The 139,272-nt window shown below is 37.1% G+C and overlaps 9 protein-coding genes and 1 long non-coding RNA gene across 12 annotated transcripts; 4 read left to right on the top strand and 6 right to left on the bottom strand.

The window, feature by feature from the left end:
• Window positions 1-9,011: 9,011 nt before the first annotated feature.
• On the top strand, window positions 9,012-12,977 carry aipl1 (aryl hydrocarbon receptor interacting protein-like 1). The gene is made up of 6 exons (XM_046863214.1): window positions 9,012-9,191; window positions 10,113-10,292; window positions 10,926-11,114; window positions 11,453-11,629; window positions 11,776-11,917; window positions 12,062-12,977. The coding sequence occupies exons 1-6, from the start codon at window positions 9,096-9,098 to the stop codon at window positions 12,328-12,330; spliced, it is 1,053 nt and encodes a 350-aa protein (XP_046719170.1). The 5' UTR covers window positions 9,012-9,095; the 3' UTR covers window positions 12,331-12,977.
• Window positions 12,978-15,317: 2,340 nt separating this feature from the next.
• Window positions 15,318-24,869, top strand: trarg1a (trafficking regulator of GLUT4 (SLC2A4) 1a). Its single transcript, XM_046862220.1, has 3 exons — window positions 15,318-16,374; window positions 21,603-21,729; window positions 23,011-24,869. Exons 1-3 carry the CDS (start codon window positions 15,991-15,993, stop codon window positions 23,016-23,018), a joined length of 519 nt encoding a protein of 172 aa, XP_046718176.1. The 5' UTR covers window positions 15,318-15,990; the 3' UTR covers window positions 23,019-24,869.
• A 5,777-nt stretch (window positions 24,870-30,646) lies between these two features.
• Window positions 30,647-51,394, bottom strand: gosr1 (golgi SNAP receptor complex member 1). The gene is made up of 9 exons (XM_046862863.1): window positions 51,245-51,394; window positions 48,952-49,063; window positions 48,764-48,851; window positions 47,867-47,974; window positions 46,334-46,425; window positions 43,859-43,933; window positions 36,069-36,098; window positions 32,363-32,445; window positions 30,647-31,242 (listed from the first exon to the last, which is right to left on the bottom strand). The coding sequence occupies exons 1-9, from the start codon at window positions 51,273-51,275 to the stop codon at window positions 31,118-31,120; spliced, it is 744 nt and encodes a 247-aa protein (XP_046718819.1). The 5' UTR covers window positions 51,276-51,394; the 3' UTR covers window positions 30,647-31,117.
• Window positions 51,395-52,160: 766 nt separating this feature from the next.
• cpda (carboxypeptidase D, a) lies at window positions 52,161-76,157 on the bottom strand. Its single transcript, XM_046863140.1, has 21 exons — window positions 75,383-76,157; window positions 74,188-74,435; window positions 68,379-68,521; window positions 68,120-68,289; window positions 66,429-66,826; window positions 66,119-66,310; window positions 65,817-65,984; window positions 65,618-65,727; window positions 65,407-65,515; window positions 64,210-64,352; window positions 63,950-64,119; window positions 62,670-62,957; window positions 61,279-61,474; window positions 60,954-61,089; window positions 59,932-60,078; window positions 59,753-59,851; window positions 58,606-58,670; window positions 56,859-56,990; window positions 56,491-56,676; window positions 55,625-55,727; window positions 52,161-55,477 (listed from the first exon to the last, which is right to left on the bottom strand). Exons 1-21 carry the CDS (start codon window positions 76,021-76,023, stop codon window positions 55,251-55,253), a joined length of 4,071 nt encoding a protein of 1,356 aa, XP_046719096.1. The 5' UTR covers window positions 76,024-76,157; the 3' UTR covers window positions 52,161-55,250.
• A 1,598-nt stretch (window positions 76,158-77,755) lies between these two features.
• Window positions 77,756-86,893, bottom strand: ywhae1 (tyrosine 3-monooxygenase/tryptophan 5-monooxygenase activation protein, epsilon polypeptide 1). The gene is made up of 6 exons (XM_046863143.1): window positions 86,691-86,893; window positions 84,616-84,815; window positions 84,423-84,529; window positions 82,985-83,191; window positions 82,445-82,581; window positions 77,756-78,873 (listed from the first exon to the last, which is right to left on the bottom strand). Exons 1-6 carry the CDS (start codon window positions 86,752-86,754, stop codon window positions 78,821-78,823), a joined length of 768 nt encoding a protein of 255 aa, XP_046719099.1. The 5' UTR covers window positions 86,755-86,893; the 3' UTR covers window positions 77,756-78,820.
• On the top strand, window positions 86,778-87,726 carry LOC124394719. The gene is made up of 2 exons (XR_006927540.1): window positions 86,778-86,915; window positions 87,522-87,726. It is a non-coding gene; the product is annotated as an uncharacterized LOC124394719 (long non-coding RNA).
• Window positions 87,727-88,853: 1,127 nt separating this feature from the next.
• On the bottom strand, window positions 88,854-92,905 carry crk (v-crk avian sarcoma virus CT10 oncogene homolog). 2 transcript variants are annotated; one of them, XR_006927539.1, is made up of 4 exons: window positions 92,361-92,905; window positions 91,019-91,590; window positions 90,690-90,935; window positions 88,854-88,909 (listed from the first exon to the last, which is right to left on the bottom strand). XR_006927539.1 is itself a non-coding variant. In XM_046863142.1 (3 exons), the coding sequence occupies exons 1-3, from the start codon at window positions 92,578-92,580 to the stop codon at window positions 90,798-90,800; spliced, it is 930 nt and encodes a 309-aa protein (XP_046719098.1). In that variant the 5' UTR covers window positions 92,581-92,905; the 3' UTR covers window positions 88,854-90,797. The 2 variants fall into 2 exon arrangements, 1 of the variants encoding a protein (XP_046719098.1); XM_046863142.1 differs by having other exon boundaries at window positions 88,854-90,935.
• Window positions 92,906-95,337: 2,432 nt separating this feature from the next.
• lrrc75a (leucine rich repeat containing 75A) lies at window positions 95,338-115,997 on the bottom strand. Its single transcript, XM_046863551.1, has 5 exons — window positions 115,613-115,997; window positions 114,468-114,915; window positions 110,616-110,744; window positions 107,379-107,491; window positions 95,338-97,230 (listed from the first exon to the last, which is right to left on the bottom strand). The coding sequence occupies exons 2-5, from the start codon at window positions 114,720-114,722 to the stop codon at window positions 96,399-96,401; spliced, it is 1,329 nt and encodes a 442-aa protein (XP_046719507.1). The 5' UTR covers window positions 114,723-114,915; window positions 115,613-115,997; the 3' UTR covers window positions 95,338-96,398.
• Window positions 115,998-117,878: 1,881 nt separating this feature from the next.
• Window positions 117,879-122,270, top strand: tmem199 (transmembrane protein 199). 2 transcript variants are annotated; one of them, XM_046863007.1, is made up of 7 exons: window positions 117,879-118,127; window positions 118,232-118,429; window positions 120,558-120,631; window positions 120,715-120,804; window positions 120,908-120,950; window positions 121,481-121,593; window positions 121,793-122,270. In XM_046863007.1, the coding sequence occupies exons 2-7, from the start codon at window positions 118,258-118,260 to the stop codon at window positions 121,811-121,813; spliced, it is 513 nt and encodes a 170-aa protein (XP_046718963.1). In that variant the 5' UTR covers window positions 117,879-118,127; window positions 118,232-118,257; the 3' UTR covers window positions 121,814-122,270. The 2 variants fall into 2 exon arrangements, with proteins under 2 accessions (XP_046718963.1, XP_046718962.1); XM_046863006.1 differs by having other exon boundaries at window positions 117,881-118,127; window positions 121,718-122,270.
• Window positions 122,266-138,802, bottom strand: smtnl (smoothelin, like). The gene is made up of 10 exons (XM_046863005.1): window positions 138,659-138,802; window positions 137,888-138,501; window positions 128,616-128,697; window positions 128,279-128,530; window positions 128,131-128,193; window positions 127,717-127,795; window positions 127,422-127,565; window positions 127,194-127,317; window positions 125,099-125,250; window positions 122,266-123,223 (listed from the first exon to the last, which is right to left on the bottom strand). The coding sequence occupies exons 2-10, from the start codon at window positions 138,350-138,352 to the stop codon at window positions 123,097-123,099; spliced, it is 1,488 nt and encodes a 495-aa protein (XP_046718961.1). The 5' UTR covers window positions 138,353-138,501; window positions 138,659-138,802; the 3' UTR covers window positions 122,266-123,096.
• Window positions 138,803-139,272: the final 470 nt, after the last annotated feature.

Here is a 139,272-nt window from a genome sequence, read left to right as displayed (position 1 = left end):
AGCAAATCTGAAAGGTCTCAGTTTCTTCGTGCTCTGAATATTCAAAAACGGTGCAGCCTATAGTGCGAAACATCTATTATCTACTGCACCAATAATAACTGAAACGGGTTCTGCAATTTTTAATTATGATTTATTAGTTATTGTAACAGATTTTTAGGATGAGTACCAAATTTTACTTTTATTTACTGGTTACCTTTTTTTTTTTTTTTTTACTTATGCCAGTCATATAAATGTGTTTCCTTGAGAACTTACTTATTTGCATAAGAATGTAAAACAATGACAATGTCCGTATCTACAATGAAATCCGTAGTGCTTGTGGCCTAAAATGACTTCTTTTTTAAAAATCCACTCACTCATCTATTATTTTGGATAATACCAGCGTATGACATTTCTGTATCCCAACAAATAAACTAACTAGTATCCTAATTAAAAACAGGCCAAAATGACGATGGAAATAAATAAGGATTAATGAACAAACACTGTAAACGCATCGCAATGTACACATCATTCACATTAGTGTTTTTTCTTGGTTATTCTGAGCTTTATATCTAACTACACTTCCACCTTAATGAAAATCCCTCCGGCAAGAAAGTAAATACCAAATTCTCTTAAAAAAAACAAAAAAAATGTCTTTCCTATTTGTAATTGTTTATAACACATTATTTGTTCAATATTAGTTACTTTCCTAACACAGTAACAAATATAATCAGTGTTGGTTTTAAATGTAATAAAATTAGAAATCGTTAAAAGGTGTTCTTGACATACTGTAGTTGTTTTTTCACGTCTACTTTTGCCATTTGCTGGGATCATAACAGAAACTTTAGGAGAACCATTTGCTCAGTAGACGTGTAGTATTGTAAGAATTAAATTTTCAGCAGGAAATAAGTATACATAATTGTTAAATGTGACTATTTTTTATTTATGTTTATAAAATAGCTTTGGTTGTGGATCCATGAAATATTATTTACACTGAATGTGCACACTGGCTCTATGATGTATGAGAAACCTGATCAGCTGCGTTGGTGTTAGTGAATCCATATTTAGCTCCTTTCCAGTCATGCTGATGGTTTTGCCAAGAGGTGCCACTTGCTGGAACAAGAGTATAAAGCAGAGGTTACTTAACAGAGATAAAATTAGGTGCACTAGAGGCCTTGACTGCTTGTGTAGTTGAATGACTGTAGTAACCAATCACTTTTTAATGCTGAGGTCACTTCTAACACAAGTGTCAGTTAGACAACTGACAAATCCCAAATTATAACAAATGTGTAACGTGTGTACAATTAAACTTTTACTCTGTACCTCTCCTTTGTAGTTTTACAGCTACAAGTCCTTTGGAGAAGATTACTGTGTCTGTGAACAGGTCACATGACAACTGAACAGAGATTTAGTGAGACATATTGTATAATGAAACAGGAACGGCAGCATCTCAGCAGCCTTTAACACTGATCCTTTGTCTCCTGACACACTCCTGCTTCCCTTCACTGCTGTCCTACAGTAAACCCTAATGTGCTAAAGCAATGCAATTCATTTGAGCGTTTACTATTCTCTAAAGAGCTGCGCTGAAATGTCCCCTTTGCTCTGTGTACCACATGTGGGTGCATGTGTGATCAGTCTGCCTTTCATTTAGATGAGCTTCAGGCTACAGTGCTCATCTGGGCTATGAGCTGCGTGAGTTGCATGATTACATACTTGAGGAAATTGTCAATCGTAGCTCAGGTCAGGTTCTCCCTGGGCATGGAGCAGCTCTGGCAGTCACAGAGTCGGAGTTCTTTTTTTCACCACCACTGAACCTTCTAAGCCCCCCTGCCTGTTTTTTTTAATTGACCCATTTTAATGTGTGAGGACAAGCAGCATGACTCAGGAGGGTCACTGAGTGCATTCGCGAGTGCTCTGCTCTGTTAAATACTGGCAAAGCCCTCAGTTATCACTGCTTTGAGCTAGCAAAGCCATGCTATGCATGCGCTAAGCTCAGTCCTATTCACTCATGTGTAGACGTGTCATTTCAATAAATCAGTGTTTTCTATATACTTGCTACAAACTTTGACTTATTGAAAGTGCTTGCTGTAGTTAATCATACCTCGCCTTGATCAAATATTTTAACATACTGAGTGTTAAATGCATTGTTAAATACATTAATTTTTTTTAACACACTGAGTGTTTTCTATACAGAAAAAAGTATATAAAATTAAAAAAAAAAAATTTAACTTGTTAAGTATTTGTAGTCAGACTTTTTAGTCACATATTGTACTCTTTAATTGATACTTTAAGTGAATTAAATTTTGAAAAATAGAAAACATGTAGATAATTGATTTAAAGGAAAAATCTCTGGAATTTAATGTTGGGCTGCTGTGCAAAACCTGATAATCCTAATAGTTATTCAGGTCATTTGTACTCCTACGGCATATGCCGTAATTATCATGACTCATCTATAGACACAAAAGAAGGCAATGTACAAAATTGCCAATCAGGACAGAGAGAGCATAAGCATGTTACCAAACATCAACTAAGACTATAATATAATATCATATCATATCATATCATATCATATCATATCATATAATATAATATAATATAATATAATATAATATAATATAATCAATGATACATTAAATAATATAGTTATAATATAGTTATATAACTATAAATTATACAAAGAAAATCAGTTCAGGAATGAATCTATCTGGCATGTTCTATTCTTATATAATCTAGTGCGGATTTAGCTAATGTACTACACTATCTGGGTTATGCCAAACATCTTTGATAGAAAAGTCAGTTTAAATGTTCTTAGCTTTATTTTGTCTCATTTGTTCTTTTTTTGTCAACAGATAGGAGCAGCATTTTTACTTTTACCTACAGTTTGGAGGATATCAAGGGAACTTGTTTAAATATGCCTAAATAAAAGTAAATAAATTTTACATACATTTCTAAATTATTATCTAAGTGACCATAATGTCTATATTATGATGGTTGTTCTGGTAAAAATATAACACAAAGCAAGAGATTAGGAGTGGTGCAATAACTGAAACCTTGCCCTACTGTCATATCATGTGCACTTTTGTGCTCCTTTGAAGGGAGGAATGGCCTTGAATGTTGAATAAAGACCATGAATATCATAAGTATATAAGGAGGGTAAAGGAGTGGGAGGTAAATTAAATGACAAGAAGTTTGCTTGTTATACAAACGATTTATTTTTTCAGGGAAAAAAGAAAGGAGGTTTGTTTGGATCCTATATCTTTCCTAGACATCGCAAATACACTGTGAACTACAATTGCGTGTCTCATGTTATGTTTGAACATAAGACAATGAGGTATTTTGAAACAATCACTTGTATGCTGTATGTAGTAAAGCTATCAAATAGAATTACACTGATATTTTTGCTAGTAGAATGGGTTATACTTAGCATGTTCTATCTGTGGACTTATTTGTACAAAATGCTAATGATAAAAGAAAATGTGTTTTTTCCTCATGTCTACCCAAATTGCTGCTAATGTCTGTTTAGACCTTTTTGCTCTGTCTCTGCAGAGATGAACAAATTAATTCATCCCAGCTTTGGTTGCGGTCTGTAAAAATGAATTTCCAGACTCTCAGCATGAGTCTGTCTTTGAGGAATTTGAGTCACACATTCCATGCAGAATTCCTCTCTTGCGTGCCAACATACAAGTTCTTTTGACTAGTTGGTTTGAGCTGGTGATGTGGTTTATGAGTTTGGAAGAGGAGTTTGGAGTTGTTTGGTTGGTTTATGAGAAGAAGAATAAGGTTTATGCCAGTTCTGAATTAAAAGAATACACCACACTGGTAATGTAGAATTAACATGCATATCCAAATTGTATACTAAACTGCTAAAACAAGCAAATTGTATCCTTAATAATGTGTTGGAGAAAGGTGATTATAATCAGACTAACAGAAATACTCTAATTTGTAAATAGGCTATGACTTTATGCTCTATTTTGACCTTCCAATTAAATACAGAGCTCCTCATTTTCTTTCCAATTTTGTGTAATTAATTCAGTTATACCCTAGTCTGACCTGTAGAATATAATCCAGATTAGAATTATGGGATTCATGCGTCAAATTTAGAGATCCCATAATTTGTTGTGAACTCATCATATAAAATGACCATACTGTATGTGCATCAATCTCTTTGCGTTTGTCTTAGTAATAAAAAGTCCCAGATGCCTGTACAAGGAAAGGCAGGCTTTTTTTTACATGTATTTTTCAATGTTTACATTTTTAAAGGCTGTCACTCCGAAAATTCAAAGAGTTGAACAGTGTCTAATCCCTGAGTCATCCCAGAATATATATCTCAGTACTAAAGCTTATAGAATTGCTAGGCTCATTGGACGTCATAAAGTAAGAACATGAGGGTTTGTGTACATGCAGTGGTGAATGGTAAATATTTTAAATGAGATCATTATAATCTAACACCTAACAAAAGCTCAAGTTATTAAAGTGTCAGCATTAAGCAGTACATTACATCACAAGGTCTCACTTATGCTATAAAAAGATTACACACACATAAAGATAGCTACATGTATGATGTCTAGTTTCTATATACTTTGATCGGACAGGTTACTTTTGCTTTGTCCTCCAACAGCATTTAGGAGAAAATAAAAAATACTAATGATTTACTTTCCTTTGTGTTCCCTTCACCCACAACTGTTCTTTACAAATACGTTCTGAGTCACTGCTGATCATCTGATGCCGATGTGTCAGTGATATTTTCTACGGCATGTAAGCATGTCATTTTGTCAGTTTAGCATGAGTCTGAGAAAGAAATCAGCCTCAGCCTTGACTATGACTATAGGTGGTGGTGTTAAACTTTAAAATAATCCAATTTAAGTATTTTGGTAATAGCAAATAATATGATGTGTAGCTAAAAGCTAAAATAAAATGTCATTTAATAAAATTAAAGGGCAGAAAGTGTATGTGCTACAGGCAGCTCTGAATCCAACTGAAACCTGAAGCTTGAATCTGAAGTTCAGGGACCTTATACTGCAATGCTGTGTTAATCTGAATAGAGGCTTGAATAACATCAGCCTCTACTTCTGTGCCAAATGTTACATGAGGTGTGTCTACTGTACAGGCCTGGACAACTCTGTAGCTGCATGTCTCATTATATCACAGAGCATGTGCATAAGTGAAAGTTCTTAATTATAATAATTATCCTGCTTATAAAAATCATAATCATCAGGATGACTACTTTTTTTTTCTCAAAAGGTTAAACATCATGATCATCCACCCACTGGAGATTTCAAGCATTTCTTTCATACAGTTATGATAAAAGGGTCAAAAAATGACTCATGGTTTTGAATTGTCATCCAGTCTAATGGCATTTATTTATTCCAATATAATTTAAATGTAAAAATAGAATGTGAGTTTATAAATAATAAACCAAAACAACTAACAGAGCATCTGATAACATTTGTTGAGCTCAGGTTAGTTACTGGTCTTTGGTTTTTGTGCATGTTCTGTGTTTGCATGGTTTCCTCTAGAGCTCTGGTTTTCCACTCAAATCCCAAAAAACATACTGGCAGTTAAATAATTAATTTTTATTGTTCCATTTAAAATGTATTTGGCCATTTTTTTGGAAGATGGGAATGCCGGCTAGTTAATTGAATGTTTTTATCTAAGTTCTACAAGTGTTCCATGCTGCAATACATCCACCTGCACTTTGAACTTCTAATCCTCATACCATTCTGTCATTGATTCCACCGAATTCCACTCATTTCTCACTGTTAGATTAAGCAACTGCATCCAGACAGACAATTTTGGTTTGCTTTTTATTTGATTGCAAAGGTTAGATAAGAACATGATGTCACCAAGAGTATTTTGAAAGCTGTGATGTCTTCACTTCATGATAACCATCAAAAGACCTACATAATTACACTGTACAGGAAACCCACAAAGGTCTAGTATAAAACAAATAACTCATATATATTTAAAATCTTTGATCCATTAACATTCTGCTTCATTAAAAAAAATATCTGTGCTTTTTTAAGAATTTAATTTATTCCAAAATAAATCTTTCATTTGTCAGGAGGCAGTTGTCAGTTTACAGTTTTCTAATAGCATTACCAGTAAAAGGCACTGAATTTACAGATATACTAATAGAAATAAAATATATAGTGAAAGATAAAATCAAAGACTTAAATTCATGTCTGCACTTTGCTGATCAGCTGGTCAGTTTTTGTCATCATGCAACACTTTTTGGACATGGTGGAGCAGTTTTCATTCAAGAGACCATTTTGAAACTGCAGAGGCAGCATCTTCATGGTGTGTGAGCCACTGATAAAAGCGGATTGTCAGGACATAAACAGTAATGGTTTCACTCACTATGTGTGGGTGAATAGAATATCAGAGAGCAGAGCTGTTGTAGGCAGAGGTGTCAAGGCCAGGGAGACTGTGATTTAGATAGGGGTCCAGGCCTGACTTGTTGAAATCTCCAGAGATGACATTTCAGTGAATAAAGGAGGTGTTGATGTGCTCCACACAGATGTCGTGCTGCGTGAATGCACACAGGCGAAAGTGTGAAAAGGCTAGCTCCCAGTGGCGGAGAAGTGTTTGACCAGTCCCAACTTTCTTACACCAGGTGTTCCCATGTGTAGTTGGGAATCCATATAACTGTTACATTAAAAAAATAATTAAAAAAAATACATCCATCACACAATCACTTAGATTTATCCATGAACACTGTTATAGTAATATATTCAATAATATATATTGTATTTAATAAAATGTTAGAGATTTTTTATATTTCTGAACAATTTACTAATATTGTCTATAATGTTTGAGTATCTCAAGTTTGAATAAAACCTATTCTGTTAAAGAGAGCCTCCACAAAGGATAATAACTATAAGAACTCATTATTCAGTATAATGCTGGGTTGTTAATTCCACTGCTCTATATACTAAATAAATAAAAAAAAATAATGGACCACAGTCAAAAAGTCACAGACTCTTGAATGTCCCCACTGTGAGAACCACTGCTGTGCAGAGTGAAACTAGGGGACACTGGCAGTTTTCTCTTTCTCACATACACAATACGGTTTCTAGTGATAAAGCAGTAACCATGGCTTGGTTTCCACACCAAGTCTATACAGCACCTGTTCCAGGGTTTTAGCCTCATCATTTTATGAATGAGAAAGCTTTATTGTACTTGAGCCTGGTAGAGAACATATAATATCACATTACAAAAACAGATCATGATACATAATTATTAATCATCTTTCCATGGTGTCATTATAAAGATGCACATTGTGTTCTTTGAAAACACACCTCACTAATACGAACACGCACCCATACACATGCATCTTTGTGCGCAAAAGGACTGACTCAGTCACAGTGACTCAATCAGACACCAGAGTTGACGTACAGAAATGGTAAAATCCTTATATGAATGAGACAGGTGGAGATTCAAACCAGCCTTGCAGCACAGTGTACAGTCCTGCTACAGTTATACTACATAAAACAGCTCCACTGCTCCAGGTCACATAAGCCTTGCCTAAATCTCTCTAGGCATAATGATTTGACATTTACAGAGTAATACAATGACTGATGAATAAACAGCATTACTGATTATATGCTCTTTTATATACTACTCCAGGGAATTAAATTAAACCATATGTAACTCTTCAGTCTACAAATAAAGTAATGCATTAATCCAGTTATTAAAGATGTTTTAAATTCATTAGGCATATCAACCCTTTTGTCAAATATGCTGTTTTCCATAGACTTACTATATCCGGTACCCATGGCAACACTGAGATGATGAAAAATATACCTTAAAGTCTTTCGAGAATTAGGGAGACCAATAACTTCGTTATTATATGTATGACTGCTGAAATTCATCTTATAGCTGAAGGAAAGGAAAGCAAAGAAAAGAAAAGAAAAGAAAAGAAAAGAAAAGAAAAGAAAAGAAAATAAAAAAATAAAAATCGAAAATCGAAAGGAAAGAAAAAACAAGAAACATTAGAAATAAATATTAATGTCCATATCTACTACCTTAAATAGTTTGGAAAATAAAACCTAATTGTCAATTAAGATGCAGAATCAGAAAGTGTTTCTACCACCTCTACTAAAACTAAGTTTTCTGTACAAATGTAGTCCCTGTGCATGTGCATTTTCAGTTCTTTTTTTTCCTTCTCTCTTTTTCTTTGTTTGCATTTTTAGTAATAAACATTGTAGTTTTACAGTATTATTTTTTTTTTTAAGTAAGCCAGAGGTGATAGATTTAAAGAAACAAGTCCAAGAGGTAGCATAAATATAAACCTTGAGAGGAACCCGACTCACAAGGAAATTCAGCTTCTTCTGGGCAACACCAGAAAGTTGGAAAATCCCAGATGTTCACACAGTTTAGTGCACATGAAAGAGTTCCTATTTGCAGAGCACAGTGCACATGGAAGTAATCACATTGCTGTCACTAGAGGGCAGATAAACCATGCTGCAAGTCTATTCTGATTGGCTTAGGTCCGAGTTCTCGTTTCAAAGTGTTGTGCAATAGCAATGGCCACATGATTGGAGGAATGTAAGCACACTTTGTCTTTGTAAGCAATGCATGCTTCCTTTTAAAGAAAGTTCCCTTTTTAGGACCCTCCCCATACAGCTGTGATTTTAATGTTCAAACCTTACAATCATCATAGTCCAACTTAAAGTGAAGTGGCTAACTAATGCAACATATAAGTAATACGGCTAGCTGTGCTGAGCGAATAAGTAAAGCCCATCTCTGTAATCGTAGACGGCATGTTTGGACCATTTTTCAGCTGGTGCGCTGTGAGCACACTTTCCAGCTGTCAGCCACATGTGTACACCAAGGGCATTGAGTCCATGGGCCTCTGCTGTTAGTGTAGACCACCATGGAGGCTGATACAGAGGGACAAACATTCTCTGTCTTCCAGCATTTTCCAGACTTTTCTGGTGAGACATGATCACAGGTGAAAAGTGCTGAGAAAAGCCCTTCTCTGGATGGCAGGTGGAGCTGTCAGGCTTAATCCTGTTATCCCTGTCCTTTAATCCACAAGCAACACTTCAGACTTTAATACTCATCTATTCAGTGCAAACATACTCCTCTGGACACAATTGTCCTTACATATAGACAATATGGTGGACAGCCTGCTGCTTGGTGTGGAGGGAATAAAAAAAACTATCTTGTATGGAGGATCCAGCGAGATTCCCAAATTCATCACAGGATCTAAGGTAGGACTGTGTGTGTGAATTACTAATTCTACAAATACATTCATGAAATTGTCACACAAACCTCTGACATACTGCTTTTTTTTCAACTAGGTTACAAATATTTACCATTTGGTACTAATTTTAGAATAAGAACAAGACACAGGTTTTTAGAATGTAATAATTATTATAGAGCTTTATTTGTAACAGAACTGATCGTGTCACATTTTATGTCATGTAAATGAGAAAAGTAAGTAAACAAAGAATTATTCTAAACCTAAGGAATGTATTGTCCTCTGTACTAGTTGTGAAGTGGTGGGCGGGATGCTGATGCACTGGAAAAACTCTGCCTGACAGTTCAATGGTCTCCAGTTCTATCCTGGAGAAGTTACTACCTATGTAGATTTCCTTTGGGTTTTCTGGTTTCCTCTCACTTTTTAAAAACATACTAGCAGTTTTACTGGTTATAATATATTGCCCATATGTGTATAGTTTCCTGCAATATCTCACCTAGGGGTTATTTCAAGCTCATACCCAGTGTTTCCTGGATAGTCTCCTCGCCAGTTTAGAAGTTTAAGCCACCAGATCAATGTAAAATGCTCATTTAATAGTTATGCTTTTTTTTTTTGCAGTAAAATACAAGGTATACTAGAGTTGTGAGAAGCTGGACCACAGGGGGGACGTGATTGCAGAGTTTGCCAATTTCCCTGACTGAAAAGACCTGATTCAACTAAAGAGCTAATAATCAAGACCTTTGAGGCTTTGATTATACATACTGTACATTTGAGCTCCGTAAATACAAACCTGTTAGCACTATAGTGCTCCTGTGGTGGCTTGGTTTTACACTATTCCAGCAGACAATTTATAGACATCCAGTATCTGGCTTGCGATTTTCAATGCTCTTTCTGAATTCTGTTGGCTATTCATTCTGGCTCATTTTTACAGGTGACTTTCCATTTTCGAACCATGTTGTGCAATGATGATCGCACTGTGCTGGATGACAGTAAGAAGGTTGGGGTGCCAATGGAAGTGGTGATTGGGAACATGTTCAAGCTGGACGTGTGGGAGACTCTTCTCAAGTCCATGCGCATAGGAGAAGTTGCAGAGTTCTGGTGTGACATAATCGTGAGTACCATATTTCAGTTATGTCAAAATCAAAGAAAAAAAAAAAAAACATTAGTATGTAAGTATTTCCATACAAAATGTCAACCACAGTGAAAGGGAACAGTGCCAAACAAGCTTTGTTAAAAAAGCGCATTGTCATGTAATTTATGTACAAGCTCAGCATTTGTCTTTTATCATGGTGCAGAGTTTTTATATTAAATTAAATTCAGACAGATGATATTTTGGTCAGTAAACTTTATGGTGTGATAGAGGGCAAAATAACTCCCATAAGCTCTGAGTGCATTAGTAGTGTAAGAGAAACAGAAGCCTGGTGTGTACAGCTCAAGAGCCTAAAGAAGGATTAAAATGAAAGTGCCTAGCTACCATGTACTGCAATGTATAAACACTGAGCACTACACAAATGACCTCTTCTCACAACATCATACTTAAAAGGAAAGCTGTTCTTGATACAGATTTTTACATTATTTATTTTCAGGTGCAGTAGAATATCCTAGCAGTAGTGTACAAAAATCACTATCAGATTTGTATTTATATATATATATATATATATATATATATATATATATATATATATATATATATATATATATATATACATATAAAATGTTCTCTGGTTTGTCTGTTCCTAAACAGCACACTGGTCTTTACCCGATGGTGGCAAAAAGTCTTCGCCGTATTGCGGAGGGAAAAGATCCAGTGGACTGGCACATCCACACGTGTGGCATGGCTAACATGTTTGCATTTCACACGCTGGGTTATGAAGATCTGGATGAGCTGCACAAAGAACCACAGCCTCTCATCTTTGTGCTTGAACTATTAAAGGTCATTTTCATCTCTCTTACTTTACTGACACTCACACATACAGAAAGTGATACTTTCATTTAACTATTAAGCAAGTCATGGTGTTTCACAAATCGATTGTGTAACAGATTCATGTTTTGTAATTTATTAGCAGTCTGAGAAATGCAAGAGGAACTTGAGTGGTGCACAAAACTACTTCTCATGAATGGCCACTAGGTTGAGCTCTAGATTTATTTTCAGTATACGATTCTCAAGAGCATCATTGTAGATTTTTATGGCTCTCACTATAACACTATAGACAGTATATCATTAATACACTATATTCATTATTGAATGTTTTTGTAAATTGTTTTGTTTAGGTTCAGCAGCCAAACGAGTATCACAGGGAGTCATGGGCGATGAATGATGAGGAGAGACTAAAGGCTGTTCCTGTGCTTCATGGCCATGGGAACAAGTTGTATAAACAGGGTCGCTTTGAGGAGGCCACAAACAAGTACAAGGAGGCAATCATTTGCATCAAAAATGTTCAGTCAAAGGTGAGAGAGTTTATGGATGCTTGATCACTAGCTGGTGGATAAGAGTGTGTGTGTGTGTGTGTGTGTGTGTGTGTGTGTGTATATATACACAACAAACAGTCACATCTCATAGTTTATTATGTGTTTTTTTGTGTATTTTCTTTTAGGAGAAGGCCTGGGAGGCCCCATGGCTAAAGCTCGAAAAGGTGGCCAACACTCTCACACTCAACTACTGCCAGTGTCTGCTGCGCATGCAGGAGTTTTACGAGGTCATTGAGCACACCAGTGACATCATCAACCAGCATCCTGGTGACTGTCCAATATAGTTTTCATAACTTTGAACTTATTTCTGGTCACTGTAATCAATGTAGTTACTGTGTAATCATGAATACTACTGATACTATAAAGCAATAATTCATTAAGCATTATTACAAATTGTTTTGTGTTGCATAGGGGTCATGAAAGCTTTCTACCTGCGGGGAAAAGCACACATAGAGGTGTGGAACGAGGCTGAAGCCAGGGCTGACTTTCAGAGGGTGCTGGATCTTGACCCAAGTATGAAGAAGTTGGTAAAGAAAGAGCTAGCTGTTCTCAACATGCGAATGGAAGAGAAGAGAGAAGAAGACAGAGAAAAATACAAGGGCATGTTCACATCTACCACGACAGGAAAACTATTACAGAACAAATACAGGCACTGGGGAATACAATCCAAGAAACAGTAGAACAAGCACCTACAGACCAAGAAACAGCATTGAAGGAAACTCCAGAGAAAGATAAATTGTTAAAAAATACTTTGAATGAAGAAACTGTAAAGCAGAATGTTCCAGAGGAAAATGATCCAGTTGGAAAAACAATAGAGCAGGAAACTCTGGAGAAGGAATCTCTAGAGCAAGAAATTGCAAAGAACAAAAATCCAGTAGTAGCAACTCCAGTGCAGAATGAAATACTAAAGAATACAAATTTAGAGCAAGAAACTTTAAAGAATGAGGCCCCAGAGAATGGTACTCTAGGCAATGAACCTCCAAAGCAGGAACATTTAGAGAATGAATCCCCAGAGCAAGAAACTATTGGGGGTGAAACTCCAGAGAATGAATAGAAAGTTACTCCTGAATAAAGAACAGCATGACAAGAAAATGTATCCCAGGTGACCTCAACTGTGGCACAAACAAGACCACAAGTAATGACTGTCAGTGATGAAGACACTTAGACTTAGTCTGACAGCCATTTGCTCCATTTTATCCCTTTTAATGGATTTGATCTATTAGGGATGAAGTGGACACAATGCTTACTATTAAAATGCTATCTGCTATTTGATCAAATACTAGAGTCATTTTGAGTATGCAATGAATTATACAAAGATCTGTGGTTTATATATATATATATATATATATATATATATATATATATATATATATATATATATATATATACAGTACAGACCAAAAGTTTGGACACACCTTCTCATTCAAAGAGTTTTTTTTATTTTCATGACTATGAAAATTGTAGAGTCACACTGAAGGCATCAAGGGCTATTTGACCAAGAAGGAGAGTGATGGGGTGCTGCGCCAGATGACCTGGCCTCCACAGTCACCGGACCTGAACCCAATCGAGATGGTTTAGGGGTGAGCTGGACCGCAGAGTGAAGGCAAAGGGCCAACAAGTGCCAAGCATCTCTCGGGAACTCCTTCAAGACTGTTGGAAGACCATTTCAGGTGACTACCTCTTGAAGCTCATCAAGAGAATGCCAAGAGTGTGCAAAGCAGTAATCAAAGCAAAAGGTGGCTACTTTGAAGAACCTAGAATATGACATTTTTCAGTTGTTTCACACTTTTTTGTTATGTATATAATTCCATATATAATTCCACGTGTTAATTCATAGTTTTGATGCCTTCAGTGTGAATCTACAATTTTCATAGTCATGAAAATAAAGAAAACTTTTCGAATGAGAAGGTGTGTCCAAACTTTTGGTCTGTACTGTATATATATATATATATATATATATATATATATATATATATATATATATATATATATATATATATGTGTGTGTGTGTGTGTGTGTGTGTGTGCCGCATTTTTGCATTTTAAGCAGCATGGTTCAATGAATCCTATTTAGTACACTCACTGCCTTGAAAGAGTGATCATCCCCAACAATGATGTGTCAGTTGCTTTTCCATGGTGCTTCCTAAATTAAAAAAAAAATCCATTTGTCAGCATAACTCTCTCTTACACACACTCAGCCATGATATCTCAAAGTCAAACTTAATTGTCATTCTTTCTCCTTGCAAATGTATTGTGAGGTAGGGAATAAATGCAGTTTTCCAGGACAGAAGCAGACAGACAATGAAATCAGTCTGACAATAAACTATACACAACACAACACAAGTATTATAGTGTCTGTGCATCTATGCTACATGAACAAAAAAATATAATTGTGTACACTTAACCATAGACTTCCTATGTGCATATTTTTCATATTTAGTCTCCATTTGCTGTTATAATAACCTCCACTTTTCTGGGAACTTTTCTCACTAGATTTTGAAAATTGTGAAGATTTATGCTCATTTAGTCACAGGGGTTTTAGTGAAGTCATATATGGTTAGTAGGCCTGGGGTGGAGGTTGTGTTCAAATTCATCCCAAAGGTGCTCAATAAATAGGCCAGAGCTCTATATCAGACCACTCAATATTTTCCACTCCAACCAATGTAAACCATATTTTCAAGGAGCTGGCTTTGTGAACAAGGGCATTGCCAGGCTGGAACAGTTTTGGGTCTCCTAGTTCAAGTGACAGGACATTTAATGCTACTGAATCCAAATACATCCTATAAAAATGTCTGCCTCCAACTTTGTGGTAACAGTTTGTGGAAGAACCACATATATGCCAAATAAACACATTGTATAAGCTACCAAAACAAATAGAACATAAACTATAAGACTGTCATCCAAAATAGCTAGGCTTTGTGCAATAGGCAGACCACAACTTAACTAGCTTTTGGGGATCCATCATGGTTACAGTGTGCAGTCACAAAAAGCCAATTTTTAAAAAATATTTGCAAAGCTGTGCAGTACTTTTGACATTCCCATCTTCTTTTGCATCACTGCTGTTAAGCTGTTGTCATGAGACACCACTGCCACAACGGGTACCTACCCACACAGTTCTGAACAATTTATATACTGTACATACAATATTTACCTCATAGCTTTTAAGTACTGGGTTTGATCTAAAGCTCAGGTTACTGCCTGCATGGTGTTTCACACGTTCTCCCAAATCTTTTATTTTCAAAAAAGCATCTTCCACTCCTTTATCCAGTGCATCTCACACACACACACACACACACACACACACACACACACACACACACACACACACACACACAGTGCATTACTGCATTTGGCATTATACATATTTAAAAAAAAACACTACATCACGCTCTACAAATACAAAGATTTGCATGAACGCATTGTAAAGCATTTACAGAAGAGGCACATGTATAATTAAACAGCAGTTACAACCATTCAATGTCTTACTCTAAGAAATACGTTTATTCTCATGCGTTGTTGGGGGGATTATTGATTCTTATCACGACTTTGAGTTGTTTGCAAAAAAATCTGATTAATACTAATCTTACAATGTGAAGCTTTTTGAAAAGAAAATGATTTGAGACTGCCTCATACCTCTTACTGTTGGGACTAAAATGTAGAGAATGGTGTGAGTGATAGGGAGTGCCTCTCTGCGCCTCTGCCCATGGGGAGCTGGGGGCTGATGGGAGGACCAGTGCACAGTGCAGTAGTGAGTAGAGTGCAGTGAAGTGAATCTCGAGCAGTTCTCATCAGCAGCTTTAAACATTAACAAAGCCAAAAGCCTGGCGCGACATTCATTCTCTCTCTCTCTCTCTCTCTCTCTCTCTCTCTCTCTCTCTCGAATAGTATATTCTTCAGTTTTCTCAAACACCCTCGAATCTTGATCCAATGAAGAAATGTGATGATGGTGCGCTTTGGTGAATGATCTTTTCTACTCATCTCCTGTGTTTTTCTGGTCCTGTATCGTTTTGTTCTGATTGCTTGTTTGAAAAGGGCGGACTGGATGGAAGAACTGATCTGAAGTGTCTGCTGTGAAGGGAGAGGACATGAGCAGATGTGAAAGGGAGCACACTGACAGCTTCCAGGTCTCCGGATGTGATATCGTTCGAGCGTCTCGTGGATGCTGAGTGTGATATTTATCAGTAGGATCGGTTTTTATTGGAGCCAAGCGCGTAAGTGAAGTGCAAATGATGGAAGTTTAGTGCTGCAGCATTACTTCGTTTTTACTCCAGTCGTAAGCGAGAGGGAAGTTTTTTTTTTGTTGTGCTCGGTGTGAACTGATTTTTGAGGTGAACTGTAGCATGGCTATAAACACCGACAGTGAGTTTGAGAAGTCTGGTCTGGCTGAGAGCGCCAGGGTTCAGCAAGAAACGGAGAAGCTGCTGTTTGACGGCGGGGCAGGAAACGGGCTCAGCATGTCCGCCACTGGGACCCTCACAGTGGATGTAGAGAAAGGAGGCGAGGGCGAGAAGAATGGCCACGGTGGACCACAGAGATCAGGCTCGGTGGTGCAGCTCGCCTCGGCACCCCTGTCCTCCCCTAGACCGAGTCTGAGCCGCACCTCATCCACCGGCAACGCTGTCCAGGAGCAGCCCAAACCCAAAGACTATCTACTGCTGGTCATCTTGTCCTGCTTCTGTCCCGTGTGGCCCGTCAGCATCGTAGCGCTCGTATACTCCGTTATGGTAAGGAAATGATGTAAAAATACCATCTCACTTCTGCGCGACTCTCAGAATGTCATATTAAATGTAATAAGGGTTAGGGATTGAATAATAATCTAGAAAAACGTGTACATCAACATTTTTATTAGATTCGGTGCCTTTTCTTTTCAGGGAAACACTACTAAATTGATATAAATTAAACACATGCCCATGATTACCGTTTAGAATAAAGCTTTAAATCTAAACTACTGCTAGGTAAGAGATGCACACTAAAGGTAACAAAAGTTTCCCCAAATGGTACAATCCAGTACCTTTTTTCTGAGAGAGCAATTTAAAACCAAACATGATGTGTTAAATTTCCTCTAAAGCCCCACTATGTTTTAGCACAGCAAATATTAATTCAGCACTGAAATACATCTAATTTGTGGCTCCACATCTCCAGTTCAGGTCATACTGCTGTGCCAGAGAATTTGCACAGCTAAGAACACACAATCCAAAAGTGATTTATATCCACGTTACACACTGAGCCAAGGCTTGGCACTAAGACAAAATTGTTTCCCGCATTCATTGCCCAAACCTACGGCAGACTGACTATCACAACAATCTTAATGCATTTCAGCTTGGACACATTTGTTTGATTTGATCTCCAACTCGGTTTCTTACTAAGAATAAGTTCACAATCCTAAAGTCCAATACTGTATATTTTGAAACACACCATTAGTAGCTGTCCCTGGCCCTTGCTTTCTAAATTATCTGTTAAAGTTCAAACATAGAAATCAGTACCATAAGCCAATTTTATAGGTAGAATATCAGATATCCAAAATGTGCCAAGATAATGTCTTTCCCACTGTAATCATTTATTCTTGCACTCTCCAATAGGGAATCATAACTCATAACAGCCTCTCATTCAGTGTTAGAGGCAGGATAGTAGTGCTGGGTGTGGTTCTATGCACTGGCCTAAAGTGTGTGTGTGTAAGAAAGAGAGAAAGAGAGAGAGAGAGAGAGAGAGAGAGAGAGAGAGAGAGAGAGAGAGAGAGTCCACTCTCTCATAAACGATGCTGAACTTTAGTCTTCCCCTGATGTTAGTGTATCAGAAATAGTTATTGATGGGGATGCCCATTTGACTCAGTCTAGTTCAAAAGAAAAGCTTGGAGAGCAGAGATTAAATATCTCCATATAGGAAATTGGATATGTAGGGGAGAAGGAAAACTCCTTTCTTTTCTGTATCTTTCTCCTTATTCCTCTCTTTCTGTTTTAAAGTACCCCAAGTTATAGCTGAGACAGAGAGTGTGATCTACAGTTTACGAAAACTAGAAAGTGTGTCTTAAGACCATTTTTTTCTAGTTTTCCCTGTGTACTCCATACCTTCCCTTTGGGACATTAGCCAATGTATCAGTGCTGTCCTTGTGCTTCTCATTCTGTCTCTACAGGGAAAATGGAGAGCTGTCTCTCTAGAGAAATGCAAAGACAGATTGTTTTGAACTGCTGTTTCAGCAGTATCGTGTGTGCAGTAACTCTAGTTGCTGCAAATGAGCATAGTTAGAATCCGCTCCACTTTTCACTGACACAATGGGAGGTGTGTATGTGTGGGGGAAATAATATATACTCTTAAAATGGATCTTTAAGGAATTTTTTTTTTCTTTTTTTACTTCCAATTAGGAATCTACTTGGAACCACTTCCTGACAGCAAAACACTATATTATAAGGCTTTACAGAGCTCCATTAGATAAACAAACTGTGTACTGAAAGGATGCTGTATTGTTTGTAAAATCAAATATTGTGTTGCACACATACCTTACCCGCCAAATACCATGAAACAAACAGATTCAGAACACTGGATTCATTTCTACTCCATCATTGGATTGAGTTCTTGAAGAATCAACAGCTAGCCCTTTAACTCAATAGAAGGAGAGACAAAAAATTGCAGTTATTAGTCGGGGGAAGGCAGAGCAAATTCTTTCCCACCCTTTTAGATGCTATTGGATGTTCTTAACACATCTTTTTAGCTCTAACAGACAGTGTGAGAGAAAAAGAGACAGCGCACTATCAAGGTGTTTCTGGCTAGTGCATTATCAAAGACTCTTGAGACGAATTGGAAGGCAGAGAATACGGTTGGTTACTGAGATCAGTAATATGTACTTGCAAGTTGCAGCTCATGGATGCAGGAAGGATCCCATTACTGAGTCCTGAGCAAGGTTTGACATAAAGGGAGTGCCAGAGATACAGGATTGCATGGTAGGCAGAAATGTAGGTGAGTTATGGGTGCCAAAGTGTCAACAAAGCCCACTCGTTTGTGTACACATTTCCTTTCGGTTGTATTCTTCTACTTTAATGACCTGATCAGTATAACAGAAACATTTCCAACGTTCAGTGACTAATAACTAATACAAATTCAGCAGCAGCAAAACTATTGCAAAAACTATCAAACAAATTTGTCCAATTTGTACAGTTTTTCTGCGCTCTTTTGAATTATTTTAGTAAAGTAAACCATCACATCAGAGATACTGAGTGTCAGTGAGATCATGTCTCTCTAGTACACCTGCTCACGGACTGACCACAGAGGCTTTATGTACAGTAAGAGTAGTTCTGCCAGCACTGGAAGAACTACTCTTACTGTACATAAAGTCTCTGTGGTGTACTCTGCTTCACCACAGCAGAGTACACTGGGCAGAACTGAGAGGAAGTGCTCACTGTGTTGTCACATACCTCAAATACCATGCAGAAATGCTTGCTCTGCAGTAGAGCAAAATAATTTTAATCCACAAGAAAAATATTGCTGAAATCAGAATATTCATTATCACTCTGTGGGAGGTAATCCTGATCCTCTTCCTTGTAGATGAAGCATAAAAATCATGAGATTCCTGCAGAGCTTCTAACTGCTCATAAAATCACACCAAATATGGTAAATACCTAAAAAAGGTTTTTACACTCTTAGAAACAAAATATATGGTTAAAAGTCCTAGCGTTCTTAGAACCGTTTGTAAATGTGGACAGTGTTTTTTTTTAGTTTTTCCAACAGGGAACAACAAATAGCCCTTTTAAATGTAAGGTTTAACCTTTAACATAAATGTTTATATATTGGGTATGTAACACACTGACACTCTGTATCTGTATCTGTTTAATGCTCCAAATACCCAAATCTATATTCAGATTTTAACCTGATGTGTTTGTGGCCTAAATTAGATATTCTTGGTGGAAAATTCTAAAGGCAGGAATCCTAGCATGTCAGCATAATCTGAAAATTTTGATTTGAGCATTTCCTCAATCTCACCTTAGAGTTTAATATTGGCTCTTGTTTTTATCTGTTTGTTTTTTATTTAGTTTAGTTAATTATGTTTCCCAGAATATAAACACACATGTAATATACATTTATTTACTGTATCATGCGGCACAAGGTCTTTGAACACAATATATGTTCACATTTAGAATAATGTTTTTGTAATTGGCTACATTACTAGAAGATATTAAGAAGATTTGGCTTGGCAGTATCACATTGTCCTGATACTGTGTCAGAAAAAGTTGAGTACCTGAAAGGTAAATGGCATTTTACTATGCACAGTTTTTCAAGAACTTAAATCCCATTGATTCAAGGCACCAAGGTGGCTTTTGGCTATGATTGGACTAGAGAATCAATAAAGCTTTGTTGCTCCAGCCACACATACCTCCGCTAAGATGTCAGAGCCCCTCTGCGGCATTGGAAGCTCAGTGTAGTGTAGGAGAGGGGGGGTTAAAATTTTCACTACATATGCATACACAATGGATAGTATAAAAATAGAATAATCAACGATCAAGCACTGCTACTGTGGTTGCCTTCAACTGCACTACTGTACCGCAGCATGTATATATACCAAAGCATATACAGCATCAAATTAAATTCAAATACACAAAGGAGTACCCTAATTCTTATAAATAGAGCTTTTTTTTTTATTGCTCAAGGGCTGTGTGTGAGGGAGGAGTTTCTTACTCTGCTCAGAAGCAGGTTCACAGATAGATAGTAATTCAATCCTCTATTGTAGTGACCCCTGCTTTCAGCAAATACACCTGCAATGCTGAGATGGAATATAATAGGTGGCCAGAACAAACAAAGGATTATAGGCATATCTACTGATTACCGAGCTGATTGTTAATTCTATCAGCCTGTTATGAATCTGAATTATCGAAAAAACAAATATTATTACAACAAAAAGGATAATGCTTTCTGCCTATTTCAACACATTGTCAAGTTACATTAAATTGATGAAAAAAGGGGTAAAGTCCCACCACCAGAACCTAGTCTATTATTTTCGAGCAGGTGATATGTAAGCACCAATAAACCTTATACTGAAAATGAAATGATTGCTTTTAGGACAAGATTGCTTTAAAAACATCAATGGATATGAGAGATGATCATCTAAGGCCCATGTTTATTTTTATATATATATATATATATATATATATATATATATATATATATATATATATATATATATATATATATATATATATATATATATATATATATATATATATATATATATATATATATATACATATATATATATATATATATATATATATATATATATATATATATATATATATATATATATATATATATATATATATATATATATATATATATATATATATATATATATATATATATATATATATAGAGAGAGAGAGAGAGAGAGAGAGAGAGTAAAAAAAAAAAATTTAATGTCACTTGGCTATATTGTGTTCAGCACCATGGACAGCATGCTGGTTAATGTTTTTCTACATCTTCTGAAAGAAGCTTTTATCACATCACTGAGTGTGCAAAGAGAAGTATAGGGGTAATGGTATGAATGGAAAGTGTGCTGTAGGGTGAGGTACCTCTGTCAGGGGCTTTTTTTCTTTCGGCTGCGCTGCTCTGTATCGATTGCTTTAATGCAGTCTAGAGGGGCTTTCCCCAGAGTGCACTGAAGCCCTAATAGGAAGTGGTGGCATAGGGTCCCTGTTAATGAGAATACATAGTCATCAGGAAGCCCAGAAAATCTCCTCATCACTGATGATTGCTGTGGCAGGACACACAAAAGCATCTTGTTATTTTATTTTCTAGAATATAAAGCTGGCATGTGTCTTGATTCCATACTCTTAACTTAATTCATATTTAAGCAGTGTAATACTGCTCATTGTTAGACTGCTACTGTAAAGGCAAATCATACATAATGAGCAAGCACTGTTTTTCAAGATTGTGCAGCCTTCTAAATATTTATGTCTTTTTTATTCAGTCCAGAAACAGCCTACAGCAGGGGGATATCGATGGAGCAAGACGTCTGGGTCGCTTGGCCCGGCTACTCAGCATTGTGGCTATCATCTTGGGCCTGGTCGCCATTATTGTCTACGTTGTGGTGTCAGGTACTACACACACATGCAGTTTGTCTTTCCAGAAGATGCTATCTGTGATAGAAAGTCTAAACCAGACTTAAATAATCAATACTTTGAATTTCAGTCAATAACTGAAAAAAACATATCTCACAAAGATTTCACTAAGTGTATATTTTAAACCACAGAACATTAATACATTTTGGAAAGATGTTATATTCTGACCTGATTTGAACAAGGCAGTATATGATCCCTTGTGGAGTTCTAACACATACGCTTACTGGACACTTTTTTTGGGAACATGTGAACACCTCCTCTTCATGCTGGTATCTAAACAATGCCCAAGTTGGGCACAGGTACAATGCACAACATCTTGCAGATACAAGTCAAGAGCTTTGGTTAATGTTCATATCAAACATCTTAAGAAATCTATAAACCATTAAAAAAAAAAACACCCAGGGAACAGCAGTTCTATGGACGGAAATGGCTCAGTGGTGAGAAAGATTAGAGAAGAATTTCAAGGCAGGACAGAGTACAGGTCTGTCAGGAAGGAAGTGGTACCACAAATGAGCACTTTACAACCATTTTAAGCAGAAAAGCATCTCAGTGTGCATATCTTATGAAGGATGGGCTAAAACAGCAGGTTCCAGTCCTGCTAGCCAAGAACAAGAATCTGATGCTTCATTAGCACATGCTCACCTAAGCTGGATATTTAAAGACAGGAAAACGATCACCTGTTTTTTTTGTTCAGTTTTAGTGAGAATGTGCACATATACAGTATATTGGTATTTTGTTGGCTGTTGATTGTTTAACATTTGGAGCTCTTTAATCAAGTGTTTCCACCTACAAAATCTTCTGAAATTCTGGAACCAGCCTTCTGACTGAGTCACTGAAATTATATAATCTCTTATTCTGATATTCTCTTATTCTGTTGTATGTGAAGAGCAGTTGTAGCTCTTGGGCTGGATGTACACGATTTGCTAATTAAATCCTTCCCTAAATAATCGAGGGGTACAGGTCTTTATTATTTATCTTTTCTTGTGCTCTGAAGGAGAAGTTAATTGTGTTTAAAATCCAACATTTCAAGTACAATAGAGCGCTTTCCTAATTACAATCTAATTGATGTAAATGTGCAGTATCATCAATCGTTACTCGTTTTTATATAGAATTATGTGTAACTGAGAAATGTGGCTTGTTATTACTCACCGCTTGATAATATCAAATGCATTTACTGATTATAGCATTTGGAAGCTCAGGATAGAATGGATCCTTGTGTGATAGACAACTCAAAGGTGTCTCTGCTTTTTTCCACAGTGAGCTAAAGAATGGGAACATCCAGCTGACAAAAACAACTACAGCAAAAAAATCTCTACTGTGTAATTAGAAAAAATTAAATGAGATTTCTTATAAAACGACACACAAAACATAAAAAGTGAAAAATGTAAAAGGAGTGTAGCAAAATTAAGATCTATTTACAGGGAAATGACATGCATGCTTCAAGTTAATGTGTGCTTGATAAAAAAGAAAAAAAAAAAAAAGAAAGAAAATTATAGAAATGAACAGTGAGTGCTTATTGCACACGAAAACACTGTTCTTCTGAGGTACCGCTTGAAGACGATGCCAAGGATAAGAGCAGAACTCTTCAGCAAGAATGGGACTCTGAGCTGCAAGCTGCGTCATAACCGTATATTACTCCTAAAATATCCAGATGCACAGATGTATTTGCAATATAACTCTTCGCATATATTTTATGTAAAGATTTGTAAGACAAGATAAAATGAACTTTTAGGGAAACAGGAGAGTCATGTGACATGTGACCTTACGTACAGGTAACCTGGTCAAAAGAACACTGACATGATTTTGAATGGGAGAAGGAGTTTTTCTTTTAGGTTTTATTATATTAATTTTGTAATCATTTATATTATGAAGATGACCATGTGCATGTGTGAAACCAAACATCATCACCTCCTTGTAGAAAGACTATCGTTTCTATCTGGGCATTCAAAGTGGATTGCACACACAACATGCCCCAGGGCTGATCGTGGCACGGATGAACTGATTTTCTTTGCCTTGCTGTTGGAAGCAGTCTGAGTACTGGGCACTGAAACGCATGTTTGAATCCCCTCCTGATCTGAGCTACCTGCTGAAGCATGGACAAACGTCTAGAGGCATGAAGAGGGCAGGACCTCTTTCCCGTGCCCTGTGCCAAAGCCCTCAGAGCTGAACTTCACAATCACTGAAACCACTAGTGCAGAATGCCAGTCTAGCTCTCTTGGACTTCTAACTTGTATATGTATACTATATAATCCATATACTTATCCAAAATATATTTAGGCATGCTGTATACAGACAGTACATCTGTTTGCTATTCTCTCTCTCACACACACACACCAAAAAATAGCGCAGTCTTACAAATTAAGTTGTTTCGTTGAGAAGGCACAAATTACAGTATTTACTGCATCTCTGCACAGTTAACCTAGTGACAAACAAAATAAATTTATAATTCAAAACATACCGATTTGGCTATTTCCTAATAAATTAATTCATTCTGTTCTTCCTGAAATAAGTATTTTACTGCCCCATTCACTGATTTCCAAGCACTTTATTACCTGAGCCTTTTCAGGATTTTTACTCCAGATTCATGATTCTCTTCCAGTTGATTAAAACATTTCTGTATTTTTTGTCTTTGATATATTGACTTGGTTTTTTTTGTACAGGTAGAGACTGTTAGCATCTAAAAACCACCCAGAATCGCTATATCACTGGATTCTGTATACCGTTTTACCTCATCCACTGCTTTTCTTTCCATACCGTGTGTGTGCACGCGTGAGAGTGTGAGTGTGTGTGTGTGTGTGTGTTGAAACGTGTGAGAATATAAGAGGTAGAACTGCTAAGCTTTACTCTAAAAATTTAACATTTAAACAAATACAGCCCACATATTAATATCTGTTTGATACATCAGGTTCTTACTGTACATTAAAGTGCAGTGCCAATATTGATGAGATGCACAAGTGCTGCTATGTGTCTAAAACTGTGATTATTATTTAATTTCTTTCCTTTTTCCTACTTTAAATATTTATGGAACCTTTGGTTCACTGAATTATGGATTTTTATTTCATAGGTTTAATGTGTACTTCTGCATGGGTGGAATAAATGTTAACATGCATGGTCTACATTGTGTCTGCTTTTTTACTCTGGAGATATATTCATCATGGCTGAGATTTAGGAAAAGGAAAAAAAAAAAAACCTGCCAATGCACGCATTATCCTTTTCTCTGAAAACGGTTTGCGCCAACACAACCACACACGCACAACTATTATTCACAGTCTGTTTGTGGGAATGAATAATGCACAGAACATCTAGCACATCTATAGTCTGATTTTGCACTTTTATGTGCAAGGTCCTTATTGATTACTTTGAGAAGTCTTAATGTAAGGGAATGCAGTGAGAAAAATAAGAGTGTTTACATTTAGTTAATTTATTTAAATCAAGGTATGTGAACTGAACTAGCATCAAGGCTCAAAAACATTACAAAAGCAACTAACAACTTTTCTTACAAAAACGAATCTAATTATATCTTCACTCATTCAAATGTTTACTTTTTTTTGAGAGCATATTTAGTCATACATTTTTTTAATTAAATGTCCTGTTCATTTTACAGTATGGATTTTAACAACTACAAAATTACAGACCTATCTAGTCTTCTGAATGGCTGTTTGAATGTTTAGCAGTTCTAGCTTTCTTAAAAGAAAGCTGGAACCTTTTTGGAAAAAAAAAGGCATTTTCTGTCATGGGGGTTACATAGATCAGGAAGAGAAAGCTTCACACACTCTAAACTGAATAAAGTGTATCTAAAAAAGTCAAGCCAAGCAAATGTCTGTGAATGAGTGTAGATTATTGTACAATTATACAATTATTCAACTAGCAATCAGATGAAGTTCACACCAGTTCATGGTTTAGGGTTAATTGTTTGTCCCTTTGTGGGAAGACATATTTTAAGGTTCTAGAGCATATTAGAAAACTTAGAAGATCTGAAAAAGGTCAGGTTTTTAGCAAAGCTGAATAGCTGATAAGACAGATAGCTGAGCAGAAAGAAAAAAAATGTAAAAATTGTATTGAAACAGCAATGAGTATTTCAAAATGTATGCAAGTGTAAGAATGTGAGAAGAGTGGGTTCAAATCCTATAAAATATATAACTGTTCTAACATTGTACAATTAATATTCTGAACACACAACAATAACTACAGTGCATAAGGTGTGAAGGTGGTAAATAGGTTAAAAATTGACCTGTGTTTAATATAGCATGTATAAATTCACCAACCACTTTATTAAACGATACACATCTGCATCTAATCGTTTTGGATATTTTGGGCATTTTTGAGAGAAGGTGAAGGTGGCTGAATCAAGATACTTTGGTCATGTGCAGATGAGATACATAGGGTGAAAGGGAAAAAAAGTGCTGAGGATGGAGCCACCAGGCAGGAGGAAAAGTGGTAATCCAAGGTTTATGGATGTGGTGAGGGAAGACATGCAGGTGGCTATCTTTGTAGAATTCGAGTTATATTTATATTGAGTTTGTATTCTTGCATACCAGTGTAGATTTATTCACTACTAGAGATTTAAAGCACGTTTGTACGTCGCTCTGGATAAGGGCGTCTGCTAAATGCCGCAAATGTAAATGTAAATGTAAATGTAAATTATCCACTGTGGCGACCCCTAATGGGAACAGCTGAAAGAAGAAGAAAGAAGAAGACAACACATCTACATCTGCCAATAATATGGCAGCAGAGCAGTGCTGAACTTCAGATAAAGATCATATCAAACATCAAAAAAAAAAAAAAAAAGATGAATCTTTGTGTCTTGAATTGGGGAATGATTGTTAGTACCAGACTGGCTGATATGGTTTTGGTCAGAATCTAATGACCTCCAAAACTAATTAAAAAATACATCATATGAGTGGAGGTTCTGCAAACTGAAACACCATGTTGATTAGAGAGACCGTGAGAGAATGACCAGAGAGCCTTGAGCGAAAAGGAAAGCTTTAGTAAATAGAATGAGTATTTCTGGTAGCATCCTGAGACAGCTTCAAAAACAGTACAGCATGTATGAGGATTAATAATCTGGATAAATCCACCTGCTTCTAATCCACTCCCCTCTTAAAACTGTGCAACTAGAGAGCCAAAAACACGACACAAAACATGACACATCATGTACGACTCCAGTGGCATTTAAACTGTACGTAAAGTGTGAGTGAAGAGGAATTCCCAGCATCTCACCTTGTGAGTATTATGAGCGGGAACAAATCAATCACCAATTTGATGTCCTTTTCGAGCTGCCTTCTGCAATGAAAGCACCAGATATTTGTATTTATTTAGGCTCTTTATTTCAGGAAAGCGTATCGAGCAAAAAACAGAAACAGTGCGATGCTGCTGTGACCTTTAGATAAAACCGTAAATGGAAAGAGCATTGTTGCAGGACTGATGACTCTGACTGTGTTAAACATTTAGAGCATAACACTGACTCAGTACAAACCGGTCTGCACATCGACATCTGAACATGCTGATGATGGAAATAAAGAATGATTTTCTGACTATTCCTACTTCTATGAGTGATGCTGCAGCTTTCAGTCTGCAGAATCACATACAGTGGTGTGAAAAAGTGTTTGCCCCTTTCCTGATTTTTTATTTTTTTTTACGTTTGTCACTCTTTAATGTTTCAGATCATCAAATTAATTTAAATATTAGTAAAAGATAACACAAGTGAACACAACATGCAGTTTTTAAATTAAAGTTTTTTATTATTTAGGGGAAAAAAAATCCAAAACTACATGTGCCTGTGTGAAAAAGTGTTTGCCCCCTGTTAAAACTGTGGTTTATCACACCTGAGTTAAATTTCTCTCGCCACACCCAGGCCTGATTACTGCCACACCTGTTCACAATCAAGAATTTCTTAACTAGGACCTGCCTGACAAAGTGAAATAAACCAAAAGATTCTTGAGAGCTAGACATCATGTCGAGAGCCAAAGAAATTCAGAAACAAATGAGAAAGGAAGTAATGGAGATCTATCAGTCTGGAAAAGGTTATAAAGCCATTTCTAAAGCTTTGGGATTCCAGCAAACCACAGTGAGAGCCATTATTCACAAATGGTAAAAACATGGAACAGTGGAGAACCTATGGTGTAAAAGAAACACCACATTTCAGAAAAAGAACATCATACCAACAGTAAAATATGGTGGTGGTAGTGTGATTAAAAGAGAATATCCAGCCATTCTTCGTGACCCCAAGCTTAAGCGAACTTGGGTTCTGATCCAAAACACACAAGTCTACCTCTGAAAGGCTGAAGAAAACCAAAATGATTGGAGTCAAAGTCCTGACCTAAATCCTATTGAGATGCTGTGCCTTAAAAAGGGGGTTCATGCTCGAAAACCCTCCAATGTGGCTGAATTACAACAATTCTGCATAGATGGGACAAAACTCTGAAATATTAAAGTGTGAAAAATCATGCAAAAAATAAGAAATCAGGAAGGGGGCAAACACTTTTTCCCACCACTGTATGAAAGATGCTTTTATTTACTAATCAGCTATTAATGCAAAGAATGCAATATTTATCATAATACTGACGTTACTAGAAGCAAGAAAAAAAAAAGAAAAAAAATATCACACAGAAGGCAGGAATGTGCGTCATGTGGCAGATGTCCACCCCCACCAGCCTTCTTTTCACACCAATATTTAATAACCTGTTCAAATATTACTCATTATTTAAAAGTTTCCATTCATATTTTCACTATTTATTGGAGCATTTTTACTCTGGGAAGCTTCTGCTGCCCAAACACATTACTAACATCATTTACAGCCTATTTGCTTTTATAATTATGGTAATAGTGGACTGTGATATGTCACTGTAGGGCAAAAACAAACAAAACACTACATGAACAAAAGTATTTGGACACCTCACATCACACAAATGATTGATTCATTCCACTTTGTTGTTATAATACTCACCATTCTTCTGGGTTGGCTTTTCACAGGGTTTTGGAACGTAGAACTACGAGGACATGATCGTTCCAGCGAATTCCATTCACATTTTCATTCCATAAAACACAAAACTAACTAGAACAGTTTGGGGAAGTTTTTTTATATGGAAGTGATGTTCATGTGTTCACAAACTCCTGCCTATGTTTCATGGATTTGAGCATCGATCAAATCGTTTACACTGATCTTTAATATTCTACAACACCTGCAGGATGCTCTGTATTACAGCATCAGTTTGACCCACTGAGGATGTGTAGCCTCATCAGGAGCTTCTGTAGGAATGTGTGAACATTAAACAACTGCTTCTCCATTCATACACCCACTGTCTTAGAACCTCAGATTTCTAAACATACTCAGTGTTTAGTGTTTTTTCATTCGGTCAGTTGTGAAGTACAGACATAGACAAAATTGTTGGTACACTTCTTTAAAAAAAGAAAACCCACAATGGTCACTGAAATAATTTTAACATGACAAAAGTGATAAATAAAAATGTACTGACAATTAACTGATGAAAAGCAGACTTTGCTTATATACATAAAAAAAAAAACTAATTGAATTGGCCTGGACAAAAATGATACTTGTAATCAGTCAGTCTTCCTATTTAAAGGGTGAAAAGTTTTACTGTGCTGTTTGGGATCATGGTGTGCACCACACTGAATACAGACAACAGAAAGCTAAGGTGAGAGTTGTCTCAGGAAATTAGAGAGAAAATTATAGACAAACATGTGAAAGACTAGAAGACCAAATACAAATGGTCACTAAAGAGCCTTCAAACTTTCAAAGAGATTAGAGGTAAACTACATGGTGAAGGTACATCAGTGTCAGATCACACCATCTGTTGCTGTTTAAGCCATAGTGGACTTAATGGAGGATTCCACTGTTGAAAGCAAATCATAAAAAAGCGAGACTGGAATTTGCCAAAATGCATATTTACAAGCCACAAAGTTTCTGGGAGAATGTCCTTTGTACAGATAAGACAAAACTAAAGCTTTCTGGCAAATCCAATCAGCTCTATGTTCACCAAAGAAATTACACCTACAGGTTTTCGAAAAATGGTGAAATTACAATTATGACAATTCATTTGAGGTGAGGAAACGGAAAGGCTTGTAGCAACAATAAAGTAAACAGTCATTAACAGCCGAGATGTGGATAAGATGGTTTTAAAATCCCATTATTACACAGTTCTGAAGGAATTGTAACGAATCTGACATAATTAGTAATGTAACCAGTACTCCTTAATAGAATTTTACAGATAAATGTATCATGTTGCATCCAAGCAGCATATATATATACTTTTAAGGAGACTTTCCTTTATTCCTGCAAAAACACACAGAGGAAAAAAAAAAAAAAAATTAATTCCTGCAACAATTCTGACGCAGGCCTGTACAGTCATTAATGCAGCGCTACCTTGTCTGGATGACTATTAACCAGGTTTTATTGTCTACAGCAAAATTAGTAATAAAAATATTTTGGATGTTTGTTATGGAACTATAAACCTGAGCCTTTTTTCATTGTGCTGTAGAAAACATATAATTGCCTAATGTAACATGTTTTACTAAAAGAATACTCTGTCTACCTGGTTTTGATCCTGTTTTTAAGTATTAAATCCTTGCTTGTTTTCCTGAGATTTTCTTCTGGAGCTGTTCTGTTCAGCACTTCAAAGACAGGATTAGTTGCCTGTCAGTCGTCTTCTGGATCAGTCGATTCAGTTCAGCTACAAAGATTGTAGGTTCACAAGAACGAACAGATGATGCTGCATCTCTACCTTTCTAGCATTTCTCCAATGATAGTTTAAGAGGTTTAGGTTAATCACTTATCTCTATGCACTACAAAGCAGTTTTCATTGTCAGCAAGCTGGCCATAATCACAAGCAATCTGAAATTGTCTGCAGAATAAAAACGACTTTAGTAGTACCACAACGTTTTACACTTTTTAATATCATGTATATGAATAATTTATTAAATCACATGGAACATAACATGATGAACATCCCCGTCACTAAAAGGACCATCACATTAAAATCCTCTTCCCCAGTAATCAACAGTGACAGCACAATTTCATGGTGCTGTGTCACAGAGAGACTTTTTTAAAAGCCAGTATTAGTATTACAGGCTGCTCTTTAAAACCAAAATGTTCTGGTTCCTTTTATTATTTGGTCAACAGAAGAGCATGTTTGTATTAAGAAAACACAAATGCTGTAAGAGCCACATCCAACCCAGTGCTAGATACAAGTAAGGTAGTCCATGCTGGCCACAATCAATCCTGTTATTTGATTAGGCCAAGTGGGAGTCTGCGTAGCAGCCTCCAGGGTCCCATTTACTGAGCATATTCTCCAAGCCCTGCCACTGCTCACAGAACAGCCCAAAATGCCATCAGATCTTCTGTCAATCAGTGAAATGCATAAAGCAACAGAATGATGGTGCAGATGCCGATTACTCCACCCAAAATTAATGAGTCCCGTCTCTTCCTCAAGTTGAGCCGCTGGATGAGGCTATTGATGGCAGGAAATCGATCTGGCAAGAAAAGTTAAGAACCCAAAGAAAGGTTCCAAGATTTCCTAAATATAATTAGAACCTATGATTAACTTAAATAAATGTCTTATTCTAAGTGGACACAATATTCTTTTGAAAGATGTAGATAGTCGGTATTAATTTTCAGAACATCTGATTAACTTTTTTTTTTTTTTTTACACTACCACACAAGTTTAGCTGCAAGTAGTGTTTTGGAAAAAAATTGCCATATTCATTTTTTTCCTCTCAGCATCCATTGCAAAAGCACTAATTACTTGAGTTAACAGGTTGTTAAATTTCAAATGCTCTCTAAAAGATTGCTGTGTCTGTGTCATGGTTGCCATGCATGTATATTACACCTGATCCCAACATTTTGAACAGTGGCTTTGTGCAAGCTCATTTAACAAAGACTTGTTACTGCTGCCCCCTGTTAAGGTAGGTATTAACCTATTGTATTCTCAGAAACTGGTGATTGTAATTTAAAGTACACCACATTATAATATAATAATCTTCAAGATATATCACATGTCCAAAATGTACTTCATGCAATAAGTATAAAAGCTACTTCTTTAGTAAGCCACCTAAATCACTGATCGTCTCCTGGCATGGTGGACATTGTGCAATGGATAATTACTTTCCCATATCAATGCACTCGGCACTAGTACACTATATAGACAAAAGTTTGTGGACACCTGACCACACGATTCATATATGGTTTTAAAACATCCCATTACACATTGTCTCCATTTGCTGCCATATAAACCTCCACCCTTCTGGGAAGCTTTTTTTATTAGATTTTAGAGCACGAATGTGGAGAATTATGTTTACTTAGCCACAATAGATTTAGTAAAGTTAAGTACTGGTGAAGGTGATGTAAGGAGGTCTGGGGTATACTACTACCAAAGACATCCCACATAATTGTGTGCCTCAAACTTGGTACTAACAGTTATAGGAAGAAGCATACATGGCTGGAAAATCAGGTGTCCCAACACCTTTGTCTATATAGTGTAGTTTTATCTCCTCTTTAGACAAGATCTTAATGAAAAATCTAAAACCCTATTTCTATACTAGCCATTGGTTGATGCTTTTAAAAAAAAACCTTTACCACTTGAAAAAAGGATACTGGCCAGAGTGTTGACCCTGCTCTGTATAGATTTTAACATGCCTCGCTGGGAGGTCATGTTTTCCTTGGTTGCCATGGCAATACTGCAAAAAAAATGAGAGAATGATTTCACATGAGTTAAACATTAGATTACTTACAGTAGCTTTAACTCTGCTGTAACCCAATACAAAAACAGAATGGCTATGCTGTCACAGTTAAATGTATGACCTGGTTATGTGCTTAATACTTTTCTGAAACTGTCAGGCAAATTCAGAGCCAGCATTATTTGTCTTCTTCAGCTGAGTCTCACTTTCCTGTAACTGGTAGAGAGGATTAAATTGCAGTGTGACACTATAGCTCACTCAGGATTGAGCTCAGCAGCTTTTTGGAGTGTAAATGATAGCCTGGCACCTCAGCGCATGCTGCAGGTTTCCGCTATTTAGCTATTCAGCTTGGAGGAGTAGGACAAAAAGATGTACAAAAGTTATCCCAGGCCAAGTCCACTTTATAGACAAAACTAATTAACAAAGCAAACTAAATGCAGGGTAATAAATTTAATCTTTAAGCCTTGGTTGAAAAGTAAGTCAACTATTGCACATAAAAAATAAAAAAATAAATCTTCATTTTCACAGGTTAAAGAACATGTCTTCATTAACATGCTTTTAATGCAAAGAAATAGTGTTGGAAATATAGGTATAAGTCATGGATAAATTCTCTAAGTACATTATAATATCCTGTGTACAACAGGGCATCATACCCCTGGGGATCACAACCCCATGGAGACGTTCCCTCCTCAAACACACCAATGATGGTCTTGGGAATTAGATGATGAGTTACATTAGATGTGTTAAATGATGCAAATTCTGAGCTGCTATGATCATTTTGTCATATCTGTTGACATTGTTATTTTTGGTTGCAACATTACACAGTACATTTTCTGTAGCTTCATATTTCGACTCCACCCATGATACAGCACAAAACTGATTTAAACAAAGCATTAAATCATAAACAGGAGAGGAAAAATAATAACACAAACACAAATAAAAGTATAACAAATAAAACAACTCCCTCTTGGTGCTTTTTCCCTTTTGTGCATTTAGACAAACAACCAGTGCTTTGTTTCAGTATTCTTTAGCTTTTCCAGAACCCAGAGACATTCATCACCTCTGAGAGCTTTGCTGATGGCCTTTACCTGAGCACTGGGAGAGCAGAACTAAGCAATTCATTTAGACACATATTTGTGCCATAAACTAAATTAATTTTCTTACTCTAAAAACACTGAATATAGTAACTCCACAGCTCTGGTGAAAAAAAAAGGACAAACTGCCTTCACAGAGTAAAATGGCACTAACAAACTAGAGAACAGGAACGAGGCATATTCTGTTGTCCTGCTGATGAGACAGTGAAGTAAAAATGGGGTAAACAGTAAAAATAGAAAAGTAATTAAATAAAATTCTGCCTAATTGTTTACAAATTTCTTATTTCCTTGTTAAATGATACTATATGTTCATGTTCACAATACATACATACATACACACACACACACACACACACACACACACACACACACACACACACAGACAGACATATATATATATATATATATATATATATATATATATATATATATATATATATATATATATATATACACACATATATATATATATATATATACATACACACACATATATATACATTATTTATTATTTATATTTTATATATATATATATATATATATATATATATATATATATATATATATATATTCATCTGTATATTATTGTTCATAGTACATATATACTCATTCATCTGTAATTATATTCATAGTACATATATTAATCTGTATATTATGTTCTTAGTACATATATATTCATCTGTATACGACATTTATAGTACATATACATCTTTAAATTACTGTTTATAGTCTATATTTCATTTTATTTAACTATGTAAATCATGTAAAAACTATATATCCTGCACTTGCTGTTATTGCACTCTGGTTAGACCCAAACTGCATTTCGTTGCCTTGTACTTGTACATGTGTAATGACAATAAAGTAGAATCTAATCTAATCTATATGCTGTAAAAATGTTTCTAGATATTTCCAGGCAGCAGCATCAGTGAAGATCTTATAATTTGCAAACTGTTCAAACATATTTGTTCTTACTGAGGCTGGAGAGTAAAGGAAACAAAAAGTGTTAATCAGTTTCTATTTATCATTACATTTAAAATTGTGTAGTGGTTGTGCTATGAGTGGGAGATTAAGAGGACAAATCCTGATGATAGGATTAAAAGGGTTCCAAAAATGTTTTTGACTGGGAGGGAAAGCAGTTGTCGTTCTCCCCTGTGAGCTCATGTACATGGAAGATATTTACATCAGTTTGTTACAATGCCTTGTGGTGCTCCATGAGAAGCTGTTTAACAAATACTGTTGGCTGTTTCTCTTCTAAAGTACTAGCTGAGCTGGCTTGGAAACATTAGATGGACAAATATGTTTAAAGTTTTAGGCACATTTAATATTTTTTGGAATATTTATATATGTAATTTTCTAGTTTAGATTTTTTTGGTAAACTATGTAGATACCCATTGTTACCAAGTTGAACATACCCTAATCCAATTACTTTCATATTAATGACATCAAAACATTCTCAAAACTTTCTGATCAGTAAAGATAAATGACTCATCAGTTCCAAATTATCTACAGTGGAAAGAACAATTATCTGTTAATTATATAGTGTTAACGGTTAGTCAGAAAATGTTGTCCAAGGACATTATATGAAATCTTGTTTAGGAGACCTTTCTAAACATCATTAAAAATGCAACCAGAAGCACCCACGCACCCCAGAGACTACTGCAATGATGAGTCCCAAACACATTTTAGTTCGTAAGACCTGTGCAGGAAGTGTAACAATCACAAGCAGTAGATATTGAGCAATTAACTGCATGAATAACGCTCAGGGAAATTAGAAGAAGAAGAACCAGTTTAATTAAGCATCTGGGCCACCTGACTTCTGTGGGTTTCCCCCAGATGAGGTTAACTCCAACGTTGGGACGTAAAATAGAATGTGCTCACACGTGCGTCCAGTCATACCATGGGTACGCACATGACCTCCCGCACTCAAGTGTAAGTATAAGCTCAGTTCAAGCGCAGGGCCTGTACTCAGGGCTTTAGTTGCACATTCAGATGTGTTAACTGTTATTTACTGAGCCAAGACTCAACTCATAGTAGGCATTTGATTTTAAATATTCACACACACACGGCAATGTTTCTGTGATACGTTAAGATTCGCATCCATTAGTCGTGCCTGCCATGGTGGACACGGGATGTACGTTTGAACAAAGTGGAATATGTGGTTTCAAACAAAGCAACCATTAAATGTTTGCCAAGAAAGCTTTTCTGACAGCTTCACTTAAGAGACAGGATCTGCTTTCAGCCTAATCTCAAGCAATAATCTAATGGTATCAGAGAATGGACAAGTAATGGGTTAGTGGCTTGGTGTTTAGCATTGATTGAGGTCTCTTCTAATGGAAATGGAGGCAAAATACACTACTGGTTTAGCAGAGATTTGAGTATTAGAGATTTGAGAAGACACGTCATACACCAATTAAGAAACATACACATTTTAAGCCAATTAAAATGTGTAGATCTCCAACAGTTATTTCAGCAATGATAGTAGGATTGAAGTATTTAAGTACTGAGCAATTTCTGAAGGTTTAGAATTACCTTATTGTGTCTTCAATAAGTCGATCCGAGCTGTAAAAAAAAAAAAGATGATTTGTAAGAGGCTTTAATTGAAATGAGGTTGAATGATTAAAAGAAAGCATTTATCTTTTGTTGAGAAGGGAGAACAATCCAATAAAACACTATATGGACAAAAGGTTTGTGGACACTTGTGGTTGTTGCTACTGAATCCAAAGACATTCTCTAGAAATAAGAGCCTCCAACAATGTGGTATTTTGGGGAAGACCACATATAGCTGAAAAGTCATGCGTCCCAAGATTCTTGGCCATATAGTGTAATTCCACATCAAGTAAGGTACAAGGACATTGACAAGATATATTTTCCTCTCCCAAACAAAAAAAATCAACCCTTTAGAGATACATAAACACTTAATGAACATAAGAAGAAAAATAATTGAAATGCACCCACATGTGTAAAACACATTCAGGTGTTTCAACTATAGCACAGCAACAGTACATTTGTGTCTCAGTGTTGAAATGAAAATGTAAAACATTTAACTAAATGTTAAATCCCTTCATTCTTAATGATGTAGTCTGCTGATAGCAGATTTACCATTTAAAATCATCTCATTTTAAAAGGTAATACCAAAGAAAACCTAGAGCTTAAAGTACAGAAAAATGCTTTTCGAGACAGATGAGCTCTGCTATGCCAAATTACATATTTAACGTGCAATAAAACAAAATTGCTAATTCTTCCCTTTCTTCACTTCTTCCAGAGTACAGCAGTGCTGCAGAGTGTTGGCACTGAAAAGGGCTGCAGTGGGTTTTAATGGGTTAATGGTCCCCATTACTCTTTTTTAGCAACTGTAACATTACAGTGAGGACAGAAATTCTTAACCATGACAGGATGTAATGAGTAGTGTCAAAAGGTTTGGTTAAAAGGTTGTCAAAGTCCCTATAAGTCATGATTAATGATGCATGACTTTGCAACTGGACTAATTATTATAAATTTCCTCATATGGTTGTGTGCACATTTTCTTTTTTTATTTAGAGTTTTGCAACCTGGGCTCCCATGTCATGACAATAAAATCCTTCACTCTGCCATCAGGAGGAATCGGTTTTAAATTCCCACACTGATCCAGAAAGTATTATTATACCCCTATACAGGTTTGTAGTTCTTTCTCCTCTGTTTATAAGTGCTCTCCTCTAAGCATGTTTGATTGCCATTTAGTTTTCTTATTGTTCACATTATTTGTAAAATTACCAGAATTATCAAATAGTAGGAAAATACTTTTCCACAATTCAAAAACATTAATCCAAACTGAGCATACATTTCACTTCCTTTCAACAACTGAAAGAAAAAAGCTGTGGTAGAAGCCTGGAAAAGCATCACAGCAGAAGAATATCACCATCATGATGAAGTTACAAGTAGAGTATATACAAAGAAATATGAAACATTATTTATGTTAATTGTATTTATTCCAATTTTGCACAGTTAAAACTCCCTGGCATTCACCAGAAGGTTCTATGTTGTTTAATACATCTGTATAATACATCTTTTGATCTGCTGCATAAAGCAAATACAGAAGAACTGGCGTTTGGAAGGGCCTGCATAGTGCAATGTATGTGCTCGCCTGAGTGACGTTATTGAATGCACTTCCCCTCTGAAAGAAATTGCTGTGTTTTAGAGACACACTCATTGCGGTATGATATTTTCAGCCACTTTCAGAACTTTCATTTAGCTAATGCACTTCGGAAAAGGAGAAATCCCATGCTGTGGTAATTTATGTTTGTAAATTCTTTCCCCACTTGATCCACAATTTGGGCATCTGCCATTTCCCACCCACCAACCAGCTATTCTCATCTTATGACCTCTGCTAACAAGGGCGTGTGAAGGCTAACCCATGTTTCCCCCCTAATAACTCAGCCAAACACTTTTTCTTCAGACTGCAGCTCGTGCTGCATCACAGCATAATCTACTCTACCACATATGTGAGCTAATAGACGCCCACAACCGGTTACTATGAAAGACTGGGGGTAAAGAGTGTGCAATGATTTTAGAATTAGATTTTAGAATAATCACCAATCAGTGATGAATGCCTGTTAAGGAGATTTAAATTAGTCAAATTCAAGTCGAATTAGCTCTAGTATTTATTTTGTATCTAGCTACATTTAAATGAAGCACTGCATGTGTTATTTCAACAACTGATAAATACTGTGTTTGCTGTGTATATTTAAAAAATGACACTTCTGTCAATTGACAATTTAGATAATTGTCACCACTAAAAATAAGCAGTTTTTCTGCAGCAATGTGTTGTTAATAAGTTAAATAGGCCTCTGTGGATACATGACTGAGCCACTTCACAACCCAGGCAAAACTCTGTTCAGTTCAACTGCTGCTGTAAAGAATATAAATGCATACACTTGTACTTATCTAGGTTTCCCCGCAGAACACCAGTGACTAAACCACACCCTCTCAAAACACCCATGGACCTTGGGACATGACATCATCCTCTTGAGACTTTCGTTCTGCACAAACAATGCAGTCAGCATTTTACGACACAATTAGAATTGATACGTTTTAGCCCAATATCTTTTTAATAGGATGGTGAAAACACATATTTTCTAACTTTCTACAGACCGCAAAAATACAAACACACACAAAAAAGATACTAGAGCACTACTAATACCCACTAAATAAACAGACGGTTATTCCAGTCCACCCTGCCTCTTCACAGCTGCACACACCAATGCACAACTGTTAAAGTAGGGGGGGGAAAGCTCCACTCGGCTTCATTCTGACTATTTACAGGCAGATATGGGACCAGGTTGAAAGATTTAATGTCTTCTTCTATCAGTGCAAAACAGAAAGAATGACACAAACTGGTGCTGCGAGTGGGTGTGTGCGTTTGTGCATGCGAACATTTTCTCAGACAGTAAAAAACAACTCTCAAATGGCCAGTCTGGGCTGCCACAGTCATTAAGTCACTCATTATAATGAAGTACAAATTCAACTCTTGGAGCCACTGGTCCTTTAGCTTTTTTCGTGTCCCAGCTTCAGCCATTACAATCAGGACAATTCAGTTTCTCTTCTAAGTCCCATAACTTTATCCAAGAAGTGTACTTAATACATTTATACACAGCTTACTTCAATGATGCATGAAAAGAGCTCATTATTCCCTTCCTCAAATTGAATATTGTCTTTTACAGAGCTTTATCCTTATAAAGCACAATTTGGTCTTGAAAAGATTATAATGTTTGAGTGTGACTCTTACTAACTAAATCTGTTTTGCACTGTAGCAGTACAGAAATGCAGTTTTCAAACAGGCATGCAAATATGCCCTGGTTTCAGCAGCTCTCATTTGCTTTACTTATTCACATTTTTTTTCTTCATACTTTAAAATCCTTGTTCAGCTCTACTCGCAGACAGACTTGGACGACTCAACTGGACTATTGATCTTCTGCATACGCCTAATAAATGAATGTCTGAAAACTCCAGTCCAGTTTCCAGACTCCTTTTTTTCAGAGAAGGCTTAAATGTGATGGCATCACAAATCTGGCATGGACACAAAACTACTCCATGTCCTTGTCTCCCCTGGGAAACTTCAACAGCTGTGGCTGCTCACACCTTGGAAAGACATGCAGCAGTAAGAGAAAAATAAGGAGCTATGGCTAGTAAGTGGACATTCTGCTATGTAATGTGACCTATGCATAGACCATTTGTCTTATTACATCCTCTTAAGCAGACATACACATTACAGGAACAGCAGAATGACAGAAACCTCTAACAAACTCTGATACGCTCCATTACACCAGCAGACTCTAACCTGAGACAAATATTAAATGGGTCTATACCATGAGGTCGTAAATCAAATGTCAAATTCAAACCAACTGAGACAAATTAGAAAACCTTATCATCCCATAGACTTTATCACATCTTTCCTAACTTCTTGCTCACTCAGTATTTGAGCATCCATTTTTGAGCTTGGCAGTAAGAAGGATCCTAGTAGCTAGTGTCTGTGACAGGCAGGGAGAGATTTATGTCACAGCTCAACCAGAGTTGACAGAAAAAAAGGAGCGTGCATCTGGATACAGGCTGCTGAGCTCCATCTGCTGCTTTATTACAGCACGACTCTACTGTAAGTCCTCACCCAGTGTCTCTTTGTGTATTCTAATCTGTCTCTCATATGCTCAGACATAATGACATAATGTGACATATGTGAGATATCAAAGTAAATATTCCTAAAAATTTTATGGTGTACCACTGAACAGGCACTGTCTCGGTACATGTTGCTAGCAGGACATTCTTCTATTTCCTCTGCTGGTCACTGCGGTTTTATACCACCACAGGGAGTTGGTGAAAGGAAACTAAGCTAGATAATGGAATAAGAGGCGTGCTTGGCAGAGTTTGTCCACGCTTGCTCAAAGATGTCTTTTCCACATATATGAGACATTAAAAATACTCTGATCTGGGTAGAAAATAAATTATTTGTTTTAATGGCATGCATCTCTATGTACAAAAATGAGATTTTAATTTTAAATAAAATTATTTACTTTTTGAAAGAATGAGGTCATTAGAAAATGTGTGGCATCCATTGCCTTGGCATCGTCATGCAATGATCATGGTGGTTTAGAACTCGCAGTGTGCCTAAGGATGTCTAAAGCCTTGCTGAGTGTCACTTCTTTAATTTAATTAAATTCCATGCTCATATCTATGAGTACCACACAAAACTGTCACTCATCACATTATCTGTATATGTTGCACACACTATTGCTTCTATATACTGTACAAAGTTTTATAGTAACCTCTCTCATCATACCTGGCACACAATACTGTCATTTGCACTACCATGCACTCCCACACTTTATGTACATTACTGGTCTGTATCCCTATTTATTACCCACACTGTCTATACTGTCTTATATTGTCTGTATTGTCTGTATTGTCTTGTATAGTCTGTTTTTGTCTTGTTGTGTCTGTTTTGTCATGTATAGGTTTTTATTTATGTCTGTACTTTTGAGAGTAACAAACAGCTGGAACCAAATTCCTTGTGTGTGTCAACACACTTGGCCAATAAACCTGATTCTGATTCTGATTTACACACTGTATGTAAGTGCTGCAGTGAAACTGACATAAACCTAATTAATTTAATTTGTAATCGGATTCCTGCTGTCAAACGATCAGCATCGTATAAACATGACAGCTTCGGAAATTTTATATATAGTATAGAAGAAAATATAAATATTCTTCCAGATAATGGGATTTTCCAGCCACCAGACTTACATCAATGTAAGTTCAGATTGCAGAACACAACTGTTTTGATGATACTGAATTCCATGGGCAGTTCCTACAAAGAATAACTATATCTGCACCATATATGAAAAACATTTTCATGATCCTTTAAAACTATGTGGATGACTACCAACACGTGGGAATTTGCCTGCACACAAACAGAGAACTGGGTAAGTACGTTTGCTGTCCTATGACCTGAAAAACAGTTTAGGGCTTGATGTGAACATACTTCCATCTTTCTTTCAGATCAGGGCCAGACAGTGCTGTATGAAAGACAAAGCATTAATTATAATAAATGGTGAGCTTTATAACAAATAATAGCAAGGAAAATACTATGTACAAAAGTCTGAGTTGATGCATGTATTGTGATATTGATGCATTTTTATATCATCTAGCCCTAGGAAGGGGAAAATACTTAGTTCCCAGTACCTTATTAGTGGTGAATAAAAAAACGACCCTAACCATTTCCTTTTTGTCTGAGTTCTGAGCTATGAACGTGAGCCAAAGAAATGCAGTCAGCACTCTGGAATTAGTGCTAAGCAAAGAGAAACTGAACCCGTGGGGAGGTGCCTGTCAGCAAATATTACAACGCTAAACAAAAATGTATTCATAAAATCACTGAATATATACAATGGCAAAACAGTGCCTCTTTTAAAGTTCACGCAGTCTAAAGGTACCTTGTAAATAATTGTACCACGCTGATATAACAAGGAGAATGAATTGGCATTCTGGCAATGCTAGAACAGAAAGTCCAATCATAGTAATTACATTAGCATATACAAGACTGCGGTAAGCAGCCATCTCCAACAAACATGCTTGTGCTGCTTACTTACGTTCACCAATATCTATACACACACATATATATATATATATATATATATACACACACACACACATAAATAAATAAAAGTAGGGAAGCAGGGAAGACATTGAAGTCAAGTGATTAAGGTAATGGTTATACACTATTCTGTACACTGCTGGTCAAAAACGCAAGTCAGCAAAAGACCAGGGGCATTAGATCTGCTGGAAATAGATGCTTTAATACTCTAAGGTACTTCCAAATTTTTACCATGCATTGGTTTCTAATTGCTGATTCACAAAGCAAATATGTGGGTGTTCCACCAGATAAAATGATGAAGTCATTTGAGGACGGAAGGAAGATGGGAATTACACATTCCCTGTAGATGGCTCAGAAGGCCTTGACTGAGGTGGCAAAGCACTTTCAGACAGTCTAAGCTCCTCTAATGTGTTTGAGTTTTTCCTTTCTCTTAGAGTCCTCCCGTTTTTAACTCGGTAATCATCAGTAATGTGTACTTATAGAGCTCTGCTCACATTATCTTCCTTTCTTTCCTCTCACAATGTGCCTAAAGCTGTCAGTGAGTGACCAGATAAGTATAAAATATGTTACTGATGACATCACGTCCAAATACAATTAGTCTCTTACTGATGACCGATTTCCTTTTTAGCAGACAGAGTAGGATTATAGAATATAAATTAGCATCCTCACTATCACACAACAAATCATTTAAACACAATGTCTAATCTTGATGTATATATACTAGACGGACAAACATATTGGGATACCGGACTTTTCCAGCCATATGTGGTTGTTTTACGACCGTCAGGCGCACAAAACATTTTCCAGCATGAAAATGTCTCTTGCACAAAGCCAGCTCCATAAAGATATGGTAAGCTTACACCTATTAAAACAATTTTAGTTTGACTTCATAACAATTTGAGTTTTACATTTGCTAAATGCTTTCATTATACAGCCTACATATTGCCTATTGCCTGCTAAATTATTTATGCTCTAAGCCAATCACTCAATTAATAATTCAAAAGACTTTTTGAAATTCTGCTGTTATTTTTCCTCTTTTTATCATTTTGGGTAATGTCAGCCCATTTCAGAAATGATTACTGTTTTTTTTTGTCTTGCTGAGAGAACAAACAATAGATGTTAGATACTGTCGAGGATTAGAGCTAAGTACATATCCATATGCTATATTAATAATCTGATCTGGGTAGAAATAAAACCAGATTATATTGTCTTATTGGTCTGTGTTGGAAAGGTTGTACTTTCCACCACAAACTGCTGTAAAGGGCAAATGCCTAATGCCCTATGAGTCCAAGCCAGCAAATGAGATTACACACAATTACAGAGCGAGATGTAAAGTTCTAACCTATACCTGATCAAGAACATTAGAACACAGTTTCATTAAAGTTCACTTTATTTAATCCATTTACAGAGTGCTGGAAATGCTGCTACATTTCTCTAAACTTTATTATGCCACATACTAATGGATTTGAAGGAGAAAAAAAACCCCAGTGGAACAGAATCCATTTTCCAATGTTCTAATTCCTAAGTCTTTGTACCTATAATAGCGAATGCTTGATCTACATCTAAAATACAAGGTAATCTTGTATGCGCTCATACAGCAAACTTTAACCTTGTGAAAAGATCTGATATATGACAGCCTGTAAAACCGTTCAGAGAATCATGTTAAAGTAATTAAAGGTTAGGAACAAGAATAAGAACTTACTTTCTTAGGTGCTCATGTTCCTTAAGGAACAGTTCTGTTCGTCTGTTGTTCACCCCTGAGCCACTCTTGTATGTCCTGTTAAAGAATTAAACACTTTAACGCATTATTCAAGAAATCCACAACTCTGGTGTGATGGCTGTGAAGATGGAAGTGGATTATGGAAACCGAAACGTTCCTCAATGTTACATTTTTGAATGAACAACAAATTGAGAGTTACAAACCATGAGACAGCAACATCTCTTGAATATATTAAATGATATATAGATGGATTTCTAACCTGTAGTTAAATGTCACAAGAAATCACCTCCAAATTTCACTAACCCTATTACTACAATTCAAAATGGATAATATATGACTTTGATCATCAACATAAAAAATGTTAGGCCCACTTCAAATAAAAAATTAAACTTACAGAGGGCACGGCATTTCAAGCCTATTAATCAGAGTTGCCCCCTCGAGCTCAGGATAGTGAATCCATGATGATTTAACACTGGGGCTTTCTTCTTCCTACTGTCTATATGAAGAATCTAGCCAGTGCAACCACAGAAAGCATTTAGTGTGAATAATGAATGAGTGCAGTGCTGGGAAGACAAACCCTTCCCAAGGAGTTAATCAGGGCAGTGGCAAGCAAAGACCCATTCTTCCATGGTTTGCAAACCCAGAGGCTACAATCCTCACATTACTGCCCGCACAAATTAACATTAACATACATTTCAGAAGGGAAGAGGCAGGTAATGGACAAGCTATGTAAATGTAATCTAACCAAATGACAAAGTCAAAAACACATATCCTCCACCAACTGGTATGCAGTAGGGTGTGTTTAATGCAATAGGATGCAATACAAGGCCCTAAGCTGTATAACACACATGCGCACACATACACACAGTGACTATCATTTCTGCATGCTGGCATTTTAACTGTACACTGTGGTGCAATGCAGATCAGGCAAGATGGGGGCGGGGGCACACAATGAACACAACGACAGGCAAAACCTTCACAGTAATCACTGGTGCCCTCATGCTGAAAGAGGGACTCCGCAGTCACACACACACACACACACACACACACACACACACACACACACACACACACACACACACACACACACACACACACACACACACGACTAGGGAAGGAAAGTTATGACGGTACAAAACGCGTGTTTAATGAAGAGTGTGTGCTGACACCTGGTGGTCAATTGAGATAATGCACACAATTTGTCACACTGTCATAAACATCCTCTAAACTGAACTCCATGGTTTACATAGCTGAGGGGCCCAAGAGTAAAGGGAAATGCTTTGGGGGAAAAAACATGTTGCCTGCAACATATAAATCTCAAACTGTAATATGTGACCCTGCTTATATTCAAAGTGGTGTTTTTCCACACACAAAATGGTTGCACTTGAAGCACATTTGCAAAAGATTTATATATGACTTTTCAAACCAATTCAGAAGGTCTAACATGCAGTCACAAAAAAAGTGTAAAATCTGCATGGGCAGGAGTTAGAAAGAACACTACATCTGGTGTTACTTCTGTCTGCAAAGAACAGGAATTTAAGATTACACTAGGCACTGGTTGACCAAAATCAGACAAATAAAGACTAGAAGAATGGCGGCAGATCCGATATATATTGATTTCTGCTGCAACACACAGGTGGTAGGGTCAGAATTCTGAGTCAACACCATGAATCCATTGATGCAACCTGCATGTCAGCATTTCAGACTTTTGATGGGGGTGTAATGGTACCTCTTTATACAAAGAATCTTCCGAATGTTACAGATTGATTTAGTATTGTTGCAGACAATGTGCATATGCTTCAGGTTTACAATTTACCCATTTTCTAAATAATATATTCAGCACAGGCATTTCAAACTTGGTTTCAGAAAAATTTGTCCAAAAAAGTTATTCACTATGGAACATAATATTCATAGCATGAATGAAAAAATGAATGAATGCATGCATTCTTGCATGAATGTGCGTAATAAAAATTAAACGTACACAAAAAATTTAATATACTAGGGTTGGAACGGATTAAGGGCATTTTACGTATTTTCAGTGGGGAAAATTGATTTGATGTGCGAGCAAATTGAGCTACAAGCTTGGCCACGGAATGAATTAAACTCGAAGGTCAAGGTACCACTGTATTTGGTTTCAAATAAAGTGCATATGCTTTATGAATGTTAACTCGAAACTTTTAAAAACATTTAAGATTAAAAGCAGTCCAAAAAGAACAACGCAAGTTCAACTGCGTAATTTGGTCTGCTTTCACATTTGGAGTATTTTGAATTGCTAATATAACTTTAAAAAATGTTCTGTTTGGAATGATAACCTGTTAATACTGACTGAGTTCAGATACATACTAATCACATCTGAGGGAAGAGAGAGAGAGAGAGAGAGAGAGAGAGAGAGAGAGAGAGAGAGAGAGAGAGAGAGAGAGAGAGAGAGAGAGAGAGAGAGGGAGGGTGTCCACTTACTCAATATCTTTCCTGACAGATCCAAGGAGATCCTCTCGTTCTCTGACAGCTAAGAAGTTGGATTTGGTTTTGTGAAACTCGTGTGTGTAGTCCTGTGGACAGACAGAAGGAAACATTTTACAGATGCAATGCAGCTGAGGTGTAATCTGTATAAACAAACAGAAGAATAAGCATAGTGCTAATTCTGTGTATACTTGAAGTGTGAAATTCTTTTAAAATTGATTATATATATATATATATATATATTTATATATATATATATATATATATATATTTATATTTATATATATATTATATATTTGCCATTTATTTTATATATTTGCCATTTAACGCCAGTTCTGTCGATCGGCGCTGTGCAGCCGCAGAAGAACTCGCGAAAGTGACGGAAAAATCAAACCTTACAGATGCTCCAGGTGTTGTATTGTATACCGGTGAATCTCTGCTGTTAGTTAGTGCACATATGCCTTTTGTTGTTAAATGTTATGCGATGAACGGGAGGTGAAAGCCGCGCTTGGTAGCATAGAATGAACACCGGCAGGATCGGGGGGAATCCGCGGTGCGCTTTGGGAAGAGAGAGTGCCGGTGGGAAGGCACGTACCGGGATACACATGAGCGATAACAACGACCGCCGTGAACCAACATATACCAACAATAACGGACAGTGAGAGTGTGGAAGTTTAAATAGGAGCTGGTGATGATGCTAAACGAGCATCATATGTGCGCGATTGAAGCCGGGAGCTTCAGAGAACGCGGCCGAGAAAGCACCTGACACGCCGAAGGGGGCCGAAGGGGCGTGGCAGGTGGATTCCTGACAGATAACAAACATGTATGTACATTTTTATGGCATGCCTTCATCAAACAAATCGCGGCAACGCTGTTGTGTAAAAAAAACCTTAAAAAAAAAAAAGCATTTAGTTTATGGCATTAAGCATTAACATTACAAAAACGAAATTATATGATGTCAGATTTCATTTGTCATTCTTCTTTCGTACCAACCTTTTCAAAATCTGACTTGTTTTTCTACATTAATTAGGTGTAGTTCTTTTCAAAACCTTTTTTAAGCCTGTACACAGTAGCAGACCAAAATCTCAAATAAGTTGTATTTACTCTTTACAGGGTACGATATCATGCCCATCTACAGAAACACTATATATCCAAAAGAACACCATTTGAGATTCAGCCAAGGAAAAACACATGACTCCAATAAATATCTAGTGGAAGCTGTTAACTACTTTTCAGTGAACTTACTGTCTTTGCTTTTTAAATAATTAATCAGAAACCTGACAGATCATCTTGAAACCTGGAAAATAAACCACAACTGACTATTTACTCAGAACCATCTTCATAAGTGCAGGAAATACTTAAATAAATGAAGATCTTTGAACATATTTTTAAGTTAATTGTATATGTAAGAATTATAAAAATTAAAACGTGATTGAAAGGTGAAAAGTTGCCTGCTCCATGCTTTAATTTTCAGAGGTGAACACCATGAGTGGGTAAGATGAGTATGGAAAGGTGTAGGACATGTCTCACCTGCAGGATGTCTCTGTGCCTCTGCAGCGTGTGCATTAGTGCAGCATTAAGAGAGGTCACGCCCGGCGTGCTAGTGTACTCTGCCATCTTATCATTTATTCCTGTGAGCTAGAAGGAACAGGACAATTTATTCACAACTAAACTTAATGTCTAGGAAAAGAAAAACATGAAACAAACTGACCACTTTTTTTTTTTTTTTTTTTTTAACCATACACTTTTACACACACCATGCCAGAAGCGTTACCGAAAGTTTTGTAGGGAATTTTGAACGGAAGCCGATTATCAGTTATGCAACAAAAGTGCTTGTAATCTATAGCAGTGGTCCCCAACACCACGGACCGCAGACCGGCACCAATCCGTGGGCCGCACAGAAAGAATACATAACTTACATGATTTCTGTTTTATTGATTATCTGATTCTGAACGATGTTTTATTTTACATCTGTCTATGACTCACTCTTGATGCATGTCAAGATGTCTTCGGTCAAATGTCTTACCTCCATCCGCTACCTTCTTAATGGAGCTGCTCCGGCCGCTAACACATAATACATTTCCGCTAAAATGAAACCCCCAAGCGAGCAAAATGAAAAAAAAAAACAACACCGTGGATTCACATTTATTATTATATTTAGAAAACACCATGTGCTCCAAAAGCAGGAGTGCCAACAGTAGTGTATTCTGTTTTGTTTGATTTTCTAACTTTGAAAAAACTTTTTAGTAATCTGTGATAAAACGGGTACATATCTCTATCAAAAACAGGTGTATTGATTGATTGGGGGCTTCCATCAAAAAACAGTAATGGATTAAAGCTTTGCTGTATAAACATCGCAAAAAAAACAACATCTGAGACATAATTTTTGGCTGATTGTCTGCCGGATTAAAAACGTAACTTCCATACCTTTGCAAGAAGCTGTTCGATTTCGACTGACATGGTATCAAACATTCTATCTTGGGTGGAGTTGTTAAGGAGGGGTGTTGTGTCCGAACTGCCGAGACAAATGACAAGGAAAAAACATGTATATGATATATATGAAGAACACAAACATGCTTTATTTTTAAAAGATTTAATTCCTCATGTAATTTTACCAGTCTCCTCTCCGGCCATCACGAGAGCTGCTGTAGCTGGTGCACAGTTTACTGAAAGACACCAGCTTCAAATCGAGCTCGTTCTCCAACTGTCTGGCTTGTTTACGCAAATCTGCAAAAGCAACAAGCAAAACAAACAAAACAAACGTAAAACATTCAATCTGAGCTGTGCTACGTCTCTTTTCTTTTTCAGCACCATTCTGTGTAAACGTTTATTATTGTGTGTGAAAATCCCAGGAGGTCAATAGTTAATTAAACACTCAAGCCAATACATCTGGTTCCAATATCTAAATAATAATCAAAGTCACAAAGAAGACAATTTCCTTATTCTGATGTTTGATATGAGCACCCGCATCTGCATGTGTTTTGCATTGTACAACTGACACTTGATTGGCTGATAACAGGCACATAATAACTGCAAAAATGAGCATGTGCTCATGGGTTTCTAATAAAGTGAACAGTAAGTATGTCTGCAAGTTGATTTATCTAAAACAAATACTAGTTTGTACAGTATAACTCACTATAAATCATGCTTTGTTTACCCAAAGTATTTTAGTTTCAGGCAATGAGCTTTACTCAGACGCAGCATTAAACTCTTGGCTTGCAATTCTGTCAGATTAGCTTCATTTATTAATACATGGCCTGCCATGCAGTATGACGTTTATATGTTTAACAAACATCCGCAAGGCAAATTAGCTCCTGCTCTCGATTACATTGCAGCTGCAATGAAAGTCTTTTTCAACTCTCTCTATCTTTTAAAATGCAGCCTGTTCAAACAAAGCAGAATATTTTAACTTCTATCTGTCCAAGATACTTTCTGTTCTGTCACCTGAGACTCCCATTAATGTTAAATAATGTGCTCCTAAAAAAACACAGCAATGATGATATGTTCTATTTTGCTAAATGCCACTTCAGTTTTAAATCCGTTTCTTATTAGTCTAAGATTAAGTATGTGCAGATTAGTCTAAACAATAACCTACTTAAAAGAGTGCATTTCCTTATATCCCTTTATTTATTCCCTATCACTCATGTTTCCTGTGGTGTAGGTTCAGTGCAGGTTATTTGACTCTGTACTTCGGCACCTATTACAACCTGTTTCTTTGACTCCACAAAAAGTGAGTGACGACAGCATAAGTCTTTACCTGTAAACTGAATTTGATATAACTATCTGCAGTGGAATGTGGACTTGCTGTGTTTACAAAGTCTTTCCTTTATCTAACACACAATCTTCATTTAAAGGTGCGTTAGAATTATTTTAATTACGCCACAGAAATGTCAACCACTCCCACTGTGTCATTATAAAGTCTGAGCGGTTGAAAAAGGGTGAATCAATGGTAGCGTATTCTCTTTTGTGTGATTTTTTCCAAAGTTGAAATATGATCAAACTCTTGATGATTTATGCCTGATTACTGCAAACAGTTTTTATCAATAATGGCAGTTTTTATCTCCACTCTTCAATGAGAAAACGATGAGAGCTGAAGTGAGGCCACTTTAATCAGACTGGAACCCAAAGAGATGGTGTAAAAGTTCTAAACCTCGGACTCGACCGTTGTTATGGAATGAACTGTACACTACAAAAGCTACTTCCGGCAGAAAAATAACCCGGAACTCAAAAAAAAAACCAAACAACAACAAAAAAAAAAAAAACACCTTAGGACATAAAAGGATTTCCGTTTGGTGCCTTAGGAAGAACCCGGTACTATTTACCATTACAGTGAATCTCTTTTTTCCAAAAACAGTGCTGCTGTTTCAGTGACATTTAGTGATCTTATACAAGTACAAATATCAGTTGTGGTATGTGCTTTTGTATGACAGCAGTTCAGCAAAACCTGGTTGAGATCAGCAGCAGCACTATTTCTAATGTTAACTCAAAAATCCCTCCGTTGACTAGTTACACACTTGGAGTAAAGACGAGCTAGACTGCTAGTCAACTTATTAGCTACCCAGCTGGTTTTAAGAGACAAATAGTCTAGACCTAGCACAAAACATTTACATAATGTCTCGTAATCTAAGTAAGTAAACCCTAGGCTTAATCTCACTATAGGTGTCAAACAGAAAATCTCTTCTACACTACTGACGTCACACAGTTTGCTAGTCTAGCTACAAAGCTAAAGCTCGTCATCCAGCTAATGCTAACGCTATGAATTAGATAAAGGCGTTGGTGCCCGTTATCCCAACTCAATTTTTCCCCAAGCTTCAATAAAAAACAGTTCTAAAGAAACAAGACGTTTCCAAAAATGTATAGTAAAATGTTTACTGCTGAGTCTTTAATTACGCCACTTTGCCACCTCACCTTCCCAGTAGTTGCTGTTTGCAGCCGCCATCTTTGTTATCCAACGTCATACGCGTCGTGCTGGCAGAGGCGTGGAAAAGACTAAAGCTGTGTTACAAACCGCACTAATGTACTACAAAGGGTGTCTCAACAGCGCTCATTGATACATAGCGCTCTTTTTTGGCATACTATCAAGTGCGGTAGTATGGATAGATTTATTGTTCAATCGTACTACAAAAAAAACATTACATCGCCCCCTGTCTTCAACAAACAGACAATACAACACTTAACATTATCTAAAACTAAGTTGAATATACAGCATATTGTCTCATATATATATATATATATATATCACAATCACGGTCACGGTGTGTCCAGAGATTATCCCAGGAGCACTGGGAGTGAGGTGGAAATACACACTCTATTTAATGCTCTATTGGATATTATGGTGCCAGCATTTATTGGTTCATTAATAAATGTATTTAATTATTTATGCCTTTATTAAATTGTTTTTTTATTTAAGTAATTATTGAAATACACTTTCCATCCTCTAGAAAGTAGCAGAGCTGAAGATGTGTAAATGTTCGCTGGGAGTGACGAGGATGGACAGGATTAGAAACGAGTTGATTAGGGGGACTGCGCATGTAGGACGTTTTGGAGACAAGTTGAGTGAGATGTGATTGAGATGGTTTGGACATGTGCAGAGGAGGGACATGGGGTATATCAGTAAAAGAATGCTGAGGATGGAGCCACCAGGAAGGAGGAAAAGAGGAAGGCCAAGGAGGAGGTTTATGGATGTGGCAGATGTACAGGGGGGTATGGAGACGGATGATCCACTGTGGTGACCCCTAATGGGAGAAGCCAAAAGAAGAAGAAGAAGAAGAAGAAGATAGTCCAAAGCTTGTTAAATTTATGTATTTGTATTATCAGGGACACATTTTTTCCTGGCTTAGTCCATTTATTCAATCTGCCTTACATTCAAACATCATACATAAAGGTTCAGCAGGATATACAGGTGTAACTCTGAAGCATTCAAGTGGCTTTGCTCATTTACACAAACAGAAATTATCTACAATCATTTTTGTATCAAAATGGAAAAGAAATATACAACTGCACAACCAATACATCCAAAACCCATACATATTGTTCAGATACACTCAAGCATCAGCATCAAGCAATCAATTTTTTGTTTACAGTTAATAAAAAAAAGTAACCTCATATTTGGTGATAAATGCACGATGGAGCCACATGTCTGTTTTCATCAGAATACACTGGTCTTAACTTTATATATATATATAAGTTAATTCCAGCATGCAATTTAATGCATTAAGTTTTTAAGACCAGAAGATTAATGCAAGCAAAACACTAAATGACAAAAAAGTAAACTTGAGCTACCTTTAGATATTTCTTAATAAACACTAGAAATATGTAAAGAATGAAGGCAGTTCAAGGAAAAAGGTTACCCAGATTACATAGCTAATGTCAATCCCTTTGCCTGTGCTTTAAAAATCAGTAAAAAGTGTGGATTTATTTTAAATGGTATTTTATAATCACTGGATACCTGGCAGTAAGTGATATACAGTAGCAAAACCACTTTACATGGATAAAAAAGTGAACTTTTAGTTTCATGAACAACCAACTACTAATTCACGGTGTCTATAAATTGCTTAAATGTTACATTAAGTTACATTTATACACAAACGCGAGCAAAAAATGCATACTGAATCTAAAAGTAGGACAAATCAGAACAAAGAAACGAAGGTTATGTCGGTCGTATTTGAAACGTGAAAATGTTTATATCCTCATTTATTTCTCAAAACATCTGGATTATCTGAGAACACTAATTGGCTATGGCTAGATCAACCCTTTCAGATAAGGTTTATATATTATTAAGTGCATCTATATACACATATCCATGTTCTACTCTATGTGGGGGAATAAAAATGACTTGGCAAGCCAAATGTTTACTATGCTGATACTGAATATTATGCTACAATATGAAATTACATTCAGCAAACTTATCATTAATTAATAGTGTTTTTCCACTGGACAATGTGGTTAGTAATTTCCATAACAGTACACTGTTAAAGCAGGAGCACTTCTCTGTAGCTTGTGAGGATTAGTGTGTTTCACTCTTCTAGATTAAGAACAGAGATTGTTCAAGTAGAGCTTGATAAAGTAACTAGGAATTCTTGAAAAACTCTTTTTGTGTGAAAGTGCAGTGCATGAGTAGTAGATTATAGGATTTAGTGCACAAAATGCTACACAATATTTACAAACTGATTCTCTTTGCCATGAGAGGGAAAAACAGCCATATAATTGATTTTGCGTGAATGTGGGTTTGGTTCGTAGCTCAGTGGGCTGGTTTTGGGCACGAGACAGCAATTTGTAAGTCTGTATGATTTAATGGTCCCAACAGTCTAGTTTAGTAAAAACAGAAAGAATGGTAAGTGTGACAAAAATGAAACTGAAATGAAGGTCTGTTCGGCTTATAGCAGAGTGCTCGGATTTGACTCGTCAGAAAATTTGTTTTCTGTACAACAGCTCTGAAAATCTGTGTTAATAAATGTTAATGATGTGATGTGGTACTTTTTCTTGAATAATCATTCACAAGGGCTTGGATGGCAGATGATCTGAATAATCTAAGCCTAATACAACTACTACTACTATTTCTACTACTACTACTAACAATAATAAAAAGAAATTTGTAAAAATGTGTTTTTACTCAACAACAAAATCTATAGTCATTGATATGGAGTAGTTTTCTGTCAAATTCAACAGTCTCCAACACAGGAAAGTCTTCAGGATAGATAAGTTTACCCAGACTGTGTTTTGATTTGTCCTAATATCAAGAGAGGAAAAGATACAAAAGGGAGGCTGGTGAAGCAACTGTTTATAGCTGCTGTAATGAAATCATACCAGGAAGATTAGTTATAAAGTATGTTTTGGATGTTCCACAATATCAAGTGGAACAACAAACAGTTAAAACACACGTGTCCATTGTTAATAAAGTAACAATTGCATGATTTTTTTTTTTTTTTTGCCAAATTGGTGGCTGGTATAAAACGGAATAAAACACTTCAGGATATCTTTTATTCTATACACATAGTGGACCGAATACAATGTTACAAGACTTCATCAACATACGTGTATCAATAAAATAAATCTGCTGAAGGTTTTTGGGCTGTTTGACCAAACACCGGTCTAGACGACTTTAAACATGACCCACATGATTCACTTGTTACTCTGGAAAGAAAATAAGTATTCTGTTACAGTAGCCTTATAAATGAAAACCATGATAAAATGTAATGTCTCAAATTAGTTACCGTAATGCACTGTCCAGTAAAAAAACACTAGAAATAAATCCATTTCCCCCCCACATTTCAGTAATTATATATATATTTTTAAAGTATTTCAACATTGAGGTTTTGAGGCTCATATTTACCCATAATTGATCTCAGTATTAAAATCATAAGAAAGAACTTCAGCTGAAAAGACTGTAAATATTGTCACATACTGTGTGGGACAATGAATTTCAAAGCAATAATAATGAGTCTCCTGATTACAACCCAAATTCAGAGCGCTTCCAAAAGGAGAACTGAACTTACACACATTATGCTGATCCTCGCACCCCAGCAATAGCCAACAGGCAGCAATGGCTTAGACTAATCAAACAAGGCACTGTGTTTAGTAATCCTGCTGAGTTTGTGGGCTGCTGATGTTGTGAGTTTGCGATGTACTGATTGTAAAAGACGTGTAGAATATTTCCACACTTTAAACAAGTATAATTTAGCCTCAAATAAATAGCATGTTGGTTGAGAGCAGATTGTAAGGTTGCATACATTAACAGTCTGATCTCACTAGGCCAGTAAAGTGCATCCTGGGATGGATTTCATGGCAGTCTGTGCAGAAAGGCCTGTGAGTTGAGCACCCCCTGCTGGTTTGGAGAGAAACCAGTTAAACCCTGGTCTTCTGGATCTCTTAGCGACACCAACAGGATGGTAAAGTAGGGTGTGAGCATTAAGTATCAGAGCTTGTTGGCATACAGTGTGTCTTCATCGCTTTCGCTTTCATCCTGGAACTCATGGCTCAGCAGGGACTTCTTGGAGCCCATAGATGTGAGCCGGATCTCGTCCTCGTAGTCGTCCCGGTGCTGGCGAAGACGGTGGAATCCGTCCTTCTGTCTGTTGGACTTTGCAGAACACACACACCAGATAATGAAGGCGGTGATGGCCAGAGCGGTCATAGCTGCAGCTGAATAAGAGAACACAGACATTTTTCGGGGATGACAACAACTGCACAAATAAAAAAACCTGTAAAAAGAATGTTGAACTTAACAAACAACTATTTCCTGCTTTCTAATATGTTCTAATAGGTCATGACCAAATTATTGCATCTTACCTGCAGATGCCACCACTAACTCTCGTGGTAAACCAAAGATGCGGTTATCCATATCAAACTCGAAAATGATGGAGCTCGCTGCCTCATATGATGAGACAATCACCTGGAGGAAGCAAAAGAACAACAATTAACTAACTATAGAAATTATATACATTTAGATTTGTTCCTTTGCTTCGAATAGATCCTTTGATTCTAGTTTTTGTTTTCAAAATGTTACTTCATCAGTACTCCGCATGGATAAAACTACGAGCCACAAGCTGCATTTGGAAATTCAGCTCAAATGTTTATTCCAGTTCCTGCTGTAATTCAATATCTCCAATAAATGAGGAAATAGAAGTTAAGCCCAACCATCAAACAGGATATACACAATAAGCAGCGTGCGCAGCTGACATACTGTATATAGGATGCATTTTTCTATTTCTGCTATGTTTTGCACATGGTCATAAACATGAAAAAAATGACATCCACGGTTTGCTTTGCAGGCTGTGCCCCTGATTTCAACATTACATGTGCTAGATTTTCACCTGTAGGCCACCTCCTGCAAGAAATGGGTTAAAATGTAATCATCATGAAAACTAGCATCTCATTTTTTTTTTTTTTAAACAGATTTTCTATAACAATATTAAAATTCATCATCTCAGGGTTTGGATGAACTTTGTTAACCCTTGCTCGATACTGATCCGAGTGTTCACATGTTTTACATGCCAGGTCGATGTTGAATCAATCAACATCACAGACCTTCTCGGTGTAAAGGAAATAAAAATGTATGTCTATCCTCTACTCATTCAGAGGTTCGGGACAATATCAGGCTTATACTGACACACATCGGATCAGTGCATTCCTTGTATTTATGAGAATTCTCAAACCTTTTGCCGCTGTTGTTGATATCCCTCCGCTACTGCTTCGATGCTGTGTGATCCTGGCGCCAACAGCGCATGGAAGAATCCTCCCTCGCCAGTGAACACTCGCACGCCACCGTTCAGCACGATCATTGCCCCCACTATGGGCTTGCCACTTTTGTCCTTTGCAATTCCACGAACTCCTTTATGGACCTACATGAAGAAGACGAAATTACAGAAACAGTTTAGGCCAAAAAATAGGACTTACAGTCTTAACAATGATTGATATATTTTACAATCCATCAGCAGACAGCAGTATAAATGGAACTAGGAGCCAAATATGACATTTAGAAACCGATCAAAGGATTATGGACAGATAAAAGAAGCTAACAGACCTCTACCAGCATGCTGAGCAAAGACTTCCTGTTCTCAGCCCAAAGGGTGGGCAGCTGATCAACTGGGGGGAACAGGCAGCAGCTGGTGTACACTGTAATCTCAGGACAGTGACCAAAGTCTACACTGAAGTCCTAGAATACAACCAAACAACAGTTAGGCATCACAAGGAAGTTAAATAAATACAAAACAAACAGAAATACACTGTATATTTCAGCAATGATCAAAGCATCTTTGCCATACTGTTATAAAATCTGCCCAGTAACATTTTCCACATTAGGATTTTTCCAGTTCTTTTGTACATCTTCCATAATATCTTGGATATCACTGGCCTATGGACATTATCTTTAATCTTCCCCCGGTGTTGATTATTTACAAACTAAGTCAGTGGGCAAACTGCATGAATTCAAAGTCAGTAGTGTGTTTTGTATCACGCTGCCTTTGTTCTGGTGTGGGCACACTAATCTGGTACATCACATGCAATCAGGAAACACTGATAAGTGGTTTCCTGACCATAGCAAGGAAATGTATCATAGACCACGTTTTACCCGCCCTGCCTGACTGTTACAAAGGCTCAAGATTTTAGCAAGTACCTAAATGTTTCATCCACAGAGGTCAAACTAGCAATACTAGTGTTAAACCACACAACACACATGTTAAAGTATAGACTCAAATGATTTTTTTTTTTTTTTTTTTTAGAGTCTGTCTGTCTGTCTGTCATTGGGGAAATGATTTCATCCCCTGCAGATTTAGTAAATTTACACTCTTACAAATGGAATTAGGAGTCTAGAATTTTTTCCTCTTTCTCTCTCTCTCTCTTTCTATCTTAGGGGTGTAATGGAACACGTATTCCTAATGAATTTACAGAGCTTACGGTTTGGTAAAAAATCTGATCAATTAAATATTAGTTCCCTCAGGAATGTATTAAGTGGCGAGTCGCAAGTTTGTTTAATCTCCACCTCGCACTTTAAAAGCATTAAATATTTTTTTATCAAACTTAACGGCTAACGCTAGTGCTATGGATTCTTTAGGGTTTCATGTCCAGCTTGAAGAATTTCACATATCGAGGAATGAATAAAGGATGTAAGAAATGAAGACATTTGTTAAAGTATGCTAAAATAAGAACAGTTAAGCAGAACATGTCTTTCTACAATTAAATATTAAATATAAAACACACACACACACACACACACACACCTGTATTACACAAATGGGGTATAACAAATTTAAACTAAATAATCTTTAATTAAAATTTTAATGTATTTAATTTTATGTAATCAATTAAATTTGTGCTAATTTAATTGATTACTCGATTGATTTCATTTCATTTTAATAGAATATTATAAAATATTATTTTATATACTATTTAACCAAGCACGCATTTTATTTTAAATTGTTTTCAAAAATGTAAACTGTTATGTCGACAAATGTCCAAAAATTCTGTACCAAAATTGAACCAAACCGCGACTTAAAAACCGAGGTACGTACCGAACCGTGAATTCTGTGTACCGTTACACCACTAATATGTTTAATTAAAATGCAATCACAGGCCTTCTGACTACTCATCACACCCACCTAGAGGTGTGCAAATCATACTTTGAGAATCTAGACATATGAAGGAGCTTCAAATGTCCATTTGTCCCTAATGATATTCTGTATTTATGCCTGATTTTATGGCAGTGGAAATTTTTGAAAATGACATTAGATAAATCTGGGAGTGAATGGCAGATGGTCCACAGTCTAACTTACCTTCATGCTGCCCATGTGACTGTGTTTCTCTGCTGCCCGCAACACTCCGTCAGGGATGTTTCCCACTGAAATCAAATCATCATTAAAACAGATTGTTTGTATATATATTTAAATATAGAAAACTTTAGCTGCTCTTCATTTTTTCCATAATGTTCCATACTTTGTTCCATAATTACAATAAACCTGATACACCAAAAAGAGTTTTCTCAGATGTGGAAAATTAAAGTTACAATTAAATACAATGGAACCCCGGTGTACGAGTCCCTTGTAGAGCGAGAATATCCGTGTACGAGTGGTTTTACTAGTAAAAATCTTTGTAGGAGTACAAGCATATTTCAGGAAGACGAGCATTTCTTTTGACACATTGGTTCCAGTCACGCATTCTGCTAGTCACCATGCTTCATGCTCAGTCTTCATAGACATTGTTCTAAATGCATTCTCTTGTGTGAATATTGTGCTTTCTGTCTGGTTTTATAGTGTTTTTGTTTTATTTCACTATAAATTTAGCATCATGGGTCCCAAGAAGTGTAGTGATAGCATTGGGAAGAAGGTTGCAAAAAGAATAACCATTTAAAATCTTCTTCTTCTTCTTTTGACTTCTCCCATTAGAGGGTCACCACAGTGGATCATCCGTCTCCATACCCCCCTGTCCTCTACATATGCTTCAAAATAACCACCTGCATGTCTTCCTTCACCACATCCATAAACCTCCTCCTTGGTTTTCCTCTTTTCCTCCTTCCTAGTGGCTCCATCCTCAGCATTCTCCTACCGATATACCCCATGTCCCTCCTCTGCACATGTCCAAACCATCTCAATCTCGCCTCCCTCACCCTGTCTCCAAAATGTCCTACATGCGCTGTCCCTCTAATAAACTTGTTTCTAATCCTGTCCATCCTCGTCACTCCCAATGAACATCTCCACATCTTCAGCTCTGCTACCTCCAGCTCCACCTCCTGTCTTTTACTCAATACCACTGTCTCTAAAGCATACAACATCACAGGTCTCACCCCAGTCCTATAAACTTTCCCTTTTACTCTAACATGCGAGTAAGAGCATATTGGAACACGAGCGGTTTTAAAGGAACTACTTAATCTTGTAATTCACCGTATATTCAAGTGTAACAAGAAGTATAAAGCAGTTCACATACTCTGGCCATCGTCTTGGCATCCGGTGTCTCCTAAATGCATTGTGGGATGGTTGCTGGCATACACGGTAGCCAGATACTTCAAGGTACTCTCATTTTCGACTGAAAATAAACAGCAGGAATTTAAACATACTGCAGCAACTACTGAAAGCAATCGGATCCTTAAGGGAAAGAAAGGAGACCTGGTTGAACTGGTTTATCGTAGGGGTAAGTAACCAAAACAGAACCCCCATCCAGCGCCACTGACAGAGTGAAGCCCTTCTCCTGTATCAGGTCCATCACAGCACGCGTCTCAGGCTGAGCTTCTGTGGCACGCTGGGATGCATTACCTAGAAAACACCAAATATACATTACAATCTGTAGACAATTCATGACATAGACTTATTCCATGAAGGGACTAGACTGACTGACTGACTCTCTTTTACACACACACACACACACACACACACACACACACACACACACACACACACACACACACACACACACACACACACACAATTAGTTTTTTGCACAAAAATTGCTGTTTTTGCGCATTTCTCCTGCTGCAATAACGCCATGTTTACATGTACTGTATTTATTTTTATACGGACAATCCATTTGAACAAACCTCCTGGACATACTGGTCAGCTCTTTGTAATATATTGTCCTTTTTTTGCCCTGAATGTGCACTTTATGTTGTTAGTGGTGAGTTTTGTGTAGTTCCGTGTTCCTTTCTGTAATTTGTGTTGTTTGATGTAGAGCCTTCGTCCTGGGGGAACGTTGTTTCGCTTCACTGTGTACTGCACTGTATATGGTTGACATGACTATTAAAGCCTTCCTGACCTGCCTTCAATTATTCTTGTAAATTCTAAAAAATAACCTACATTATGAACTAGGCGGATTGTAGATACTCAGAAATCGTCACGCCATTGTATTGTGATTTTGGTCGCGGTAGATCATGAGCAAGAATACAGGTTAGAGAGACCGGGACACCGGTCTTTCACAGGGCACCACACAAACATTCAGACTGAGGCGCAATTTAACATACCCAATCCCCCAGGCTGTTCTAGGAAGGTGGGACGAAACTGAATAACCCAAAAAGACATACATGACCATACAGATGCCCATACACTACAATGCCACTCGGCAGCATTTTTGTTGTGCGAGCTGTAAAGGCTGGTTATGGTGGTTGTTTTTCTTAGAATTAAAAAAAAATGCTTACCAAAGAAATCAGTGTCGAGGTCTTTGCTATTTGCGTTGGTCATGCCCACAGTGGAGGTGCACTCCTTTTCTTTAGCAAGCTCACGGCCATCTGGGTTTATGGAAGGAAGTAGCACAATTCTTGTCTCGTTGATTAACTAAACAAAGAGAGACAAAAGCAATTTCGACCACAGTGTTATACAGTACAATAAAAATGTTCTTACGTGTATGAAAAAATGTCTAACAGCACTGTGTGAATTGAACTACCCTAGTGGATTTGATCTAAAGTACTGAGACAAACAATTATGATTTTTAAACACGTATAAACCAAGAGGAGACAATCTCACCCTAGTAAGAGCAGCATTCTTTCCGTAGTGGATGCACAGATAAGCAGCAAACTCCAGCAGCAGCTCTGTGCCCACTGGAGCATTGCCATGAATGCCAGCCACAAATCGGATCTTGGGCTTCGATGGCTCGATCACTTCAGGAGAGTTGGAGATCTCCAGTGCCCAAATGGTCCTGAACTCCGAACTCTGACCAAGACTAGACATAATAAACAAGGTCACTCCTCCAAAATATGTGCATTTAAAAAAAAAAAAAAAGAAACTAATCTATAGTTTAGGAAAGTGTGGCCTGCAGTCAGACTAGAAAATCAGATTGATTATTTAAGATGTGTGAAGGAATGTGAAGGTACACTGAACACAAAATGTACAGGTCACTTCAATGGAACAAGAAAGCATTTAAAGGTGAGTAATCTGCTTATACTCAAAAGATTACATTTTCTGTGTACCCTTTTTTTTAAGAAGATTTATCATCAGTTTTAACCTGAGAGCTAAATAAAAAGCAGAGAATTATATTTTCACACTCAAAAACAAGGAGGAAAAACAGCATATTGCTGAGAATGCCGGGTGTCTCAAAAATGTTGTCTATATTGTGTAAATCGATCAACAGTAATCAGAATAAGTCTAATATATGCAGGTATTAATGATAAATACATGATACATGCTACAGATATAGTGTACATTCTCTATACAAGAGTACCCAGATTATTCATGGATAATATACAATGCATGCAGAGATAATATCCAGCTATATAAACATTTCCCATATCTCCCTGAATGCTCTTGTCTAATCATGGCAGTGTATTTTGTTGTGCAGTTTGAAACCAGGCCTCAGTCAGTTGGCCTCCTTCTTTCTGTGTTGTTTGTGTTCTACATACTACACTTGGCACAGACTGACATGTTCCACAGATTATCGCAAACCTGTAAAAATCTGAGTGTAGAAACAGGAAAGCACACTCGCCACTGCTCAAAATTGCTCAATCGTGTCTTCAACAGCAAGGTCTTTTGCAACTGACTTGCAAAATGTAATCTTAGCATAATCTACAACAGCTGTAATCATGCCCTTGTTTCTACATATTCAGAATCTTCCCTGAGGTCATGTCCTCCTTATTTTTAAGTACACCATGATCCTAGCTGAGACAGAGAGGCTCAAATATTATTCACTAGTTGCATTACAGACATAATATTCATCCCCATAAGAGAGTGAGTTGGCAAAGGATGTTTTTTTTTTGTAGACAAACAGGATATGCTTTAGTACAGGGCTTGTCTCCACAAGTTGGATCCACTGAATTTAGACTTATCATATTTAAATTATAGATGAATGAAAAGGAAAGTTGCCAGGAACGAGTAAAAAAAAATTAAACAGTCAGCTGGGAGTAGATACAAAAGACCAGAACCTGCGTAAAGAGGTGATTTTGGGAAAGTTGAGGTTTAGGCTTCGCAGGAACTCGGACGTCTCTTTGTATCCACGATAACGGAAGCTGCTGGTAGTGGCTGTGTTCTGGATAAGTTGGTCCAGTCCAGGTCCCACTGAGAGCTGCTTGATGAAGCTCTGAAACTCCTCCTCACTTGAGTCTGAAGGGGCAGCAGGGATGCCTGTGTCACTCCGTATACGAGTCAGCTTAAAGTCGACAATCTCAGCATCACCCTCAGGCACGGTGGCATAAGTGACAACAGATTTATAGCTGTAGAGATTGTAAAAAATACAAGACTGGTTTAAATACATACAAATTATTTCTCCATTAGCAAAGCCAAAAGCAAAAGACTTTTTGTACAACAAAGTTTAGATATTGGACTTCTAATCAGAAGATTGTACGTTCAAATCCAAGCAACACCAAGCTGTCCCTGCTTGGCCTTTGAGCAAGGCCCTTAACTGCCAATTGCTAAGTTGTATAAATTACATAAAAGTAATTTTGTGTATGGGCATTTGCCAAATTCCATAAATGTAAATTTAAATGTTTAGTCTCAATTTAAAAATGAAAGCAAATAATAATCATTATTATAAATAAAACAGGGTGTCACCATGTGGCTTACTACAGAACTTAGTCACTGTAAAAACACTGATGTTGATCATCGTCCAATTACAGCATGTCCCAGTATGTTTTATTTCTATCACAACAATTCGACAAACAAATACATTGATTTTTATTTTCTTAATGATGACTTATGGCACATAATACTTTAAATGTTTAAAGTTACATTTCTATGGAGTATAATGTCCATGAGAATAGTTAGCTCCAGATAATTATGGTATAACAGCTATAAAAAACATAAAATAAAAGCTCTCTTTTCCTTCTCACTAATTAAAAAAAAAAAAAAGCAACTTGAAAAATACAGAAAAACCTGAAAAGCATCACAGACTTTAGAAAAGACCTTACTGACTATTATTAAGCACAGAAACCTGAGACTTCTTCTATAAATATTAAATAGCTGCTTACACATCACCAGATCAGCAATCTTCTTTATCACATAACAATAGAATAATTAGATAGATTATGGTGGAACATCTGCTCTACATTTTCTTTTAGAGTGAGTGTATTAAAAATAGTATATCTATATTTAAAGTTGGCACTATTGCTGCTAAAAAATCAATACCTACTCACTAATCAGACTGAACTGCATAATGATATAAATCTAGTTTTTAAAACATTCTACCAAATGCAATCAGGTAGATTACCCTTGGGCAGAAGCAGTCAGGTGGTATGTTCCCGGTACAAGCAGACGCCAGTAATCTCCAGCTTTGTTGGTGGAGATGGGATGATCGATGCCTTCAACAGTAATTGTGGCATTGGGGATACCGGTCCCATCCTTACTGTCAGTCACCATCCCCTTCACTCCTCTGTGGACCTACAGATCAAAAACGGATTGAAGAAAGATGAGCTATGCACACCAAAATCAAGTAGAAATGAGTCAGAAAGAATGGAACAGAATGCAAACCTGGTGAATAAACTGCAGTAGAGATCTCCGGTTGTGCTCCCAATAATGTGGCAGGTCCTCTGCTGGAGGATACTTCACACAGCCCAGCTCTATAGTCACCTCAAAGCAGTTAGTGTTAAGATAGTTCCAGTCCTGCATACCACCTAGAGATACACAAAACACAATGCTCATTCACACAGACTACGTATATGCAAATCATAACTCTAAAACTGCGGAGAGAAATGCCGATTTCCATTTTTGACAGCGTGCGTGTGTTTCAATCTAAATAAGACTTTACGATTGTTGTTTTTTTTCCAGGATGACAAGATTCCGAGGAAAGAAAAAAAGCCATAAGGTCAAAGGAAGTGCACGCAGAGCTCAGAGACAGAACTGTGTGGAGGCAGAGATACGGAGAAGGGTAGAAAAAACTACTGCATTGAAGATACCAAAGAGCACTTAGACCTTCATAATTCATAAATGGAACAAGTTTGTCTAACTCAAACTGAGTAATCTGGGAAGAAAGGCCTTGAAAAGAGAGCTGACCTAGAAGCTACTGGCCATTCTGTTAGAGCTCCAGCCAAATAATAAATAATAATAAAAAGGGTAGTACACTGTAATTTGTTAATTATTAAACAATTTGTTAATAATCTAACAAATTACAGTACAGCAAAACAGAGCAATTTACACCATCTTAACGTATACCCTTTACAGTATATGGACGAGCACTGGTTCATGAGAAGATAGATAGATAGATAGATAGATAGATAGATAGATAGATAGATAGATAGATAGATAGATAGATAGATAGATAGATAGATAGATAGATAGATAGATAGATAGATAGATAGATAGATAGATAGATAGATAGATAGATAGATAGATAGATAGATAGGAAATTGTACTTGTGTTTTTTTATTATTTAGTATTTTTTTAGAAAGTTTACTTTATTATTTTATATACATTTTATTCATCCCAATTGGAAATTGACAGCTTAAAGCAGTATCCACAAACATAGGTAATAAGGCATGCAATAAATAAAAAATAACAATTTAAAGGTTAGTTAAAGTAAATGTTTTAAAAAAGTTAAAGTTAAAAAAGTAATGTTTTTAATGTGTCTGTGCAAAAACTGTGTGAAGTTATAGAACTACATCATTCTTTGATAAAAAAAAAAAAAAAAAAAAAACTCGTTCTTATGTGTAATATGCCACGTCCACTTACCTGGTACATTGTACCAAGCAGCTCCGTTAGTAATACCGTCCTTGAAGTACTCATCTGGGTATTCTTTAACATCTTTACAAGGGTGCCCTTTATACATGAGCGGATTTTCCTAAAACACAAGAAAATCATTTCTGTACCAAGTTCCTCCAGATAATAAGTTAATAAATTAATGATTGTATTTGGAAACGGGGAACAAGTCCAAAAGACTCACCCGCGAGTAAGCAAGGGCGACCATTTTAAAAGTGGCATCGTCAGGAGATTTGCTGTATCTACCGATGCCCTCTGCATCATCATCATAAGGGTAATTTACCACCAGGGATCCTAAAAAGAAAAACATACACATGCACTTACTGGCATATCATAGCACACCGGTCCAGGAACTTGATTAACATTAAGAAGTTGACATTAACCTCCATGGAGGTTAGCTGACAGTACAAATGGGTAGCTTTTAGCCCAGTTCATCACTGCTATAGTCTCTGGTTGTCTGGGATCAGTAATGGTTTGGAACTGATCAGGAAAATTGCGGTTTAGGTCGTAGTTGTTGCTGTTATTACGCCCTTGGTAGCCACCGATGTCTCCTGTAGAGAATTACACAAGATCAGATAATCATAAAACAAAAAATCAGTAATGCAATAGAAAGAAAACAAAGAATGCTGAGCATCAAAGTACAATCCCATTCAAATTACAGGGTGACTTTCAAACTATTTCTTACCCTCTACTGCAACTTCATAGCCATCTGGATTCATAGAGGGCATGATGTGGATGCGGGTGTTGTTGACAAGCTGCGTGACCTCGGGGTCGCTGCCGTAGTTACTGCAGAGGTACTCGATCAGGTTTAAAAGCAGCTCCCGCCCCACCACCTCGTTGCCATGCATGTTAGCAATATACTTAAACTCGGGTTCACCTTAAGGAAACATTGAATCGTTTAAATTACAACATAGAGCTAACACTTGGTTTAAAACAAGTTATGAGGAAGTATTAATATTTAACATGATTTTGTAAGAAGTAAAGAACTGCAGCACCTTGCTCATGTTTGCCTGGGTTATCAGAGATCTCCAAGACCCAAAGCAAGCGACCCTGAACGGACTTCCCGATGGAGTAGAGACGTGTGATAGAGGGATATTTAGTGCTGAACCTCTGCAGGAAGAACTCCATGTCGCTGTTTTGGTGATGCCTGAACTCCTGAGGCTGCTGCAGGCTTGCTGTTGGCGCAGAGCTGGTTGAAGTCACGCCAATTTCACTGGGCATGCTGGGGCTGGTATGACTGGTGCTGCTATTGGTTATCAGTGGGGTAGATGGTGTAGTAGAGAAATTGGTTGTGTGACTGATGCTCTCATCATTTAGACATTCGAGTGTGAAGTTGAGTTCTGTAGCTTTGCCTTCCATTACTTGCACACCAGACATGGTCATTGGAACACACCTAAATTACACAAGGAACACAAACAGTGAAACTTTAATAAATTTTAAGTGGTGTGTGTGTGTGAGAACAGTGTAGGATGAATAACAAAACAACGTTCCAGGAGAAGTATTTAAACAGCAGATAATACTGCTTTAATTAGTAGTGCTGTCATTAGTATTTAGTTTGTTAGGGTTGTCATATTTCTTTAAAAGTTCTAAAATAATACAGAGCTTTCGGTTTGGTGCACGTGTGCGAATGCAATCCTTTTAACGTGCGGAGCACACTTGAAAGTTCCCTCACGAACGTATTAAGTGACGGACTGCAAGTTTGTTTTACTCTCCGCCTTGCACTTTGAGTGCAGTCACTCTTTTGTTTTGGTTTTTATTATTAAACTTGAAAATATACAGGAAAAAAAAAAGGGGGGGGGGGTGGGTTTAAAAAATAAATAAAAAAAAAAAATGTAAAAAACAGCAAAACAATTATATTTATTTAATTAAAATAAAACCAAGAGTTAGCGCAGTGTCACTGTGGCTACTCACTTTGTACCGGAAATATGATTTGTAGGTCAACAAATTGTGATTTTCCGTGCGTTGTACATGTACGAAATTGCAGACACTTCCATTTCACGACAGTCTAAAACATTTTTTTTCTTTTAGCATTTTATGAACAGCTTCAAGAATTTCTCTTCAAAGGAAAAAATTCTGACATTTTCACATATCGAGAGAGTAAATAAATAAAGGATGGAAGTAATAAAGACATTTGTTAGAGTTTGCTGAAATAAGTAGAACAGTTAAGCAGAACACACACACACACACACACACACACACACACACACACACACACACACACACACACACACACACACACACACACACACACACACTCTCTGTATTACCCAAATGGGGTCTAACAAGTGTAAACTATCCAATTTAGTTTTCCCATTTTAAAAATTTTATTTAATGAGTTCGATTCGTGTCAATTTAATTTGATTGAAGTGTATTGCATTAATTTGATTTATTTCATTTTATTTTTATAAAAACATTGTCATAAAATATTCTAAAATATTACTTTATATATTATTTAACCAAGCAGGCATTTTATTTTAAATTGTTTTAACATTTTGCATTTCTTCAACAGATATCAAACATGGTGTTTAAATACCCTAATATTGGCAATTTATTCAGTATTTGCTGCCCATTATGATCAATAAACAACAAAAACATGGAAGTTGAATGCAAGCTCCTAAAAAAAGAGAAGTTGCATTTCTAGTCTTGTGACAGTCTGATGCTACATCATGATTGGTCAGGGGCTTACCCAGAGGCTACAGCTGTAATATTGTAGCTTCCTGGAAGCAGCAGTCTGTAATAGTCACCGAAGTGACCGGAGGCTATTTGGTGGTTAATGCCGGCTACTTGGATGACTGCATCAGAGAGAGGAGCGCCGGTTCTTGCTTCTCGGACAAAACCTCGTGCACCAATGTGAACCTGCAAGAAGATCAAGATTAGTCAATATTTTGCCCGAACGCAGATTGTTAATCAAATGCAAGCTAAAACTGAATGCCCAAATACGGCACCTGCTCCATGTATGCCAGCAGAGACTCTCGATTGTTCTCCCATTCTGTAGCTAGTACTGAAGCAAAGGGATACTTGCAGCAACTCAGCTCCATGGTGATTTCCAGGCAGTTCCCTTTTAAATAATTGTAGTCCTGCATTCCTCCTGCACAACAGATAATACAAAAGATAAACATACATGACTGATGTCATTACACGCATGGATGCGAGTTCAAAACTACCTAACCCATGTGCATATGATTTAAAGACTGACGTCATGGCACAAAGTACTGCGAGAGCTTTCAGTTATCACGTCTCGCAGTCAGTAAACAGTGAGATTATGCAATGGCACTCAGCCACAGAGTTTTCAGTGAGTAATGCACTCTTTAAACGAAGTGCCGTGGGTGAGGGGCTACGTTGCCAATGCGAGTTGAAACCTCTTTAGACACACAGAAGAAACCCAACTCCTTACAAAAGAGATTCTTTAGTCTACTCTTACACTACTAGCCCTGCAAGTGTAAGTTACAAGCCTCTAGAATTTCAGTCCAACAAAGAGGGAGATCTATGTCTAGATGCCAGTATGTGGAAAAAAGTTTGACAATGTCACTAACAGCCATAATCAGAAATAGTCAGAAATTCCTCAAATTCAGATTAAATGCTAATAAAATACACCTGCACTGACTACCTTTAATTCAGTCTATGACTAAAATGAAAATGAACAAACTAGCAGAAATTAAATAAAGCAATGTAACCAAATGCTAAGAATTCCCTAATCACCAGCCTTCAGCTTTAAATACTCCTGAATTTCTGCCTTGGTTTGCAAAATTTCTCCCAACTCAGAAAACTGACAGTAGACTTTCAGTGGAATTGTGGACTTTGTGCAAATTCCTTAATGATATTTATTTTCCATATTGGGATAATTATTAAAGACTATTAAATAACAAAAATGTTAGTTATATAATTTTCTATATTATATAACAAATGTATTAAACTAAATCATATATTTGTTTACTTGTTTAATAATGTCGAAGTTGAACTTTAATGTACATGTAGAGTTTTTAATGAAAATGTAATGAAAAAATATGAAAAAGTAGTCATAGTGTGAAAAATTCTCTCATCATGTCCTAATAATAGGAAACGACAGTGAGAGCTGGAGGGAACAAACAAAAATCTTATGAGCTAAAACAAAATGTGAAAAAATTGGTCCAGAACAAAACGTATTCTCCATTATGTAGCTTTTGCCAATCTGACTAGTGTCTTTACATCTCAATTAATTTGACACACGGTATAGTGAACTTTTCACAATTGTTTTTAATTTAATACCTATTAAAAACTGATATAATAACACAATCACTCTTAGGCCTTCTTAGATAATCATACATTACTTAAGTATCTACACGAGCTTTGTCATCAATACAGTGCCCTGACCGCATTAGATATCAATCAGTATATCGCAGTCTGGTGCACTTGACCAGCAGATATTAATATATCAATCCTGCAATCAAGGAGTCCATAAAAAACATCTATTTTCTTAACGTGGAGTGTATCCCAGGGGACAAGACGGGGGACCCCCTGAACAGGCCGCCAATTCATTCCAGGACAAAACTACATGCATTCATCACAATTTGGAGAAGAGGAAAGCAGAGTACAAGGAGGAAACTTTCAGAACAATCAAACAGGATCCAAACCCTCCACCCTGGAGATGCAAGACAAACATGCTAACTACTAAGCCATTCCCACTTTCTCCAATAAAAACATGTGTCTACCACATCCTGATCTTGACATACTTTGCATATCTCAAGAGGTAGTTTAAAACATGAAATAAGACGGTTCTTCAATTACCAAATACAACACACACCCAGCAATATTTCTGGATTAATCAGTTACAAGGGGACATAAACCAAATGCCCCAACCATATCCTTGTATCAAAATCCTTGTATAAAGATCCTGCTTTAGAGGATTGTTATTGTTAAAGGCACAATGTTAATGGTTAAGGTTATTGTGAATATGCCACAATGGGTCGTGCTTAGGGTACGTTCTGCTTTTTGATTTCCTGCCTATTTAGTTTGAGGTCAGTGGAACATTTTTAGGTCAGTGATACAAGCTGCAACATTAACTAAGTAATATATTGTATTAAGTTGTTCAATCTAAACTAAAGAACATATTACATTTACCAAATTAAAGCCTCATTTCCCCTATTAGTCCCTATACTCAAAAAGAATAAACAATACTAAGAAAGGTCAACGTGGGCTGTTTGGGACTGCGTGTATCGAAGCAATACGTGAAGGAGTTTCGTTGCTGTGTTGTTCTGTCTCTCAGTAAGCTCTTCAGCATAATAAACAAGCAATATGCAAGTACAGATAAACCGTCCTGAGTCACCTGATGTTTGCATAACATCATCGCACAGAATCCGTGTGTGACAAGGATGCAAATAGAGCTTGGTGTTACCGCCTTTCACGAGTTAACAAAGTCTATCGAACACTTCTTCAATCAATTCAGTCTATCTTTAGCTTCACCTGCAACAGCATTTAGGTTCATTTCCATGCTTGTCATGATTGTGTGTGACAGGAAATATGTGCAGCGTGATATTTAGTGTAATTTAACTCTATCATTTAAACAATCATTTACTGTGTATACTGTACGGTCTTTGAAAAGAACATTCTTTACAACTGGTTCTTACAGTAGCCGCCTCCCAGAAAGGTGTCCATTCAGCCAGCAAATGTGGGAAATAAGGTATTTGTCACTCTCAGGACTGAAGAACACAAGCGATCTCACTAAAATACAGAAAATAAATCTGAATATCAAGTAAGTATAGTACGTTTATGTTAATTTTATGTATGACTAGTATTAGTTAGTGGATCAACGATGACAATGTTTTCACCTGTGATCACCTGCTCATTCATGCAAGCATTGAGACATGTGACTGCAGTGCAATGCATAAAATCGTGTACATGCAGGACAGCAGCTTTAGGTATTGTTCACAATAATCATCAGAATGAAGGGAAAATGTGATTTTAACAATAGCATGGTTTGTTAGGAGACAAGATGTTTTTCTGCAGATCTCCAGAAGGATTTTACACAACAGTCTCTAGAATGATGCAATAAAAAAAAACGATTCAAGTTTTTGATGAGAGTGATCAATGGAGAAGGTTCAAACTGATTAAACCTGACAGAAAGGCGACGCCAACTCAGATAATCACGCTGTATAACTGTGGTGAGCTTAGGATGGATTACAACAGCAGAACCAACAGAAATCTAAGGTTATATTAGGAACAGGTTCACTAAAACTACACAGGAAAAACTTCAACTGGTCTGACGGTTTTCGATTTCTCCTTAAGCACACAAAAAAAGGGTAGGGTCAAAATTTGATACCAAAATCATTAATCCACTGATCCAACCTACCAAGTGTCAACAGTCCAAGCTGGTGTAGGTGGGGTAATAGCGTGAGAAAGGTATGCCACACCATGTTTAGTATTACTGCTAATGTATTTATGCTCCGTCCACAGTTTACTGATGGTTTAATAGCTACTTTTGGCACTACAATGCACTGTCACAATGTCACAGAGCAAATATTTTCTCAAAATGGTGAACATAAACATGACAATGAGCTCAGTGGCATCCCCAATGCTGATCTGATCCAGTGGCATGACCCTGGATCAGAATCTAGCAGAACACCTTTTAGGATGAAATGAAAACAGGTGGTTCTGCAGTATGAAAGTCAATCTGCATGAATCTCAAAATGCAGTCATATTAGCATGGAGGTCCATCTCAAAGAAAGGCTTGTGAAATCCATGCCATGTAAAAATGAGGTTGTTTTAAAAGCCCTACCCAGTATTAGTATAGTTTTTCTTAAGTGTACAATATGCATAAATTTCGATTATGCCATAAAGTATACAAGATACTGATGTACTGTGTACTCATGATATTCCTTTACTGAAAAATGTGTGCCATTTGGCTATTAATATGGCTCATACCATTCAGCATCATAAATGGGCTGCGGCACGTATAGTTCAGTAAGCGGTGCCGAACAGATCTCTACATGTTATGCCAGGTTTAAGACTGCACATTTCTAAAATCATGAAATCATTTCTAAGCCATTTCTATCCGCTCCAAATAAGCACCTTCCTGGTGACAGACGTATTCAAAGAAATCTCTATTCAGGTGCAAATAGTGGCCATTGGCTCGGATTTCTGAACACAATGCAGCTCAGGTTGCTGTGCTGAGATTGATGTGATGGCTTGAATATGCTGGTTTAACACTGACGTTAATACAGGTTATAAAGAAAGGCATCAGAGAACAGATTCTGGTTCATGGTACATGATGCCAAAGCAGGCTTTGCCTTATAAAGTGCAAAGAGCAAAGTGGGAAAAATTTTCAAGTTAAAGCGTTGCCAGGAGTGTGTCTTTGCCCATGATTTTTCACTTGTTATAAAGATAGTCAATGTTTCAATTCCTGTTGCAACATGTCAGTAAATGCAGTTTAGGATGAGTGCTGTATAACGACAGCTCATTTTAAGGTCTTATGGGCCAGACTGCTCAATTCTTCAGTAATAATCACACTTGCACTCTGTGTCAAATATTTTATGACCGTATTCATTGAACGTAATTCTAAATGCTTTAAAAGAAAGGACAGAAGAAGAATGTGGAAAAGATAGTGCCCAAGAGGGAATAGAAATAGAAATGAGAGTGGACAAAAATTACAAAGGAAATGAATGTAGCAGGATTAACAGACCAATTGAAGAGAAACAAATCGTAAACCTTGAAACTATACCATCAAAGAGTAAAAGCTCTGCTGTCTAAAAAAATTAATAATAATAAAAAACCATCCACATGGTGAAATTCAGGCAGCTTCATGTCTTTTTTTTATTATAATTTTTTCTAGAATTTTTTATTTGAATTCCCCCTAAATGTCCTAATAAACTAAAGAAAAACAATGTCACATCACCACACATACATTTCTAATCTAACATCTATTTCAATTTTCTTCTTATACTTGCTACTGATACCTTTTAAATCAAGAACTGCTTGATTTACTGAGCTCTCTTCTCCTGTTTTAATGATGAACTGCTCTTCTCTAAAACTCTTTCGGCTTCTCCCGTTAGGGGTCGCCACAGCGGATCCTCCGCATGTTTGATTTGGCACATTATTTTACGATGGATGCCCTTCCTAACGCAACCCTTTCCAATTTATCAGGGCTTGGGACCGGCACTGAAAGTGGCTGGGGATGGTTCCCTGACCGGGGCTCGAACCCGGGCCGCAGCAGTGAGAGCGCCGCATCCTAACCACTAGACCACCAGGGAACCTTCTTCTGTTATGATGAAATTGCAGAAGTGTGTCTGATTGCAAACTAAAGTGGTTACATTTACATCTGTTCTTGGTGAAATGCAAGTATAGAGATAGAGATAGATTAAACTGTTAGAAAATCATATTTAACTAACAAGCTTCTAGACATCTTTAGTCAGACGACTACATTTCAGCTGCATTTGTTAAACTTGCACCGTACACTACACAATGTCTGCAGGCCGACGCCAAGACAAGATTAGAGAGTAGTCTAAATATAACACTCAAGTTGTTTCCTAAAAAACACTGGTGACTTTGGTGCTTTCTCAAAAACACATTTTGCATAATTTCTTTCCACTTACACATTATAATCAGCCATTTATGAGCAAGAGTAAGGAGACAGACTGAACACGCCTGAAGGTTTTATTTTTGCGAAATATAAAATATTTTACAAAATATTTTTATTTATTTATTTATTATTATTATTATTATTATTATTATTATTATATATATATATATTTTTTTAAACCAAGCTAAATGATAAGCAGTTACCTGTAACATCATACCACTGGGCTCCATTAGTGATGCCGTCCTTGAACGTCTCATGTGGGTCGTCGGCACACTTGGGCTCTCCTGTCTTCATGATTGGGTGATTCTTGGCGTAAACCCGTGCTAGATAGCGAAAGAGGGCATCGTCAGGGGAGCTGCTGTAGGTGCCAGTGGCAGTGTGCCAGGCTGAGTCATCAAATGGGTAACTGGCCACTACTGTTCCACCATGCAAATTTCCAGACAAAACAAACCTGAAACAAAGGAAAAATACTTTTAAAGCGATCAGTCATCGAGAGGATAGTCACGAGAAACGTCCGACATGAAACTCGAAATCACAATTAGACCTGGACTTAGGTATTAAAATAAGGAAAAAATCAGTTAATGCATACAGATATTAAAATGTTCTAATAAAAACAAAAATATAATTTCACTGATGGCACCTAAATACAAGTTACAGCACTGACAAGGGTTAGTTAATATTGCAAGATGGGACAGCACAAAGCTTTGGACTTAATTTAAAGTATAGTCCTGGAATCTGGACTTGATTGAGAATCTGGACTTGTCTCAGGACCCTGCAGGTTTGGAATCTGGACTTGTCTCAAACCATGCAGGTTCAGAATCCGGACTTGTCTCAGGACCCTGCAGGTTCAGAATCCGGACTTGTCTCAGGACCCTGCAGGTTCGGAGTCTGGACTTGTCTCAGGACCCTGCAGGTTCGGAGTCTGGACTAGATTCAGATTTTTTTTTTACTTTGTCAATCTGGGTTTTATTCAAACTCCATACACTGAGACTCATAGACGAGTCTGACATATACAATAAACACACTCACTAAATACAGCACGTCTCACTGCAGGACACATTGCGGGTATATATATATATATATATATATATATATATATATATATATATATATATATATATATATATATATATATAGTGTTCCTGTATGAAAGGTTGGAAACTCATTTAAGACCAAGTTTAAAAGTTTATAAGTATCAGTGGACATTTTTGCTGTGTTTACATTAGAAAAGTTGTAAAACGTTAACAAATAAAGTCTTGTCAAATGTGCAACAACTGCAATCTCTGTAACATATGTCTCTCTGGAAGCTTTTCTCCACCCTGTCCATTACATATAACCATAAACCTGACTATTAGGAATGTTCAGCTGTTGAAAGCAACAGCTCGGTGAAGATCTTACTTGTTAGCAAGGATCCACTTCATAACAGCAGTGTTTTCGGGGATATTATCTTCATTCGTTTGTATCTGAGTGAACTGGTCAGGAAAGTTCCGGTTCAGATCCATGTTTTTGGCGTTATTTCTGCCCTCGGCAGTTCCACCACATTTCCCCATCTCCGACTTCTCGAAGCCGTCAGGGTTCATGCTCGGCATGATGTAAATGTCGGTGTTGTTGACGAGCTCCGTGACCCGCTGATCGTCTCCGTACATGCTCAGGAGATACTCGATGAGATAAACCAACACCTGGCGTGAGATCGTCTCATCCCCGTGCATGTTGCCCACGTATTTGAATTTGGGTTTGCCCGGCATGTCGGTTAAAGGCTCCTTGGTGATCCGCATCACCCACAGATCCCTGCCCTCCACCGAGAGCCCGATGCTGGTCAAATTGGCGATGTGAGGATATCTTCGGGCCAGGGACTTCAGACGGTGAGTGAGCTCGATATAATTATAATAAGTGTTATAGTTCTCCGGTTCCTCCGCTTCACTGCCCTGAGGATCCTCTCTGACAGAACGCGGGCTGACAGAGCAGACAAACACAACGAGGACAAAGAGAGCGATAAAACAGCCGGCTTTCCTCATCGCTTGTCCTTTCGAGTCCGACATGTCCCCGATGTAGTTCTTCCTGTAGTCATTCAACCTTTCAACCAGATTGGTACCGCTGTCCCATAGCAGCAGAGCAGATCCACACCGAACACCGGACTGGATGTTTAATACGGGGAACTTCCTGTAGACCTCGAATGGGCGGGACTTGTTCTTAGTACGTGCCGGAAGCGTAGGTACGTCCAAAGCTTCCGGTATTTTTTCCCCCCCACTAAACACACACCCGTTTAAGAACAGTTTGAAAAATAAAAGTCTACCTTCCGCCTTTAGATGAACGTGATATTTCGTTTACAATTAATGCACTTAATGCAAACAGTCAGTCAGTCATACATGTGGGACACTCTTATCCAAAACTTACATTTGTTATTTATACAACCGAGCAGTTGAGGGACTTACTCAAGGGCCCATTAGTTGCAATTCGATGGTGCTGGGATTAGAACCCACAACCTTTTGGTCACCTTCCTATGATGACATGGGTGAACGAAAAGCATCAGTATCAGTGCAAATCACCTAAGCTTGAGCGCTTCCAATGTCCAGCCCATCAATTAACTCACACAGTGAGATGAGCCAAAATACAGTATTTTACTTGTGATCTTACCAACAAAGCAATGCTCAGGAAATGTGGAAGAATAAAACAAATAGATAATGTACATTCAACAGTTTATGAGTAGTAGGAACCCAGATGTGTTGTTGAATTATAATTTTTAATGGCAAGATTGTGAGTAAATTTCATTTTTTTGCAGGAGTAAATGAGCAAATGATAGCACAGGGATTAATCATTAAATACCCGTGTGTTTACTGATGGTCACGACATTAGCTGTACTTTTTCACTAATAGGTTATTCAGGTGATTGATAATGATGCTTTTTATTCACCCATGCCAATCTGCCCTACTTTGTCCTTGAACAAGGCCTTGTTTCCTCAAATGCTCAGTTCTATAAATGACATATGTCACTGTGGATTACATCTGCCAAATGTAATATTTAATGATGCAATTTACTGTTTATTTTTAATCTGAAAGAACTCCATTGAGTTAAAGCTAAGAGAATAAAGAAAAGTTTACTCAAGATTACCATGAACGAAAGGTAATTTACTCATAATTGTGATGTTAAACTCATTTAACAGTAAATTAATAATAGCTAGTGTATGTCTACTTATATCTATGCATGCATGTGGAAGTAACCTATAAAAGGCACCTACACCTGAATGAACTTTAAGAGACTGATGTAGTAATGGCACCTATTAGTTTGCACCAGTAACAATGTCAAAGGCCCAAGTGAAACAGGATCGTAATGTTTTGGAAATGACTAAGTTAAAGTGCAAGAACTAATTTAGGTTTTTCTACACCAAGGTTTCTAAACTTAATTTGAAGTGCTTTTCTAATCTTTTTTTTAATTTATGTTTTTTATTTTAATTCATGAATTGAATTTAAAGTTTTACATGCAAAACGCAAAACAAACCACACAAACTGATTATCACTCGAGTATAATTAACCATGTTGCACAAGTTTGATCGCCATCCTGTCAACCTTTTATAGCTCCTTGAAACGGTAAAAATAAAAACACCAGAAACCCACAAAAACCTCTCAGCTGCAGTTGTCTGTGGTTTTGTAATTGTGCCCCATTCTGGACGAAACATAAAAACAGTTTTGTGTGTCCATTCGACCATTTAATGAAGTTTCCCATTTAACCAGCATGGTTATTATTTATATCATGCAAAATTAAAATCACAGAAGGTTTTATTTGAGGCAGTTTTATTTTAACTCCAATGTTAATTCCATGCTGTTTCTCTATAAGAACAATAATACAGATTTCTTTGTCTGTGGCTCCAGTCAAATTTCCAGTAGTAGTACAAATTAGAATCAAATTAAATATGAACAAAAATACAGAGGAAATAGTAGGCAATATATAAATTTGGGGGAAGAAGGGAAATATATTTCATATACTTGTGAGAGCTTAAAATCAACTTTATTAGTGCTTTTTAATATTTTCAAAACAGCCAATGGAGACCTGCATTTTTAGTTCTAAAAGCAACAAGGCTCCTTCAATTTTTAGAGCTGCAACTATCCATCCACCATCAGCCTATGTGCATAATACAGTATTTTAGCACAAATTACAGTCCGCACCACTGCTAAGTATCACTACGTAACTCCTACTTTGTGATGTTAAGCATTTTGCTCCACATGGATAAAGAAACTTGCAAACTTGCTCTGAAGATCTAAATTGACAAAAAAAAGAGCACTTTATTTTTGACTTGCCCTTTCCAAGGTTTAATCATTTTAACTGCATTTCATAATTGCACTAACACAAATATTACAGCTCCAACAACTAATAGCCTAATAGTAGACATATCAGTAATAGTAATAAAAGTTAATTTTGCACTTACATTATGAAAGAAAAAACTCAAATATATCCAGCAACTGATAAAATGTTGAGGAACAATGAAAATAAACTTAAAAAAAAAAAAAAAAAAAAAAGAAAGAAAGAAAAAGGAACATTGTACCAGGACACACACAAAAAAAAAAAAAAAAAAAATCCAAAAATGTCTAAGCTCTGCCCATCAGAAATTACAGTTGATGTCGGTTTTGGAAGTGGTTTTTTGTTTCAATTAAAGAATAATAAAAAATAATGGATATTAAAAATAAAACAGAGGAAAAAACAAAACAAAAAAAACAAAAACACCAAAAACGGAGGCATCAAGCTGTTGCGCGTCATTCTTGAGGTTGGGCTTGGTGGCCACCTTTATGAGTGGGCTTTGGGAAGGGGGCGAGTGGGCTGGAGTCTCATATTGGCTGTGATGTTTCACTGGTTCTCATCCTCCACATCTTGCAGCGCCTCTTTATTCTGTTCCTCACCTGCAAAATAAAACAATAAATACATCAGCAATTTCTTCTTTAAGATTCTGTCATGGCAGCACCAACACACAACATGCACCAATTATTCATCCAACACCAAAGCACTTCTAGTGGAATACGCATGCAACAAGGTGAAATAAATCATTAACAAGTGTGGATAGGGGAGCAGTACTCAATCAAAAATGTGCACAATTCATTGCATATTTATTATTAAGATTATAATTGTATAAAGCCGAATGGTAAAATCAAAAGGTTGCTGGAAAACATTTTCTTTTACAGGTTGTTAACTGTACACCCATTGCACACTCCATATAAAACAGCACAGCAGCTGTGGGTGTAAGTCCTGAGCTAAATATCACATATCACTATATTTGCAGGACACTGACACCCAAGTGGACATGGATGTACATCATGTATAGAGATAAGCAGACGATTAAATCGCTGCTGTAAATTTCAGACCATGCTTTAAAAGTTCTCATGCAAGATCTAAGTCATGTGAGTCACAGTAAGTGATAACCATTCTTAAAAAATTTATATCTTAACCTGCTAACAGACAAAGCCATGTGTGACAGTAAGATAAATAAAGAGCGTTCAGCCTACACCGTAGAACACTGACCTACACTGCCGTGTACAGTGGGAATCTGAGAAAGCACTTTATCCCATTTCATATGGGCTCACAGCACCAGGGCTGCTGCTATCGATTATTTTAGTAATCATGTATTCTAAAAGATTATTCCTACAATTAATCGAGTAATAGATTAATTCTTTATTAATTATTTTTCTTTATTAAAAGAGTAATACTAAATAAAAGAGAAAATAAAACAGGTCTCTTAAAATGAAGTCAATTAATTAAAAAATAAAAATAAAACATTTTTATTGGTGAAAACTAAACCCATTTAGTGTATTTAATAGCCATATTACATCAAAATACAAAAAGTTGCGTTCAAAAAGTCCCTCTGCAGTGGCTGTGCAAATTAAGTTTGGGAAACCCTTCGTTTAATGAAACTCAATTATTCTCACTCGTATTTATTTATTAAAACTCAGTATCCTAATGTGGTTTTCTTGTCTCCGGAAAAGCTGCTTTGAAATTTTCCACACACTAAATCCATGTATTTATCGCCAGCTTTAAAAACGTGCTCCACTACCTGCTCTACGCGGCCACTGTAGAGGGACTTTTTGACCTCACTGCATATAAATCAAAATAAAAAAATAATTAATTTCAAATTACTTTTTAAAAAATGGTAAGTGCACTGTACTGTGCTGTGCTTCCTTTATGCATTCGTTTGAAATCATCCCAAACTTTGGAAACTTTCTGGTGTTTTCTTTGGCCTAAATCTTCTCCTCACACCTCGCTGTTTTCTTTCTGTTCCTCCTTTTTTCTCTTGTAGCGTCTTCTGTATTTAACTGTCCAGAGCGCTCCAGAGTTTAGCAGGTGGTGCGTCAGGAATAAAGGGGTTGTAGGAAACACAGTGCTACGTGTTTAGTTAAATGGACTAAACGAAGCATCGAGGCAAATTAATTTGCCTCAATTAATTTTTGGAATTGAATTACTTAATTTGCTCAAGGAATCGTTACAGCCCTAAACAGCACAAACGAGTACTATTTACAATTATTTAATAATATTTTAATGTCAGTCATCAGATATAAAAGTTGAATGTCAGATCAAAATTTCAGATCAGAAAACAAATGTGCCAACAAAAAAAATATCTTAAGTGTGAAATGAATTAAGTCTTAGTTCTTAGTTAATAAACAATATTGACATTTTAGACTGTTATGTGGTAAAGGTTTTGTGTATTTGCACAAACCAGCATGGTTCTTACACAGCATCTTCAAGCTCAGGAAATCCATGAATAAATGTTCATTGTTCAAAATCTGACTGCTCAGATTGAGCTTAATAAATGAATCGAAACCACAATAATTCCAAACCCTAAGGATTTTAATAATGAGCTAAAATCTAAATAATAAAATTATATTTATAAAATAATCAGCTCTTACGTTTTTTTTCCCCCCATATACAGCTACAAAGGTTTTAGTTCACTGCTTAAAGTGACATTACCAGATGCCGTCTGGTGAGTATTTACAATTACGCAAGCAAATAATTTAACATCACACCTCCTGCTTACAAATTCCATGACAATTTCTCCATAGCTGCAAATTTTCTCTTACCCTGATGTCCAATTAAAAAGAATAATAATAATTAAAAAAAAAAAGAGTTAATGTCAAGACATGCTTGATACACACTAGTAGATTTCTGGCCATAGCAAACCTTAGAGTAAAGGTGAGTGAGTGGCAATATGAGTGGCAAAACAACAAAACAAGAAATGGGCTCACTTACAAATACAGATTGCGGGCAATTAACTTAAAACCCTTTAGGAATCTAAACAGTAAAAATGAGGGGGGAAGCAAATAGTTAAAAGGAGGACAAAACATTCTGCACAATAAGCTGCTAAACACAGACTTCAAAGTTTAGCACCAGTCTCATATCAACCTCATTTTAGGTTCTAATTTATTGCTGAAATGCATTTCAAATTTGTTTTATAATTTATTTTTAATTAAAAGAAAAATTCACCAGGCTCATGAAAAGTAAGCACTACATAATTATAAATAGTACATATTTTCTGGTGGAAGCAAAGTGGAAACTAGTTCATTTTTAACTAGTTACAATGCATTAATTAACCTGCACATGAGATCCCTATAGCCATTTAACCAAGCAGCACGTCGTGCCCCATCTCTGGACATAATGTACTATAAGCCATAATTATTACTTACTCACTGCTTACAAAAAAAAAATGCAGCACCCATTCAGATTCAACAGCCGTACCTACACCTGCTACAAAGTAAACGTGAATATAAATCGATCATATGTTTGTGGCTAGGCAGTAGCAACGGTAAAGTAATAACTGGATAAATTTATGCAGGTGGGGGGAGGGGCATTTATTACATAAAAATTTTTATGTTAATTTAAGTGACAACTTGATACTCTTTATTAAAAGAAAAGTATTAAACGGTAATATTCTAGTTATAGATGCACATAATGCACACACATGCATGAAAATCTTTCACATTTTTTATTAAAGGGGTAATATGTAATTTGTATAGATTACACTGTATGACCAAACACCAGTGAAACCTGACAGTCACACAAAGCTAAAAGCACACAATTGCTCAGGAACTCATTATATGTTGTACTTCACACTAAGAAACCCAAACCCGTACCAGTATGATTGCTGCTGCGCACAAAGGCAAACATGGTTTGCTGAGGTTGTAGTGGAAACACTCAAATTGCCTGCACAAAACTCTGACCTGAACACCTTTGGCTTCAACAGCTATGGCCATACATACCTTAGTGGCTAAATGATCCCCCACAGCCAAGCTTCAAAATTTAACAGAACGCTTTCCCAGCAAAAGGACTATCTTTGTAACAGGATGTTTAACAAGAACATATGATATAATGGTCAGGTGTCCAAAATTTGGCCATACAGTGCATGTATATTATATCAGACTTCTATTAATGTTTATGGCAGCCCCCCTATTTTGAGAACAGTTGTGTGATGTATGCTAAGTGACTTACCATCTCCCTGCATATCTGAAGTCCATAGTGTGAGATTATCACGTAACAACTGCATGATGAGTGTGGAGTCCTTGTAGCTTTCTTCACTCAATGTGTCAAGCTCAGCAATAGCATCATCAAATGCTGCCTTTGCCAACCTAAAACCAATAATTATAATAATCACATCACACCGTTGTAGTTCAGGGGCAAATAAAAAAGGCGGCAAGACATTAGGCACAGAGCTGACATTTCATCCGGAGGTTCTCCCAACATTAGTCACTGCTAATTCACCAGCGCTCAACGTGCAAACCCAAGATAGCAAAAGCCAAAATGGGCTTCCTCTTTAATGAGTCTTAAAGGAGTGAGCTCACAGTTCATCTCTGTTTGGTGAGCCATAGTAAAGCTCCAAAATATATATATAAATACAATTTTAAAAAATATGTATATATATATATATATATATATATATATATATATATATATATATATATATATATATATATACACACATACATACATACAGTGAAAGCAAACTGTAGGCTGTTTCTGCATTACACAAACCTGCAAGCACGGTCAGGAGAGTTGAGGATTTCATAGTAGAATACGGAGAAGTTCAAAGCGAGACCCAAACGAATGGGGTGTGTAGGTTGAAGGTCTGTCATTGCAATATCACTAGCAGCTTTGTAAGCAACCAAACTGTTTTCTGCAGCCTCCTTCCTGTCGTTGCCTGTGGCAAACTCAGCGAGATACCTGTGGTAGTCACCCTTCCTGTGAAATCAGAAACGCAACCAAAATATCTGGTTAGTTCATTCATACACACAGCTAGTCACTTTAATCTCGGGTACTTAGTACATTTTCCCACCATGAATCTACCAGAACTTCAAAACACAATGCTTCATGTGAATATAAATAGTTTAAATGTTTACATGTTGAATGTTGCACTTAATTTTGATTTACCAAATGCAAAGTAAACAAGATGATTTTTTTTTCTTTCAATTAAACCAATATTTGATGTGACCACCCTTTGGCCTTTTTTCAGAATTATTACTTCTGGACACTTTGTACACTTGCACATAGTCAGGGATTTTGCAGGATCAGTCAGGCATACGATTAACTGTTTATATCAGGCAGGTGCCAATGATCATTAATTTGAAACACAATCATTAACTAAAACAGAAAGCAGTGCAGAAGGCTGGGTGAGGAATAGCCAAACTCTGCTTCCAAGCAAAAGTTAAGAAAGACAGTTTGATTACAGGTCATACACCATGGTGAAACTGAGCACTGAGCACAAAGAAACCAGTGCGACCCAGCTACACCCATCTGCTTTCTTAAGAAGTCTGGAACAGAAAGTTGAATAACACGTGTCTGCAGGAAACAGTGAAGCATGGTGGAAAGCATGGTGGAAAGTTTGGGGCTACATTACTGCAAATGAAGTTGAAGATTTGGTCAGCTTTAATTATGCCCTTAATGATGAGAAATACAGACAGATACTTATCCATCATGCACCATCAGGGAAGCATCTGTTTGGGCCCAAATTAATTCTGCATCAGGACAACAGCCCAAAACATTGTCAATGTCCTTTTTCAGGGAAGTGTTGGTTTTGGACCCCACAGAGCCCTGATCTCAACATTATCGAGTCTCTCTGGGATTACATGAAAAGAGAAGAATTTGAAGCAGCCTACAATCACAGAAGATCTGTGATTAGTTCTCCTAGATGTTTGGAGCAACCTACCTGCTGGTTCCTTCAAAAACTGTGTGCACATGAACCTAGAATAACTGATGCTGTTTTGTAAGTAAAGGGTGTACACACCAAATACTGATTTAATTTGGATTTCTCTTCTGTTCATTTATTTTCCATTTTGTTAAATGCTAAAAAAATAAACTAATAAAATAAACAGCTATTTTTCTTAAAGCTTTACAGTATCTTTTTTAACACCTTCCTAAAACATTTGCACAGTACAACACTAAAAAAACCCCAACAACAACAAGATATACATACATTTTGTAGTAGAACACCTTAGACTCTCCTGAATTAGCAGCTGGAATAAGGTGCTTGTCCAGCACATCAAGGATGTCGTTGCAAATTGATTTCAGCTCCGTCTCAACCTGAATATGGAAAAACCATTGCGAATGAGACAGACCCAAACTGAAAATTGCTTTGCGATTTGATTAACTGGATTATAAAGCCTTACTGTTTGCCTGTACTCCCGGATCATCTTCAATTTGTCCTCTCCACCCTTGTTTTCTTCTTTCTGCTCAATGCTGCTGATTATCCGCCAGGATGCTCTTCTTGCTCCAATGACATTCTTGTAGGCCACCGACAGCAGATTTCTCTCCTCGACTGTGAGCTCGACATCCATCCCAGCCACTTTCTTCATGGACTCCACCATTTCTAAATAAAGAAAAAAATATATAAAATAAATTTATTAAAAAAAAAATAATTTAATAAAGTGATCTTTTACCAGTGGTATTTAATAATATCTCTCTCTCGAACATTCATTCATCACTGAGCCACATGGGGTACACATTACGAGACAGAGACACAAATATTAAGACTATTTAAATACCTTTATCTGTAAACAAATACAATAATCAGATGGTATGCTTAAACTTAAAATATATTTTTTTTCTAGAACAAAACAATAGTAAAACAACAGTAGTTTTTAAGCACGAATGTTTGGATTTAATGCTGTGAACATTTGTAAGTCCCCATAAATGTGGACATATTTTCAAAGATTTGACTGATCTACACAACAGTGAACACTATTCAGGATATGCCACACCCAGTTTAAACATAGCCTGGTAGTACCTTAGTGAACTAGCGCATTAAAAAATAGTTACGCGATTAATGAGACATACACCCCCACACACACTGGAGCATTTCTCCACTTACACACTTTACCAAGGAATAGATGCAATGTAAATGATGCCATGCCAAATTCAACTGTCAGCAGCACAAATGTAATGAAGAGTCATCAACTGGAGTAATCTGACATTTGAATAACAGATGATGGAAAACCCCTGAATGTGTACAAAGACAGAATGTGTGTTTGTGATGAGCGCATGGCAGAAAAAGACATCCTGCCACTAAACAGCAGAAACCTTGGTAAAAAAAAAAAAAACTCATCTATAATGTTTCTCTCACATAGCTAAATTGCAGAGATTGCTCCATCTTGAACTCCAACCATCGTTTTCCTTCACTAAGGCAAAGAGATCAAGTATAAAAAATAAAAAAATAAAAAGGAAATATTCAGAAAATCACAGACAAACAATGCTTGCTGCTGTAAAACAAGACCCACCCCAGGAGGCGGGACTTATACATTCCTGACATCATTTCATTGGAGGAGCACAAGTCAAGTTCAGGATGAGTCATCAAAAAAATTAATCACAGAAAAGATCGAATACTATTTTTATTTGTGCAGTCCTATCGGTGTCCGTTACACTAAATGACAGATGCCCAAAAGCTCTTAAGGACCCGTTTTGATTTACAGTCCTACGTTTTGTGCGTGTGAATATCCTGACCACGGCTTCACAGAGCCAGATTTGACTGAATAACCGGTTCTCATTATTAACAGTTTAGCCTTTTTATCGGAAATAAATTAAACGACAGATCACTGTATGTGTTTCATCTATCAGTCAGTTGAATTCACCTGCTCATTGTCATGTACCACGCTAAGAAGAAAGCGTCGTCGACATGCAGCAGTCACACACAACACGAGCTCAGTCTGCTGCTGGGGTGACTGCATGCTTTAACCTTTACTTAGTGAAATGAAAAGAACGTTCGGACGCCAGTATTGTGTTGACAACCGAGATGTCTTCAAAAAGTAAACCAGCCGATTTGTATAATCACGATTACTGCAGCCTATAATTAAATGTGTCGGTGTCAGGTGGGGTGTAGAGGTCTGTTACTCCCCCGTCTTGGCTAGCAACAGCTCGCCTCGCCCAATAACTATCCGCCATTTTGTCTGCTCCACTAACGTCTCCATCTTCATTCCATCCCTCATCGTATTCTGATGAGCCAAGTATTTTTTGTTCACCAGACCCCTATTCTCGTTCCACAACCCACAAGCAGGCTAACTACACATATTTATACCACCCACTAACTAGTCCCAACTAAGCGCTCACAACTGCTGCATAAGCTAGGTCGCTAAAACGAGCTACCATGCTAGCTACGGCTAGCTAGAAAGCACTGCGCCCGACAAGCTAGCAGGCGGTGTAAGGGAAGGGGGTAACGGGGCTGACTACACTCCTTTCAAATTCATCTTACCGTCATATCGCTCCGCTTGTTCAGCAAGCTTGGCTTGGTATACTAAATCATCCCGGTTAGCCATGGTGGGAAATGCGCGACAAGTGTACTTCAGCGACGGACTGGAAAAAGAGGAGTGGGAGTTAAGCAGCAGGCCCTCGCGCAAGCCAGCAGCTGCAGCCTGAATGATACTGAAGCGCGACCGCCGGTCAAACTGGAGGAAAAATGGCGGAGGCTCTCATCCGGGTATTTTGGACAACAGCAGCGACCAACCATAATCCTTACTTTATCCTTCAACCTTTTACTATTAACATTAATATTAAAATTATGTTTATAAATTGTTATTTATCATTAAAGCGGGGATATATATTGATTTAATTATAAACAAATTAGTATTTTTTTTTATTGTTGTGATTTATTGTGATCTCACATTCTCGTGTTCATGAACAATAGTGGACTCAAAAGAATGAGATTTTAATATTTATTATAAATATTTTTTATAAAAAGATATACATTAGAGTAAACTTGTAAATATATAAAACATTAATGTTAGAATTTTCTGTCTAATCTGCACTGCAGGGACATTAGGGGTCCAGAGACTTCTTAACTGGGAAATTAATTATTGACATTTTATAGCATTTATTCCTGAATTGTTCACTGACCTTTGGATTAATCCTGTCTGATCCAGTTAAACTGATTATTATTAATAATAATAATTAATTATAGATTAGTGGGTTGTGATTTATGTTTAATAATTATAATAATTATAATAATAATAAATTATATATTAGCGGGTTGTGATTCATGTTTAACACGAACAGTGATTTTTATTTTCGTACTCCATTCCCTCAGGGTTCTCCATGTTTCTTCCCACCTCTCAAAAACATGCCACTTGATGGATGGGATTAAGTGACCCCTGGTGTAAATGTGTGTGTAAGTGTGTATGTGCATGGTGCCCTCGGCCTGGACCTGGACCGGTGTGTCACTCGGGTGTATTAACAGCATTTACTGTAAATGAGTCCCTCAATAAAATAAAAATAAAAGCAAACAAATTTTAGGAAGGTTCTCATTTTCATGGTACTTATATAGAAATAGGTTACAAATAGGTGGAAGGAGAAGAAGAAAAAGAGATGCTCCTAGAGTATTTCTAGGGCTTTAAAAAAAATAGCTCAGGCTCTTTACAACATTAATGATTGAAATGGACACCTGCACCATTATTAATAATTAATACTGGTATTTGATTATATTAATCATTTACCTCATGTCACAATTTCATTCTACTTTTTAAACAGTGCTGCTTTTTTAGTCACAGATTGATGGCATTGCACTGGAGTATGAGCAGTTGCACTGTCTATGCTTTTCTTATTTCTCTCTTGATTTGTATATAAAATATGTAACCCAACACTAAGGCTGCTATTATTACCCATGCCAACTTCTTATTCACCAATATAAATTAAGTTGAGCTAAATGATTTCAGCTACATGAATCAGTACTAGTTATCTCACACTAATGAATTCAGCATTGTTAATTCACCTAGTTATTGTCAGTGAGGAAGTTAGAAAGCCAGTTCTCCATGATAAAGTGATGCAAATGTACACTGAGATACAAAGTGGCCATTAAATTCCAATCACATTGAGCATTTTAACAGGAACACCAATATTCACCTATACATTTACACATTCATGCAATTTTATAATCAGCCAAATCATATGGCAGCAGTGCAACGCATAAATCATGCAAACATGATTGAGAGAATGAGAGAATGAACCCAATCACAGCTTGAATTCCACAGACTCTTTTAGAGTAGTATTGTCAACTATATGCATCTATTCATCGCCATTATTTACCCATTTTTAAATGGAAATTCCCAGCATGTTATTGATCAGTCACAAAGCAAATGATCTTAAATTGGTTCTATGAACAGTGGTCTTCAGTGGTGCAGAAGAAGGGCATACCCAGTGTTACTAGTATCATTTCTAAAAAATGCTCAATGTACATTCCTAAAGTGTTCACAACACAAGATCCAGTAACTAAAGGTAAAGCAAATACAATATTTGCTTGAAGGTTTTATATAAAGATATTCTAAATATAGATATAGCTAAAGAACATTTCAGCAAATATGTAACAGTAAATATGTATTTCAGTCATGTATGCTTCATAAAATTACCTACACAGTCAAAAGAATGGGGTTTAAATAGTTTACTATTGGGGGTTATCTTCATTTCATGTACAGGAACAGGCTGATCTCAAAAAACAAAACAAAAAAAAACACATTTAGATGTTTTTATGAAGGACTTAGATGAACATAGATTAAAGTCACAAGTAAATAAGTCAATTCACCTAAAGGCAATAAAAATAATACTTTTAAGTACAAAAACATCTGGGGCAATTCTTAACCAACTTGGATATAGCACGCTTCTTTTAGGTGCATAAAGAATTATAAGTCTGAACTTCATATTATATAGTTTATGACAGAAATAATAAAATCGTTGGAAGGTCATCTCTTGTAGTGTGTACGAGAAAACTACCAAACAGCCTGCAAAACTGGGTTTGGTTTAAGTTTCTCTTGGATGTGAACACCTGATATTTTATGACTTAAATGTGCAGAATTCAATTTCACCAGAGAACTTTAGCAACAGGACCTTGTGAGATTAAAATACTATTTGATGCTCCATTGCTGAATACTTGTCTTACTTGCATTTCACACTAAAGCTCAAACAATCCTTCATTAATGTGACATGTATACATTTGACTTATTTCTTCATTCCCAAAATTCACATTTTAGATATAACAGAGGGAGAAATTTATCAGGTGATTGTCCCTGTTCAAACGATTAAACATATTGCAGATCATTCAAAGAATCGCTAACAATAATCATACCCATAGTGTTTTTTTCTAATGACCTTAAAATCAGTACTCATTTGCTCATTAGATAATTTTTTAAAGTGATAAGCAGTTACAGTAAGTGTAATACATTGTTTAAAAATTCAAGAGGGCTCATTACAATTCTTGTACACTTTTATCCATGGTTTATGAAGCTATATTAAAGATAATTTGCTTTAGTAATTCTGAGCTTCTGCAAAAAAAGGCAAACAGCTGGTTAAACGAACTATTATTGTTATATATAATAAGTGATAACATTGGCACTATGAAGCAGTGATGTGTGATTGCAAATACTGCTGTACGGTTAAACGGACACTCAGCTGGCTTACAGATACATAAAACAATCATAGATAAAGGCTACTGTAGTGTCCTATACACTTCTAGAGAGTAGTGTTTGAGGCATTTACATTTTACACACAGTGACACATACAAACTCTGTGTATATCAGTGATAAAATTGGTTGCATCTTCGTATGACGTTTTAGCGGGGTAGCGGAAAAACTGTTTTATACGAGTACTACTTCTTTTAACAGACACACAAGTTCAATCACATGACCTTGTGCTTTTTCCCCTAAGCCAAACTGATTTGTAACTTCTAAATAAAGTGTCCAAGGTCCAGATACCCTCCCCTGTAGTGATCGATAAGAAAGGGACAGTTTAACTAAATACAAAACACAAAAATACTTGTGTGCACAAAAGAATGCTTAAAAGTAATACAAATTAAGCATGTAATAGTAAACAATATGTGAATGATCAGCATTTTTCTCTCAGACTTGTACATAATCACATGGTAGATTAATTGTAGTGTGATGAAGGCTCCAAAAAAAATCCCCTTCAATGCAGCCGGCTTTTAGCAAATCAGTACGAGTAGTGTATGCTACTCAAACGCAGAGCAACAGTCCCTTATAGCAACACCAAAACTGCTTAAATATCGAGTCCAAGCAGACATATGTGTCCCCCCCCCCTTTTTAAATAGGCAATATTCACACCGACATTCCATGTATGGTAAACTATAGTAATGTCCATGGTGTTTAGTGTCTAGTGAACGATTAACTTCAATCGTTGCATAAGATGTAGTCAGTAAATGGCTGTATCTATTGGCATGAATGACATGATGGCACAGAATGAATGAACATACAGGAAAATGATCTAGTAGAAGAGGCTACTGCTGGGCATGTCAGTTATGAGGTGTGAGAGGAGAGGGTGTGTGCATTTAAGGGCTGTATAGGAACACCAGTCTCTAATCTCAGCTCGGATCGTCATCAGGGTTGTGCTGATCCAGTAAGCGCACATGCGTGAAGGGAAAATGGCCTCTCTTTCCCCTGCACTCGCCCTCCCATTGCCCATTCACGTTGATCTTCGTCACTGCTACCAAGTCGCCGACCTAAAGCAGGGGACAAAACATCAATATACAACCACATAATAAAGAACAAAAACAACCAAGTTCAAGCTTCAGTTATTATTTACCTCTAAAGCCAAAGCTGTCTTATCATAGGCATTGGGAACTCTTTTCTGAACCGCTCTGGCCAACACAGGCCCGTTTTGCAGGTTGGGTAAAGATGAGGGCTGGGCGTACGGGCCTGGCTCACCATGCAGAGGAGTGGATTGGGAATTGTGGCCATCTGAATTCCCAACAGGGCCCATTCCTCCACCGCACATGGTTCCTGACGTGGGAGAAGCTGGTCGGAATTTCTCCACATACGGTACAGGAATCATACCCACGCGGCCTTCCGAATTTTGCGCGTTCCACCACTGCTCTTCAGGCTTTTCCAAAACTCGCAGGACGTCACCCTTTCGAAAGGGCAGGTCCTCATCATCGTTGCCAGGGAAGTCGAACAGCGCACGGACAAATTCCTCTTCAAGCCTCTGAGGGACCCCTCCTGGCCCTGTGCTAGCAACACCAATTCCAGAGTACTTGGCTTTGTTGATGGGCTCGATCAAAGTGGTGGTGTCCAGGTAGTGTATCTTATAAAACTCCAGCAGGGCAGGTAGTGCGTCAAATTCCTGGTCTCCAATACGAAAGCGAGATGTAGCTAGGCCTGGAGAGATTACACAATGCAGAGTGAACACATTGCAAATTCATAGAAATGTCCACACTGTTCTGAATCAAAGGGAGACCGAGGTAATTATGCTTAGCATCTATATGCAAAAATACTTATATAAAATATGTAAGAAATGGAGGACCTGCATTCTGTTTAGCCATTTTGATATCTTTAATGGGACTTGGGTTGCACTGAAATCAATCATTTTAAACTTGTCAATCTCAAAGGCTTAAACGTTTTACTTGCAACAAAAATGTACGTGTTAATAATAGAGAGATTCCTTAACAATGCGTAGAAGACAAAATTACACTGATACCTCAGGTCACGTCTAAACAGGAGAATTGCTAATCTACTGCATTGCATGCCCATGGAATTGGACGAGGTAGCAATCCTTTGCTACCTAGCAAAGCTTTAGGGATTCTAACTAATTATTTTCAACTTGATTTGTCATTTATCACTCCAAAACACTAGCACTTCACTCGACTAACATGTACACGGATTAATCTTCTAAAAAAAAATTTGCATTACGTCAATTAACGTTAGTTGCTAACTGCAGGCAGCGTTAGCATGCGGCTAACTAACATAAGCTAGCCAGGCTAATGAGCCAGATTTATGAATACTCCGTTTATTATCGTTTAGAAGCTATTTAATTTGGATAAAACTGGTATGGATATTAAAAAAGGACACTTAAAATAAGTGCATTGTTTAAAAAAAAAAACGCTAGCGCTAGTCAGTGTGTAATGGTAGCCATTAGCACAGGGTCTCACCCGGAGCGGACTGCCGGCTGTTGCTGATGCTGTTGATGATATAATGAGAGACTTTCGAGTTTTCGGACACAGACAGCACATAGTCTCCGGGGCTGGTGATGGAGTCCCGCACTAAAAACACACCATGTCTCTGTCCCTGGAGCAGGGACACGGCTTCTTGTCGGCTAAGTCTGCCCCAGTACCAGCTACCCCGGTCCTCCGCGTCGAAGTGTCCGGCCATGGCTGCCACCCAAAAGCCGAGGCTTTCACCCGGGCCTGCTGTGTGTCCGGATCCGCCAGACGCGCTCAGCTCAGTTCATACACACACTAACTCGCTCGCTCACTTACACACAAAAAAACTTCAGCGCCTTTCCACCATTCAGCTCGTCCCGAGCAGCCAGCAGCATTCGCCTTTACTCACAACCAGGCCGGAATGAAAGTCGCAGCCCCAGCGCACATGTGCACAAGCGACCCGTGCGCCTAATGTTCCCGCAGTCGGAGCAGAGGAATGACGGCCCTCTGACCTGCACTGCAACTTCTCACCGAGGAAGTTCAAATATTTGAAATGGCGGACCTGCTGAAACAATCTTTGCCCTGATTTCCCGGATGTGACGTCACACACTCACCTCCCTCTCGACACCTTCCAGAAAATCCGTACCTTCCAGAAATAAACGTTTTTTATCAATAACATGTATAGAACATCACAATAACGTTGTCATTAAAAAGGGAGATGTAGATACGGAGAGCAAACCAGATCCCGCACATCCGCTTCATTACTCACTCATCACTGATCATTCATTCGGGTGTAGTTTTATTTGCAAAGCGTGACTCATGCTGAGGCTTTCTTTCCGTTCGACACTGGGAAAACTTTCCACAACAATTTAATCTGCTGTCAGTCTGTCTATACGAACTAAATGATTACTATTAGATGTTTCCACATGCACTCTTTAACAGAGCATTGGTATTTTTTGCAGTGGCTTGAATGACCACTGGGTGTCGCCATCGCCCGGAGATGCACATTCACATTTTCCACGACTGATTGATCATTACAGCCCACAAGCTATAAAACTATAATAAACTATTAACCACTAAGTATCAATTACAAATTTTTCAGATTCAAGATTCAGACGACATTAAATGTCTGACCAAGACACGATTTAAAAGTTACAAATCATTTGTTAAGGTTGCACATCCTGCTGATCCATGTCAAGATCATTAACATCCCTACTGAGAAAATAGAAACCACTATGGACTTTGTAATGGTTTTAACGGTTATAATAGGAATTATATCTGGTTTAATGGTCCCTGTGGGCCTTAAGTGGTAATTTGTTGCCTTATCTTGGTGGCATGTTATGTATAGTGTGAAGACGCCTAAACGAGGGGTCCGCAAGCCAAATGTGGCTCATGGTAACTTTGATTTTCCATGCCATATATGAGAAGAGAGTAAAAAATATTATGCCTTTGGAAAACTTTTGAAAAATTATAACCAACTTCATGTCTCATTAGAGGTCACTGAATAGCTGTGTTAGGCATTAAACTTGATTGTACCATATGCACCATATGTACCACTTTTATGTACCATACATTTTTATTGTTTCTTATTGTAATATTAATGTTCACTGGACTAGAACTTTGGAAATAAAACTGCTTTAATTAAGAAGATCACAAAGTCATTTTTTTGTTTTATGTTTTGATTTTAAACCATAAATGAAAGGAACCATGTCAACTTAGTTTTGTAATATAATGTTTGGTATAATACAACATTTATTTGCAGCCCATGGGCCCTCAGTAAATTTACATTTTTGGCACGTCATAGGAAATAGTTGGCAGCGGCCAAAAACCTTTGGTAATTTGTCGATCAGTTACTAGACACCAAAACATAGTATCTCATACAGATTCCAATAAGTTTTAATAAATGTTTCATTGGTTTGATAATAATAATGACAATCAATTATACACAAAATGCATTATAGAAACCATTTGGCAATGGTTTTAATGGTTAACAGCTAATGGTTTGTAAAGTATTTGTAGTAGAAACCAATGAGGGTTCTTTAATAGTTTTACATTTTTTCACTAGGAAGGATGAGATTTGTTGCTTTACCTAAAATTTTGGCAAATCATTCAATAAGCTCATTGACTAGGTTTTTTTAGTAGATACTGGTCTAAAATCTGTTCACTATTATAAATTCTAGTTTCCATCAATGATTTCTGTGTGGTATTAAACCTGCAGTGGTGTTTGATACTGTGAATCTGTAGAGACTACTTGTTGTGTGTTTAGTGTTAATAGAGATATATGTACTGTTTTGATGTTTGTGATATGTTCAGTGATTTTGGTACTAATATGTTAGCTAGTGTGCATTTTTATTGTTCCTTTGAAAAGCCAGTAGTTGTCTGGCATGAATTTATGGCATGTCAGATTTTATTGTTTGGTGCTTTAAAACAAAACAACAAAAGCTTCTTTTCTCACTCCCCATTTTAGAAAGGTTCACTGTCACATACACAAAAGAAATCCAATGTTAGTGCTAGCAAAGTAACACAGATGTCCTGAGTAACTGCTGGGACTTGATTTTGCTAGTAAGTAACCTACATGACACAACACACGATTGTATTGATGGTGGTATTAGTAATGGCATTTTTACCTTTAAAATTTCATCTTATTGAGCAGAGTGTACAGATGAGGAGGTGAGAAAGCTGGACAGACTAAAAGTCAATTCTGAATTTAATTACAAAATAAATCTAGAACACAACTGCAAATTATATGTCACAGAAGGAGTAGCAATTTTTCAGGGTGATTTTCCCCTTTAATATGTTTATAAGCCTGTTAGACCCTTTGATTAAGGTGATAAGTCTGAATATAACAAAAAACCATTTTTTTTAACCTTCAGAAAAATTAAATTGTGTGAAATAAGTGTTATCTGTATATATGTAACATGATGCATTCCTGACTACCTCACTATGATCATCAAAGAAGGTTCCAGAAAACAGTCTACAACAGAAATATGGTCCTTACAAAATAATATATTTATTACAGAAACTCTGTACAAGAGCAAAATAGCAGAGCAAGACCTGATTCACAGATTTTATAAGTATTATAGTGGGGGATAATATTAGCCATGTCATAAACCATATTCAAGAGATCGAATATACTGTAGATGGGACCTACTGATGTATGAGTATGTGCTGGTGAGGTGATACTCAATGAATAAATGGAAGTTATACATGTGTCATAACTCGTAAATTAATATTTCAAACAAATACTCTATAACACAATGGCTGGGTGATTATATTAAAAATATACCAAAATAATTGCAAATATATAGCAGATTAGAATGACTATATAAAAGGAAGAGCAAAGCTTTGATACCTTTCAATATATAGTAATAATCAGGACATTTATGTTTTATATTTTATGTTATTCTGTCCTTCAGTCTTTGGTGCCAGTCCACCATAAAGCACAACAATTTTCAAAAGTTGAACTGAGGGAATCATCAAAGTATTTTTGGTTTCCTCTTTCCTTTCTTCGGGAGTACAGGCTGTTCTGACACTGGGGACATGCATTTCAAAGTCTGCTGAATGCATAGGCAGAGAAGGATATGTCCAACCTAGACCTAATAATGTCAAGCTGGTGAGTTTGTCCCCATATCTAATTCGCCGCATGCGCACCAACCCTCAGACTACTGTCGCACATCTGCACAAACATCCTTCTTAACAGGGTCAGACAGGCACATAGGTAACAGTCTGTTGTTAGGACCATACAATATAACCAAGGGGTATTACCTGAAAGAGAAGCAGATAAACTGCAAAGGGTATCTTACCTTACTCTAAATAATATGATTGTTATACCTCATAAATGGTATAGGTTTGAATTTTATCAATGATATACACAAAATATATTTTTTTTACCACATGGTGCCTTACTTTTAAGTGAGTCACCCCCCTTGTCTTTTTCTACCTTGATATTTATCACTCTAGCCTGTAAACACTCTAAACCAAGGTCTGTTCTGACTCTTGGGACAGGACAGGCTTAAAGGCTACAATTTCTAAATTGGGCAAATCTGCTCAGGTCAGGTTTCCAGGAGAATGACACCCCTTAGCCATACAAGTGTTCTTTCTCCTGCCGAAGGCTGCTGAAGAGTCCTCTGACTGACTAGAATATGACAGCTGAGAGCTCTGGCTGTGTGTGTCCTCCTCACCTTCAGCCTTAGTTGCTTTTTTTACACTGCTTTGTGTTTCATTTGGCCCTCTTGCAGCTCTCAGCTCCTCCATTGTCCATACACTTTCTTCATCATCTGGTCCTCTGACCTCCCTATCAAAGTCGAGCAGCTCTTCCATCATCTCTTCAATCTCCATCTCCCCATCCATCTCACAGTCCACCTCAGACCTGAGCTCACCCAGGCTCAGGGTCTTGTTTGTATCGTCAGTGTTATCCGTGTCATCCTCATCTGGCCGGCCCTCTGGTTCACTTGCCTGGCTCTCTCCGAACTCCAGAATGGTAGGCAGGTTGCCCTTCTTTGGGCAACGTTTACGCAAGCTGACTAGGAATGACTGCGGAAGGGAGAAGATGTCCACGTTGTTTCCAAGGTCGATCCATGTGATGCTAGGGAAACGATCAGGCTCCTTCAGTGTGTCTGTCAGCTCCTTGAGCACGGCTCGTGTCAGCCTGTTGCCGTTGAGTGCCAGTGTTTCAAGTCGAGGCAGTGAGGCCAGAGTAGGCAGGAGCACAAGAAAGGCCTCGTCTGTGAGCTCTGTGAAGCCCAGCTCTAGGCTGGAAATACGAGAGGCATGTCGCTGCAGGTGCGAGCACAGACGCTCCATATCCTTCACCCCCAGAGGAATGCTGGAGAGGTCTAATGCTCCATTGGCCGGTGGATTAGAAAGAATGGCTTTCAGGCTGAGAAGACAACAGAAAAATAATCAAACACTGAAGATACAAATTTAAACAAATACAAGACTTAGTAGTAATTTTCATAACTCTTGAAGCAGATACAAAAAATAGAATTTTACTGTAAGGTACTAGTGAGGTATTGTGTAGTCATATTCAGAGCCGGAGCTTTTTTCTTTGGCATATCTTAATCATTCTGTCAGCTAAGTACCAACCCTTCTATTAGCTGATTTAACTGTGCATGACTACACTGAACACATGCCTTCAGGAACAGTACCGTGTTGAGAGTAGATTTAAACACTTTCTAACTGGTAAAATCTCTTCAGACTGAAGAATTATTAGTACTCTTCAAGAAAATGAAAAAAAAAGTAATATATTTTAAAGGTTGTTTTGATATTAAAATACTTAAGCAAATAAAAAAAATATTGCAATGAAGTTAAAAAAGTTGTGAGAACAGTGACTAAAATACAAAGGCAAACAAAATCAGACAATCAGTTTTTAAAATCTAATAAGGTGCCACCTCCACAGTAATTAGCTGTTTGAAAAAAGCCCCTGCTTTGAACATCATATTAAAAACACTACCTGATCCTTTAAAGAAGCATCAGTGGAACCATAATCAAAATCTGAAATACTTTGAGACCCTTGCCATGTTTGAAAAATAAGAGGACTGAAAATAAGGAACCATGAATACTTTTGTGGTTATGGTACAGGGGTTATTATAAGAATTGATAGCTTAATGGATTCTTACTAGGATATTCTGGTTGCCTCTCTCATAAGCTTAATACTTGACTGTGGGTAGAGTGTGTTAGGCCAAGATGAATTGGGATCTTGTCCAGGGAGATGCTAGTCCATCTGCCTTTTGCCTATTGTTTTAGGAATCAGGTCCAAAAATATGACCCTGACCAGATTAAAGCAGTTTAAAAAAATACAGTACTCAGATACAGCATACATATTTGTTTATTAGTCATTTATTATTATTATTATATATGTTTTGTCTTTCTTTTAAGTTCATAATGTGAGTGTATTGTGTAATTTTAATGTCCATATCACTAAAGAGCTCTAATAGCATGTCCTGCAGATGTTTATCTGGAGTTAAAGCGTTAAAACGAAACCAGCAAATGAAGCATAACACTCACTGCACACGTTGAGAGCTAAAAATAAGCAAAACCGAGAGCACTGACATTCCGATAAACCAGCTCAGACATAGTCACAGAGATAGAGATGACAGAAATCTCTTGCAGCATTAATTGCCATAAAAAGAAAAAACAGAATTAGGTTTAATAATATTTTTGGCACCATGGAACACAGTGAACAGGCAGTGTAGGGTGGAGTAGAACTGATTTCAATTATGACCCAAGCTCTAAAAAATGTTGCTGGCCTCTGTATCTATGCTGTTGTAGAAAAAAAATGTTTGGCTTTTTGAGCGAATTAAAATCTTGAATAAATTTATAAAGTGCCTTAATAAATGCTTGTTCTTGATGTCTAAAGAACCACTAACAAATCTCAAGTTTGTAAGCACTAACAACAAGAGATGTATTATTTTAGCACTTAAAAGAATACATTTTTGTGTTTTGTGTAATATTAGATTGTTAACATATTAACAGTAGAAACTGCTATTATTTATTCTGAATTATCACAACCAACTCAGTAAATAAATGTAACCAAAACTAAACTAAAAAATAAAGGAAAACCACACAAATACAGTATACTGAGGCCAAGAGGCAAAAGAAGAGCCATAATCAGTCTCATGATTCAAAAAGAGTGAGCTAATAAATGTTTTCAGTCCCCTCTGAAAATGTATTACTATAAATCATCTAGCCTGGACATTGAACTTTGTTTTCTTTTGTCTATAAACCCTTCAACATTTTATTTTCCCATGTCTTGGTGAGCTGCTGTTGTTTTCTTTATCACATCACATCACACACATCACAGAGCAATATATTGGAAAATACTTTGCAACATGCATATGCATATACAGTATATATATGCCTATTTGCAGTATGTACACTTTGCCTAATGTAACTTATTACTGAACAAATAAATATTCTACGTTTCTGCTATGTGGTACAGAATATATTAAATTCATACTCCTCTATATGCTGTATAGCTTTATTTAGAATCTTGTTAGTGTCACAGTATTGATGAGGAGGTGAATGGAAGTGCAGGTATTGATTATTTTAAGTAAGCCAACATGAAACATGAAAAAGAAAAGACAAATAAATGTGCAAAGGTTCTAGAAAAGATAGACATTGTTGTAAAAGTAATGGATTAAATATTACTGCTGATATACATGAACATGAATCTGGTGCAAAGCAGCCATGTGACATATGTGCCCTTATCATGTGGTGTGCAGTGGCTTATAGGAGATGGAATGTTGACAGTTATTCCCTTATAGTTTAAAAAAAAAATTAAAGCTATAATAGGAATGGAAGAAAATTGGTCAACAAACCACAAGTTTCTTCAAAAGTAGGAAGTAAGTTTTCTTCACAAATAATTTATTTTTTGGCAACTGACAAACATTTCTATATTGCTATATTTTTTATTTCACTACATTTTGTAAAAGAAGTTGACGGCTACAGAACATAATAAATCATGCATCTACATTGATTGTAAGTGTTAGCATAAAAATGCTGACCCAAAGAAATGTCAATTATTTAATGCTTTTCAAAATAATGTATGTGCAGTAATATAATGCATTGGCATAGCACTTATTCTGGATATTTGTATTAAGAAACTGAATTTCAGTTCCAGCAATGCTACACTGAAAATAATTCAAATGAAGATAAAAATATTATACTTGGTCACATACACTCAGCAGATTTATGCATATAACATTAACATTAATGTATGCAATATATAATGTTAATACATTAAGATACAATATATAATGCATTAATATATAATCATAAACCCTTCTCACTATGAAAATAAGCAATAATCTATATTGTAAAATATATTTTCAATGTATGCAATTTAATCTATTAGACAGTAATGTATAGTCATATATTTTTATATATGACAATATATAAAGGATGACTAGAGCCATAAAGACAGGTTTTGTAATTGTAGGATTATTAATCCCCAAAATCAGGTATAACTAAATAATTTTTGTTAATGCAAAACAATACCTGGTGTGTGTGTGTATATCAGAGACGTGATACGCAAGATATGCAAAAACCTCCGTACAAAACAGGAAGACAAAGAGGACTCACTTAAACAGTTGCTAATTCTGCTATTATTTATTGAGCACTGGCTTTCGCTCTGCCGTGTCTTTAGTTCTCTTACGCGTGATCATCCCCCATGAAGCAGGCCTGGAGCCTTACAGTAAATGGTTTTCTCTTTCCTGTGTGAGGAAAAAGCACAGGTGGTGATAGCAGTATTTCCCATTAAAGTGCACAGCATGAAAGCCTGGGTTGAGGCAACACTCCTCTTCAACAATCTGCTGAACAATAAAGGTGTGAAGATGGGTCTTGGGTAAACAGCCCTGTTTGTCTGCATTCCAATGAAAAAGAGATGTTTGTAGTGACAGCAGATAGATAGGTCAGTGTAGGAGGTTAATCGTTTATGATTCTTAATGAACCACAAATGCTTTCTTGTGGTCAGAATCATTGTGGACACAAGGCATATCTGGGGAACACTACAGCAAAGTGGGAATATGCCTTAGATCACCTGCATGTGTGTAAGATAGGCCTCATAAGGCCTCCCACCAGGAAGGTCTCACTCTAATTAAAAGGTTGTGTAAATATATTTGGAATAAAATAAATTACCTTCAATATGAAGCAAAACAAAACAACTAGGTGTGAGGCAGCCTGGCTCAAACAGAGTTACTGTTACCGCCTTAACAGTTTGCTTTACCTTCTGTGTTAACCAGAAGTGTTTTATTCCTCCTATACCACAGTAATTTGTCAGAAATTGGCAGCATTTATTTTATAAATAAATAACATACTTGTTATTGTATATTATGGTGATTCAATATATGTTAGTCATGGAACACCAGTGAAATTAATGTGTTCCTGTTATCACTCATGTCACAGCTACTATAAACAGTTGTTGCCAGACAATCAGTATTTTAACAAAAAATGCAGTTGAGGATTATGTCAGTTCACCACACAATCTCTGTGAAAGGGCTGTTTCCATAGAAACAATAACAAATTAGAATAATATAAACCTTCGATTTGCCTTATAGGCACCACTATTGTCAGAGCTGCGGTTATAGAACACAAATCAACATCTGTTCAATAAGATTCAATAATCTAATGGCACTCTGATATAAAAACATCTGCAGTGAAAAAAGGTTTTATTCATTCTGATTAGGCTGTTTGGCACCAGCATTCAGTATGAAATATTGACCAAAAGTGTCTACTGCTGCTCTATTGAAGTGTTTTGTGTTTGTGTTTGTATGTGTTGAGTCATTTCTGATTGTAATATGTAGATCGGTCACTGCTAATTCACTGAAGCAAAAATTATGCTAAATACCCTTACAGCAAAAGGGCATGAACATCAAATAGAATGTCTGTTTATATCCTGGTTTGAAATGGATGGACATTGCTGTCAGAATCAGCGTGGGAGGAAAAGAGCGAGAAAGCAACACACAGGAGGCCAGGAAAGAATACTAATGCGGCAAGTTCATTTGCATATCACTCCCTGACCCCAGAGCTGCTCCCACATCGAGTAAAATGAGAAGCAGTAAGGAGGAGCACTAGAAGACAGATACAGATAGAGTAAGATAAATCATGGCATTTAAAAGTGTATGGAAAAGGAATAGGATGACATGGAATAGAACCATAATATTAAAAGAATGAGTATTGGGATTGAAAAAAGAATGAAAATATGTATGAATGTTGGTGGGGAGAATGAGGGAATGTCAGATGAGAGAGGAGAAGAAAAAAGACATGCCGGAGAAATGACTCCATCATTTCCAACAAAAAAAGAATGCAGATGCACTTCTTTGAACCTGTATCGATCTAGCTCAAAGCACACATGCACACACATGACCTAAACTCAAGAGCATGTTGATATGAGATGGAATTGATGAAAAAAAAATCCATGACAATTCTCAAGCAGGAGTAAACTAGAAAATTTTGTCCAGAAGTAACCAAACATCTTGTGTGCAGACATTACAATAATTCCACTTCATCTGGTGACAGCACAATGCTAGTTATTAGGAGTTATTATAAACTACAGACAGCAGTGCAGACAGACCAGACAGCTGCAATGTCTCACACAATTCAGTTCATTCAAAACACTCTGCACTGCCTGCACACATCAGCTGCAGCAATTTTCTTTCTATTGTGCCAATTATTTGTCTGTTACAATGGATACAATGGGTAAATCACAGATGAAACGCAAAATATACATTTTACATTTACATCTATTATAATTAACACAGAACAAAATCAGAGACATCAAACTTCTTTTTTTTTCTTTTCACAATTTGGTTCCCAACATATAGTTTTTTTTAGGGGATTTTGAAGTAAATCTGCTCTGAGAATTATAGAAATAATAGAAAATGGACATTAACATTTGATTAATGATTGGTATTATCTAGAGCAGATAAAAATCAAGCAAATCATCACTACACAGATCTTATAAATCATTACAAATGCACAGTGCAGCCTTTGCAGCTCTTATAATAAGGCTTAATGTCTCTCATTATCCCCAATGAGCCATTCGGAAGTGAAAATGGGGTTTATCTCTGCATCATGTCCTTAACCCTGGTAGGAGGCAAGAGTCATGTTTCCATGAAGTAGTCAGGAGAGAAGCCCTGCCTTTGAGTGGATCATTAGCTCATACTAATGTCCCTGTCCAATAAAACACTGGACAGAGTTTTTGAATCTAATCAAGGATCATAAGTTTGTAAGACTTCCAGAAGTTTTGCCCGACATGTAAGATATCCTGCCAAATGCACTGAGGACACCAATCTCGTTTATTTATTGCTTAAAACCCCAAACTGCTTTCTAAAATGACACAAAACCTTGCTATAGATATGGAAACATCTCTTTCTCTCATTATACTGTTAACTTTACTCAGTCTGGTAAGTCACATTTATTTATTTATTTTTCTGACTACATTTTGATTCTATGTTTAAAATGCTGGCATTGCCAGTCTAGCTAATATGGACATGTTCTCTCTGAGTGACTGTGTTTTACCCTCCATTGCCTCTAGATATTCCAGAGCATATCTGAGTTCATGTATGCAAATGAGAGCAGTTAGAGACTCTGAGTCTGTTAGCACCAGTTTCAAAATTTGTGTTGTCTGGCTTCACATGTCTCAGAGGAAGCACATGCTAGTCACCACACTTTCTTGGCTGGTAGTAATTATGCGACAGATAGCTGAGAGTGGGCAGGAATTGGCAAACTAAAAAATTGGGAGGACAATGGGATCAAACTCCAGAATCATATACAGTAAATAATCAAATTAAATTAAATACATAGATTTTTTTCCTTCATAACATTATAAAGGATTGGTCAGTTTCTCCATAAGAGCCTCTCAAGTTGAAAGGTTGAGACAGCACTCAGACATTGTCTCTACAGTCAATAACAATATGTCTATACCTTGGCATCTGACCTTGTTGTAGCCATGGCGATTTTGGATAAATTCCAAAATATAATAATTTTATACACTGGTTGCAAAAATAATTCAATATAAAATCCTAAGAACATCAAACCATGTGTTTATCAGCTAAAGGCAGTGGTATAAAAGTTGACCAGATAACTATCAAAGCCCACTCTGTACAGTACCACATTCATTTTAAGCCTGTATCTTGACTAATCCATCATCACTAAATATACATTAATGCATTAAATCTACATTAAGTTTATTTTCTGTCGCAGGTGGTGCATTCAAATTCCCCAAACACAAACTTGCAGTACTACATTAACTTCTTTCGAACAGGGTTTTTGCATAATGCTTAGACCCTGACCTACTAGCATGAGCATATGTTTTGGTTGGGGACTAAAATGCACTCGAAGTCACGCTAAATCAGGGATCTGCTGAATTCTTCAGATGTAAATCTGAATGCACACTATAATAACTTTTTGATGTGCTACTTGTTATTGGTGTACAAGGCACAAGCATGTAAAAACAAGCACTTCACTAGATGTGTAGAAAATGTTGTGTGGCAATTTGGTTTTATCTATAACAATGACTAATACTGCTGTACAGAAGCAGGAGGCCAGGAGGCCTCATTACGCAGTTACCTGTGTGGCTGCAAGCAAAGAAAGATATCTGATGTTCAGAAATGAGAAACATCCCAACCAGAGTGCCCACATCAACCCACATAACAGGCCATTAAACTTAAAAGAAGTAAATAGCTTATTCCTAATAATAAGCATAAGCATAAACACAAGCTCTGGGATTACAGCAGAATGATGATGACAGCAGACATTTATGAAAACAGGTAGCTCGAACCCTTTAAGGCTTTTATCTTTTAATTTCTCAGTCCAGAGAGGCAGAGCAGAAGGTCAGTGCTCAAATGAAATTGGCATAGAGGTCAGAGCTCTAGCGACTCCCCAGGGTATACATGCACACATTCAAGCTCAACAGTGAGCAGCTGGGGACAAGCCGGCATTGGGACAGTGCCGACCTGAGTGAAGGTAGCCTGGTGCTATATATACAGTATATATATATATATATATATATATATATATATATATATATATATATATATATATATATATATATATATATATATATATATATATATATATATATATATATATATATATATATATATATATATATATATATATATATATTAGTATGAAAGAACTAGCAACCTAACACTTTTTTTAATGGCTTTTCAAAACCCACAAAACAGTTTAAATATGCCTTATCATTTTCGAAAAAATATAGTACACGTATTAAAGTAAAGGTTTATATTACTTTCCATATTTTTATTTTTACATTTCTGTTCTACTTTGCTTATATACTCAAGAAGTACCGTAATTTCCGGACTATTAAGCGTATTAACCATATATAAGCCACACCCACTGAATTTGACAAAGATTTTTATTTTAAACATAAATAATCCGCACCTGTCTATAAGCATTGAACTACATTGAAACTAATGAACTTTACACAGGCTTTAACGACAGTGTCTGTTACACGGGTGAAATATGTTGTGGCTCCTTTAAGAGCAGAGCGGCATTTTGGGAATAGCATGCCGCCAAATTTTTTCCGGTATTACTGCATGTGTGCAAGGCCGAGGAATATGTCCTTATTATTTTCTGATGCTCATTTCTAAGTTTCTTTGACTAACCCGTAATGCTGTTGCCAAGAAAAATAAAAAAGCACAAGTTTTGGAAACCTGTCTGTGCTTATATGATTTCTGTTGCAACTGGAGTTAGCGAGCTCTCCCTTAGCCCAGACTCAACGCGTTACAACGGCTTGAATCTAAACAGTAGCCTACCAAGAAAGTCATTGTTCACTGTCTTCCTCCTTCCTTTCACAACTATTTCTCTCGAGAGTTTATCTTTTGGCATCGTCGTGCGTTTAAAAAAAAAGTTTTTTCTCCCGATGCCGTGCAGATCAGAACACAGGTCAGGTGCGTTTTTTCATTTCCGTTCGGGAAATTTCATTGGTCTAATGTTATGTCGCTCAGTTTTTTGGATTGAAGTTTGTGAAACCGGGAAAAACCCAGGAAAAGTTCATAAATAAGCCACTTTGTTGTTTAAGTTGCGGGGTTCAACACGTGGGAAAAAAGTAACGGCTTATAGTCCGAAAAATACGGTATATTTCTTATAATTCTTAGCTTTTGAAATATCTCATTCTATTTTAAAAACTCACAAGGCACTCTATAATTAAATGTAACTAATTAAATTAATAAAAAAATTACTGATACGATTATGAACACAGACTTAGCCAATGAACCTCACATGACTGTCACAAGTCATTAATCAATCACAACTGCTTATTTGTCACACTTGATTAGCACATATATTTAAGTGTCACCTTTCACAGCACACTTTGTCTCACATTTGTCTGCCATGATTTTTGTGATTCCTGTTCTCAGATGCAGGTATTGTTCTTTGTTTCCTTGTATTTTTTGGGTTTGGTTTACAATAAGAATATTTTTGCACCTTCTTAACTTTGTCTGTGCTTGTATAATTCAGCAAATTATTATTATTATTATTTTTTGTAATGAAAGAAGGGGTAGCTTAGTGGTTAAGATGTTTGACTTCTAAATAAAAGCCACTGCCACTTCTGGGCCCTTGACAAGACCATGAACCCTCAACTGCTCAGTTGTATAAAAATGACTAAATGTACACCGCTTTGGATAAGGGTGTCCAAATGCCATAAATGTAAATGTAATGCAGACGATTTTCCTTAAACTATGGGAGCAACCTGGGAGGGACAATTTGACTAGAGATCTCGAGAGTGGTTTGATACCATTTGTCCCTTTAGAGTGTCTTTCAATAGAAGAAGTGCCAAACCAACCAATCTAACAAACCAAAAAACTTTTTGTATTTTTGCTACTTCTCATTATAGTTGAATAAGGTCTGTGAATAATCTGTGTTATCTCTGGAAATAGAGAATCACATACTGCCTTCTAAACTCCACTGGGGATCTCTCTGTGTTGTTCGGAACCTGAAGGCCAGTATGAGATCTCTTTTATTGCTTCAGTATTTAATTTGTTTACTCTCCTAGTGCTAACAAATCAGTGCTTTAAAGAAGCAGCTGGCCCAGTGATGACTTCAGCTGCCTGTTACGAGGAAGCTGAGAGTGTTTTGGTTTCATAATTTATCTAATGAATGAAGACTTGCGTTTGGCTCTTATGAGTGGATTTGGAGATTAGTCCTTTCAATCATCTGCAGATGAATTAAAATAGGAATTCAATAATATGAAAGCAGCAGGCCTTGACCATTGACAAATGCTGATGTTCTAGGAGGCTATATTACTGCTGATGCTAGAGGAGGTTATGATAACCTAATGGAGAAACAGAATACATCATACAAAAAAAGAAAGATGGAGAGAAAGAGAGAGAGAGAGAGAGAGAGAGAGAGAGAGAGAGAGAGAGAGAAAAAGAGAGAGAGAGAGAAATGGCACAGGAGCAGAGGACAGACAGAAAAGCCATTAAGATAAAGCCAGTATCAGATGCTTCCTTAGGTCAACCAATCGCATTCTGGTTCCTCAGTTTATGTGCACTATGTACTTACCAGGCCTGAGGTTTCCTCTTAAGCAGGCCCTGGCGTCTCCACTGCGAGTGTGGACTTAGATGGTACGTCAGCTGCCGGCACACCTTCTCCATTGCTCCCAGAGAATCACCCTCCTGAACAGGCAAATAATGTAGGAAGCAGAGAAAGAGGACAAGCTATCAATCGTGCAATAGACACAATGACTTCATGTTAACTACTGTGATGGCAGGAAAATCTAATTTCCCAGGCAACAAAAAAAAATTGAAGATAGATTGCCTGTTAGTTTATCTCAAACAAGTATTGGTGGCTCCATATGTGTGTGTGTGTGTGTGTGTGTGTGTGTGTGTGTGTGTGTGTTTGTCTTTGTGTGTGTTCATGTTAAGATTTCTGAGTACATAATGCATTTTCAGACTGTGGTGCTGCAGGTGCTGCATTTTATGTATTTTATGTTTAGTTGCTATATGAAGCTTGTCTCTTTAATTGATAAATGTTTATTAAAGCTGCAATGAATTGTGTAAAATCCATAAAATACCAGCTCAGAAACAATTTGAGGAGAGAAAAATCAGTTTGACCGAATTGACATTAAATTAAAACTCCATATCTGTTCAAATCCCCCAAAAATCAGTAATAATAATTAGCATTTGTCACAATGACTACAGCAACAGGCACAAAAACACGTATATACAAAAATCCTTTTAACACACACCCTGAAAAAAATGATTGCTTTACTGTAACACATGCAGCTTACTCTGAGGTTAGTTGCAGCTTTAGGATACTAATATTATTAATACATCAAAGTATCAAGAAATACTGACATTTCTTAATAATATTCAGACCAAACCATTTCTTATGCCTGTTATCAAAAAGGGTTATCAAAAACTAGCAAAGATAAAGGTATTCTATGGATAGAACAATGGTTAAGTGTCAAAGATTCACTGCTTTCTAAGCCGGTGTATTAAAAGAGAAAATAATTGTTATGTTCTGCAGTATACATTCTGCAGTCTTGCATCATTAGCAGTCTTTAGGTGTTCCTAATGCAATTATATTGTTCTTGTTCCTGTTTGCACTGAGAACTGCTGTTTTATTTGAAATCAGCTGTACGACAGCCATTTCCACAGAGCTGAGTTGTTGTTTTTTTTTTTTTTCGTGTTGTTGGGTTTAATTTGCTCCATTAAGTGCAGCAGCATTAGCAGAAGTTGCCTAGTGTAAACTCACTCATCTTCTCAACATGACTCATCCACAAGCAAAAAACTAGCCATGTCAATCAAGCACAGGCCGGCTCATAATCCCTCCTATGTCTACCAATATGTTTGCGACTGATATTGCTTTTCTCTTCACTGCCGTGTGTAACATTCACTAATGCCTCTGAAATCTGGTATGATTGGAAAAATAGTCAATATACTGTATACTTCACTTAGATGCCATTTACGGTATCTAATGTAGCCCATTGTGATAGACACACCATTAAAAACTAGACCTTACTGACAAAAAGAGAGATTTGGGATGTGTTATTGCACATAGATAATATTAGTGGTTTGATAGGAAAAAACAGCATATGTTTTTTTTACTGAGCTGATATACAATATCAAGGCTTATAGTCATAAGTATCATTTATTTCCTGTTTCTCCGGAGCAATGAATCAGAATACAATCAGGACAAGAAAATTATAAATTGACCGTTTAGCTGCCTCAAGATATAATTAAATTTCCATTTCAGCTACAAAGAAAGAGTAATGATGCAGGTGAATATGTTTGTATGCATTTTTAAGAGTAAAGTTCTTTTTCACAGAAAGTGTCTTTTAAAGAAATTGGTAAATGCACTTGTATATGCATTGCATCTACTTCATTGTTTAGTACTGTGGTGTTCAAGCAGGTTCAGCAACCTCTCCAATATTGACAAATACAGCCAGGTCCTTCACAAGTGATGTAGCTGCACATGCCTTGAGCTGAAGATAATGGCTAGTAGTTGTGAATACTGCATGTGTCAATCATTTTCCATATTATATTATAATTCAAGATTGCTTTATTGTAAGCTTTACTTTAAACTTGCACTAGGAATGGCATTACTATAAATGCTACAGATCCATAAAAATCTTCCTTTCCTTTATTTTCACCCTAATTTGATCACCTGTCAATTCTTACCCAATTGACAGCTTTTCCCATTTTAAATAATTATTATTTTAAATAAAGATAAGGGCTAGGATAAAGATAAGGCCAGACATGCTAAGCTACTGCATCTTTTTAAATTGTTACTCATGCTGTCAGAGGGCAGTGTACAGAGGTTTCCCCACTGCTAGTTTAATTAAAACTGTGAAAGACCGAGAAATGCAACATGGTACGAAACCAAGACTGAAACATGTGGTCTGATTTTGGCTTCATTGGAACCATCACAGGATTACTGTGAGCATGAATGCAAATCATACTTGGGTGTGCACTTGTTCAAGAAGTAAAATAACCTGTGCATGTGTTTTCGCCGATTACTTTAGGTTATTTTGCTTCCTGAACAATTTGCATTCACATTAACAGGAATTGAGGCACGGTGTAGCACTGTCTGCCCTTTTGTGTACACAAGCTCAAAGACACTCAAGAATATATAATGGTGCTTTGATTGACAAGAGGTTAAATATCATCCTTCCCTCCCAGAGAGAATATGGCCAAATTTTGCTCAGTTGGCTCCTGGCAGTGAATATCGATGACACTGTCAGGATATGAATCTGTGATTTCCCAAAGATAAAACAAATGCTTTTCTGTTGCATAATGGCATAAACCAACATGGATGCTTCTGGAAATCCTTTCACCACAAAGCAAATCTTTTAAAAATATGAAACTTATATTATAACATTTTTCATGTCTGTGTTAATCTTCTGCTTTATTTGCACAAATTTTTTACATTAATCCAATCCACCACATTATCATGCATTATTTAATCCAGTCTTAATACAACACTTGACACCAACGCTTAAGAACCAAATGTCCAATTCAGCATTTAATCTGCAGAACTGGATGAGAGTTTTATAAAATGATTAAAAGTGATATTTAAGAATATTTTTATTTTTTAGTTCTAGTTTTTAGTTTTGTATATGTGCAGATATTAAAATAAAATGTAGCATGAACCTTTGAATCTTTACACAGTCCTCCAAAAAGGAACCTAATCGTAAGAATAAAGATTTGTTTTTGGTAATAAGTTTTAGTCCTCTGTGTTATGAATGAACTTTTTCAGCCAACATTTTTACATTTCAATGCAACTAAAAGACTGTACCGTTTTCGGGCAATGAATATATCTTGCCAAACTGATAATAAGGTCGTGTGTAATGGGATCCACCAGGTTCCGAAAACTGGCATAGCGATAAAGGACATCATCCAAAGAGGTTGACTCCATTCCCAGATCCTAGAGCAAAACAACAGAGAAAAATGATTTTTAAATTAAATCCACTTAGCAGCAACCTTTTAGGTTTGTTAAAACTTTTCATCATAATCTTTTTGGATTACAATTTTAGTTTACAGCAAACTAGTGTATAAGATTTTATCAATGAATATACTGTGCCTACGTGTGGATTTTCAACTAATTTAATGCTTGAAATTGACTTATTTTACATACTCCAAGTCTTTATTTGTCGTAAACATTTTTTTTAATTCATCATAATCCTAGAATGAGAATAAATACATAAATTACACCATGTACCATTTCTTATCTCTGTAATATTTGTCTTTCTTCTGTAAAAAGAAAGTGACTGTTCAAACCCATCACTTCAGAAGATGAAACTGTGAATTATGCAGTGAAAATGTTTATTTGAATCTGTAAATGTGACACGGCTGCTTACGGTTATGGAACCTGAAAGGTTAATTGACATCAGCTTTTTTTTTTGTTAAATACAACCAAGAGTTTTGTTATGTGTCTCAAACACTGACCATGTCTGCATTCCTCTGATAAAGCTTATAGCATTTCTCTCTCAGTGTATAATCCTCACACATTTCACAAACAGCCATTATATGTAGAAAAAAACAAACAAAACAGTTCTGCAAGTGGACAAAGCTAAAAGTGAATTTAATCTACTTTACCCCAGGGTCTTGTTAACAACACAGCAACAAGACAGGAAGAAGAATCAGCTCAACACTTCACTTATTATCTTGGGTTAATGTTAAAGCAAAGCAGATTTACTATATCAAGGACATGAATGACAGGAATGTGAGAATGAAAACGTTTTTTTTTTAAATTATGACATTATATACAAATGCAAAAAAATACACACAAGGACAGAGATAATATTCATGTTTTCTGAATGAACCAGAAAACCCCCAGTGTTCTCCTGATTAATGGGTTTTTTCCCCACTAGAATATTTCCCATTCAGTATACAGTCCAGCAATGTACAACCCTCATCCATAGAGCTACATTATTAATCACCTTCCTTTCAAACAAAAGTCCATCCATCATCACAGTTCCTGTGGAAAAGGGTGCACCTAGCAACCAAAGGCATTTCACCTTCTTTCTCTATCTCATTAACTGATCTTTCAATTTACATGGACTAATAGACTCAAATACTATTGAACTGAGCAGCTGAAATGCCACACAGACTGAAATCCCCCAGACAATTAATTATGGGTTCATGCTGGTAATACATATGGAGGATTTAAAAAAACATCTGGCTTTTTGCCTTGATCCCCAGGCTTCACAGAAGGTCCAGTGTTCACAGCTTATCCTTTTTATTTTAAAAATATATATAAACCTCATCATATGTGTAACATATGTGATTTACACAACGATGAATTTGGGCTAATAAGAAAAACAAATAAATAAATGTGTTAAAGTGAATTCACTTGAATGAAAGTCATACGGTAGTTGCTGAATTTTGTCCAATAATGTTTATAATAAAGTATAAAAACTATAGTGTACTAAACTATAGTATGCTAGATCAAATATGTCCATTTAAACTATTCAACCTGAGCCAGCTATGAGTGTCTTAGCTGATAGTTTTGTTATATTTTAACACAGTACATTTATTTACTTAATTGTTCATCTTCAGTGAATTGTGCCTTTCTCAGAGATAGATCCATAGTTTTTCACAGGAACACTATGGATGAGGTGTGAACACACCATGGATGTGACTCCAGTCCATTGCACAAGCATGCCTTTGTTTGGTGGGAGGAAACTGGAAAAACATTAAGAAACCCGAATGAACATGGCAAGAACATGGAAAAAATCCACACAGAGAATAAGAGGAGAAACCCTGGAGCAGTGAGGCAGCAGCATCACTATCACTATGAAGAAGACAAGAGAAATGTTTCACAGTTGCTTTCTGTATAAATATACGTTCTAACTGCAGAGAGAAGTTGAAAACCTTTGACAGCCCTTCAGTGGTAGACACAGACAGACTGCTGATCATCATCAGCAAAATAGGAAATTATATTTTCTCTGTCAGAATTTCATTTGTGCTTGGCTTAATTGATCGTCTACACTCTCACTGATGAGTATAAGCCACAGTAGGTCCTTCTTTCCATCCTCAATCTCCCTACAGGAAATCCTGCTACTCCTACAGTCTCTTCTTGATTCCTCTATCATAGGCTGCACGATCTAGAGGGTAAAAGTGTCTACACAGCACAGTAATAAATCGCACAGCTATTCTAATTGCATCAGCAACACAGGACAGTCCAGCCACTGGGCAAGAATCTCAGCAGCTGTGAAGGGCCTGAAGTATGCATCCACTAGTGCATAATGCAGACATCGCAAAACAACACATCTGGTATGTAGGTGGGCTTGTAGCAGAAGCCCAGTGGAGCTTTTGGGTCTTCTACAGGGGAGTTTAATGCTTGGAACCACTGTAATTGACCTGTTCACGATAGAGGGCTTCCTATGTTCTCAACTCCCACATTTTAGATATCTACTCATTTTGACCTTGCTGATTAAAGACATACGATGAAGAAACTAGGGTTTAAATAACGGTGTATCATTCCATTTCCCTCTGTGGAATGATTGTGGATTAGTGGTAATGTATGCGATACCAATAGAAATGTAAATAAATGCCAAATATAGGGCACTGTGGCACCATGACACAGCAGATGCCTCCGTTCTATGCTCTTTTAATATCAGGTTCTCACTGTAATCAAATTGCATAGGTTTCCATGTCCTTGTTTTAGCCAGCCCAAAATAAACAGCACTAAAGGTCTAAACAAAACACTGGTTGACTGAAATAGTCTTTAGTCCAAGAGAAACATGACATTAGAATATTGCAACCACATTAATACTTCTGAAAATGTCTTCAAAAATGTATTCTGTGTCCTATTAGAGCAAAAAGAAGAGGACAAATATTTAAAGAAACAAGCGATTTATTAAAAGGTTTTTTAGATGTGCCCTTATATTATTAATTCATCATTTATTCTTCTTCAGTAACCTCTCCATTCTCAGCAGAGTCGATGTCGGTTTAGAGCCTAAACACTGGGTGAAAGCAGGAGAATTCATTAACCCTAAATGGGATATCAACAAGGCAGTAAGTAAACACTAAAACATTTACACATTGGGCCAATTTAGTACAGCCAGTCTGTGAATTGATTGATCAGTGGGAGGAAACCTGAATACCCAGAGGAAACACGTGAATTTAACAACCACAGTAAGTGGAGCTGTGAGGTGGCAATGTCCTTATTACAAGTAAGAAATATTGACCATATAAAGAAATGTGATAACAATAAATACAATTCTCTCTCTCTCTCTCTCTCTCTCTCTATATATATATATATATATATATATATATATATATATATATATATATATATATATATATATATATAGAGAGAGAGAGAGAGAAGAGAGAGAGAGAGAGAGAGAGATACGCCAGTCTCGGAGCAGCAATTGAATTGTGTCAGCTGTAGTTTTCACCTCTGCTGACTTTGCTCTGTTTTCACATGCAGTCAGTCTGAGTCACAGTGTTTAATGCCCTTGATGCAAAAAACAAACAAAAAATATGTGTGCAATATTTATCTGTCCGACATCATTTTTTTTTTTTGTATTTTCTGTAAGGTGTAATGACTATAAGAACCCTGGATCCTTTGGTGGTCTGAAAGCACGATTATGGACTGTAATAAGACTTCATTGTGAATGTCGCATGTCGACTCTCGTACCTGTCGCAGGGTTCGGAGCATCTCCGTGGCCTCGTCTTGTTTGCCCTGCTTAGCCATGAGCATCATGTCCTGGATCATGCCCACACGCCGCTGGTAGGGAGGCGGCGGGCCGGCGCGCGCGAGTCTCTCCCCGGCGCGCAGCACGAGCGAGGCGCGCATGTCATTGCCGCGCTCGCGCGTCGGCGTCCTCCTACAGCGTGCGCTTTGAGGGCTGGCGCCCGCCTCATCCGGGCTCTTCGCCTGCTTCGCTCCCATGACCGAGCCCGGGATCAGGGATACTCACACGCACTCACTCGCGTCTCGCACCAACCACAAGTTCGCCCAGCATATGCGAAATGCCGATGGTCGAATAACACAAGTTTTTTGTTTGTTTGTTTACAGCCGCGTCACCGGTTTGTTTACATCACACCTTGTCCCGGAAAGAGTGCTGACCATCATGCGCATGAATCTGTCCAAACAAAGAGAACCAAAACTGGCATGTGCATCATCGGTGATATTAAAAAAAAATCATAAAATACAGACAACACGCACGAACTCTGAGAGATTTCATTCGCGTGCATTCCAAACTTCATCAATCCATCCCCTGGTCTCGCGCCTGAGACGTTCAATCTAGCCAGGTGCTGCAAGACAAAATCCTCCCTTCAGTTCCCAATACCTTCGAAACTACCTTGAATGAATAAAACCTTCATGCAATTAAGGTCAATGCGACAAACACGACATATCCGCTAAATATAGGCTAGAGAACTAGACGGCTATTTTCTTTCGTGTCCCTCAGGTAGGGAACAGATCGGATGAGGATGCCTGGAGCATGGCCGCAGACGGGGAGAAAGAAGGAGAGATAGAGGCAGAGAAAAATCTCTCCGATAATGCTCAAACTCCCGTGATGCAGTTATCCCTGCACAGCAATCCCAGGCGTTGAACAGATATGCACGTCTATCTGTTTCTTTCCCCCGAAGCAAAGTAAGAATCTTCTTCAGAATGGAAAAGCAGAAGTGCTAGTCTCGGTAGGGTCTGTTTTCCTCCTCGCCAAAGTCAACATCTCAGCTTTTTCCATCACGTGCATTTGAGCCTATATTTCCGAGACGTTCGTTTATTAAAGAAAATTCCTACATATCTGGTTATGTTTGTATCAATGCTTTCTTTACCACAAGCTGGGTTCTGTCCGAAGCCTCACTGTTTACTGTGTATTTCTCTGAGTCTAATTCAGGCAGTGGATCATGGTGCAGAGAGCCTCCCACCCCATTCCCCCTCCAACTGGGAGGGGTCGGCCAATGTGCACATCATCCTCCAGCAACTCGCCAAACATTCAACTCAGTCATAACACTGAGTAAAATTTTTAACACGAGTGCTTATCCAGTTGACCCTGACTGGAATGATGCTGCATTAAGGACTTATAGCCTATAATAATCTCGAGAAATAAACAACCTATATCTAGGTGACAATCTAAGGGAAACAAATAAAGTCGATATTTGCATTTAGGTCAGACAGTGTAACTGCGGCAAAGAAGCTCAACCAATGCATCTGTTTCTCATCTACACAGTGCAAATCCGATGTCTTTGCACAGACCGTAGTGATTGCCATTACACTGCACGTATCTCTCTCTCTCTCTCTCTCTCTCTCTCTCTCTCTCTCTCTCTCTCTCTCTCTCTCTCTCTCTCTCTCTCTTTACTGACACCTGGCGCAAGAAGAAGTGCATCTAAAACCTAGATAGCTAACAAATAGATATTCTTGAAAGTTCCTGTGTTCTTGTCTGGAGCCCTTTTTTTGTGCAAAAAGTGAAGTCTGTGGGCAAGGTAGGAAAAGACACCTTGGATGAAGCACTACTAAACACAAATTCTTTTTTTTGAAGCATTATGGATGACACCTGAAAATGCAGAAGAAACCCACATGGACATGAAAAGTGCATGAACAGAATATCCACATCAAATACAGTAACCCAAGCTCAGGATCAAAGCAAGAATCCTGGAACTATGAGATGCCAGAGATACCTAATGCACTGTGCCATCAGTGCACCTGTTTCTATTTGTCTATTGTGTTTATTTTGGTCTTTAATTCACTATTAGACATGGCACCGCAGCTATGTTGACCCTCTGCAGAAAATATTATATATGTCTTGACTTTTCTGAGAGTTTTTTGGGACAGAAATAAAGAATGAGGGGTGAATTGTTTCCCAAAAAGTGCTGAAATGAAAAGACATTAGCATTTTCCAAATTACTGGGCAAGATTCATGCACATAACATAGAGTGGATTAATAGATTTAAAGCTGACAATTGTAAGAAATCGAGCATAGGAGTGAACGAGAGTCACAGTTGGAGGATTTACACATTTTTATTTTTAATAAAGGCTGAAAGCCATCATTCAACATACACAAGGAAACATTACCTATATTAATTAACATAGTTGCAGAACACCACTTTCAGTTGTTTATATATGAACCACTGTATGCACATATAGATGTATTGAAAATGAATGCAGTAGCTTGGATTATTTACTTTTTTAATAATTAAATAATTACATCAATGACATACTGTCAGTCTGTCAACAGCCACAGATTGTGGAGGGGGTGATATGATAAATTCCCTTGGACACACACTCAACCTCTTCCATCATTACTATTTAGCTCCAATAAATCATTAATATATTTTTTTTCTGGCTTGTATTTATAAGCAATAAACAAACATATAGATTTATTGTGGACAGATATGCTATTGTGCAAGCTTGACATTTCCAACAAGCCATCTGGAACCTTGGATGCAGACCAGGATCCCCTCATGTCCTTTGCCGACAGACATAGCTGACCATGAATAGCTGATCACTCTCGCAGTTTCCTGGGAATTAAGCCCTGTCCTGCAGTTCAGTGACTGATTTTCACAGTTGCACACCATTAAAAGTAATTTGAATGGCAAATTATAAAAAGTCTACTCAGTTTTTCAGCTTGATTCCACTGGTAAGTCAATAATGTGTAATTCAGTGTTCTTCAAAAATTTTAGGAGTCTTAAGCATATAACAGTGGACATCTAACCAGTGACAGCTGGACAGTAGGAGGACACACACACACACACACACACACACACACACACACACACACACACACACACACATACTGTGACACCTTACAGCCAATCAGAATATATATATATATATATATATATATATATATATATATATATATATATATATATATATATTTACTAGCGTATATATATATATATATATATAGAGAGAGAGAGAGAGAGAGAGAGAGATGATGATGATGATGATGTATTAAGAATGTGTCAGGTTCATGGGCTAAAATACATTTTACTTATAGTATAGGACATTAACCAGATATCAGAACGTTGTGTCTGATAGCAGACAACCTTCAGAGGACACGAAAAGCGCTGATTAGTCTACGTCATGTTCCAAGGAGGGGCCCAGTGTTAACGTCATCACTATGCGACAAGTCAGCTGATCGGGTTCCCTAAACTACAGAAGTCGGTTGTAAACAGAGATATATCTATCGGCAAATATGCCATTAATATAAAACACTATATATAATTTATAGCTATTTAGCAGTACAATGTAAATCTATTTGAATGCAAGTTTGTTTCGACTGAAGTATACGGAGATTCGCTAACTGTACATCTCCATCAGCTAACAGCTAACAGATTAACTGTGTTGGTAAGAATTCAGATCACCTGAAAACGATTTTTTGCTACTTTAAGTTTTTTTGGCCTCATTCAGTCTATGATGCATCCGTTTAATTGTGATTCGTCCAAACGCAGGTTCTTTACATACAACCCTGAACGCCATGGCGAATTCATTTACACTTGGTGAAAGATTTCATGAGAGGATAAAAGAGTTGCTGGAGAATAAATGCTGTAATTCACCGGATCTCGTTGAGGAATTAGAAGCACTTAAAGAGCAGACCTTCATCTCATTCAAGACTGTCAGGAAACTGCACAAACTTCTTCAACAAAATGGTAGGAGGAGCTTGGATCAGTAAGAAACATGCTCTTTAATGTAAACAGGCAAACTATAAGTATCAAGTCATCTTCTAATTTTCTTGTACATCCGTATATGTTTTGTTGTTTAATATTTTGCAACCACTGATGCCTTTGAAGTTCGCTTCAGTATTATTTGTATAGCACTTTAACAAATGACATCATCCCAAAGCAGCTTACAGAGATAAATAGATCATATGATTTTAATTTATAAGTGTTTAGTGCCTATAAGTTTATCTCTTATAAATGTATCCCTAATGAGCAAGCCAGTGGTGACTGTGGCAAAAAAAAAAACTCCCTGAGATGTTCTGAGGGAGAAACAAGACCCAAACCAGAATCCATCCTCATCTGGGTGGCACAGAATATCCATTAATTACAGTTTTAATTAGTACATTATAGTTAATAGTAAGAAGTAATTGCATATTTCTGTAGAGTTTGTTTTATTGTGCATAATTGCAGCATGCCCCAAGACTCTCTATACATTGGGGATATGAACACCTTTTAGAGACATGTAACTTTTGTAACTATTTAAAAAAAAAAAAAACTTTCTCAACATTATTGACTTTTCTTTTCACAAACACACACAATTGTTTCTTAAAACATTTTATTTCCCAGTTTACTAACAATGTAATATATGCTTTCAATGTTTCCTTTTAAAGTCTCAGAAGTCATAACCTTACAACAATTTCCTGATCCAGCCATGAGAATAAATTCTATTAATTCTTTTCATTCTAAATGGCTGAGTAAAGTATAAAGACATTTCACTAAATAGTGTTGATAGCATTCACCTGGACACACTTTATTTTTTACTGCTCAGTATAAAGCAGTACCACAAAAGCCTACAAAAGTCGCATTGTTATTCAGGCTACTTATTCAAAGACATCTAAACAGTGCGTTTGAATAAACTATAGTTATAATACTTAATATAGCTATAATGCTTTACCAGCGAAACTGATACAGATATAAATGTGCTGCAGGATATCCAGTTTACCTTCATGAGCTGCTTGAAGACAGCATGCTTCATCTTCGAAGGTGGAACCACCTCAAGAGTGAGTGAAAAATGTAGCATTGTTGAATTTTATTCTTTTTAAATATAAGCGAGCTCATTTCCACAACTGTGCCCTGTGAGCAGAATCCTCAGTTAGTAGCTCGTCTGGAGAAGATTAAAGCTAAACTGGCGAATGACGAATATAGGAGAATCACACGGAATGTAAATCCTCAGGTAAGTGCTGATTTTATCACGTGACCTTTCTGTGTTTTGTTATAAACATGAATTTATTATAGAATTTTATCAGTTTACAGTTATCATTTTTTTGCATTGACAGGAAATGAATAATCATGGAACCTTAGCAGATTTTGGAAAACAAGGTCAGCAAACTTCTATTTGGGTGATGTAACTGGGGATTTTTAGAAAGATGTAAGGACCACTGTCAGTTCACTTGTCATGAAATTTGGGAGACTGAACGAGTGAATCCTGAACTCATCACATTTGGTGCATGTACCCACAGCAGTTTACATTTTAAATTGTATGAATTCTGGTTTAATGTTATAAATCTTAATATTCTCCTCTTACAGATTTTATTCTATCTACCGTAGTCAGGTTTTGATTAGTCTTGAAAGTACATTTGATATTTAAAAGTATGCATCCATAAAACGAATGTTAAAAAAAAAAAACTTTCTCAACATTATTGACTTTTCTTTTCACAAACACACACAATTGTTTCTTAAAACATTTTATTTCCCAGTTTACTAACAATGTAATATATGCTTTCAATGTTTCCTTTTAAAGTCTCAGAAGTCATAACCTTACAACAATTTCCTGATCCAGCCATGAGAATAAATTCTATTAATTCTTTTCATTCTAAATGGCTGAGTAAAGTATAAAGACATTTCACTAAATAGTGTTGATAGCATTCACCTGGACACACTTTATTTTTTACTGCTCAGTATAAAGCAGTACCACAAAAGCCTACAAAAGTCGCATTGTTATTCAGGCTACTTATTCAAAGACATCTAAACAGTGCGTTTGAATAAACTATAGTTATAATACTTAATATAGCTATAATGCTTTACCAGCGAAACTGATACAGATATAAATGTGCTGCAGGATATCCAGTTTACCTTCATGAGCTGCTTGAAGACAGCATGCTTCATCTTCCGAAGGTGGAACCACCTCCAAGAGTGAGTGAAAAATGTAGCATTGTTGAATTTTATTCTTTTTAAATATAAGCGAGCTCATTTCCACAACTGTGCCCTGTGAGCAGAATCCTCAGTTAGTAGCTCGTCTGGAGAAGATTAAAGCTAAACTGGCGAATGACGAATATAGGAGAATCACACGGAATGTAAATCCTCAGGTAAGTGCTGATTTTATCACGTGACCTTTCTGTGTTTTGTTATAAACATGAATTTATTATAGAATTTTATCAGTTTACAGTTATCATTTTTTTGCATTGACAGGAAATGAATAATCATGGAACCTTAGCAGATTTTGGAAAACAAGGTCAGCAAACTTCTATTTGGGTGATGTAACTGGGGATTTTTAGAAAGATGTAAGGACCACTGTCAGTTCACTTGTCATGAAATTTGGGAGACTGAACGAGTGAATCCTGAACTCATCACATTTGGTGCATGTACCCACAGCAGTTTACATTTTAAATTGTATGAATTCTGGTTTAATGTTATAAATCTTAATATTCTCCTCTTACAGATTTTATTCTATCTACCGTAGTCAGGTTTTGATTAGTCTTGAAAGTACATTTGATATTTAAAAGTATGCATCCATAAAACGAATGTTAAAAAAAAAACTTAAAATGCACAAAGAAACATTTAAGCTCAATTAAGGAGGTTGTGCATCATGTAGAGTTTGTTTTAGTTTAAACATTTCTTTGTATTGTAAAATTCTGAAGCATATAAAACCGTTCACACTACGGACCATTTTCAGACTGTTTGAAAAGCCTGTTTAACCGAGAAAACACACAGTATGTCCTCATAAACACCCACTGCATCATCATTATTATTTGTGCCTTACAGTGCGATCTGTCAAAGCAGTCGTCGTTACAGTGTTTAATTTCTTGGTGACAGTGGTCGCAGCCTTCGCTTGTGCCTACATAGGTAGTCAGTATCTCTTCACGGAAACAGCAGCGGTAAGAGACGTACTTGGAATAACCACCTACTGTTTATGTTATTTGTTGCTGTAATTAAATAATTACTCTGTAATATTCTTACATGCAAATCTTCTGAACTGAGAAATTTTGTCCCCCCCCCCAGAGAGTGTTATCAGCAGTGATCGCAGCATCTGTAGTTGGTCTGGCAGAACTTTATGTCCTGGTTCGCACAATGGAGGGTGAATTAGGAGAGCCGTAACACCAACCATCATTGGAAAAAGCTCAACATTTCCAGGACCTATTCAATAACCGTATTCTACTGTATTTGTTCCTGATTTTTCATCTGGAAAGGAATGGAGAGTTTTAAAATAAAGGTTTTCTTTTAATTTGTTTCCTCAAGAAAGGTGAAAGCTCTGTAATGGAATAATGAATTCAGATAGTAAAATGTACAACTAGAGACCTTTGTGTTTCACCTATCGGTGTAGTGGATGTCTGTGTGTGGGAATTTATTTGTATATATCATGATGAGCTTTATTAAAATGACTCTTACAGGATTATGCAGTTCAGTTTATGTCCGCTAGATGGTACATAGGTCAAGGACTGGCATTTAATCAGATGTACAATGACATATCAGATTCATACCAAGGTGTTTTTTTGTTCATTTTTGTTGTTGTTTTTGTTCGTCATTAAATAATTCAGGGTTACCAACGCTCTCATATTTGTTTGTATATTTATTTCCGTGTCTCCAACATAAGAAATTCAACAGCTGACAGCATTTCAGTGTAGTTTGCGTGGTCATACAGTTATAATATAAAAACTCATTGTGTTCATCCTTTAATATGAGTCAAATTCCACAAAATTCAACATTTGCACCCTGTGCTTAAGTAGAAACAAACGTGCTGAAAAGATGAAAATTGTAATAGATACTGAGCCATATCCACTCCTTTTTTTTATCCCAAAATTTACAGCATTTCAAATTACCAGGTGGCGTTTGTTTCGGATGCAAACACACAATAACTGTTCATGGTGTAAATATTTTGGCAAGAGTTGTGAAGTTTTGTGACATACAAATGGATAAACTTATACTTGAAACCACACTTTTATAACAGGATAAATAAAAAGCAAATAAAAAAAAGTGGTCTAAATTTTAAGCTTTTCTGTACAGGTCTATCTCTGAGTTTGGCAAAACCTTTGTGTCTTTGCAGTCTAGCATTGTAACAGGTAAAGTTTAATTCCTTCAAATTCTTTGCCTTTTGTAAAAAAAAAAAAAAATACATTGAGGCATAAAACCTCCATCAAATTCCCCGGTACTGATCACTAATATTTATATTTAAAAAAATAATAATAAATAGGCTCTCTGGGCCTTTCCTGGTAAAAGCATAAGCAAATCACACAGGTGTTCCTCCTCATCTTTCACCTCTCCCTGTCATCATATGCTAAAGTAAAGTCACATCCAGTCCAACAGGGGGCAGTGTAGCACTTCTGGCAGTTTCTGAACAGGCAAAAAAAAAAAAAAAAAAAGTCTCGCACTTTTAATATGGCTCACTCAAACTTGCGCAGGTGGTTATAGAGAGACTGGACGTAGGTGAAAACACACATGGGGTCTGGTTTTCTTCCCATTATCATCATGTCCTCCACCTCAATGAGTCTGTCACAACCAGCCTTCTTCCTGTTTTGTAAAGAATGAATGAATAAATTCAAGGTTTAATTTGGAATTTAAGGTTTCAATTGGTTTAAGTTGGAAATATAGTCTGATTAAGCAATAAAAGTTGCAATTTCTGTTCTTTGTTCTTTGTATGAGTGGACTAAATAAAAAAGTGATGAATAACCATCATTATAAAATTGCCAATTTATTCAGCGTGCAACAACATTCAAATCTGAATTATAAGCTATAAACATCTAATCGAATCCCTGGAAATGATGTAGGAAAGGTCATCCTGGCCCCTAATAACAGATACAAATCTATCAGATTTGTGAAGTAATAAAGTACAAATACTTCGTTACTTAATGAGGTTTTTCTGGTGTCTGAAATTTACTTTACTATTTATTTTTCAGACAACTTTTTATATCTGTGTAGAGGGAGTCAGCGATGTAAACATGACTGAGAACAGAGACATTCCTGATAACCTGATCATCATCATCATCATCTTTGCTCTGCTTGTGTTCTATATGCTGGATGTTCAGCCTGAATACATTCATTAGAAAACACAATCAGAAATTAGTTTTCTATTAATATCATCATCATCGGGCTGTCAAAACGCGGCAACGCAAATAATTTTTAACGGCACTAATTTTATTAACAAGCGATTGATTCAGCGCGCATTTCTGTTTAACCATTTTTATAAAAAATATAAATATTAAAGATGCAAAATTAAAACCTTCAATGCAACACACATTTATTTACGACTTACTTTCTTTACTTTTTCTTTGTGATATTTATTCCTTATTTTGATCGTACAGATAAAAGCAATACATTATTCGAATCTGTAAAGGGTCTACTTTTATTTGTTTACACTCATAATAACAACATGCTGTGCTTTTGTAAAATAAAGAAAACAGACAGGGGGCGCTCTTTGTCGTCTCTCCGCACAGACACACAAATAAAACAACCTGAATCTCAATAAATACTTGCCTCACTGACATAATAAATATATACATAGGAAGACCGAAATGTCGGGTTTAAAACAAAGAAATTTCCATCAAAAACAAATATTCTCTGGTTATGTAATCCGTATGAAACTTAGAAAAGGTACAGTTTCTTCGGTATCACTTCATTAGCCGTCCGTGTGGAAACATAGCAAAGGTATGTAATTTAGAATTTTTATCTCACCAATTCATATCTCATTTTTATTATTATTATTGTTATTATTAATAACAATATTTATAATAATAATATTATTATTATTATGAGGATGATGATGATTAATGCTATTAGTTATTCTACTACTACTACCACTACTACTACTACTAATAATAATAAAATAATCCATTCTGTGCTTTTTCTACCTCTGAAAGGAACTTATGCACATGCACACCAACATTGAGAGAGTTACAGAGTTCATTTATATCTGGCTCCAGTTATGGAAAAATTGAGGCTGTGGGCAAAAAGAGGCCTGGGGTTAGTTGCCTTGGCTTTGTGGTTTAAAGAGCGGGATACGTTACAGTCATGCAGTTCTCAGATGCATCGGAAAGTCGGTAACAGTATCTCTATTGCCAAACTAAGGAATGACGTGATGCAGCTCAACTAGAAGATCAGCACTTTTTAAAAGATTCTACTAAGGTCAACATCCTCATAAGTCAATCTGCACTTCACATTTTAACACTACCTAAAGTAATGGATATCTCGTAACTGATATTTTTTATCTACGGTTATAGGGCTGCCTTGGTCCAGCAGGTTTGCTGTGGTTTATGTGCAGCTTTACCCACTGCTGAGTGTAAAGATAAAGGCGGTTCACTAATGCCTTGCAGATGACTAAGGACATTATGGCACCAAATGAATTTTTTCACATCAAAGCTAAAGAGTGAGGAGATTGCAAGCACTTACTCTGCAGTGCTGAAGGCCACTTCGAAGTTGTGTTTGCGTTCGGCAGGGGACAGGGCGTTGTAATCGAACTCGGTGGGGAAAAATGAGTGGACTAAAGCACAGAAAGCCATGCCATCACTCCAACTTGATGAAAAGTTCTGGATGTCGATGTTCTATATAAGGTGAAAGAAAGAATAGAGAATGTATTATATAATAGCATTTTCCAATCCTGCACTTTGGGGTTTCCCTGCTCTCATTTGTCCCTTTTAACTCGGCACCAAACTAACAAGAACGTCACAAGATTAATCTGGCACCATCTTTAACCAGAGCCATATGAAAAGAGCTCAGCTGTGAAGAAGTTCAACTTGCATCTGACATAAAGTCAAATGGTTTTTTTTTCCCCAGTTTACACAGTAACACTTTGCAGCAGGTCAACCATAAACATTTTGCAAGATTCATGTTTAACAATAAAAGGTTTGAAAAAAGTAATGCCACCCAGAAAAGTGTTCCCAAATTTAAAATGGCTGTTTTAATAATTTTAAGTGTAATCTAAAGATCCTAATGATATTAATGATGAGATTATAATGATAAACCAGCGAAATATATTGCCAGTCAACAATCCTGTAGCAGCATGCAGAATGCATAAAGTCATAAAAAATAAAGATAAAGAACATAAGATAATGGTTACAGCAAACACAATAGGCAAAAAGTGTAAGCTCTATGACTTTTATTGTTTATCCCAGATGTGTTTTGAGTATTTCAGAAACTGCTAGTCTTCTGGGAATTTCACAGTCTGTATAGATTTTGCATAGTGCAGTGTGAAATACAAACTGCGTCTATTGAGCAGCAAATCCTTTTACCGGTTTAATTTTTCAATCTTTGATTAAAAACCACAATTGTCAGTATGATTCCATAATCCCAAATGATATACACTCCAGCACACAAGCAAGTGTGTAATTTGAAATATTTCAAAAACATTTTACAATTTAATCACAAATGTTTTCCCTGATTTATTAGATTAGAAAAGTAATGCATTCTTTATGCTGACAGATTAATTAATTATTTACTTTTAATGCAACATATGGATTAATCTTTAATCAGATGGTATTAATCAAGTTCAAATAATGTGGATATTATACCATTTTTAATGTATAACAAAATAAATTATAATCTGTTATTTCACAGTTTTTTCTCTCTGTTTTTTTTTTAAGCATTTGGCTTGTAGTGTACTTGACATAGTATGGTGTATGAATACGTATGTTGCTGCACGAAATGTTCACCAGCAGGGTTTACACGCTGGAGTTCTTACACAGGAATTATAATCCAAAACACATTTGGAGAACTTTTAAGGTTTAGGTCAAGTGTTTGTTGATGTTATCTGTCAAACATTATTTTTGACCGCAGGATGAAGTCACCAAAAAATGAATAGCTGGTTTCATAACATTTACGAATGCTGTAATATTTTACATCAGCCCCCTCTATTTTTAAATCTGTCTTTCAAAAACTCCCCTTTAATTCTTTGCCTATACTCAACCTCATTTGATAAATACAACCCCAGTGTTCAATGTGAAAACATACATCATCCGTGTTGTCACAAATCCATGGTTCTAGTGCTCTGTGTTTATGCTGTATATTGTTCTGTTTTTGTGCTAAATGTGCCTTGACCATGACGGCACCATCTTTAACCAGGGCCATATGGAAAGACAAACTCAGCTGTGAAGGAGAACAGAACACGCAGTGCGTAGTTCAACTCACATACTCCCCATCTGACGCACAGAAAAAACTTTTTTCCCCCTCTCAGTTCACACTGTAATACTTTATAGCAACTGCTGTATAAATCTATGGGGTAGGATTCATTCTCAAGAACAAAAAAAATTCAGATGACACAGGCAACGTAGCCAGGAAGTAATGGTCCATTTACAGTATTTAGCAGATGTGCTTATTCAGAGCAAGTTACAGAATTTCTTTACAGTTTAAAAAAAACCACACAACTTTAATTTGCTAAAAAAAAAAAAGGTTAGTGTCTGAGTATCATTAATCTGCTTAAAAAAGTCTCATAATCGCTTATGCTTTTTGGATCTTCTATTGCAAGTAATATTCATATGAAATGTCTTACTTGATATCCAATAGTTTTAGAGCGACACCACTCTAATAGAATCTGTTTGATGCTGCTTGCACTGGACACACCAAAGCTCTGAGAGCGCTTCAATTTGGGTTTAGAGTCCACAGGTTTGGGTTGACTGCAACAGACAGGAAGCAAAGACAAAGGATTTGAAAGCTTTGATGAAAGAAATATGAGGATGAGACAAAGAGATTATGGAAACAAAGCTAAAAATCTTTTTACCTGCTATTCTCAGAATCCAGTCGTTCAAAAATGGACCTGCGTGCCTGGGCACCAATGCTGCGGGGGAGAGTTTGTGACCTCACGAGCTCACGTTTGCGCTCCAAACCCCTGCCAAAGGACAGCTCTCCTGCAATATCTGCATTCCTGATACACACAATATCCCTATTATATGCTTCAGCTATTCAGGGGGTCTTTACAGCATGTCTCTGGATTGAAGTATTGTGCTTGTGTTCTTTTGCCAAGATGAATATAGCATTCAACTGGAATGAAAAAAATCTTCTTTGATTTTACCAACCTTTCTGTGTTGTGCTGATTGAGCGCAGAGTAACTCGAATAAGCCACGGATTTAGATGGCACAGAAGAAGACGTTCTTTCTGCAAATTATAGAATATATACTTTAATGCTAGACATGAAGTAATGTTTTTTCTTCATCTGCAGATTTCTACACTTTATGTAGTCTCCTGAATTTAAAAAAGCAACACTACAATAATACAGCAATTATACCATAATAAACAGCAAAAACCTCATCAGTTAGTAACTGAGTATATCAATAATTTGCCTAAAGCCACTTATTGGATGCCTGATAAGCAAATTTGATTTCCATCTAATGCCTAAACATAGCGACAAATACAAAGGAGCGATTGTTCGTCAAAATTACACATTCTGCAGTTATAAACAATATATATATATATATATATATATACTTTACCATTGATACTTGAATAGCCCATTGTCCTCACTGGACTCGGAGTCCATGTTTTCACAGAAGACACTATACAATCAAATCAGACTCAGGAGTTAAAAAAAGAAGAGAAAAGGTACAGAAACCATCAGTTTGTGATGAATGCCATGTGTACCTGGATGAATTGGAGATTCAAGTTGTGGCTCGCTATTAGGAACTGGTTGACTGTTGGGCTGTGGATCTGTTACAGTTGGCAATGTCTGCATTGGGCTGCTTGGTGATTCAGGGCCTTTCAGGCCAGAGGACTCGGCAATCTTGGTAGTGGCAGTAATTGGCAAGTGTGGCATTGCCATAAATGCAGAAGAAGAGTTTTGTCGTGACACACCAATGGGTGGAGAACTCTGCCTTGCAGGCACAGTGGTGTTTTCTGATAAAAACATAAGAAGCTAAATTATAAATATGGATAATTAATAATAAGTATTCTGTCTCATAGAGAAGCAGTGGAACATTACCTGCTATGGATGTGTGTCCATTCTCCAATTTAGAGGGGGCTGGAGCTGGATCCACCTCAATGGGCTCTTCTCTCTCAATACTCTTTAACACATAAGCACATTAGTCATTCATTCATTCATTCATTCATTCATTCATTTATTCAATCAGTCAGTCAGTCTATCAGTCAGTGAGTGATCATTTGGATCCCGAGCCTATACTGGGAAAACTGTGCATGAGCTGGAATACACACTGGATGTATCTTCTGTCCATCTCAGGGCACCAATTTAGCATATCAAATTACTGGCATGCTTTTGAGAGCTGGGAAGTAACCAGAGAGCCTAAAGCTCCAAGTTTCCAAATGACTTGGACGAGGAGACAAATATACTTGAACAATATAACAAAAAGAATATGGTTTATGAACCATTAATAAACCAGCGTCCAGTTTCCTTGTGCCTGTTTTGTTTGCCAGGAGGTTATTTTTGTGCTAGGACATTTGGATAGGTAAATACTGAGTCCCTTGTGTTATCTTCTGATGCTGTGGTATTAACAAAACTAAACAGCTGACCATGTCTGTGATGAGTGGCTGTTTGGCATCACTGTGCTGAGAATACCAGGCTGCTATTGATACACATTGTTTCTGAAGAAAGCAATCAGGGCTCATGGAGACCAACAAAATATGTTATCATGATAACATAAGCCTAAATAGGTTTTGTATAATTATACACTTATTATGGTAATGTAATATAGAGAAAAACCTGTTAAGGTGAATTACACTTATCTTTTCACAGCTGCATGTAAACCAAGTTCAACGAGAAAGAAAAACCCAAACAGCTAAGCATGAAATTTGATGTAATTATCCAATAAGGCCTAATCAGTAAGATCAAACAGTCTAACATTCCTCAGAGGCTCCATATTCTTGGTGAGAACAAGATCTCATCTCCTAGAGCACTCAAATGGATAGTTAAGAGATTTAATCTAATCAGTCTATCTTGACAGCCAGATTTATGCATTTCCTATCAGAACTACTAGAGCAGTTTGTCTGCCGCCATTACTTTCAGTCTCCTAAAACCCAAAATCACTAGATTCAACGGCTAATCAGGGCAAAACAGGGCTCTGAAATCACACTCACATTATGCAGAACCATCTGTTAGTAATCTTGTGCTTAAAAAAAAGTCACTTTCCCAGTCTGACTGGTACCAGACACAGCCTTCATCCAGACACTTCCTACTCCATCCAGATCCTACTCTAAAAGACCTAACTGACAAGGAAATCCACTTTCAGTTTATCTTCGAAACTTGTTGCTTCTTCATGTGTGTCCACACAGGCATCGACACGCAAAAAAACACAATGTGCTTTCATGCAATTCGAATTTAAAAATCAGTGCAATATAGATACATGCACACACTTGAATCGCAGTAAATGAAACGTAAATTCCAAAACGTGATATACAGAGGGTAATTCAGTCTGTGGAGGAGAACAGAAGTGACATAAGTGTAGAGGAATTTTGAAGGGTGAGTGTTTTGGAGGGTGAGGGGCTTGAACAGCTGTGAGGTAGAGGAAAGATAGAATTCACCACTGAACCATGAAAATCATTCAGCTCTAGTTCTCTGGCGGTACACCCTGGCCAGGTTCATGTCAATGATCTGTGTGTTATGTGGCATTATCCTTAGAGGGAGCACTGCTGACAGCTCTGACTCTCAAGCTGGCAAAGATAGAAAGCTTGCAGTAGTTAGCCCACCATGCATTCCCTGCACTTGACTCATAAAAAGTACAAGATGAGTTTAAGCATCTTAAGCCTTTCTGACATGTTTACCTTCTGCATTGAAACATAGAATAACTTAATTATTTTAACTAATAATTTCAACTGGGGAAAATTCCCGACAAAATGAATATAATGTGTACTCGTGGCATAAATGGAAAATCATGCATCTTGTTAAAATACCAAAGCCGAAAGTACAAGCTTGTATAATGAAGTCCAAATGTGTAAATTTATGCTGATTACATTCCACGTTTTGAATTTGAAAACACTTGAATTTGAATTCGAGCCATAAGTGTGTGGTGTGAGCACTCACGAGAACGGTTTCCTTATTACTCTTTTGTTTTTTATTAAGCAATGTTGTGCAAAATGCTCTATTTTACACTATTCATGGAAAGAAGAAGGCAGCATTGGTTTTAGCAACCTAGCCAAAAAAGTAAGAACGAGAGCCTGTGAGTGAAACAATAGAATCCACTCAGCAAAAGGCTTTCATGTGAGTTTAAATGTCAGACTTGTCCCATGTGAGCATGCTGTACTAAAATGAGAATTCCCCCATGCTGGCTGTCTGCCCAAAAAAATGTTGGGGTGCGAACAGAAGGATTATGCGTGCATGATCTCCGGCTCATGCTGGACGTGTTCTCACAGCAGCCCTAGTGGTAAAGATAACAAGAGTCCCACAAAAAAGGGAGAATACACACTGTGGCCGAGCAGGCATATAACTGCCTAGCTATTGTACCAATTCTCCAAAACATGCACAAAGAAAACTCAATACTTTCATAAAAATATGGGGGAAAGTTGGGATATTAGACGTATATGGGATAAATATTTAACTCTCAACATGGGAGCAGTGTGGGTGAATGGAATGCTCACTACAATGAGAACATGTTGTGAGAAAACATTGGAGACACAGATGATTTCACAGACTGACACCAACACAGTGACGCCCACTAACCATTCTTTGACACATAAATGTCATAGTGAAAGTGCATGTTCCATCATATAGTGTGCTGGATGGTATCTATTAAACCTCAAAATAAATGTACTGGGAAATAATAAATTCTTTAAGGGGAGATAAATCCTAAATAGCATGTATGGAACAAGAATAAAATTGCTTGTTGAAAGTGTGGAAAATTTACAGTAAACCTTGTAAAACAGCACGCAGAAGCATGCAATGAGAGAATCGTCTTATTACAAGTGCCTACAAAGATCTTTGCTCTGTAATTTCCTCCTGGAACTTGTATCTTAGTAGGGAAAGAAAAAACACCTGTTTTCCAAAGGGCACAAAGCCTACAATTTCTACTTCCAGTGTAAGTTACAGCCTGGATAAGGATGGATTCCATTGAAGATATCCAGTGGCTTTAGTGTTTAGTGCAGTACAAGTTACAGGAACACGCAAAACCCATTTTATATTTACTGTAGTTGGAATTCAGTGCTAACTAGGATAGGATAGAATAGGATAGGATAGGATAGGATAGGATAGGATAGGATAGGATAGGATAGGATAGGATAGGATTTGAAGTGCATGGAAGAAATGAAACTATGACAACATCTATAATTTCTGTGAAGTCACTGGATGATGTAAAATATATTGAGGTTAGGTGTAAACAGAAGTCAGAAGTCAGAAACTTTACAGTTTAAAATTGGTGGCTAATTTAAAACATTAGCACAATTGAAACAATTGAAGGTATCAAAATCTTTTTTGTCCCACCTGTAGGGAAGTAAGACAAGGTCAAGCCAAGGTCAGACATAGCACACGGGACAAGGAACGGGGGAGGGAGAGAGTTAGGAAGTTTTTAGGCCCTCTTTCCATGACGACATTGCTGTTGGCACCCTGAATCTAAGAGCCTTAGGCTGGTTTAGGGTTTCAGATCACCAGCTGCAGTCCTTCAGCGGACTCAAAAGAAAACAAGAGACATACTGGAAAAAGACACCGGGTAGAGAAAGAGTTGAAGCACAAGTGTCACAGAACGTCTTGTGTTAATAAAAGTTATAAAAGCACAGAGCTCTATATCAGGTTAATTCCAAACATAGCCAGACTGCTGGTATGAGCTACATGTGTGTAGGTGCATGCGTACATAATCACACACACACACACACACACACACACACACACACACACACACACACACACACACACCTTTATGGCAGGAACAATACGTCTCGAGGCCAGTGAGGTCACCCTATAACTAAGAATTATTTACCTGTAACCACGGAGATGAGAATACATGGTATTGCCTGGAAATAATCAGGAGAGCCCTGGGGGGGCTTGTTTGGGGGGTCATGGGAGTGGTCGAATTCTTCAGCCCCCTTACCCACCTCCCACACACACACACACACACACACACACACACGTACATACACACTGCTCTCTCAGGACTCTATATTATTGACTACCCTACAGTTTTTTTTCTATTCCTTGTACTCTGACAAGACCCAGTGCAGAACATACAAGACAAGAGGAGATTATATACTTAATTCCATTGTGAGAGTACACTGGCATTTGTCCAGGAACCTTTGTAGCCAAGCTTAAAATTTCACACATGCACACACACACACACACCCACAGAGAGAGAGAGAGAGAGAGAGAGAGAGAGAGAGAGAGAGAGAGAGACAGAGTACATTGAGAATATTAAAACATAGTCTGTTTAAAAGTATGTTTTCAAGACACTATGTTTATAAGCTTTTGCTATTATAGGTATACGATCAAGATTACATCTTTGCCAGTGTCAAGGCCTGTTGGTTTATGTGAAAATGCAGAAAGTAAATTAGGGCAAATATAGATTTAAATGTTCCAAATATAGATCTAAATGAGATTTATAAACATTTCACAAAGAGATCTATTCAGCTGAACTACCCAGGATTAAGAAACGCTTTGGCTGCATTAAACGGGTAGCCATAAAATCAGATTCTGCTGGTACACTAAGGTAAATGAAGGTAATAATATACACTGTCCAGCCAAACTCCATCACACTCACATGTGCTAACCATGTGAGGTGAAACCTCAGAGCCAAAAGTGCCGTGGAACCAGTTAAAAAGCATTCATCTTACACTACCGAGGCCCATAATGACGTAATGCATCAGCTTGATTATGGTTCACTGCTGATTGTAGCATAAAGAAGCAAAGGTGATAAGACTGGGCTTATGAACATGGATTGGACCTAATGAAGCCTATTGAGCCAGTAATTTGTGGTACAATCACCTCCTGAATGACGCACTTTAGTCTGAGTTCATACTGGCTATTTTGTGTTAGATATGTCATCAGTTCCGTCTTGATTTAAACAAATTTCATCAGTGGTTAAGAATTTCAGAGTCAGATACAGGACAGAGTTTGGGTAAAAAAAATTAACTCTTGTGTTCTTAACAGTGCTAAAATATTTTGGTATCAGGTGTGTCTGTATTCTCTCACTGAGACACACAGCGTCCTCTGGTGCAGTTTCCACAGATAATGGCTATGCACAACTTATCTCACTCCACACCTCTCCCACACACTCACATGCCCCTGCACAATGCATGTATGCACACATGCACACACACTCACACACAAGACACTTTCACAAATAAACTTCCCGTCAGAAAGCACAATGTGATAAATGCTCAGTGGCAGTGATATGCAGTGGTACGGAGTAATCTCAGATAACCCACTGACCCAAAAGCAATTTGTCGGCCATTACCAGGAAAATGCAGAGCTGAGCACTTCAAGGTACAGCACTACAGTTTCTATTCTAAATCTGAACCATCTGTACCATTAGTCATTTATGTTTTTATACTGTATTATTTTATTTCTGTATTACAGAGTATGTTTAACACTACTGTGTGTTGCCCTAAATGTAATAGAATAAAGAATAAAGCTGTATATTCTTCAACTCCCCTTTTCTGTGTCCCTTTTCATTACATAATGCTACTCAGAAAAGTTTTCCATTGTATTCAAAAGAAAGTTAACGAGCACCATGCTTACATACAATTGAAATACTACTAATGAAAATGGCTGTGCTATAATGACCGGTATAAAAAGTTCCAACTATCTAAATTCTTTCTTAATATATAGGTTGACTGACTGAAGAGATACACAGCACCGTCTTCTGACCATAAATTATGGTGGGGCAGGATGACATAATAATGACACATTAATAATAGCACCTCAAACAAACTAAAGTTGACAGGTTATGACACTTGGCATTTGCTATAGGCTGCAATCTAGTGCATTTTTAGAGTAACTCCATAATGGGCGGTTTAGAGTCTACAAAGTACAGCTGCAATGTACTGTACATCACAATATAAATCTTAAAAGCTCAGTTTGAGTGGTTTTACAAATACTTTGTCCTTGTTCACTGTTTGTTATATAGCGTATATAGTGTTTTAATCAGATTTTAACAATACCTCCAACCCAATATATTACAAAAATGTACACAAAAAATTAAACCATAATTTATATTACTCAGCTTTTGCATGAGAAATAAGGTATTTCATGGTGTATACGCATTTCTGCTGTTCAGACATTATCTTTAAACTATATTTTATTTTATATAAACATACTTACAACTACACTTCCACATTTATTTTGCTTGTAGAAATGTTTTAGATTAATTATGATTGTTTGCTGTCAAACAAGATCTTGACAGCCATGGTAATTTTGTAACCCACCCAATTCATGAACCTTTTCATGAACTGTTCTGTCAGTTGTCTTCCCTTGAATGAAAATGTCCACAGCTTGAGCCTGGGGCAGCATTATGCCTGCCCTAATCTGTCTCTGTTAGCAGTGAAATAACTCTCTGGAGCTAAATAGAGCAGTGAGCCTGCTGTCCCATTATTGCACAGCTTTTAGAAATGCAAGCAAATAAATGGAACATCATGTTAAATATAGTACATGTTGAAAAAGAAGTCCTTAGTATTTCCACAGTTTAAAATGTTTGGAGATGTTCCCTGGTGGTCTAGTGGTTAGGATGCGGCGCTCTCACCGCTACGGCCCGGGTTTGATTCTCGGGCAGGGAGCCAATCCCAGCCATTAGGGTTGCACAAGCCAGTGCATTCTTAGTGCCGGTCCCAAGCCCGGATAAATGGGGAGGGTTGCGTTAGGAAGGGCATCCAGCGTAAAAACTTGCCAAATCGATCATGCGGATCATGTATACGAATGATCCACTGTGGCGACCCCTAATGGAAGGTTTTAAATGTTTGGAGACGTAAATGAAGACTACATGATCATTAACATTTGTGAAATGGCTGATATACCTGGTCATCTGCAACTAAAGACAGGCAGCCACTGCAGCGTGAAACTTATTTCAGGTACCAACTAAAGTTGCGAGTGGAAAACAGTCTATAAAACATATAAGCACATGTGTTTTAGACTTAGTCCTAGAAATCAATTGGATTTGTTGCTTAACTGCATTAATCCTAGTTTGCGTCAAATTGTAAAAATCTCAGATTCAGATATACTGTATTTTATTGTGCTCATATTTTGTGGCTTGTCGCAGTTGATGAAATTGCAGCTCTGTTGGTGTCACCTTACATATCTCTGCCAACAGGATAAGTGAAAGAGAAGAAAAAAAACAGAGAAGCTTAATGACACTTATAACTGAAAAAGCCCAGTGGAAAAACAGGTGCATGGAGGGAAGTTCTGTCCTGGTGTTCACCTAATACTCACTCTCTCAATGTACTTCAAATGAGGCAGAATGTTGACACAATGGCCCATTGAAACTGTAGAAATGTAACAGTAATTGGCAACAGCAGCACAGGCACAACAAAGAAGAATGGGGGGGCCATAGAGGGGGTGAAGAAGATATTACTTGTAGAACATTGAGAGCATTCCTCTAGGATATAGTCCTGCTGGAGCCTGGCATTTACAGAGAGGATCCTAGCAGACCTTTGGCCTTACAAGAGAGACAGGGTTAAATCAACTTGAGCTGTATAGAGGTCAAAAAAAGCTATGTAGCAAAAAAGTAAATATGTGTGTTTGAGGAAGTCAACTTAAGCAGTGAAAAGGGGAAAGACTGGATAAATACATAGAATACAGCCCAAGATTGAGCACATGATTAAAAAGAAACAAAAGCAAACATCGAGGATGTGAGACAGAGATAGCCAGAGCTACAGATATGGGAAGAGAAGTGAATGTGAGAGATAAAGTGTGATATTTGGTAGGTATGATGTCTGCAGATGTTCATCAGAACTGCGTCGACATCTGCAATGGGACAGGCTAGCACACATCCAAACATGGAGTTTGCCTCATCTCTGTCCTTTTCACACGCTCTCTCCAACACAGCATCATAGCCTGGAGCGAAGGGAGTGCTCCTCACACCTGCTTAAAACACTCTTTATGCTGGCCAAGGCCAGAATGATATCTCTCTCATTATGGAGCTTGCAGGTGTGTGAGTGGCATACAGAAATATTTATGCTCACTTTAACTAGCTTAAAGAACAACGATTAGCTGTTTTTTAACAGGGGTTTAAGTGTTATTTATCAGTTCGGTCTTGATTTAAACAACTTTCATCAGTGGTTAAGAATCAGGACAGAGTTTGGGTAAAAGAACTCAACTCTGTGTTCTTAACAGTGCTACAATATTTTGGTATCAGGTGTGTCTGTATTCTCTCACCGAGACACACAGCGTGCAGTTTCCACAGATTTCAATACACTGATTTGCATGCATAGCAAATTATCTCTATAAGAAAATGAAATGAGGGTAAGTGGCTGAGATTTAGAGATAGGTGAAGGCTGAAGAGATAACACATGAATCTCAGTCTAATTGTGTCTGGGTTTGAGTGGCTGAGTAAAGCATCACTTTGAGTTATAGACTACAGCTGCATGCTGAGCTCAGGAGTGAATGGGGTCACTTTTTAAGTGTTTTGTTGGGCTACGACTGCCAGATTGAGAGTAATTTCATGTGCAGGCAACATGGTGACCTCTAAAACCACAGCCTTAAGTCATCTTCCCAGAGGGGAGGCCATTCAAAGAACCTCAAAGAAAACAGCAACATAATTAAGCCTTAATCCAATTATGGGAAAACGACATCAGTTCTGGTTTAAATAAATCCAGCTAACTTTAATTTAAAATAGTTTTTGCTGGTTTCAGTCAAATTGTAACTGCTAATAGCAGAAGATTAAATTATAATGATATAGTAAAAACGAACTGGGTTTTCTTAGGGCCAGTTTAAAGTAAATCTGTAAGACACAAGCACATATGGAGACAACACTAAGCAACTCCATACGGCCAGTGGTAATCTTGCTGGGCTTTGCCTTTGGGACCCTACTTAACCTTCAGAACCTTTGTATTAATCTTTTGCAAATTAAATCTTTAAAACCATTGTAGCTGTTGGGATTTTTTTTAGACATGCAAATTGAAATCTAGCCCAGTCATGCACATACTTTTAAAATGGCTTTTTAGTATCTGCATGTCTAAATATTTCCAAGCTTCTCTTGTTCTCATAAAATCTGACATCATATGCACTTCTTGGATTAGGAAACACATGCTGGTTTCAACTTTTCTAACCCATAAACCCCCACCCTCTTTTGACTCATGTTCTTTCCCCGCTGAGGTGCGCATACTTACGTTTGTCTTGCTGCTGACAGAGAAGGTAGCTCGGCTGGAAAAGCGTGTGGCAGTGGGGCTGGACGCCGAGCCACTAGGGGTGGTCGCACTGCTGGGTGAAAGGGGTGACTGGGTTAATGGTGTGCTACTTTGGGGGAGGGCTGGCATCGGCCCTGAACCCAGCAGAGCACTCCTGTCGCACACTGTGCCTGTCAGCATCTCCACCTGCCGTGTAAGGGCCTCTAGCTGGCTACGGAGCTGTCGGTTCTCTTGCTGCAACTGAGCTACAGCTCTGCCAAGCGGGCCACTCATGTGTAATGCTTCATCCAGGCGCCGCTCTACACCCAGCTTAAAAGCACTGACATCCACGTGGATCTCACGTACAGCATCCTGCAGTGTGGTCTCGTAACGTGCAAGAGCAGCACATACCATCTCACCTTCTGGAGGGCATTCGCCTGCCAGTGCCAACTCTGGGCCAGTGTCCATCTTGCCCAGGCCAATGCTCTGCTGCTTTCTTCACACACTCTATTAGAGGATTGTGGTTTACTTTGCTACAATGTATTCAAATATTCTTCTTTGTTAGTAGACCACTTAAAAATCCCAGGTAGGTCCTCAAAGATCCACCAAGCAGTGTCCTGTTGAGTCAGCACCAATTTGTATTAATTTTTCATTCAATCAACAAAAACAATTGGTAAATATTATATGAAATATATAGACACAGCATAGTGAAAGTGTATGTGCTGTAAATAATAATTTTTGGTAACACTGATTATTGTGTATATGTCTACAAACCTGTGTTGCAATTGTGTCTTCTTTAAGTATAGCAAGTGTGTTCTGCTTTCCCAGTTGGGTGCTAGTGAGTGCTCTGCCTGCTGTGCTGTTTTAAAGTACAACTCTCACAGTCAGGTTAATCTCCCCCTCCTCAGCCTGGGGGAGGGAACAGAGAGAAAGAAGGAGGGAGGGAGGGAAAAGGGGAGGAGAGATGAAGTTGCACTCTATCCCAGCTCTCTACTAGCTGTTGGAAATAGTTCCCTGTTGTTGTTGTCTGTTCCCTCCTTTCTCTCCTGTCCCTCTTCTCTGTCCAGTGTATTTGCCACTCTGTACTTTTACAATGCTGCTTCTCTGTTACTTTCTCTGCTGCAATCTTTCCCTCTCTTTCTTTCTCTCTGTCTGTCTCTCTTCTCTTCTGTACATCAGAAGAGAACAGACAAGCCTTTTGTTGTAGTTCTAAATCTCACTTTTACAAACACAGAATGGTGAAGGTCATAGGGCACTCCTCCACTATGCCAATGAGTTGATTAGTTAGAATTTTTGGTATCAACATTTCTTGTCAAATTGTTGAATTTCTTGTTTACCAAAAAGTTTAAAGACAACTGGGTTACCTGGGTTAGGCCAGTGAAAAAAAC

The sequence above is a fragment of the Silurus meridionalis genome, chromosome 12 (assembly GCF_014805685.1).
Source record: "Silurus meridionalis isolate SWU-2019-XX chromosome 12, ASM1480568v1, whole genome shotgun sequence".
NCBI lineage: Eukaryota > Metazoa > Chordata > Actinopteri > Siluriformes > Siluridae > Silurus > Silurus meridionalis.
The sequence above is the reverse complement of the archived record's forward strand: the minus strand, read 5'-3'. Positions and strand labels throughout refer to the sequence as shown.

Excerpts from the sequence above, each read along its gene's own strand:
- aipl1 (XM_046863214.1), top strand. The coding sequence starts at position 9,096 with ATGGTGGACAGCCTGCTGCTTGGTGTGGAGGGAATAAAAAAAACTATC. Across the intron at positions 9,192-10,112 it reads AATTCATCACAGGATCTAAG|GTGACTTTCCATTTTCGAAC; the intron begins GTAGGACTGTGT and ends TCATTTTTACAG. Across the intron at positions 11,918-12,061 it reads CATCATCAACCAGCATCCTG|GGGTCATGAAAGCTTTCTAC; the intron begins GTGACTGTCCAA and ends TGTGTTGCATAG.
- trarg1a (XM_046862220.1), top strand. The coding sequence starts at position 15,991 with ATGGCTATAAACACCGACAGTGAGTTTGAGAAGTCTGGTCTGGCTGAG. Across the intron at positions 16,375-21,602 it reads CGCTCGTATACTCCGTTATG|TCCAGAAACAGCCTACAGCA; the intron begins GTAAGGAAATGA and ends TTTTTTATTCAG.
- gosr1 (XM_046862863.1), bottom strand. The coding sequence starts at position 51,275 with ATGGCGGCTGCAAACAGCAACTACTGGGAAG. Across the intron at positions 46,426-47,866 it reads GGCACAGAGACATCCTGCAG|GACTACACACACGAGTTTCA; the intron begins GTGAGACATGTC and ends GTCTGTCCACAG. Across the intron at positions 31,243-32,362 it reads CAGGGTCAACACTCTGGCCA|ATCGATTTCCTGCCATCAAT; the intron begins GTATCCTTTTTT and ends TTTTCTTGCCAG.
- cpda (XM_046863140.1), bottom strand. The coding sequence starts at position 76,023 with ATGTCGGACTCGAAAGGACAAGCGATGAGGAAAGCCGGCTGTTTTATC. Across the intron at positions 65,728-65,816 it reads GTCAGCTAACCTCCATGGAG|GATCCCTGGTGGTAAATTAC; the intron begins GTTAATGTCAAC and ends TTTTCTTTTTAG. Across the intron at positions 56,677-56,858 it reads TGCTCAGCATGCTGGTAGAG|GTCCATAAAGGAGTTCGTGG; the intron begins GTCTGTTAGCTT and ends TTCTTCATGTAG.
- ywhae1 (XM_046863143.1), bottom strand. The coding sequence starts at position 86,754 with ATGGCTAACCGGGATGATTTAGTATACCAAGCCAAGCTTGCTGAACAA. Across the intron at positions 84,530-84,615 it reads TCCGGGAGTACAGGCAAACA|GTTGAGACGGAGCTGAAATC; the intron begins GTAAGGCTTTAT and ends TTCCATATTCAG. Across the intron at positions 78,874-82,444 it reads TTCAGATATGCAGGGAGATG|GTGAGGAACAGAATAAAGAG; the intron begins GTAAGTCACTTA and ends TTTATTTTGCAG.
- crk (XM_046863142.1), bottom strand. The coding sequence starts at position 92,580 with ATGGCCGGACACTTCGACGCGGAGGACCGGGGTAGCTGGTACTGGGGC. Across the intron at positions 91,591-92,360 it reads CAGCCGGCAGTCCGCTCCGG|GCCTAGCTACATCTCGCTTT; the intron begins GTGAGACCCTGT and ends TAATCTCTCCAG. Across the intron at positions 90,936-91,018 it reads AGACAGCTTTGGCTTTAGAG|GTCGGCGACTTGGTAGCAGT; the intron begins GTAAATAATAAC and ends CCCCTGCTTTAG.
- lrrc75a (XM_046863551.1), bottom strand. The coding sequence starts at position 114,722 with ATGGGAGCGAAGCAGGCGAAGAGCCCGGATGAGGCGGGCGCCAGCCCT. Across the intron at positions 107,492-110,615 it reads ATATTCATTGCCCGAAAACG|GAGGGTGATTCTCTGGGAGC; the intron begins GTACAGTCTTTT and ends TTGCCTGTTCAG. Across the intron at positions 97,231-107,378 it reads AAGAGGAAACCTCAGGCCTG|CCTGAAAGCCATTCTTTCTA; the intron begins GTAAGTACATAG and ends TTGTCTTCTCAG.
- tmem199 (XM_046863006.1), top strand. The coding sequence starts at position 118,258 with ATGGCGAATTCATTTACACTTGGTGAAAGATTTCATGAGAGGATAAAA. Across the intron at positions 120,951-121,480 it reads AGCAGATTTTGGAAAACAAG|TGCGATCTGTCAAAGCAGTC; the intron begins GTCAGCAAACTT and ends TGTGCCTTACAG. Across the intron at positions 121,594-121,717 it reads TCTTCACGGAAACAGCAGCG|AGAGTGTTATCAGCAGTGAT; the intron begins GTAAGAGACGTA and ends CCCCCCCCCCAG.
- smtnl (XM_046863005.1), bottom strand. The coding sequence starts at position 138,352 with ATGGACACTGGCCCAGAGTTGGCACTGGCAGGCGAATGCCCTCCAGAA. Across the intron at positions 128,698-137,887 it reads CTGTCAGCAGCAAGACAAAC|AGTATTGAGAGAGAAGAGCC; the intron begins GTAAGTATGCGC and ends TATGTGTTAAAG. Across the intron at positions 127,566-127,716 it reads AATCAGCACAACACAGAAAG|GAATGCAGATATTGCAGGAG; the intron begins GTTGGTAAAATC and ends TGTGTGTATCAG.